Consider the following 144,179-nt stretch of genomic DNA (forward strand, 5'->3'; position numbering starts at 1 on the left):
CCAATCATGACCATGTTTGGCATCACTGGTCGAGGAAACTCAAAGGCAAAGTCAAAGCGCAGGAACCAAAGATCTGCACGACTCATGATCTCCAGCATGGACGTTTCTCTCTGCAGAAATCGTGAGGCAATCTCGTCTGCATGGCTGAACAGACGTCTACAGGTCAGGGGCTGCAGCAAAGCTCTCACCATGTTCACAGTCCTCCTGAAAAAGCCCATCCGGTTGGAATACTGAGTATATCGATGTGGGATATAGGAAACTGGACTTGGACACCGGCTGGCCAGAAAGTGAGCACCACACGGATGGTTAACCTGAATATAAATGGATGAGATGTTGAGGAATTCACCAACGATGGCTCCCTTAGGGTCAAAAGGGTCTGTGAGAATGGCGTCGAAGTCCCAGTCCTTCAGCGTCTTCATCAACTTCTTATTGAACAGCAAGCTCTCCGCATTTCTTACTGTTCTAGTCTTAAGTGTCTCCACAGTAAGGAAAGAACCCAGAAGTCCTCCCAGATCAGTAGATGTGTCTGTGCTAATAAAATCATCAAGAGTGGATGATAAAAGTTCCTGTATCTGAGCTTTAGTGTGGGGTACAGGAAATGTAAGCGTGGTCGTATGTTCTGAAGGACCCATGCTGAGACTTTCCTCTGGAATGACGACCACCACCTGATTCCCTCTCCTTCCCAGCTCCTCCACTAAAGGCTTCATCCCAGTCCAGTGGCTTCCATCTGTTGGAATCACTAACAGCTTCCCAGCCTGAACTGAACCCAGCCAGAAAAGACACAACAGTGATTGTAATCCAGCCATCTTCACCAAAAAACCCAATACCTTGTGTTCAGATTGGGGAAATCACAGAAAAGCAGTCCTAGGCTCTACTCCATACGATGTAGTTCACTAAGTGGGTGGATGTAGTGGGTGTAGCTTTGCCTAAAGCACAGTGCTGAGTAAGCATGCGGGTCAATGTACAGCCACTTTAAATTGAACTGTATATTAACCCACACGTTTACTGAGCACCACGTTTTGAGCGAAGGTAAACCTACTTCGGTGATGTATAGTGAACTTTATCCTTCTGTCGACAGTCACTAGACTAGAACAGACAGGATTAGTCCACCATGTAAAACAGACATGTTTCTCAGCTGTTAGAACATCAGACTGAATGTAAAGAGTAAAGCCTCATTTGCACCACAAGGTCCAACTGACAGGTGCTTTGGCAACCTAACCTAACAAATTTCAGACAACTTACAAAAATCCCCCAAAGAAACCGTAGGGTACCTTTCTGCCCATGCATAGAACATCAGATAATGAGTCAGGAATTATTATCCACAGTGACTAAAGTCTCCGTGTCAGACGCAAAAGACTTCAGGTCAAATTTTAACGTTAGTTTGTGCTTTAGTGCTTTATGCAAAGTTAATGTTTTAACAATGCATTTGATGAACGGAGAAGTTCATTCAGTGGCGTCTGTTCCAGCTGTGCTGTGTTAAAGAGCCGTGTGACAGCCGTGTTACAGTGACAGCTTTACAGTGAGATCTTTATAGTGAGATCTTTACAGTGAGAGCTTTACAGTGAGAGCTTTATAGTGAGAGCTTTATAGTGAGATCTTTACAATGAGAGCTTTATAGTGAGATCTTTATAGTGAGATCTTTACAGTGAGAGCTTTATAGTGAGATCTTTACAGTGAGCTCTTTATAGTGAGATCTTTATAGTGAGATCTTTACAGTGAGAGCTTTACAGTGAGAGCTTTATAGTGAGAGCTTTATAGTGAGAGCTTTATAGTGAGATCTTTACAATGAGAGCTTTACAGTGAGAGCTTTACAGTGAGAGCTTTATAGTGAGATCTTTACAGTGAGAGCTTTACAGTGAGAGCTTTATAGTGAGAGCTTTATAGTGAGATCTTTACAATGAGAGCTTTACAGTGAGAGCTTTATAGTGAGATCTTTACAGTGAGAGCTTTATAGTGAGATCTTTACAGTGAGAGCTTTACAGTGAGAGCTTTACAGTGAGAGCTTTATAGTGAGATCTTTACAGTGAGAGCTTTATAGTGAGATCTTTACAGTGAGAGCTTTATAGTGAGAGCTTTATAGTGAGATCTTTACAATGAGAGCTTTACAGTGAGAGCTTTACAGTGAGAGCTTTATAGTGAGATCTTTACAGTGAGAGCTTTACAGTGAGAGCTTTATAGTGAGAGCTTTATAGTGAGAGCTTTATAGTGAGATCTTTACAATGAGAGCTTTACAGTGAGAGCTTTATAGTGAGATCTTTACAGTGAGAGCTTTACAGTGAGAGCTTTACAGTGAGAGCTTTATAATGAGATCTTTACAGTGAGAGCTTTATAGTGAGATCTTTACAGTGAGATCTTTATAGTGAGATCTTTACAGTGAGATCTTTACAGTGAGAGCTTTATAGTGAGATCTTTACAGTGAGAGCTTTACAGTGAGATCTTTATAGTGAGATCTTTACAGTGAGAGCTTTACAGTGAGAGCTTTATAGTGAGATCTTTACAGTGAGATCTTTATAGTGAGATCTTTACAGTGAGATCTTTATAGTGAGATCTTTACAGTGAGAGCTTTACAGTGAGATCTTTACAGTGAGAGCTTTACAGTGAGAGCTTTATAGTGAGATCTTTACAGTGAGAGCTTTACAGTGAGAGCTTTACAGTGAGCTCTTTATAGTGAGGTCTTTCTTACTTACTGCTGTACGGCTCTACAGCGAGTCTCCTAACTGCAGAGCTGGTACTGATCCTCTGCTGTCTGCACTGAGCTGAGCCACATCACTGTATCTCCTCTCTGATCAATACTCGCTGTGCAGTCTATCACAGCTGTTACTGTAACGGCACTTTCACTGCACTTTACTTTACACTGCAGTACTGATGCCGCTCAGAGTTCATGACGTCTATAATCTCTGCTGTTAGACCTCCTCACAACACTCAGTGCAGTGCTCAGTGCTGTCTGTAAATACACAGAATCTCTCATACGCCATGGAAACAGGTAAATAGATACTTTTATACTTTATTTTATTTCTCTTCTGCTTTAACTGCTGTCTAGATTTATTTCTATTTTTCTGCATAGTTTGTGTGAAATTATATGTCCTGCTACTGAAACACTGCAATTTCCCTCCCGGATCAATAAAGTTTGTACGTTCTTTTGTTCTTTCTTTCTTTCTATCCATATCAGTGCTGGCTGAAGCCCAGCTGCTCACACAGTGTTGTGTTGACTCAGCGATTCTAGCACTTTTGTTCAAATACTGAACATAAGACTACAAGTTCCATACAATTCAGTTCCAATGTATTTGCATAGCACTGTTTATAATGAGCGTCATCAGAAAGCAGCTTTACAGAAATACGGGTCCAGGCCCCAGTTAACATCATCAAGGGCAACAGAGTCAATGGTAAACAACCTTAGAGCAAGAGGAAGAAACCTTCAGGGACCAAAGAATGAAAATGGGAACCCATCCACCTCTGAACGACAGCGGATAAAAACAATAACACAATGAGCAATGAAACAGTAAATAAGCAACAATGAAGACCAAATAAAGAAATAAAATGATCCTGTAACTGGACAGAAGTTTTTAGATTGACCAATGAAAACCAGTACCTACTGTTAGAAACTGACCACGACTGAGAATTAAGTCCATGGAAAACAATGGCTATTACTGGAAGTCAGTGCAAGTCAAGGTAAGATCTAGAGGAGCAAGAAAACTCTCAGGTAGAACTGTTTTGCACATTGGCCACAAAGCTAATATGACAGCAAAGGACCTGAAGGAAGGTTTAGATGGCACAGGAGCAGTGGTGCACCGTTCTATTGTTTGCAGAAAAATGATCCTCATGGTGTCATGAGTAAAAAAAAAAAAACCACCTTATTTGTGATGTTACCACAAACATGAAGGTCTCATATACACAAAGTAACATCTACATGAGCCAGAGGTATTTTAAACTATTGCTCTGGACTGATGCAGTAAAAGTAGTAACAATTGGCCACAATCATTAAAGGTATACTGGGAGAAGAATTGAGCAGTTTTGGACCAAGAACAAGGTTGATTAAAACCATCGTATAATGACTGGTCCAACCCAAACAGTGGAAAACACAATCAAGTAAAACTTCAAAACCTCTTAAGTGTTCATGAACTTGTTGGGAGAATCAATCACAGCAGTGTCATTTCTAAAGCTTACCTGTGGCAAAGGTTTTGGTTTAGGGACAGAAAATCCTCCAATCATGACCATGTTTGGCATCACTGGGCGAGGAAACTCGAAGGCAAAGTCAAAGCGCAGGAACCAAAGATCTGCACGACTCATGATCTCCAGCATGGACGTTTCTCTCTGCAGAAATCGTGAGGCAATCTCGTCTGCATGGCTGAACAGACGTCTACAGGCCAGGGGCTGCAGCAAAGCTCTCACCATGTTCACAGTCCTCCTGAAAAAGCCCATCCGGTTGGAATACTGAGAATATCGATGTGGGATATAGGAAACTGGACTTGGACACTGGCTGGCCAGAAAGTGAGCACCACATGGATGGTTAACCTGAATATAAATGGACGAGATGTTGAGGAATTCACCAACGATGGCTCCCTTTGGCTCAAAAGGGTCTGTGAGAATGGCGTCAAAGTCCCAGTCCTTCAGCGTCTTCATCAACTTCTTATTGAACAGCAAGCTCTCTGCATTTCTTACTGTCAAACTCTTAAGCATCTCCACAGTGAGGAAAGAACCCAGAAGTCCTCCCAGATCAACAGATGTGTCGCTGCTAACAACAGAATCCATACAGGATGATAAAAATGCTTGTATCTCAGCTTTAGTGTAGGGTACAGGAAACGTAAGCGTGGTCGTATGTTCTGAAGGACCCATGCTGAGACTTTCCTCTGGAATGACAACCACCACCTGATTCCCTCTCCTTCCCAGCTCCTCCACTAAAGGCTTCAACCCAGTCCAGTGGCTTCCATCTGCTGGAATCACTAACAGCTTCCCAGCGTGAACTGAACCCAGGCAGAAAAGACAGAAGAGCAACTGTAACCCAGCCATCTTCACCAAGAACCCAATACCTTGTGTTCAGATTGGGGAGATCACGGAAAAGTAGTCCTAGGTTCTACTCCATGAGGTGAAGTTCACTATATATCACTGAAGTAGGAGGATCTGTACTTAAAAAGCAGTGCTGAGTAAGCATATGGGTTAATGTACAGCCACTTTAAACTGAACTGTATATCAACGCACACGTTTACTCAACACTGAGTTTAAAGATAAGGTAAACCTACGTCAGTGATGTATAGTGAACTTCATCCTACCGTTGACAGTCACCAGACTAGAACAGACAGGATTTGTATACTTTAAGCAAATAACAACCACGACCACCATGTAAACAAACATAAATCTACTAAAACACCTGGCTGAATGTAGACACCATAAGGTCCAACTGACAGCTGCTTTGGCAACCTAACAAATTTCAGACACATTACATAAAACTTTAAGTTAAAACTGAGTTATCAATCATTAACTGCAACAACCTATATCTCCGTGTCAGAAAAGACTTCAGGTTACATTTTAACATCAGCTTGTGCTTTAGTGCTTCATTTTTCTAGGCCACATATGTTTTAATCATGTTAACGCATTTTCCTAGTGACACATTTTGACCTGTCTGTATTGTCCATCTGTCGAGCCCTCCTGCTACCTAGTTCAGACCAGCTGCCCACGGCCCAGCTACCACCACCTACCTTGGACTAGCTGCCCATCCTACACTGATGTTCTCATAGACTCCTAGCTATTACTACTACTAATACTACTGCTATTAATATTAGTAGTATAATAACTCTGTAGGTAGTCTGACCAGAGGAGGACGGGTCCCCCCTGGTGAGCCTTGGTTCCTCCCCAGGTTTCTTCCTCAGCTCTGAGGGAGGTTCTCCTTGCCACTGTCACCCCTGGCCTGCTTACCTGGGGGTTTTACATTCATGTCAAAACTCTTTACTGGAATTCTGTGATGCTGCTTTGTGACATCAGTCGTAAAAAGCGCTACAAATAAATTTGATTTGATTTGATATCAGTGCAGGCCGAAGCCAAGCTGTTCACACGGCACTGTGATGACTCAGTGACTGTAGCACTCTTATTTAAATATTGAAGACTGCAGGTTCCATTCAATTCAATTCAATTCAAATGCATTGTACAGCACTATTTATAATGAGTGTTGTCACAAAGCAGCTTTACAGAAATATGGGTCCAGGAACCGATTACAACTCCAATTCCAAAAAGGTTGGGATACTGTAAAATGTAAATAATAACAGAATGCAATGATTTGCAAAAAACACAGAACGCATATCAGAGGTTGAAAGTGAGACTTTTTACACGTCATGAAAATCATGAACTTTTAAAACTTGATGGCAGCAACGCATCTCAGAAAAGTTGGGACAGGGCCGTGTATTATACTCCCCTCATCTTTTAATCACAGTTGGTAAACATCTGGGAAGTGAGGAGAGCAGTTGCTGGAGTTTGGGACAACATTCCTCTCCCATTCTTCTTTCATGATGCACAAAATGTTTTCTATTGGTGAAACGTCTGGACTGCAGACCAGTTCAGCACTCGGACTCTTCTTTACTGAAGCCATGCTGTTATGTTGGATGCTCTGGCCCAGAGAAGACGGCAGCATTTCTGGATCGTGTTGACATATGGTTTCTTCTTTTCATGATACAGCTTTAACTTGCATTTGTGGATTGCATGGCGAACTGTGTTCACAGACAGTGATTTCTGGAAGTGTTTGAGTCCATGCAGTGATTTCAGTACAGAATCAGGCCTGTTTTTAACATAGTGATCTTCTGGCCTCAGGCGGCACAAGCATCCAATACTGACCGTCGGCCTTGTCCCTTGTGTTCAGGGATTTCTCCAGATTCTCCAAATCTTTTGATGACGTTATCTACAGTAAATGATTTCCAAAGTCTTCACAATTTTACATTGAGGAACATTTTTCTGAAATTGTTCCACAATTTTTAGACACAGTTTTTCGCAGATTGGTGAACCTCTGCCCATCTTTGCTTCTGAAAAACTCAGCTTCTCTAAAATGCTCGTTTAGACCCAGTCATGTGAGTTAGTTGCTCATCCAGCATTTTTTTTTATTATTAGTACCATTTACTTTTCCAGCCTTTTGTTGCCGCTGTCCCAACTTTGAGATTTTGCTTCCATCAAGTTCTAAAGAGTTAGTGTTTTTCAAGAAATAGTAAAATGCCTCATGTTCAACATCTGATACGTGTTCTGTGTTCTATTGTGATGGGATTTGCAAATCATTGCATTCTGTTTTTATTTTTATTTATTTACATTTTACACAGCATCCCAACTGGGATTGGGGTTGTACAATAATGAGTACTGAATGAAGAAATTATCCTGTAATTGGACAGAAGTATTTAGATAAACCAATGAAAATCAATCCCTACTGTCAGACACTGTGTCCATGACGCATGTGCGGAGCTAAGCGACTTTTATTGAGGGCAAATCCAGTCGTGAAAATTCCTCACTACTAAATATTCCACAGTCAACTGTCAGTGGGATTATAACAAAGTGGAAGCGATTGGGAACGACAGCAACTCAGCCACGAAGTGGTCGGCCACGTAAAATGACAGAGCGGTCAGCGGATGCTGAGGGGCATAGTGCGCAGAGGTCACCGACTTTCTGACGAGTCAATCACTACAGACCTCCAAACTTCATGTGGCCTTCAGATCAGATCAAGAACAGCGTAGAGAGCTTCATGGAATGGGTTTCCATGGCCGAGCAGCTGCATCCAAGCCTTACATCACCAAGCACAATGCAAAGTGTGGAATGCAGTGGAGTAAAGCGCCGCCACTGGACTCTAGAGCAGTGGAGACGTGTTCTCTGGAGTGACCAATCACGCTTCTCCATCTGGAAATCCGATGGACGAGTCTGGGTTTGGCGGTTGCCAGGAGACGGTACTTGTCTGACTGCATTGTGCCGAGTGTAAAGTTTGGTGGAGGGGGGATCATGGTGTGGGGGTGTTTTTCAGGAGTTGGGCTCGGCCCCTTAGTTCCAGTGAAAGGAGCTCTTAAAGCTTCAGCACCAAGAGATTTTGGACAATTTCATGCTCCCAACTTTGTGGGAACAGTTTGGGGACGGCCCCTTCCTGTTCCAACATGACTGCTCACCAGTGCACAAAGCAGGTCCATAAAAACACGGATGAGCCAGTTTGGTGTGGAAGAACTTGACTGGCCTGCACAGAGTCCTGGCCTCAACCCCATAGAACACCTTTGGGATGAATTAGAGTGGAGACTGTGAGCCAGGCCTTCTCGTCCAACATCAGTGTCTGACCTCACAAATGCGCTTCTGGAAGAACGGTCAAAAATTCCCATAAACACTCCTAACCCTTGTGGAAAGCCTTCCCAGAAGAGCTGAAGCTGTTATAGCTGCAAAGGGTGGGCCGATATCATATTAAACCCTATGGATTAAGAATGGGATGTCACTCAAGTTCATATGCGTGTGAAGCCAGACGAGCGAATACTTTTGGAAATATAGTGTATGACACATATGATTTATACACTCATTGATGTACACATGATGCATAAGATAAACACATTGACACACACACACACACACTTATTGTAGACAAAATTCTTTCATGGAGGGGTGCAGAAGCAATAAAAGCTCACACAATGCCGAAAAAGCTGAACGCAAATTAAGAAAAACTGGCCTCCACATTCACGATCATATGTACAGAGAAAGCCTTAAAATTATAACTTAAACAAAAATAGCCAGACAGTCCTGAATCCTGCATTTCTCTCAGTCTCTACATTTACAGCATTTAGCAGGCGCTCTTATCCAGAGCGACTTACAAGGAGCGCGTTGTCTGTCTAGAGAAAGTGCAATGAATTTGCTGCTTTTCTCAAAGACAAGACAAGATACCAAGCATCACACAGGCCACAGTGACCCCACCTGCCAGTAAATGAAGCTACTCATCACATAATACAGCACAGAAAAAATCTAGTTAAACTGTCTGACTTTAGTATCAGAGTCAAAATTCTCAGGGAAAATGTTTAGCTTGAAGCTTTCTTCCTGCTGCCTTAATGTCTTACCTGCAAAGTTCCTCAAAGATGCTTTTAACTACTTGAAAACAAATCCTCTGTAAATGTAAAACAGTAAATGACTCAACAACCTCAGGTATTTTTCCAGAATGACTGAAGACCAGTTTTTAAACCACTTTTACAATAATAATTTTAAAAAATCTAGATCCTACTGCAATTGCAATTCCCTTAAGCAATTACAGACCCATTTCTAATCTCCCTTTTTAGGGTAAAATCATGTCAAGTCAACTCAAAGTTTATTTATGTAGTGCTTTTTACAACCGGTGCTGTCACAAAGAGCATCGCCAATGGTGCCAGTGGCAAGGAAAGCAAGAGGAAAGAGCAAGAGGAAGAAACCTTGAGAGGAACCAAGACTCAGAAGGGGAACCCATCCTCCTCTGGACCACACCGGATAGTAGACAGCGTTAATATAAAATGTTAGGACACAAAACGGGGAAAACAGGTGGAGCAATGGTTAATTAGATAGTTTTAGTTCAGCCGCAGCAGCATGATCGTCATTTATGTGGCCTAACCACTTCTTAAGCTCTGATAACGGTCAACCTGGCTTTCTCCCATAACACAGTACTGAAATGGCTTTAGCAAAGATCCGAAATGACATCTGTCTAAACTTCAACTCAGGTAAAATTTCAATTCTGGTGCTTTTGGACCTTAGTGGTGCCTTTGAAATGGTTGAGCATCATATCCTTGTAGATAGACTGGAAAACTGGGTAAGACTCTCGGGAACGGTCCTAAATTTCTCTTTAACATTCAAATGCTACCACTCGGCCGAATTCTGCAGGACCAAAAAATTGCCCATCATAGCTATACACGACAACCAGATTTACATCGCCTGTTCACCTGACCACGACAGTCCTATAGACAGTGTGTATAAACACATCAAACTCATTGAAACTGGATGTCCCTTAATTACCTACAGCTCAACAAAGACAAAACGGAAGTAATAATATTTGGAAAAAGGAAGGCGGTTACTTGTCCAAGTTCTAAGGCTTTAAATGTCCAAATCGACTCAGAACCCTGCTTCAACAGCCACATCAAATCCATAACAGATTTCAAAACACTGCTTCCTGTTTCTAAACCATTACATGGACAAGGTCCTACTTACATTATTGATATGCTGGTGAAATATGGGCCTAAAAGAAGCCTCAGATCAGTGGAGTCTGACCACCTGACAGTGCCTAGAACCAGAACTAAACATGGTGAGGCCACATTGAGCATCACACTGCCGTCAGCTAGAATAAACCTCCTGAAGCTGTGAGATGTGCTCAGAGCATCTTTAAAAAAATAGACTGAAAACATCTATTCAACTGTGCCTCACACACAAGCTAAGCTTCTGTCAGCCCACTACTGACTTAGTCCTAATCCTGACAGAGGATACTAAAATCTGCCGACTTGTCTGAACACTTAGCATTTGGAGACCTTCTCCTCTGTCACGGCACTCTTTATTTGAATTTAACTTATAATTTGATTTGTAGTTGCCCCATTTCACTTGAAATGAGTCTGTATTTTCTCATTTGTAAAGCACTTTGAATTACGGCAGTGTGTGAAAGGTGCTATATGAATAAACTTCCCTGTTGACTGTATATATGACACACACACTCACTGACTGTAGATATGATGCACTGTTAGAAATAAAGGTACCATGCAGGTACATAATTTGTTCATCAAGGTACAAACAGCATAAACGTTCCCTCAAAGGTACAACAGTGGTTTTAAGGTCCAATTGTGTACCTTAAATAGGTTTTTCCCAGTGGAAAAGTAGATATTTGTATCTTTATATAAACACATTTTTTAAAACAGTCATTTAATTAAAAGCCTTGAAGCGAGGCAGGGTGTGTGGAGTCAGTACAGCTTAGAAAATATAATTTCAGTGGATTATGGTTCAGTTATATTCCCTGACTAAAGGTACTGTGATATACCCCTTAGGGTACCACCCTAGTGACAGTGTGGTACCTTTTTTCTGAGAGTATATGATGTATACACTCACTGGCCATATATGCTAAATGAGATATACGCTCAGTGGCTTGATATATGATATATATGAAATACCCTCATTGACTGTATACAGCGTATACATGGTATATACACTCATTGGTTGGAACGTGCAGACACTACTGCTCTCACCGGGTGTCTGTAATGAAGGATGGAAACTGTTCACTCTGCGGCACATGCTCAAATTCGCAGTTCACACAATGAAAATAACGTTAAATTAAAAGTAGTAATGCACACATTTTGATGAAGTTTAGTGTCAGTCAGAAGCTTAGGATTCTCTTCTGTAGCATCATTATAATAATAAAAAAATCCAGTTTTTTTGGATACTTTGTCACTTAGCCAGCAGTCAGAAGAAGCAAAAACAACCTCCACAGCAAACATATGTTTTTCCTTGTTAGGCCTTAATGAACTCATTTGGCCTCAGGAGGCAGGTCAAGTATTGTCAGTAGGAATGGTCAGTTTGACGATTCCAAAGCAAAACAAACTGTCTCTTCAACACTTGCGCCAACATTCAAAAACCATGGATTCCTTTAAGCAGCTACTCCAGATGTGAAAGTAAAGCAAAGTAAAACCTAAAAAGCTTCAACAGACTATTAAAGATATCAAAGAACTACCATTGTGCAATATCCACTGTCCAAAATGCCAAGAAATGGCAGTTAAGGGGAACTGTGGGAGTCAAGCCAAAACCTGGAGGACAAAGAAAACTGGCAGATGCAACTGCCTGCATGTTGGCCACAAAAATAAACTAATATGACAGCACACAAACTGAAGGAAGGGTTGGATGGCAAAAAGTATAAATTAAACCCACTGGCCACAATCACCAAAGGTACGTTGGGAGAAGAAATGAGCAGTTTTGGACCCAAGACAAGATTCGTCAACAACCATCCCACATAACGACTGGTCCAATCTAAACCATGTAGAACACAAGCGTTCATGAACTTGTTGGGAAGTTCCTGTAGTTACCTGTAGCAAAGGTTTTGGTTTAGTGACAGAAAATCCTCCAATCATGACCATGTTTGGCATCACTATATTTGGCATATATGTGATACATACGCACACTAACCCCATATGATACACATGATGTATGAACTCATTGACCACTTCTGAAATATATGATACATATACTGATTGACTTTATATCTGATAAATGGACTGAAATAGACTAGACTAATTCTGAAATTTCCATTGTTGCTCAGATGAGCCTAAAGATGTGAAAGAACAAAATTTCAGAGCAATTTTAAGAGGAATAATTATGAAATTTCCATGTTTTTATTTATTTATTTATGTTTTTTGAGAAGTGGCTGCGCAACTTCATGTTTGAAACATCCAGGAACAGTGGCAGGCATCGGACAGCATACTAGGACACATAATGTCAAATGTCTCTTAAAAGTATGGAAAATTCACTATAATATTTTAAGTAATAACAGAATATTACTTGCAGTGGCCCAGTATCACAGAGTTTGAATATCTAAGCCTCTAAGTTGATTAGAGATGCTAATAATTTATTTACGGGCACAAGATATTCTGTGATTGTGCACTTTTGATTATGGTTTAATGTAAGAGTGAATGTTTGTGGTTCAGGCATGTTTAGGTCAGCAGTCCCAAACCCTGCTTTCCTGTCGGTTTGAAAGGACATATTTAGATAGATTAGTTGGGATGGAATATGGTTGGATGTTTGCAGTAAGGTAGATCTCCAGGAGCACAGCAGGTGATCACTGGACAGATGTAGGGTTAAGGCTACATTTTGCACCAAGGACCAAATCAGTTACAGATCATCCCAACAAATGATCCAATCTAGACAGACACAGTAAACATGATCTTGGAAAGCTTCACATTTATGAAAAGCATTGATGAACTTGTTGGGAGAATCACTCATGGCAGTGTCATTTCTAAAGCTTACCTGTGACCACGACTGAGAATTAAGTCCATGGAAAACAATGGCTATTACTGGAAGTCAGTGCAAGTCAAGGTAAGATCTAGAGGAGCAAGAAAACTCTCAGGTAGAACTGTTTTGCACATTGGCCACAAAGCTAATATGACAGCAAAGGACCTGAAGGAAGGTTTAGATGGCACAGGAGCAGTGGTGCACCGTTCTATTGTTTGCAGAAAAATGATCCTCATGGTGTCATGAGTAAAAAAAAACCCACCTTATTTGTGATGTTACCACAAACATGAAGGTCTCATATACACAAAGTAACATCTACATGAGCCAGAGGTATTTTAAACTATTGCTCTGGACCGATGCAGTAAAAGTAGTAACAATTGGCCACAATCATTAAAGGTATACTGGGAGAAGAATTGAGCAGTTTTGGACCAAGAACAAGGTTGATTAAAACCATCGTATAATGACTGGTCCAACCCAAACAGTGGAAAACACAATCAAGTAAAACCTCAAAACTTCTCAAGTGTTCATGAACTTGTTGGGAGAATCAATCACAGCAGTGTCATTTCTAAAGCTTACCTGTGGCAAAGGTTTTGGTTTAGGGACAGAAAATCCTCCAATCATGACCATGTTTGGCATCACTGGTCGAGGAAACTCAAAGGCAAAGTCAAAGCGCACGAACCAGAGAACTGCACGACTCATGATCTCCAGCATGGACGTTTCTCTCTGTAGAAATCGTGAGGCAATCTCGTCTGCATGGCTGAACAGACGTCTACAGGTCAGGGGCTGCAGCAAAGCCTTCACCACATTCACAGTCCTCCTGAAAAAGCCCATCCGGTTGGAATACTGAGTATATCGATGTGGGATATAGGAAACTGGACTTGGACACTGGCTGGCCAGAAAGTGAGCACCACATGGATGGTTAACCTGAATATAAATGGATGAGATGTTGAGGAATTCACCAACGATGGCTCCCAGAGACTCCAAAGGGTCTGTGAGAATGGCGTCGAAGTCCCAGTCCTTCAGCGTCTTCATCAACTCCTTGTTGAACAGCAAGCTCTCCGCATTTCTTACTGTGAAAGTCTTAAATGTCTCCACAGTGATGAAAGAAATCAGAAGCCCTCCCAGATCAACAGATGGGTCTGTGTTAAGATTTTCATCCATGTAGGCCAATACAAGTTCTTGCGTCTGAGTTTTAGTGTGGGGTACAGGAAACGTAAGCGTGGTCGTATGTTCTGAAGGACCCATACTGAGACTTTCCTCTGGAATGACGACCACCACCTGATTCCCTCTCCTTCCCAGCTCCTCCACTAAAGGCTTCATCCCAATCCAGTGGCTTCCATCTGCTGGAATCACTAACAGCTTCCCAGCCTGTACTGAACCCAGCCAGAAAAGACACAACAGCGACTGTAACCCAGACATCTTCACCAAGAACCCAATACCTTGTGCTCTGCTTTGTAGTTCTGAGTTCTGTCCCATGCAGGATAAACCTGTATATCAATAAAGTGTACAAAATGTACCATTTAGTAAGCGTATCTGTTAATATTCAACCAAATATAAAAAGCTGCCTACTGTCGACAGTCTCCAGAGCAGAACCGCCAAGATCTGTTTACTTTACTTTTAGTGGAAAACGAATTCAACCAAATTTTAAATACACACACACACAAATCTTTCTAAGCTTTTAAAACATCAACACTTATTAAAATAATAAGACATGAATTCAGAGAGCATAACCTCATTTTACACGATAAAGTCCAACCAACAGGTGCTTTGGCGAACTAACCTAACAGTTTAGGTTGTCCAGAAGAAATCCTAGTCATCAATCATTAACCACAATGACGCTTGTCTCTGTGTCACAAGCAGAAGACTTCGGGTTAAACTTCAACATTAGCTCGTGCCTTAGTGCTTTATGTAAATTTAACGCATTAATAATGTGTTGAATTTCAACGCCACTATTGTTTAATGCTGTTAACACACTTTCCTAGTTTAGTCTGTCCACTCGTCTGTATCAGAACAGGCTGAAGCCCAGCCGCTCACACGGTGGACAATAAGAGACTACAGTCACAGAGGAGCTAAACTACTGACTGTCTATGTGATATATGATATAAACACTGACTAATATATATATATATGTATCCATCCATCCATCCATCATCTTCCGCTTCTCCGGGGTTCGGGTCGCGGGGGCAGCATCCTAAGCAATGAAGCCCAGACCTCCCTTTCCCCAGCCACTTCCAATAGCTCTCCAAGGGGGATTCCCAGGCACTCCCAGGCCAGCTGGGCGATATAGTCACGCCAGCGTGTCCTGGGTCTTCCCCGGGGTCTCCTCCCAGGTGGACTTGCCTGTGACACCTCCCGAGGGAGGCATCCAGGAGGCATCCTAACCAGATGCCCGAACCACCTCAGCTGGCTCCTCTCGACGTGAAGAAGCAGCGGCTCTACTCCGAGTCCCTTCCGGATGACTGAACTTCTCACCCTATCTCTAAGGGAGAGTCCAGACACCCTGCGGAGGAAACTCATTTCGGCCGCTTGTATTCGCGATCTCGTTCTTTCGGTCATTACCCAAAGCTCATGACCATAGGTGAGGGTGGGAACGTAGATCGACCAGTAAATCGAGAGCCTTGCCTTATGGCTCAGCTCTTTCTTTACCACAACAGCCCGCATCACTGCTGACCCAGCACCAATCCGCCTGTCAATCTCCTGCTCCCTTGTACCATCACTCGTGAACAAGACCCCGAGATACTTGAACTCCTCCACTTGAGGCAAGAGCCTATCCCCGACCCAGAGAGGGCTCTCCACCCTTTTCCGCCTGAGAACCATGGCCTCGGATTTACAGGTACTGATCCTCATCCCAGCCGCTTCACACTCGGCTGCAAACCGATCCAGCGAAAGCTGAAGTTCACGGCCTGATGTCCCCAATAGGACCACATCATCTGCAAACAGCAGCGATGTGACCCTGAGGTCAGCAAACCGGACACCCTCCATCCCTTGACTGCGCCTAGAAATTCTATCCATAAAAATTATAGCTGTGTGTTGAGGTGAGCCCGACTATATCTAGCCGGTATCTCTCAACCTCGCGCACCAACTCAGGCTCCTTCCCTGCCAGTGAGGTAACGTTCCAAGTTCCAAAAGCCAGTTTCAGCAACTGAGGATCAGAAAAGCCAAGGCCCACACCTTCGGACACTGCCCGATCCACAACGCACCGAACCCCTACTACTGCCCCTCCCATTGGTGGTGGGTCGATGGGAGGAGGGACTCATGTAACTCCTTCGGGCTGGGCCCGGCCGGGCACCATGAGTAAATGCCTGGCCACCAGATGCTCGCTGGCGAGCCCCTCCCCCAGGCCTGGCTCCAGGGTGGGGCCCCGGGAACCCTGTTCCAGGCAGGGTACGCAAGTCCTGTTTTTGTGTCTTCATAGGGGTTATTATGGATCACACTTTGTCTGACCTGTCACCTAGGACCAGTTTGCCATGGGAGACCCTACCAGGAGCTTTTGCTCCAGACAACACAGCTCCTAGGATCATTCAAGCACGCAAACCCCTCCACCACGATAATGTGGTGATCCATGGAGAGGTACATATATATATATATATATATATATATATATATACATAAAATTACATAAAATGGTAACTTTACAGGAGAAGGAAAAAACCTGCTTCCTTTTTAATGAAAGTCAATGGAACCAGAGTTTTGGGCCTTTTCTTTTTGTCAATTTATCATGAAATTTAAAGCAATGTAAAGGACAACAGGCACTTTCAAAGTACGCCAAAACCTGAAAAATGACTTTGTATCATATAATGATACAAACGCTTACTGGCTCCTGGCTCTATATGTGGTATATATGAAACATATATATATATATAAACGTATATATAAACAGCCGCTGCCTGTATACATGATACATATATACATATATACACTCCTTAGTTCAAACATGCAGACACTGCTGCTGTCACTGGACATCAGCCATTTAGACTGAAAGCTGTATTCACTCCGGAAAACTTGATGTTCATGTTCAGGTTCTCAGTTCACACAGTGAAAATAATGTTACTGAATTACTGAAAGTAATAAATACATTCTGATGACGTTTTGTGTCAGAACCCTGCTATCCTCTTCTGTAGCATAACTGCTGTTTGGGAAAATACACCATTTTTCCAAATCATGCTCTGTTGCTTGATGGAAACAGTGTAATTGTATGTTGTATGAAAAACTTTGGCCTTCCCTGCGCAAGTTCCACTTTTTTTATTTTCATTTTTAAAGTCAGAATAAGTTAACGCTGCAGCAAACTAGTAGTTTCAGGCCTTAATCAACCCTTTAGGCCTGGAGAGGCAGGTTAAATTGGATTCCCTAGGAATTGTTCTGGGTGAGACTGAGTTAGTCATATATTTTCATTATGTGACAACCTCATAACATTGTGAGGCGTGTTGTGTGCATTTTTTGGCTTTTTATCTAAAAAACAAACAAACAAAATAAAACACAAAAAGGTTCTCTCTCCAAAGTCAAACTCTACCTTAGTTCTATAAGGTTCTGTCTGTGAGCCAATCAACACTATGAATACACACAAGAGAACCAATCAGGCTCTGCTTCTCTGTCATGTCGCTGCAAATTTGTGATCTTCATGGAGGTCTCATGAGAAGAAAAGCCTTGACCTCATCTCAAAAGTCAATGTCTGACACACACAAAATAACATCTAGAAAAGCCAGAGGCATTTTTAAAACAACTGCTGCGGACTGAGAAGGTAAGAATGGAGGTCTTTGGCCACAATTACCAAAGATATGCTTGGAGGAAACAACAGCAGATCTGGACCAAAGACGATGTTAGTTAATAACGTTTTCACATGGCTGGTCCAAACTACGTGCTGCAAGAATCAATCTCGGCAGTGTCATTTCTAAAGCTTACCTGTGGCAAAGGTTTCGGTTTAGTGACAGAAAATCCTCCAATCTTGACCATGTTTGGCATCACTGGTCGCGGAAACTCCCAGTCAAAGTCAATGCGCATTAAAGAGAGATCTGCACGGCTCATGATCTCCAGCATGGACGTTTCTCTCTGCAGAAATTGTGAGGCAATCTCGTCTGCATGGCTGAACAGACGTCTACAGGCCAGGGGCTGCAGCAAAGCTCTCAACATGTTCACAGTCCTCCTGAAAAAGCCCATCCGGTCAGAATAGTGAGTATGTCGTTGTGGAACATAAGAAGCTGGACTTGGACACTGGCTGGTCAGAAAGTGAGCACCACATGTATGGTTAATGTAAATTTAAATGGACGGGATGTTGAGGAATTCACCGACGATGGCTCCCAAAGGGTCTGTGTGAATGGCGTCAAAGTCCCAGTCCTTCAGCGTCTTCATCAACTCCTCGTTGAACAGCAAGCTCTTCACATTTCTTACTGTCAAAGTCTTAAGTATCTCCATCCAGGTGGAGTAGTGCAATTCAAGTAAAGTGACCTCTTTATAACCCTGCCTTGGTCACATTACTTGAATTGCACTACTCCACCTGCACTGTTGTATATAGTACTGTTGTACATGCCTTTTGTATTTTTATTTTTATTCATTCTATCTATATATTTGCATAGAGTATTTATTTATGTGGACTTAATTTTGCATGCCTATTACTACTTGTTTTTATGTTGTACCTTCATGCCGAAGCAAATTCCTCGTCTGTGAATCCTGTTCATTGACAATGGCAATAAAACTTCTGATTCTTCTGATTCATACTGAAGATAGAACCCAGAAGTCCTCCCAGATCAGCAGACGTGTCTATACTAACAACATAATCCATACCTGATGACATGAGTTCCTGTATCTGAGCTTTAGTGTAGGGTACTGGAAACCTAAGCGTGGTCGTATGTTCTGAAGAACCCATACTGAGACTTTCCTCTGGAATGATGACAACCACCTGATTCCCTCTCCTTCCCAGCTCCTCAACTAAAGGCTTCATTCCAGTCCAGTGGCTTCCATCTGCTGGGATCACTAACAGCTTCCCAGCCTGAACTGAACCCAGCAAGAAAAGACACAACAGCGACTGTAACCCAGACATCTTCACCGAAAACCTGCTACTGGCCTTACAGAGATCACGCCGAACCACAGCAGACCTCAGCTCTGTCCCACATAGATTAAAGTTCACTGTGTGTCTTGAGGAGTAGGTGTGACTGTGCATTGAGTAATTGTGTGGGATAGGCTTGTTTTGTAAATAGTGCCTGCTGCTCAAACGGTCAGCTTTTACTATAACCAGAATCACATCACATCGCATGACCAACAGCAGCAGAATAGAAGACACAAGATTCTTCACGTCACAGTCACTTGACCTCTCGCAAAATCCACAAATTCAGGCACACTTCGTGGGCAGTACACACGAATCAAAACACTAGCATTTAAGACAATCAGAGAGTCAAACCTGATTTGCACAATAAGGTCCAACTTATAGGTGCTTTGGCAACAATTAACACATATTACATAACGCTCAAGAAGAAAGCCGAGGGCAGTGGCTTGTCCATATATAGAATAGCAGCTAATGAGGGCTCAGACATTAACCACAATAACAGTAAACGTGTCTGTGTCAGGACAAAAAGTCTTCAGGTTACATTCTAGCTTTAAATAAGTTCTGTGCTGTCCATGTTAATGAGGTGGCCACGCCTAATGCCTTAATGATAGACAGACAGACAGACAGCTAGACAGACAGACAGATACTGTATTGATCCTGAACGAAATGTAGCAGCCAGTATCAGACACACAACACTGTACAGTAACCGTAATAAGGGTGTAAACAATATAACAGGAGGAATAAATATAAAGATCCTGTCTACGGGCAGATAAACAAATAAAACAATACAACAAGCTGTAATAAGATCTATAACCTGAGACGAAAGACGCAGTGCAAATGACTGTACGAGGAGGCAAATCCTGCCAAAAAGTAAGTGAAAATGAAAACAATAAAATGTAAATGCAAATCTCTTTTTGCCCTTTCACTGAAAATGCCTTCATTCACAATTTCACTTTTCACATGAGCGCGAGCCGTTTGTGACAAAAATAAAAATGAATTGAAAACGCCTGTTTGTCATTTCATTTTAGTCGTTATTCTGGTTTTTCACGGCCAAATCTAAAGTGAAAACGCTAACACACAAAAGAAAATGCAAACTTCACTTTGGCTTTGGCTTTTCTTCATGAGGAGTCAAAACTAAAATCAAAGCTTTTGGATAGAAATATGTTCAAATATCTTCAAAATAAGTAAAAGCCCCAACTTACAACTTATACAATACAAAGTCCTTCATAGAGTACATTATACAGGACAAAGGATGTTCCAAATGGGCCTAGCACAATCAAACATATGCACCCACTGTACAGCCAATGTAACCGATAACTATCTGCATGCTATATGGGATTGTAGGCCTGTTCAGATGTTCTGGCACAGGATATGTACAGACTTGTCCACGTGGCTTAAATGTTGCATCCCAACCTCACCCAGACTGTGCATCTTAGGAGACGTCAGTGAATTGGTTATGGATGCAAATACATCACACATAGTTCTCACTGCCCTATGCATCGCCAAGAAAACCATCCTCATTAACTGGAAGCAAAAAAAAGATCTACATATTACTCTTTACAAAAATTTATTATTTGATCACATTAGTCTGGAAAGAATGTCTGCTTCCTCTAAAAACCAGTTGGAGGAATTTAACTCTCTTTGGCTCCCACTGATCAACTCCACTAGTTAGTCGGGGTGGTTGGCTGTGGTTTCATCTCCCGGGTGGCCTAGTTGGTGGCTGGGAATTGACTCTGGGATGACTGCTTGTGTCGGTAACTTCCTGAGTAAGCTGGGGGGCCTCGGCGGCTGACCTGGGGTGTCTGTGTGCTTGCCCTGGTTGGTGGTGGATGGGTGGGGGCTCGGGGGGCGCCGCCGTTTTGCCTCGGGTGCAGGTCCGGGGATGCGTGGAGGGCGGGTGCAGGCCCTGGGTGGGGTAGCTAGCCTCCCCTCCGGGGCTAGTGGCGGGACCCGGGGCCTGATGCCTTAGAGCCGCCCGACCCCATGCTGGGTCCCTGCCCGTGCGGGGATGGCTTGCGCCGCTGCGGGCGCACCACCGGGTGGGGCGGGTTGACCTTGCATCGGGGCGTCGGGTCTGTGCCTTGGGGTTCTGGGGTGCCTGTGTGGCGGGCTGGGGCGGTGTCCAGTGGGGGGGATGTGGGGTGGACTGGGGGCAATGGGTTCCTGACTCAGGCCAGCTTGTCTTCTGTCTCGTTGATGTCTGTTGTTGTTTGACTGGAATGGTTCGGTACAGGTGTATATAGATGTGGGGGTCTATGTGTAGGTGTATATATGAGAGCAGGTGGATGTGTGGGTGTATATAGAGGATGAATGTGTCTAGGTGTACATATATGTCTAAGTGAATGTGTGGGTACACATGAGGGTAGATGTATATGTGGGACGGGTGTGTGTATGTGTGGGGGTGTGTGTGTGTGTGGGGGGGGGGGGGGGGGGGGGCTGTGTGTGGGTCCGGGGGTGTGTGCGGTGGGGGGGGGGTGTGTGGATGTGCGGACGCCCGCGTTCGCATGGGCATGTGGTGCTGTGTGGTTGGTGTTGCTGGGCGGGCTGCTCTCTGCGGTGGGGGAGGTGGGGGCTTGGGCGGGGTGGCGGCATAGGGTGTCTCCGTGACCTCCCCGGGCCGACCTCATCCTGCCTCGAGCGGGGGGACAGTGAAACGCGGAGCCTCATGAGCCAGCTAGTCAGCTGGCTCTCCTCTTCCAGAGGATCATTGCCTCTGGACCTACATACCCCCCCTCCATCCACCCCCAGACACACACACACACACACACACACACACACACACACATACATACATTATTCCCCCACCCAAGCAAACACACACAAACACACACAGTACTCATACATTTAGGATCCTGGGGGCAGGCATGTTGCCGGGGGTCAATGAGGTCGACCCGCTGTCATAGCCTCACTCGTCTCCTGACGACTGTCTGTCCCTCAGTTTTTACTGCACTTTAGACATTCAGGGCTTTTGAGGGGACGGTGTAGATGGACACTGCAGACCAGTGGCCCGGTGCTTAGCCCATGTTTGCCTACACACCTGTCCCCCCAATTTTAACTACACCATAGTATCACACCCTACCCCACATTCATATACACCAACTCCTGCACTCAACACTTCACTGGAGGTGGAAGGGTGGGAAGGTCATCCCTCACCCGTTTCCTGCTCCCTACCGGGGCGGGGTGTTGAACGCCGGAACAGGGGCTGGGCCGGGGGCATTCCTGGCGTTCTGGGGTTGCTGCCCGGGCCCCCGCCGCCCCCGCCGCGGAGGGTGGCCGGTATGGCGGTGCCAGCCATGTGGCATTGTATGGTTGGGTGGGTGTGGGCGTCTGTGCGCCCGCGCGCATTCTTCCCTGGCGTGCGCCCTCGGACTCGTGTGCAGTCGTGCATGTTCCTCCCGTGTGTGCGCCCCCCGCACGTGTGCACGTTCGTCCCATGTATGCATCCATATACAAACTGTTACTGGCTGGCCTTTCCATTCGCCCCCACCTCATCTAGGGGGACGGGGGGGTGTATATATGGGTGGGTGTTTGTACATATTGGGGTGATGTGTATGTATATATGTGGGTGTATGTATGTATGTAGGAATGTATATAGGTGTGGAGGTATGTGTGCGTAGGTGTATATATAGGGGTGGAGGAATATAAGGGAGTGAAGGTATGTAGATGTATATATGAGGTTGAGTGTATGTGAGGACAGCTGGTTCTGGGTCGGGGGATCGCTGTCCCCGGTCCTCTCCCGGCTGCTCCCCTGTGGTTGCTACTTCCCCCCCAGATGGGGGGCGCCTTGGGGCTTCAGGGCCTGGCCTGGTACTCCGGCGTGACGGTTGGCCCGCTCCCCTGGGTGGTTGGGCTCCGGGGCGGTTCAAGGCCCCTCGGCGGGGATGGGGCCCTGCTGGGTGGTGGTTGGCTCTCGGGCGTATGAGGCGCTGGGTCTTTGCTGCTGCCTCATGATGGGGAGGGGCATCCTGGGGGCGGCTCTGGTTCCTCTGGTTCCCCTGGACCTGCGCTCCATGGCTGGGGGGGGTGCTGTCCGGAGTCCCCCTCTCCCTTCCGCTGGGGTGGGCATGCAGGGGTCACTGGGAGATACGGCCCAGGGTCTCCACTGCTCCTGGGGGGGCCGCGGCGGGCGGGATTCCCTGGTCTTTCTCTGCCTTCCTCTGGCCTCTGGGGGGATGTTGTCGCAGCTTTCTGCCCTCGATATTGAGTGCATCTTGTGACAAATTTATACTGTACTGCACTCACAAACACACACACTCACATACACATACATCACAGTCATTTGTGTAGTATCTCCAAGTGCTGTACGTCTCAGGTACACTTTCTTCTCTTTTCTCAGGAGCAGCAGTTGGTGAACCATCGCCGTGGCATTTGCGCTGTGTTTTTCTTTTTTTCTGCCCTTATGTTATTTCCCTTTTTTACCCCCCCCCCCCCCCCCCCCGGCATGATGCTAACACATTTTCATTAAAATATCAAATGTATAAACAAAATGAAATCAAATAATTAAAAAATAAATAAAGAAAAAGAAACACTGACAAGATGAGCCTATAATCTATAGTGCTCATTTTGGAAAAGTAAATCTGTTTGGCACAGTAACGCAGTCTGACCATAATTCTGATTGCAAATCTGCCAGACAAGACAGGCAAAAAAAAAAAAAAAAAAAAAATCAAAGCACCAAAGTTTACTTTCTTATTTCTTTTTCATGATGACGGCTTATATCCCCTCTTCTCCATAAGCCTCCGCCGTCTCTCCCTCGCTTTCCCCGTGCGCTGGTTTATTCCCCCTCTGCATCCCCTGTGCGTCCGTCTCCAAAGCTCTTCGGGAATGTTCGTTGTCCTGGTCGTCAGGCCGACTGGCTTCATCGTGATCAGCTGGTCCCGGGTGTAAACAAAGCAGCCATGCTGCATCACCGCGGCGGACCAGGGGAGTGAAAGCAGCACTTATCTCGGCGAAAAAACAGACCAAGACTCTCTCTACTCGCATGTTTTTAGAGGGCACAGCTTCCCTAAGTTGCCTTGTCAAATAAATAAACTATTAAAAAGATAAATAAAAGTTAAGAAGAAAATCGAAAGAACACGAATGAATATGCTTCGTTTATGTATATATGTTTATATACATATATATACACACATGTTATACATATATGTATATGTTTAAGTCAGTGGTCATCAACACTCGTCCTGGAGATCAACCTTCCTGCAGGTTTGACCTGCAACTCAAATCAAAAACTCCTCATTCAGCTTACCAAACATTTTGTAAGACAGTAATTGGGTCGAGTAGGGTTGGTAGTCTCCAGGAGCAGAGTGAGTGATATAGGGTTATGTTTTGGACTGAGGATCAGATTAGTTGCTGTCCGTCCCACACCATGCCTGTGATCCAATCCAACAGAGCATAAAGAACATGATCAAGAATAACCTCAGAGTAATGAGAAGCTTCCATGAAGTTGCTGTAAAAACCAGCTTTGATAGCGTCATAAGTCTTCAGAATGTTAATGAGTGTTAAGATTAAGGGGGGCACCTATGAGATTTTTAGTTTTATGGGGTGACAGTAATAAATATACATATTAAACAACCTATGAATCTACAGATCATTTTTTATGGTTTTATGGTTACGGTCAGTTACGAAAATGAAATATCAGGCAGAAGAGAGTGATTTTTAAGGCTTACCGTTGGCAAAGCTTTGGGTTTAGCAGCAGAAATTCCTCCAATCATGACCATGTTGGGCATCACCGCTCGAGGAAACTCCAAGGCGAAGTCGAAGCGCATCAACCAGAGAGCCGCGTGGCTCATGATCTCCACCATGGACGTTTCTCTCTGCAGAAATCGTGAGGCAATCTTGTCAACTCTGGTATAGAGGTATCTACAGGCCATCGGCTGCAGAATAGTCCTCATCAAGTTCACCGTCCTCGGCCAGAGACTCATCCGGTCTGTGTAAAACGTATAACGTTGTGGAACGTAGGAAGCTGGACTTGGACACTGGGTGGCCTGGAAGTCCACACCACAGGCGAGGTTAACTTGCATGAAAATGGACGGGATGGAAAAGTGCTCAGCAATAATGGCTCCTGGAGGCTCAAAGGGGTCAGTGAGAACAGCGTCAAAGTCCCAGTCTTTCAGCTTCTGTATGAGTGTTTTGTTGAAGAGCAGGGTCTCGAGGTTCCTAACTGAAACTACGCGAATCATATCTAGAAACTGGATGAAATTCCAGGACCTGTCCAGATCAGTAACGATGTTCTGGCTGATGATTTCAACCACAAAGCCTGTAAAGCTCTTGTACATCTCTTCTTCAGTGTACGGTACTGGATAGGTGATGGTGGTGGTATGCCCTGAAGACCCAAGGCTCATACTCACTTCTGGAATGACCACCACCACCTGGTGCCCCCGTTTTCCCAGCTCCTCCACCACAGGCTTCATTCCGATCCAGTGACTGCCGTCTGCTGGAACCACTAAGAGCTTCCCTGCCTGGGCTGAACTCAAGCAGAGCAAACCCAGCAACACCTGCACGCCAGCCATCCTGAACTAATGCCCTGTCGAGTTTTCAGTGGTGAAAGAAATTATGAGTAAAGGGTTTTATTTTAAAGGGGAGCTCGTGCATGTGATGGGATAGAGCTAGCTAATGTTTACAGCTGTTCACTTGTACTTTTACCCTTAGAATTCACAGAACTCCCCCACAGAACTCACACAGAGAATGACAAGTAGGTCATGTTGACTTGCATAAAGTGAGCAAATGTGGTCTGGTAAGTGGGAGCTAAAGCTTAAATACACAATTCAAATTTAAGAACTGTGTAAACAAAGCATGCCTACCTCATCTCTTACGCTTAATGGGTTAGTATTAAAACACAAAAACAACGAACATTGGAAAGGGAAAGTTTCTGAGCATACGTTATATTGGGTGGACAAAGCCGGCTAAAAGCTCTTTGAAGGTTAAAGCAGGCACAGAGCACTGCCTATATAGTAAATGCAGGTAGCTGCTGTCACTTTGCTATGAGATCGCTATGATCAGTGGCTGATTAAGGTGATCAGGGACCCCTAGATCACACCTTTTCTCCAAAATGCGTTCAGTCCTAACACACAATCAAGTCAAACTCTTGTTGAATGTCTAATGGCCTTATTTGGAGGGGGATATCTAAAGAATATCTATTGACCCCGGCAGAGATTAAGTGGAGGATTTTTCAATAATGCTGGCCAGAGAAGCCCAAAACCAGATTCTGTTGCGCTGAAAACTCCACAACTGGATTCACCACAAATATCAAACTATCCTGAACTCAGTGATAACCTGAAAAAGAGATGAAGCCTTCATCTCATCCAGTTTTAAACTAAGTATATAAGCCCAAATGCTTGTGGCTTTGTAAAAATGCAGAGATGTTGCTCTTTGGAAGTGGGAAAGTCAACTTGAATAAGTCAGACACACTTTCTAAGCCACTTCTCCCTCAGGGTCACTGGAGCCTATCCCAGCCTATCATCAGGCGGAAGGCAGGATACACCCTGGACAGGTCGCCAGTCCATCGCAGGGCAGACAGACAGACAGACATTCACACCGAGGGGCAGTTTAACATGGTCCAAACAGCCTGACTGCATGTCTTTGGACTGTGGGAGGAAACCCACTCAGACAGGGGGAGAACATGCAAACTCCACACAGAGAGAACCGTGGTCACCCGGCCGGGAAATCGAACCCAGGCCCTTCTTGCTGTGAGACGACAGCCCCAACCACCGCGCTACCCCTGCAATAAATCAGATGATTTAAAATTCTACATAAAGAAAAACAAAAACACTATTAACACCATCACATTCATTTTAACTGTATTTTTATCATTTCAAAGCTTGGAGGGTCTGGGTTCGATTCCCGGCCGGGCGACCAGGGTCTTTTCTGTGTGGGTTTCCTAAGGCTGCTCTGGTTTCTTCCCACAGTCCAAAGACATGCAGTCGGGTCAATTGGACGTGCTAAATTGCCCCTAGTGTGAATGTGTGTGTCTGTCTGTCTGTCTGCTCTGCGATGGACTGGCGACCTATCCGGGGTGTGTCCTGCCTTCCGCTGGGATAGGCTCCAGCATCCCCTGTGAACCAGAAGGAGAAGCAGCTTAGAAGACGTGCATGTATTCCGTATTTCTATAAAAGTTTTCTTTTGGGCCAGAGGAGGTGACAAATTCTTCCTCTCAGTTACCAAAGATCACAGCTGATAACCTGAGGCCTCATGAATAAAACACGTCAAATTTCAGTCTAAATTTGTTGTTAAGATTGATTTAATAAAAAAAACACTATGTTCATTAATCCTGCACTCTAATGCCTTAAAAGGACATCAAATCTTTAAATGCAAGTTATTCTGATTTTCTGTGACATTTCATTTGTTTTCTTGTCAGAAATCTGCATGAATAGCCCATTTTTGCTGTTTATGTCCGTCGTTGATCATTTTCCAGTTTTCGGAATACCAAGCCATTAGCATGTATGCTAGCGGATTTTGAAGCGTCAGGCTATTGTTTTCAGTGGCCAGCTGGCCAACACCCTCGCTGGCTACTCCATGTTTGCAAACACGAGTTGTCTCCACTTTTCCAGGGACCAGATCAGCGCTTGAAGCGTTTATTAAGGCTCGTATGGAGGAAGCGAGGCTGTTCACCGGGGAGAGAAGCGTGGAAGTTAGAAAGTCAGGGTGTTGGTTCACCAGTTAGATCACTGGTGCCCAACCTTATCCAAAAAAGGCGGCTGCAGGATTTCATTGCAAACCTCTAGGAGCTCACCTGATTCCCCTTAATCGGGGAAAACCATGAAAACCTGCAGCAGCGACTCTCTGTGGAAACAAATGCTCTGAAAATGTTGCATCTTAATTTATTTACCTTAAGTTAGTCCCAAAAAATAAACGTCCTAATTTGATTTTGTTTGCTCGTCGACAGGACCATCCTTTTGGAACGAGGGCTACAGCAGAAAGTGGCTCCTCAACAAGCTCGAAAAAAAAATGGGACAATTTAAAGAAGAAATCAAGGCAAGTTCTGAGACAGAGCCGCAGTACATTATTTCAAAGACTATCCATTTCAATTTTTCCAATTCATTTTTGTGTATTTCAAACCTAATTCCAATATTACAGTATTCTTAAGTATAATTCAGCACAGTGAGGTTAGATTACAGGTTTACGTTTATTTTAGGAGCTGAGGTGTCCACCATCTGGAAGTGGGACAGACAACCTCTTCAGAAGCCTCTTCAGCCACTTGGCCCTGGTTCAGCCTCATCTGACGAGACGATCAGGAGAGGTCCATGAGACTGAACCAGGGCCAAGTGGCTGCTGTGGCTTCCCCATTGCCTGAGGAAAGACAAAGGAAGAGGCAGGGAGCCCTAGTCGAGCTCTTGCGAGAGGGAAAGAGAAGACAGGAGAGAACGAGCAGAGCAGGAGCTGGTCTGACCGCTTCTACGGCCTTCTTGAGAAACCTATGAAAATTAACTAATGCGTTATTTAATGGAATAATTCTGGATTTTTTACAGACATGTTTTAATGTTAATCTTGAAATGCGGTAAACTAACATATCATAACAGGCATCATAACAGGCTTTCTCTTTGGACTATGGATATATATATATCGCTGTTGTCAGAAGAAAACCTTGTATCTCCAAAATGACTTGTTGGGGATTCTATTGTTCGGTATTTAAAGGTGTCAAAGGCTAAAGCTAAGGCTAAAGCTAATGCAACGGTGGCATGTTTTCCAGGTGCTCGTGTCCTGGACGTCGCCCGGCGGCTTCCTGCGGTGCTCTGGCACCGTGGGGATCCTGGCACCGTTGTAGTCCATGTGGGGACGAACGACACGTCCGCCCGGCGCAGTGAGGTCCTGAAGGAGCACTACCGGAGACTTCTGGACACCGCTCGCCAGCGGACCGACGCCAGGATCATCGTCTCCGGACCCCTGCCCACCTACCGCCGCGGGAGCCTGAAGTTCAGCCGCCTCTACGCACTCCACTGCTGGCTGCGGGAGTGGTGCCCTACCATCGGCGTGGACTTCGTGGACAACTGGGAGAGCTTTCGGGAGCGACCGTCCCTCTTCCACCGCGACGGGCTTCATCCCAGTCCCCTGGGATCCACCGTCCTCTCTGGAAACATTGAGGCGGTGCTACGCCGGGACTGACTGCCTGTATTCAGTCATACCGGGCAGGTTAGTGGGCTTAATAATAGTCCATTTAGTGAGAAATACTGCTCTAATTATTTACCCTACCACTTTTCTGATTACACTACTGGAAATAATATTTCTGTGTCACTTTCTCAGAACAGTGTAATTAAACCTTCTAAGATTGAGACTGTGTCTGTCCCCCGTGTAACGCGAAATCGGAATAATCAGAAAATCTGTTTTAACAATCTAATTAGAATTAAAACAAACGTATCCGTCTCTCAGAGTACTAGCAACGTCCGTATTAAAATAGGGCTTCTAAATATAAGATCGCTAGCACCTAAATCAGTTATTGTAAATGAAATTATTACTGATAATCAGCTTACTGCACTATGTCTCTGTGAAACCTGGGTTAAACCTGACGAATACATTGCTCTAAATGAATCCACTCCCCCAGGCTTTAGCTATTATAGTTACCCACGCAGGTCCGGTCGTGGTGGTGGGGTAGCCACAATATATGATTTAGTTCTAGGTGTAACTCAGAACTCAGGGTTTGATACTAAGTCGTTCGAAGTTCTTAGTCTTAAAGTAGCAGGTCCGTCTCCTGCTTCCAAAACTCAGCATTCGTTTCTACTGATAACAGTGTATCGTCCTCCTGGACCATATTCAGAGTTTATTAGTGAATTTGCTGATTTTTTAGCAGCAGTAACTCTTTCCTCTGATAGGATCGTTATTGCAGGCGACTTCAATATTCATTTTGAAAAGGATCAGGACCCACTAAAAATTGCTTTTAAATCAATTATAGATGCTCTAGGCCTCAATCAAATTATTATAGGCCCCACTCACCGATGTAGCCATACATTAGACTTAGTTCTGACAATGGGTATTGAAGCAGAGAATATAGTCAGTTTTCCACAAAATGACTCAATATCCGACCATTATTTAATCATGTTTGAAGTTGTTCTTAGTCAAGAAATCCTTCAGCCTCCCCGCTACAGTAACAAGCATAAAATAACAACCTCAACAGCCAATTCGTTTATAAATAACCTCCCAGACTTAAACAGCTCCTCTCCGTCTAATGAAATAGATCTCGAACGCATAACTGAACATTTTCAATCTGTGCTCCGCTTTAACCTAGATAGTGTTGCGCCGATGAAAATAAAACCGATCAGGGATAAAAAGCTAGCCCCGTGGTATAATGACCACACGCGCACATTAAAACAAACAGCTCGTAACTTTGAACGTAAATGGCGACTCACTAAACTAGAATCCTTCCGACTTGAGTGGCAGCATAGTATGACGAACTATAAAAAAGCGCTAATTAAAACTAAATCACAGTACATCTCAGCTCTCATTGAAAAAAACAGAGACAACCCGAGATTTCTGTTCAGTACTGTGGCTAAACTTACTAAAAATCAAAAACAAACTAGCTCCGTTATCCCTGACACCATTAATAGTAACGATTTCATGAAGTTCTTAGATGATAAAATTAATAATATTAGACTAGAAATTCAGTGTCACTCACATAACATACCTATAGACATAGATGAATGCTGCACCAGCTCTGAGCCACACCTAGAGAATTTTATCCCAGTTATAGAAAAGGATTTGCTTAATATAATTAGCTCATTAAAATCGACGTCATGCTTATTAGATCCTACACAGCTATTTAAACAGGCACTGCCTAAGGTTGGGAACTCATTACTAGATATAGTCAATTCATCTCTCAGCTTGGGCTATGTACCTAATTCTCTCAAATTGGCAGTCATTAAGCCCATCATAAAAAAGCCAAATCTGGATCCCTGTGAGCTGGCTAATTATAGACCGATTTCCAATCTCCCCTTCATAGCCAAAATTCTTGAAAAAATAGTGTTTAAGCAGCTGTGCTCTTATTTACAAAACAATAGCATTCATGAAGTTTTCCAATCAGGATTCAGACAAAATCACAGCACAGAAACCGCCTTGCTAAGAGTAACAAATGACCTACTTTCTGCACTCGATAGGGGCAGCACTGCCATTCTTGTGCTCCTTGATCTCAGTGCTGCCTTTGACACTATAGATCACGCTATTCTGCTCAATAGATTAGAAAATCTTATAGGAATTAAAGGATCCACCCTCACCTGGTTCAAATCCTATCTTAGTGATCGCTACCAGTGTGTTCATTTAAAGAATAAATGCTCTTATCAGTCTAGAGTTAAATATGGTGTCCCACAAGGGTCAATTCTGGGCCCAATACTCTTTACACTCTACATGCTACCGCTGGGTAAAATAATCCGTAGGCACGGTATTAACTTTCACTGTTATGCAGATGACACCCAACTTTACATATCAGCTAAACCCAATGAGGACCTCTGTCTAAACCAAATAACTGACTGTATTAGAGAAATAAGAAAGTGGATGACACTTAATTTTCTCCTACTAAATTCAGATAAAACTGAGGTCCTCCTACTAGGTCCCAAACTTGATAAAATCGATAATATTGTAGTAGAAATAGATGGTCACCTAATCATACCAGGTAAAACGGTGCGAAACTTAGGAGTCATTTTTGACTCAGTTCTTTCATTCGATGTGCATATATGCAGCATAGTTAAAACCGCATTCTTCCATCTACGTAATATAGCTAAACTCCGCAACATACTCTCTCATGCAGATGCTGAGAAGCTGGTGCATGCATTCATAACCTCTAGACTGGACTACTGCAATGCTTTGTTGGCTGGAAGTTCATGTAAATCTTTGAATAAGCTCCAGCTGGTTCAAAATGCAGCTGCTAGGGTGCTCACCAGAGCTAGAAAATTTGATCATATTACACCAATCCTCTCATCCCTACATTGGTTACCTGTTAAATTCCGTATAGACTATAAAATACTCCTTTTGACGTATAAATCTCTTAAAGGGCTGGCCCCGCAATATCTGGCGGAACTCCTTATCCCTTATAACCCGCCACGTACACTCCGCTCGCAAGAGGCCGGCTTATTATCAGTCCCGCGTATTAGAAAAAACAACGCATTAGGTAAAGCTTTCTCTTATAAAGCTCCGCAACTTTGGAATAATCTCCCTATTAATATACGGGACTCAGACACACTCTCAGTCTTTAAATCCAGACTCAAAACATTTCTTTTTGAACAAGCTTTTAGATAAATTTATCATAGCGGTTCTCTCTAGCTGTAGCCTGCAGCTATTCTACTATTGTCCAGTGCACACAAACTTAGTCTGTACTGTTGGTCTCCCTTTAACGATTTCTCTTACAGCTCACACACCAAACACAAACCCTGTTCTAATCATTATCTTTCTCTTTTTCCCCTCATGTCCTGAGCTGCTGTCTGGAGGTGTCCATCCAGGGTCCCTGTGCTTTTTCACAGGCGTGCCCCGCTCTTCAGCATAGTATAAAACCATTCTAACCTCTTTTTCTTCCCTCCCACTCTGTTCTCTCTCTCTGTCTCTCTCGCATGCGTCGAGATGTTCGGTTGGCCTGTCTGGAGGTGCCGATTCGTGTTTGCAGCACTCTGGAATCGGCCCTGTCCCGCTCAACAGGGATTAACACAACCCTTCTAACCTATCTCTCTTCCCTCCCACTCCGTTCTCTCTCTCTATCTCTCTCACATGTGTCGAGATGCCCCGTTGGCCTGTCTGGAGGTGCCCCATTCGTGGTTCCAGCGTTCCAGCCATCTTCTTGCACTCTCTTTGTACTGTTGTTCTTGTTTCTGTTCTGTTTCTTCTGTGCGGGTCGACCCACGGGGGTTGGGTTCCTCGGACTGAGCCTTGGTCCCTTCTAAGGTTTCTTCCTCTTAAAGGGAGTTTTTCCTTACCACTGTAGTCACCACAAAATTGGCTTCACTGTGGTGATGCTCATAAGAGGCGTGGATCTGTTTTTCTGTAAAGCTGCTTTGTGACAACCTTGTTGTAAAAAGCGCTATATAAATAAACTTGAATTGAATTGAATTGAACTTCACGGGAGAAGGAAAAAGCCTACTTTACTTTTAATGGAAGTCAATGGAACCAGACTTTTGTCCGAGTCAGTAAAGTGTTGCCTATGTTTTTTTTTTTTCTCTTTCATCAATTCCTTTGATCGTCCAGCAGGACAATGATCCAAAACATATGTCCAGATCAACACAAAAAAAAAAAAATGATTTACTGAACGCAACATCAAAGCCTGTGCCATGGCCATCTCAGTCTGCTGATCTTAGAGGAGAGCGCTCAAGAGAGGACCGAGGATTCTGGACAATCTGAAGAGATTCTGTGAAGATGAATGCTCTCAAATTCTCAAGTCTGTGTGTCCTTCTGGTTCTCTCCTTTTAGTTAAGCTGTCATAGTCAGATCTGCCGGAGTCGTTAGCCACACACTGGGAATGTTCACGTTCCCTTTTAGGATACGACCGCCCACCTGTCCGGCCGGACACTGAAGGATGACTGACTGCTGAGCCCTCCCGCTTCAGACCAGCTGCCCATGCCCCAGCTACCACCACCTGCCTTGGACTAGCTGCCCACCGTACACTGATGTTCTCATAGACTCCCAGCTATCACTACTACTAATACTACTGCTATTAATATTAGTAGTATAATAACTCTGTAGGTAGTTTGACCAGAGTAGGACGGGTCCCCCCTGGTGAGCCCTGGTTCCTCCCCAGGTTTCTTCCTCAGCTCTGAGGGAGGTTCTCCTTGCCCCTGTCACCCCTGGCCTGACCACCTGGGGGTTTTACATTCATGTTAAAACTCTGTCTTTTCTGGAATTCTGTGAAGCTGCTTTGTGAGAACATCAGTTGTAAAAAGTGCTTCAAATAAATTTACTAATATGATTGGCCGAACGTTACGTTAGTCAGTCTCTGGTAGTCCAGTAGAGGTAGTGCTGCATTAGAACCACAGCAGCAAGCGCCTCCCCGCTGCCCCCCCACCCCCACCCCCCGCTATTACTGTACTGTAAACGAGAATGAACTATAAATAATTTGGACTAGTAATGTACATTTTCTCAGGAATAGGAGGCTGAATAATATTTAGAGGGGCCTAGCAAAGCAACACATGAAAAAAGACTTTCGAAGTACTATTGAACTAAATTAAAAAGTCATATTTGAAGAATATCAAATTTGGGATAGGCTCCAGCACCCATAAACCCCCCACCCCCCGCGACCCTGAGGGAGAAGCGGCTTAGAAGATGGTTGGATGGATATTTGAAGAACGTTTTTTTGGGAACATTGGGCACAAAGGATTGCAATAAAAACTAGCACTAAAACTAGCTCAGCAAACTAAAAACAGCTAGTTTGAGTTGAATTTAGACAAAAACAGAAACCAAAACAAACAAAAGACAGTAAAATGATGGTGAATGTTGGCTGAAGTTGACTCTTTTCGCCAGCTTCTTATACAAATTTTCCGTTCCACCTTAAATGGTGCAGCAGTTACGTTCTGGCACCTCACTGCTGCACCATTTAATGGCAAATTCAAATATGAAGTTGACAAATAAGTCAATGTCAGCCTCAGCCTCAGCCTCAGCCTCTTTCCACTCACAGGACGAGTAAGCGCCTGTATAGAATCCCGTCTGCAGTCAGACTCTCCACGTTTCTCTCTCTTTGGGTTTAGAGTCTTTCTGAAGCTCAAGCCTGAGCCAAGCTCTGAGTTACTGGTGTTCAAGTCAAAGTCGCAAGTCTTTCTCGATTTTGTCAAGTTGCGTCTCAAGTCATCAAATTTGTGACGCGAGTCCACACATCTGGTACTTTATAAGATGTGCTAAAATGCAAAGTGTTGTTTTATTGGCCAAAAAAAAAAATTTTTACTTAAATTAAAGTTTGTATTTTTCTCTTTTTCAGTGTGAGATTAAGCTACTTCACCTGAGTGGCTGCGGTTTGAGTGACAGAACGCCAGAATCAATTTTACCAATTACCAATTCTGTGTGATGTTGAGCCAAGTCATAAGTTCGGACTAGCACATCCTGAAGATTTGAGGATTTCGTTTAGATTTTCCATTTATTTTTCAATAATTAATGTCGCTGCGGGAGCTTATTTGTTTCTGTTGTGCCAAGTCTCATTTGCTTAATATGTTCAAGAGGGCTGTATTCCCTGATCAACAAAGCTTAAAAGCATCCCTGGTGGTGAACCTGGAGGCAATGAGGGCATTTTTAATGAGTGTTAAGATTAAGGGATGTACCTGTGCTTGTTTAGTTTTCTGGGGATACATCAACATATTAAAGAATATATGGATCAACACATTGGTTTTTAAGGTGTTATGGTTGCATTACCAGGCAGAAGAGAGTGATTTTTAAGGCTTACCGTTGGCCAAGCTTTGGGTTTAGCAGCAGAAATTCAATCAATCATGACCATGTTTGGCATCACCGGTCGAGGAAACTCCAAGGCGAAGTCGAAGCGCATCAACCGGAGAGCCGCGTGGCTCATGATCTCCACCATGGACGTTTCTCTCTGCAGAAATCGTGAGGCAATATTGTCAACTCTGGTATAGAGGTGTCTACAGGCCATCGGCTGCAGTCCTCATCAAGTTCACCGTCCTCTGCCAGAGATTCAGCTGGTCTGTGTAAAACGATAATGTTGCGGAATGTAGGAAGCTGGACTTGGACACTGGGTGGCCGGGAAGTCCACACCACAGGCGAGGTTAACTTGCATATAAATGGACGGGATGGAAAAGTGCTCCGCAATAATGGCTCCTGGAGGCTCGAAGGGGTCAGTGAGAACAGCGTCAAAGTCCCAGTCTTTCGTTTACGAATGGTGCCAGAGAATCTGCCAAAGCCTAAAAACTGACCTATGAACCTTTCCAAACTAACGATTCCTGAACTCATGAAGTGCTTGTCACTGTAATGGCCTCAATTTGTTTTTGCTAAAAAAAATTTTCCTGACCAATCAGTGACCCCAAACCTTGTGTGGGCCCCTAGGCTGCAGCCAGCGAATTAATCCTCCCCTGACTATGATATTCCAGCTTGTTTTTAGGGCATTGTTTGGTGGTTGCTAGGATGTTGCTATGGTATCCCAGGTTGTTGCTATTGTGTTGCTAGGGTGTTGCTATTGTATCCGGGGTTGTTGCTATTGTGTTGTTAGGGTATCCCAGGTTATGGCTATTGTGTTGCTAGGGTGTTGCTATGGCATCCCAGGTTGTTGCTATTGTGTTGCTATGGTATCTCAGATGGTTGCTAAGGCATTGTTAAGACACTGCTGTGGTATCCTGGGTGGTTGCTAAGGCGTTGCTAGGCTGTGGTGATGGTGAAATAGGAATGCTTGGTTACAGAGTGTATACTGACTGTAGTGGAGTAAGTAGTAGAGGTCTGCATGTGAAATGACCCCCATTCATTCAGATGGGAAAAAATGTGCTTAAATGAATGCTGTACAAACGCTAAGCCACACTGGATAAAAAGCATAAGCAACCTATCTGGGTATCAGTGCCGTGATCCTGTAAAGTTTCCAGTATGAAAAATGAACACTATTAAGGATTAACAGGAATAATAATTTCATACATGTTCGGGACAGAGGTTCAGTTTTGACTCCTATTACGTGGCATTTCTCTCGTTCTTGGGTATCACTAAAATTCTTAGTCTGATCTGCATGTTGCTGTAACTATATAAGCAACATATCCCAATAATGATAAGCATAGTTAATTAAAAAAGAAAAAATAAGGATATTTAATAGTCAACAAAATGATCATTGTTCATGTAAAGAAGTGTTGAAGATGACTCTGATGCAGGTTAGTGCTTCTTTCTGTTTGTCGTTAGTGAATATGACTAAACAGCAATCTATTTTGGGTTTATTTACAGTTTTACTCTGTATGTGAAAGGAAACTCCACCCTGGTCACCCCAGGGATTTCAAATGGAGTGCTGTCCTACACAGTCTTACAGCATTCAAGCCTCCTCAGATTTTTCTCCCAAATCCATTCAATTCCAGCATATAGGCAAGTCAGATTTTGTATCTTATAGCTTTATTATGTGATAATGCAATATGCGGCAGCTCTTTTACTGCCCTCTTGTGGCTCCACAGCTGACTCAGATCAGTAGGTAATAATAAAATAATCCTCCTCTACAGTAAAATAAAGCTCTGCTGATCCTTCAACACAGTTTAACAGTAAATGGTCTTAAACGCTGGAGTTAATGTAGAACTGCTGATTCACCCTTTAACCCTGAAGATCAGCGCAGACGGCTGGTCACCATAGCAACACAGACAACAATCTCGCCCGGCTAGTAGCTACGAAAAGGCAAAGAGAGAGATTTAAGACGATCAATTGGTCAATAAAACAAACATCGATCATTTGGAGACATATGGACTTATTTGTGTTTATAATCAGTCCAGCTGGTTTCCTGATACGTTTAATCTGCAACAAGAAACGGAAACACTAAAACCGTCACGACGCTGAAATCCAGTTCTTATTCAACAGCTTCTCATTCAAGAAGAGCAAAGCAAGTCTTCATGTTTTTTTGGCTAAACTAGTTAATTAGGACATACTGAGAGATTGACAGCCAAGATGGTAAAATGGATATAAAATGTTCATGCTCTGATCTTTAAAAGACGGCGGTGGGACGGACGTCCAGCTTATGTGTCTCAGAGCACGACGTCTTTCTCTCCTCCTTCTTTAATGAGGACGTGTGAAGGACGTTTTCCTGAGTCTGATTCATTTTAAAGCAGTTAAAAACACAATCACTGCTCACTGCTGCTCATCTCACTCTGACTGGACCTCACGTGATGCTCGCTGTCATGGTAACGTCTGCACTAAGCGGTTCTCCACGCATGCGCGTCATTTTAGATTGGATTACTTGTAGTGAGCATGTAAACTAAGATTCTCCATCAGATTGTTTAATAGAGCGTCCATATAAACACCTCAGCCTGAATCTGTAATCGGATTGTATTCAATCGGATTGGCAAACATCTTCGCATGTAAACACAGCCGATGACCAAACATTTCACTCAAATTAAGAAAGAGACCTCCGACAGGATGGCGCTCGAAGACCTCAGCCCTCATTTATTAATAGTTATGGTCATAATATGATGTCTCTCATCCGAAAAAGCTGCATTTGGATTAATGAGAATGTTTATTGTTGGAATTTGTAGCACTTTTCCCCCCCAAAGTGCTTTTTGTTCACCTGCAGGTATAAAAGCATTTCAGAAAGTACTGATTTACCATGAAAGCATTTTCTCTAGTAGCTGACAGGCTTGTTGACAAAAGCTCGCTGTGTGGAGGACAGTTTGATTGACAGTTTCTGCTGACAGCTGATAACAAGTGCATGGTCATGCTTACTTGGCTTTAGGTGTACTCACGTGAAATGATAGACTCTGCTCAGTCAGTGCCCACATCAGACATGTCTTACCAAGCTTAGGTTAATCCTTTTTCACAGAATTAAATCAGTGACTCGTTTAGATTTTGTGACCCTTTTCTACAAACCTTTTAATTTCACTACTCCACTGACTACTGCTATAATCTGGGTTGGGGTATAACAGAATACAAATATTAGAAACACATTCAGATCAGAGAAATGAAGCATCTGTATTCAGGTCAACTTGCATTTTCTTACGGTAGTATTGAAAATAAAGTCACTTTAAAAAAAGGCAAATAAAAAAAATCCTATAAAACAAAAAACATACAATCTTCAATTACTAACCGTGGCATGTAGCAAACATGCTCATTTAGACGAATTCTATAAGGTCTTCAATTAACACTGAAGTTCCTAATAAAGCCTGAGTAGACTGATAAATCAAATACGATCAGTTATTAATCTCAGCATTACTGAGCGTTACTAACATTTTAAGATATAAAATATAGTTATTCAAGGTTTAATGACAAAGAAAAAACAATGAAATCTTAATGAAAAAAATATTTTTTGAAAAAAATCTTTATTGGCATAAATATAAATTCCTAACACTGAAAGCTAACAGAAGGATCTTCCCATTCATAGATTCTTTTGAGTTCACCTGAGTGATTAGAACAGAAAGAAACTCTGACAGTCAGCATCACAGGTGAGACGGAGAGCCAGTCATTGGCGAACCATTTACATTTACCTGACGCTCGTATCCAGAGCAACTTACAATCTGATCATTTTACACAGGGAGGCGAAGGTGGTGTTGGGAGTCTTGCCCAAGGACTCTTATTGGTATAGTGTTGGGTGTTTACCCAGGTGGGGCACTGAACCCCAGTCTACAGTGTAGAAGGCAGAGGTGTTACCCACTACACTAACCAACCAGTGGACTAACTTGCTGATACGCTTCACCTGTGCGTCACCTCTACCAGCCTATTTATATCCATATCTCTTCTCAGTTGGGATGAGAACCCAGAGAGAGAGAAGACTAGCAGAGGCACCGAGGAAGAAAATCTGGACTGAAAAATCCCGGCCGAGAATTCCAGTTATCTGAGCTGATAAGCCGAGTTGCTTCTGTTCCCTTTGTTAGTTTGTCAAAATAAAGGAAAAGTCCAAGACGACTTTCCAGTATCACAGTCAGCCATGACTTCCTGACTGTCTGGGAAATATATATGAGATAAACCAGTTTGTCAAAGGCCACCAGAACTTTCAGTGGGACCATGTTCTGCAGTCAGATGAGCCTAAAACTAAAGTTTCTGGAAGTGAAGTACGGTGGTGGATCTGTGATACTGTGGGGCTATTTTTCTTCCAAAGGTCCTGGACAGTTTATTCAGATACATGGCATCACAGACTCCATCAAGTACCAGCAGAAATAAACACACCCTGAATGCCTCAGCCAGGAAGCTTCAACCGGGCCATAGTTTCCAACTTCCAGCAGGACAACAATCCAAAACACAACTCAAAATCAACACAAAAATGGTTCAGAATTCAAGTTTTCCTATGGCCACCCCAGCCCCCTGACCCCAACCCCATAGAAGACCTATCGTAGAGCTGACGAGGAGAGTCCACAGTGTTGAACTCTGCATCTGAAGGAGCTGGAGAGGTTCTGTATGGAGGAATGGGAAGATCACTTGCAATGTGTTCAAGTCTCCTTAAGTGTTACAGGAGAATATTAGAGCTGTTATCAAGGGGTGCCAATAGTTGCTCACATTTACCAGTGGAGCCAGTATTTGTGAAGTGCACTGTAAATGCATTCTGAATCCTCTGCTTTTTCACGTATTGTAATGTAATACATTAATGAATACATTTAAGACAATGTATTTGGTATTAAGCCATCACTATTTTAAGTATTTCACAATATAACGTGCTGTTAGACATTTATCAATGTGCCTCCCTGTGGACAGACAGTGTCATTACAGGCTTTTAGACACCCGGAGTTCTCACTTCTGTCTACTATCTGCCTTAAAATGCAAGGATAACATTTAATGAGATGAACGAAATAGTGACTCTGCTGTATTAATACATAATACAGGATATATCAATGAAGAAGTCTGAGACCACTCTTCATCTACTGAAATTCCAAGTGACATTTTTCAGGGGATGTTTCTGAGGAGATTAGATATAACAATCCACTTGCATGAAGAAGGAGAAAGACAAAGTAAAACTAGAAAAACAAGAGTTTCGAAAGCTAGAGTTTAAAAACTGATTAAAAGCTACAGAGAAATTATGACTCCTAACAACCACCTGGAAGAGCTGCTAGACCCTCCTTAAATAAACAGCGTTTAAAACTTTGATCTCTGAGAGAGAGGAGAAGATCAAGCTGCTTCAGATCTGAAAACATCCACAGGTGCTTCTGTCCATCCTTCCACTGTGAGAAGACCACTCAGCGCTGTGGATCTGAAAGGACGTGTAGCTGATCAAGAAGAACCTCACTGAGAAAAGGAGACGGACACGTCAAACAAAGAAGCTGGACGATGGACTGACCGCCCCAGAGTCCAGACCTCAGCACCACTGAATGGGTTTGATTACTTCAGAAAATCATCAACCAGCTTCTCAGACTGAGCTTTGGAGGCGTGTCTGCAGGTTCTTTGAGGAGCTGAAAGTGAGGATCCTGAGAAGAACGGATGCTGAGATGAAAGAAATCCCTCAGCAAGATTGAAAATATTGTTCTTTAACAAAACCAGACGTGCCACAATCATTTGCACCCCTAGAAATTCAGAGGATGACTCTAAAATAAATCCTACCCGCCTGAAAATGCCCCCAACTACAGTAAAGGGCAATAATTAAAGAGCTCCAGTCAACTGGAACTGTGGCAAATGTGCCTGGATTAGGACCCAAGTTTATTTTGCCCCCTCACACAGTGAGAAGGACCACTGTTGGAGAGTTACGGGGAAAAGCAGCATCTTTTGGACACCAAGCCTCTAAAACTGCCATCAGACACCACCTCAGTGTCGAGGCATGCCAGGAAAAAGCCTTTCCTGTCATCTAACCACAAATGTAAACAATGGAGGGGCTGAACACCCCTGGGATTTTGAGTGGAGACGTGTTGGTCCGATAAACTAAATTGAGTTGTTTGGTAACAGACCTTCAAGATGGGTTTGGTGTAAGAGGATGGCTACACTGAAAAGAACCATGTCCACTGTTAAGTACGGTGGAGGGTCCGTGATGTGGAGCTGTTTTTCCTCCAAAGGCCCTCAGAACCTTGTTACGATACAGGGCACAATGGACTACAATAAATACCAGGACACCTTAAATCAAAATACAAAAGCCATGGTACACAGACCACCATGACTGACTATATACACTTTATATACACTATACTAATATTACACACAAAGAGCAGTGCAACCAGAGGCCTCACTAGAAGCTCATGGATAGAGGGCTAAGCCTGTACTACGGGCGTCACAGGGCATGGTCCCCAAAACAGATCATTTTTTTTCTTATTGGCCCCAAAAGATTTAGCATGCACTGTTAGGGCAGCAACAGACAGAAAACATCAAGAACATCAGTCGCATTAAACATTAAAATTATTATTTGATCAAATTCACAGACAGTAGATCTGCCTCTCTTCACAGTTTGCGTTAAGCACAAAGTAGCTATAACAAACACTTCAGCCATCCACTTACAACAGGCACAGATCAAGCAAAGGTACTTAAGTCAAGCGACGTCACCTCCTCTCTCTCAGATACACTGTAACGCCCTAAATATATATTACCCAACCACACAGACTATAGATCAGTTCACTCCCAGAAGGAGCATGACGTTGCCCTGTAGGCGTGTTTAATAAGCTCGGCCATGTGAAGCTGAATTAAGCTATTCGCAGCTTCTTGTTCCAATGTTCCCCATTCCACCTTAGATGGTGCAGCAGTTCTGACGCCTGAGGCACCAGAACGCCACTGCTGCAGAATTTAAGGTGGAACGGGAAATGTATCATCTACTACTAGTGATTTTTTATGCTGGTTATGAAGAAAAGAACCATAACGCATTGATAGACATTAAACTAAGATAACAGAACGGTTACCGGGATTTTTAATGGAGAATACTTGGAAAGAATTTGCAGCTTCTATTCTCATAACACTCTGGAGTGAGTCTCTGAAAAACCTCCACTTGGAGGCCCAACACTTCGCCCTACATCCAGACGTGAACGCAGAAAACGGAGGGTTAAGGGCCGAGGTACAGAGGCGAGGGGTGAAATGGGACCGGGCTTTAATCAGGTCATAGTTTATACATTTAATATATATATTGTGCATATAGTTTATTCACTCACAGCATTTAGCAGACGCTCTTATCCAGAGCGACTTACAAGTTTATGAATGCTGAAAAATTTTAATGTAAAAGAATACAATCATTTCCAGACACAGAACACCATAAAACATTAACACCACTTATATTTTTAAGAGCTTTTAAACTCGAGCCATGAGTTTAAAAGGTTTAAAAATGTACGTCCATGACGTCTGTGAGCGTGAACAGCCAATGAGCTGCTCCGCTCGCCCATCAATCATCACACTTTAGCAGGAAAGCCCACCTCCTGCTGCCCAACACACAGGTGAGTTTTCTTTGTGTTTTAGTGAAATACGTCCTTCTGCTTTCTAACATTAAAGGAAAGTTCTGTGTAGGTGATTAGAAGCTATTTTAACTTCTCCTTTTAGCTGGTGAGCTCCATTCACTCCCATTCATCGAGGACTCGCTCGCTGGTGCCCTCTGCTGTTCAGCAGTCCTATTTTTCATATAAAGGGGGGGTTAGGAAGAGACCAGGCTCCTCATAAACCTAACTTTGTGTAAATAGAGCACAATATAGAAATATGTCCACATATGCAGTCGAGACTGACGCGGCTTTTTTCTGAATTTCTACAAACACCATTTCATTTTATAGTAAATGAGTTTGGGCTGGTTTATGTTTATGAACAGACGCCTACAGATCAACATAGTAAAGGAGCTCATCTGTGATCCTGAGTTTAAAGCCAGTTTTTATTCAACTTAAACTTGGAACTAAGTTGTAAATAAATCTGAAACTGAAACTTTGCTTGTGTGTAAAAAGTGATTTCAGAGCCACTCGGTTCTCCCTGATGGAAACTGTTTACCTTCAGTGTTTTGTGCTTCTGATCATTTTAATAGACGTCAGCGTCACTAATTAATGACCTTCTATTAAAAGACTGGTTTACCAAGAGAGACGCTGGAGGACTTTCACCTGAAATGAGTTCATGAAGCCAGTCTGGTTATAAAAATGATAACAGGACATCAGAGCCAGAATTACTCTTTTAGTACTTTTACTTTATACTTAAGTACATTTGAAGGTAAATACTTTAGTACTTTTACTCAAGTGGAGGTCTAAAGGGAGGAACTTCTGCTTTCACTGGAGGAATATTTTACCTTGGGGGTCTCGACTTTAACTCCAGTACATGGTTTGTGGACTTCATCCACCTCTGACTAGCATAATCTGAAGATTTGAGGATTTTGCTGGGTTTATTTTCCAGTCATTAATGTCACTGTGGGAGCTGATCGTTTCGGTTGTATTCCCTGTTCAGCAAAAGCGTCAGAGTTTAGAAGCCTGGAGGCAACAAGGGCATTTACAATTTGCATAACTGCTAATTCTTAAGGAGTGTTCAGATTAAAGAATGCACCTCTGCTGTTTTTAAATTAATCAAGCAGGTTGGAGCAGTTTGTTCTTTATGATTTGCATGATGCCTTCTACTTTATAGATCTTCACTTTTCAACCGATGAAATGCTACACTGAGGTCCAGGTTTTCACTGCACATCCCACTTTAATAACATTACGAAGTCATCACGTTTGGTTTATTTGGCTTGTTTTCAGAGACCAAACACTGCTCCAACCTAAAGAGTGCAGCAAAAGCCAGAGAGTGCTGTAAATCAGAACTCAGCTACAAAAAGGAAAGTGATTTTTAAGGCTTACCGTTGGCAAAGCTTTGGGTTTAGCAGCAGAAATTCCTCCAATCATGACCATGTTTGGCATCACCGCTCGAGGAAACTCAAAGACAAAGTCGAAGCGCATCAACCAGAGAGCCGCGTGGCTCATGATCTCCACCATGGATGTTTCTCTCCGCAGAAATCGTGAGGCAATTTCGTCTGCTTGGGTGTACAGGTGTCTACAGGCCATCGGCTGCAGAAAAGTCCTCATCAAGTTCACCGTCCTCTGCCAGAGACTCATCTGGTCTGTGTAAAACGTATAACGTTGCGGAACGTAGGAAGCTGGACTTGGACACTGGGTGGCCGGGAAGTCCACACCACAGGCGAGGTTAACTTGCATGAAAATGGACGGGATGGAAAAGTGCTCAGCAATAATGGCTCCTGTAGGGTCAAAGGGGTCAGTGAGAACAGCGTCAAAGTCCCAGTCTTTCAGCTTCTGCATGAGTGTTTTGTTGAAGAGCAGGCTCTCGCAGTTCCTAACTGAAACTTCACCGACTATATCCAGAAGCAGGATGAAATTCTGGAGCTTGTCCAGCTCAGTAACGATGTTCTGGCTGATGATTTTAGCCATGCCAGCTTTAAAGCTCTCGTACATCTCTTCTTCAGTGTACGGTACTGGATAGGTGATGGTGGTGGTATGCTCTGAAGACCCAAGGGTCATACTCACTTCTGGAATGACCACCACCACCTGGTGCCCCCTTTTTCCCAGCTCCTGAACCACAGGCTTCATCCCAATCCAGTGACTGCCATCCATTGGAACCACTAACAGCTTCCCTGCCTGGGCTGAACTCAAGCAGAGCAAACCCAGCAACACCTGCACGCCAGCCATCCTGAACTAATGCCCTGTCGAGTTCTCAGTGCTGAAAGGAAGAAATATCAGACTTCCTTCCATTGTGAGAAAAGGGTGTTATTTCACCGGGGAGCTGGTGCATGTGATGGGGTGGAGCTACCGAGAGTAATAATGTTTACAGCCGTGCACTTGAACTTTGCCTGGGCTGAACTGAACTTCAGGGTTTTTTTATTATAAAAATAGAAACGCATTTCTCTTCCATGTAAAAAAGACGCCACACCGGCTGCATGGCTAAGTTTTCTATAATTCACAGAAGTCATTTATACAGAATAGGCTCCTCTATACGGAGTTGCACCAGCACGGCGTTATGTAATTCATCCTGGATTACATAAGGAGAGATAATATGGTCTGACAAACTGGGGGGGCAAAGCTTACAGACAGCAATTCAAACATAAAACTGTACACAAAGTATCCAAACGGTTACTCCTGACATATTAATGTCTCCTGAATTATTTCTTTATGTTTAAACACAAAAATACATTTAAATGTCGGTGAATAATTTTCAAGTTATCTTGACAAATGCAGCTAACAACTTTCGTTTGGCTTCATTGGGTTTGTACAGTAAATCCAGGCAGTTTTGCTGTGAAGTTACAAGAATTGTTTTTAGGGTTTTGCTTGGTGGTTGCTAAGGTGCTGCTTGGCTTTTACTGTGGCATCCCAGGTGGTTGCTAAGATGCTGTTAGGTTGTTGCTGTGCTATCCCACTCAGATGGTTGCTGCAGTGTTTGCTTTGATATCCCAGGTGGTTGCTAAGGTGTTGGTAGGCCGTTGCTATGGTGTCCCAGGTGGTTGCTAAGGTGCTGCTAGGCCATGTCTATGGTATCCCAGGTGGCTGCGATCGTATTGCTAGGCAATTGCTATGGTATCCTAGGCCATGTCTATGGTATCCCAGGTGGCTGCGATCGTATTGCTAGGCAATTGCTATGGTATCCTAGGCCATGTCTGTGGTATCCCAGGTGGTTGCTAAGATGTCGGTAGGCCATTGCTATGGTATTCCAGATGGTTGCAAAAGCGTTGATAAGCTGTGGAGGTGATTGTGACAAAAAGGAGTGTCGGAAAACAAAACCCTTATCAAACCTACATAATTATTACTCATAATATAACATGCATTACAGTGGCCTTTACTTCTTTCCATTGTGACACTAAAATTCTTAGCCTAAATTATTGTAAAATAAGCATCGCCTACAAGGGTCTCATTTAGAAAACAAGCTTTTCTTACAATCAGTTTATAAAACAATGTACATTGATACTTCAGTGTGAACATTCATACCAGTCGTTTAAAGACTGAAGCCGTACATCAGAATCGGAATCCTTTATCCATCTTTTAGAAATCAGGTCAATGGAGTCTCGATTTATAAGCAACATCACAAATGCAGTTTTTTAACGCATAGAATAGGATTTACCATTTTTCAGCATTTTTTCTGTGTGTATCTCATGACCTCATGACATCTCCAGTGCATCAGTCAGACGGGGAACAAGCTGTTTATCAGGGTAAACACTAGTCCCAAGGCGTCGACTACTGTCTACTCAATGAGTCAGAAATGTGCGATATCCATACAGCTGCATGTGTAAACTGTAAATTTAGTTTAGTATAATTTGTATTTTGTATGATGCACATCTTTGTCTACTTACTGCCCTTTATCTGCTGTACCAATGCAAATTTCCCCCAGTGGGGTAATAAAAGTCCATCTTATCTTATGAGCCTTTCAGAGCCAGATACAGGCCGAGCTACTGAACCAGTGTTGTGCTAAACACTCTTTCCCAGATTGCAAGCATATATCTGTCCACTGGCTTGATCAGGTCAGCTCCCTGCTGACTGTTTGCCTCTGCCGGTCCACCCTCTGACCCCCCAGACTACTGTCCTGTACACTAAAAATAAGACTTAACTAGTTTAATCTCCTAAAACTGATTTTAAATGTACTTTTAAATGAGACAGGGCAAATATTACAAACACCTGAGTGGGAAAAAAAAATAATGACTAGGCCTGATATAAACGGATTTTATGGAAAGTGCTGCCGACGCTGAGCCGGATTTCGATTACTTATTAAACTAATTTACAAGGTTTAACTAAAGAAAGGAAGGAAGGACTGCGGCTGAACTGCACTGTGAGAGGAAAATGAGCGATGATGAGTGGGATTTGGTCTAATATTCTTTTCCCACACCGTGGGCTGCCTGGAATATGCTGGGCAAACTGCCAATGGGCAGCCAGCTTTGTCTTTAATGGACCAACAGTTGCCCACCATCCTCTTGCTGTCAGTCAAACAGCCCTTTCCTATCAGAGATGCACCTTAAAGTGGACCTAGTTTCATGGTGTGTGGTGTCTCCTCACTAATAAAGCACTTATTGTTTGTCTTTAGCAGAAAAACTGTGCACTGCTGTTTCAGGCACTGTCCTGCTGCCCCTAGCGCCCACTATTGGATTAATTAACCGCATTTATTAGTCCCCTCTGCAACGTATCATTAACATTCTGGTGGTTCTGGGTGGTAAATAAAACGTCTATATCTGTGTTGTAGTCATGGCGACGCCTGGTTCCCATCACCACCACTATAACGAGTCTCTACAATGAACATTGCTTTGAGGATTTAATTGAGCATTAATGAGGTCAGGTGCTGACGTTGGATGGTCAGTTCTGGATCTCCAGCTCATCCCAAAGGTACTGGATGGAGCTCCACTGCTCCACAGCCCAATGCTGGGAAGCTTCACACCCCTCTAGCCCACACTTGGTATCGGGCATGGAGACCCTCGGCTCTGGTGCAGCTGTTTCAGTGCTTTTCTGTGGCTGTTCCACAAGCTGTCTGAGCACAACTGACCAATGCGTGGATCTTGAAGCAGCTGAAGTTGCTCATTGATACATTGATACATAATTGATAGAGTACTGATTTAGCATGAAAGCGTTTGATTTAGTAGCTGACAGGCTTGTTGGAAAAAGTTCGCTGTGTGGAGGACAGTTTGATTGACAGTTTCTGCTGACAGCTGATAACAAGTGTATGGTCATGCTTACTTGGCCTTGAGTGCGCTCACGTGCCCTGATAATACCCAGACTCTGACCACAAGGTGCCCAACAAGTCAGACAACTTAAGTTCATTATTTTCCCCAGAATTAAATAAGCGACTCATTTTATACGTATAAGTGATTTTACAAACCCCTTTGATTCCAATGCTCCACTCACTAGTGACGAAGCATCACAGCGCCCCCCAGTGGTTAGATTATGTCATTGAATGATTTTATGAATGTTGTGCAAAAGTGAGAAGGCGCCTTGATTTATTGAAATTCTGAGTTATTCATGCTTCATGAGACGTTTCAGAAGATGTTAGACATAAGATCATCCACTTGCATACACTTTTCAGTGAACTGTCGCTGTTCTTCACTCTTCACCGTTAGAAATGAAGGTTCTGTTCAGGAACGTTTCTCGTTCATCGAGGTACAAACAGTGTAGATGTTCCCTCAGAGGTTCTACAGCAGGTTTAAGGTCTGATTGTGGAGCTTAAATCAGTTCCTCCAGGTGAAAAGTTGGTATTTGTTCCTTTTCATAACCGAATGTTTTAAAACAGAGCAGTAGAGTAAAAGCCTGGAGGCGAGGCGAGGCGGGGTGTGTGGAGTCAGTCCAGCTTAGAACAGATCATTTCAGTGGATTATGGTTTTGTTATGATCCCTGACTGAAGGTACTGAGACGGACCCTTGAGGGAACCACTTTTAAACACCTCAGTGTTGCTGCTGGACTGAGAAAATCCACCAACCAAAAAATATCCATGATGAAGGACGAGAGGATGACCAGCACAAACTGTGCAGCAGCAGATGAGCTGTCGTCTCTGACTTTACATCTACAAGGTGGACCGACAAGGTAGGAGTGTCTAATAGAGTGGACAGTGAGTGGACACAGTGTTTAACAACTCCAGCAGCACTGCTGTGTCTGATCCACTCAGACCAGCACAACACACACTAACACACCACCACCACGTCAGTGTTACTGCAGTGCTGAGAATGACCCACCACCCAAACAGTACCTGCTCTGTGGGGGTCGGTGGGGGTGCTGCAGACTGCTGCACAGGGCAGACACACAGACATATACATTCACACCTGGGGGCAATTTAGCATACCCAGCTCACCTGACCGCATGTCTCTGGTCACCTGATTGGGGAATTGAACCCAGGACCTTCTTGCCATGAGGCAACAGCACCATCCTCCTCCTCCTCCTCCTCCTCCTCCTCCCTCCTCCAACGACAACAACTAATAATAATGATGACGACAAAAACAACAACAGCAACAACAACTAATAATAATAATAATAATAATAACAACAAAAACAACGACAATAACTAAATAACAACAAAAATGACCACAACAACGACAAATAATAATGACAACAACTAATAATAACAATGACAAGAACAACTACTAACAACAACAATAATAACAACTAATAATAATAATAACAAATAATAACAACAACGACAACGATAATAATAATAAATAATAACTGTTTATAGGGCACTTTCATTACTGGTGGCAGCTCAAAGTGCTTTACAGTGAAAAAGCTTCAGAGTAATATGAGAAATTAGATTAGCTAGAACTGCTGTTGCCCCAAAACGGGTTCTTCTGTTGCATACAAGCTTGATGTTGTAAGAACAGCGGAACCCTTTTCTGTTCTTTACAGAGCCACACATAACGTACTCTCCATCTGAAGGACCATTTCGCTATGCAAAGAACCATTTACACAAGCAAATGGTTCTAAATAGAACCCTGTAAAACATTTTTTTAAGTATAGACCGCTTTTGTATTTTTTATACGAGGGTTCTTCAAGGGTTCTTCAATAAACATCAAGGTTCTGTATAGAACCACGTATACTGAAAGAACCCTTTGCATGATTAAATGTTCTTTGCACCGCGAAGGGAGTCCTCACATTGGTGTAGAATGTGCTGTAGATGGTTCTGTGTAGCACCAAAAAGGGTTCTTCTATTATTATGACGCCAGGCTTGGTACAATAAAAGACCCTTTCTTTTGGTGCTACATAGAACCCTTTTCAAAATGGTTCTATACAGAACCATATGTAACACGTTCTCAATCAATCTGAGGAAGCTGTTTATGATGCAAAGAGTGCCCATGGTTCTACACAGAACCGTTTTCTTTACTAAAGAACCCTCATTTATAAGAGCATATAACAGGCATGAGCGCTATAATATGATTAATAACATCTTTATTAAGCCGCTTCAACGGCTTGTTACCACGTTTAGTGCGTGTTTCTAGATTTTTGCAGCAAAACGAAGCAAACAAAGGGAAAGACGTTCAGGTGTGGTCTTGGGTTTAGTCGCTGGGGGGCGCTATTGGCACATTTGTAAACGTGGTTCACAGCGTTTCCCGTGCGTTGGAAGACTGCATGGTCTTTAGTGCTGGAGTGAAGTTTGTGAATCACCCTTAAAGCCTCGAACAGCAAACAAACAAACAAACAAACAAACAAACAGACCAATCCTATAAACGCCCTATTTGCACTAACGAGCTTAATCATTTGCGCGTTTTCCAGCCCACTGCGCTCTTCGTTGCGCCTCAAATGACTATAAATCACCTATAATGACTTCATATAAACCAGCACAACCAAAGTGAAGCCTGAATGGTCTTCTGGTGCAGCCCAGTGGGCCCAAGCCAACCCCACCAGCCAATCAAGGACACCAGGTGGATGTGGTGGGCTTGGTGTTGGGGCTGGACCCTTGGGAACCACTCTGGTTTGGCCAGACCTCTGCAGGACGGTCCATCTCCGCGTCCCGTCAGAGCCAGGCTGCTAACGGGTTAAAAGAGCTCCAGAGCTCCAGGCAGGCGCTAAAGTCTGAACATCACCACTCCAGCAGGCTGGTGGGAGCAGAGCAGAAGGAGCTCCAGACCCTGTAACTATGCAGGAGCTTCCGAGTGATGCTCCATCCGTCTCCTGAGCCCAGGACCGAGGGGGGAGGCAGCGGCAGCATGTAAAAGCCTCTGAAGCGGCGTTTTCCACTTTAAAGCTCATGTCCCGTCTCGCCGAAACCGGCTCTTCACTCGCCACGTCCAGCGCCGCGCCAGTGGGACTCCGCTCGGGCAGCCAGAAAAGCCCCCTGCTTCCCTCTTCCTAACTTCCCAGCGATGTTTCCCGGCGAGGAAGGTGAGCTGGACTTCATTTCGGACTCGTATATTCAGTTAGATTCCTACTCGCCAGCTTGCGATTTGGAATTTTCCCGTTCCACCTTAAATGATGACTGTAACTGCCGCACCGTTTAAGGTGGAACGGCGAATTCCAGGGGGGGAAAAAGGGCAACTTCAGCCTCGCTCTCATCATTTATGCTAAGATGAACGATAAACGCGTTGATTGACAGCTCTCAGGTGATGTTTTGCGCGTGCACGAGTTCTTTTTTTCATGATTTGAAGGTGTATTTAAGGTGCCCCTGCATTTAAGAGAGTGTTCAACTCAAGCAGCAAAAAGTGGTTCTGCAAAGTGCTTAAATAAACCTCTACTAACAGACCTTTGAGAACCCTTTGTTGAAACTCGTTCTTTACCTCGTCTTCCATCATAGAACCATTTAACCATGCAAAGAACCCTACCGGTGGTTCTTCAAGTGTTCACAAGTCTCGAGTTCTTTCGGGTTCCTCCAGCGGACAGCGAGATGCGCGGCTTTAAGAACCTTTTAAAAAAAGTTCCAATTAAGAGGTGTTCTTTCCTAGAACCGTGTGCCCAAGTCAAGAACCTTGGATATCAGGAACCTTGATGGCTTTTTCAAGGCTGAATGGCACATGATGCCACGATCCGCCTGGATGACTAATTGTGAAATATAATGATTCTGATTAGGTTTATAATTATATGCGCCGTGTTTATGTTTACATGTGTTTTCCCCTCCAATGCAGGTCGTTATGGCGATGGTGTGCACTGATGCTCCTGCAAAACATCTGGATTTCAGCTTCACCCGCCTTATTTAAGAGTTCAGAGGGAAAATTCCAGCGTCCAAGATGAGAAAACTTCAGACTTTCCTGATTCTGCTCTGTTTGCACAAGGTGAGTGGGCTTTGTTCCCTGTCATGCGCTGGAAAAGCCCTGGTTTTACCTCCGTCCTGAGGACGTGGACGCGGTTGTGCGCCGTTTCCAGTGAAAGAGACTGACATGCTGCGGATTTGTCGTCTTTAAAGCCTCGTCTGGGTGGGTCTTTTTCCCTTTTCCTGCCTTTTAGGCAGGAACATTTCAAGCTGCGCAGTCCAGAAGTGATAACAAGCGTGTAATTATACGGACAGTCGTGGAGGACCCTCTGTTTCAGTCCAGTTGAAAGACCTTGATTTCATTGGGCTGAGTAGCGAGGACAATGCCATGGTTTAAATGAACATGCAGAATGCAATTAGACTTCTTAATTGCGTCTAAATGAAGCATATCACGGTCGTTTAGCAGTGACAGAGGCAGCAAAACCCCTTTCTCTCATGTACCTCTCCGGAAAAGAGCAGCACACTTGTAAAAATAGGGCATTTTAGATGAGTGTAATGTTGGAAATGAGATGAAATCTGTTGTAAAGCGAGCCACGGAGCAGTCAGCTCAAACGAATGTACGTTTTACGATGTGTTTAATATTGCATTGCCAGGCTAAATATGAGGGAATCATTTTTGATTTTCAAGTTAAATTTAATTCAAGTACCAAGTCACACTGTGCATTAGAGAACATATCACTGCTGTCTCCAAAACGGTAACTTTACAGGAGAAGGGAAAAACATACTGTACTTCTAATGTAAGTCTATGGAACCGGACGTCTTACCAAGTCATTTTGGGCCGTTTCTTTTGGTCCGTTCATTATGAAATTTACACACAATGTAAAAAACAACAGACTTTTTCAAATCTTGTCAAAAACTGAAAAACGACAAAAATGGAGATACAAGGTTTTTTTCCCCCCCAACAGCAGCGACGCACAATAGGGGCACTTCTTTTATCTCCTCTCCTCTCCTCTCCTCTTATGACGTGTGTGTGGTTTTAGCCATAATTCATGTTATTAATAATACACAAGCTCTATTGTCCCTAAAAATTAAACGATATTTATGCTACTGTGCCTTTAAATGAGAATTCACTACCTGCCTCAGTGTTTATGGTGTAAACAGAGGTTCAGTGGGTTTGGTGTGAAACGGTTCAGACGTCTTTACAGTGGTGGTGATGGGAACCAGGCGTCGCCATGACTACAACACAGATATAGACACTTTATTTACCATCCAGAACCACCAGAGAACCTACACGAGTCTTCTGAGCTTATATGGAATGTTGATGATGGAAAACAGTGGAAAATCTGGAATGATCAGTTTTCTTTGGGGACTATTTTGCCGCACAGCGCCCTGCATGTCTCCCTCCACCATGAATGGAGTTGAAGTTCTCTAAACTCTCATAAAACAGCGTCTCAGTCATCAGGCAGTGAATTCAGAACCAGTTCATGTAGGAACTCTCTGTAGGAGCTTTTAGAGGGACGCCTGGTTCCCATCACCACCACTGTGAGGAGCTTTTAGAGGGACGTCTGGTTCCCATCACCACCACTGTGAAAATGGTGGTTTTTCAAAGAAAATGGTAGAACCATGAACACGCAAAGAACCATTTGCTTGATTGAAGGGTTCTTTGCATGGTGAAAGGATTGTACGTATGGTTCTGTATGGAACCTTTTTGAAAAAGGTTCTTATATTGCTACGATGATCAGCTTATAATAATAATAATAATAATAATAATAATAATAATAAAAACCCTTTTTTGGTGCTATATAGAGCCATTTCAAAAAGGTTCTAAACGGAACCATGTACAGCTCAATAGTTCTATTGGAACCATTTTCTTTAGTGAAAAAGAACCATCAATGTTAAGTGTGTAGAACGGAGCACTTCACACCAAACCCCTCTGAATAAACATTCATATCTATATTATGTTTATATTTTGGTGGAAAAATTGGTGGAATTGCCCTTTAAGACTAGCATATGTAAATGTGCTCTTTTCTGATTGGCTCCACCTCCTTCAAGAAGCAGTCTGGGCGGAAACACACCTTATAACTTCAAGCTAAACTGCTGCAAGCCAAATAGGGCAAATATAAGCAAATGCACTGGCTTTTGTGATGTCACACAAACAGTAGCCACTTAACGGCGTAGTCCACAGATCTCGCCACAGTCCAACGAAAACCATTTGTCTCAATTTTTGTCTAATTTTTTTTCTGCATCATTTCAACACACTGGCCGTCCGTCTTGCTGTGTGAAGATTTCATGAGGATCGGACCAATAGAAAAGCTCTAAAATCGCTTAGAAATAAATCGCTTTACATTGACTGACATGGAAAGATACCAGTGTTTTTCCCCTCTCCTGTAAAGTTACTATTTTGGGAGTACTTGTTTTTCTCTGGACAGCGAGGAAATGTTCTGGAAGTGACCGGCACATTGTGGAACTTTAACAATGTTTACATACTACATCAGAGTAAGCAAAAAAAATAAAAAAAAAAAATCAATAAATCAATAAAAATCAAAGCGTTCTCCACCGTACGGGCTCTTTAACGGCAGATTGTGCTGAAATTCAGGGTTTGGTGTGAGACGGATGTGCGTGTGTGTGTGTGTGTGTGTGTGTGTGTGAGATCCACTCCGTAAAGTGCAGAGCGCGTCTTTGGGTGCTGGAGTCATTAGTGTCGGCAGCTCGGGGAACAGAATTCCCGCTTACGGGACCAACTTTACCACTGCCTTAATCCAGAGAGACCGTCCTCACCTCTTGCTTATCCTCTAAAGGGAGACCCCGGTGGGCTGCTGTGTTCTCTGGGGCGCGCACACACACACACACACACACACACACACACACATCTGCTGTGACACACAAAGACATGCCAATACTCCAAAACACGCATGATACCCACACGCTTAAAAATGGTTCTTCAAGGGTTCCTTAGTAAAGAAAATGGTTCTATATAGAACCATGAACACTCAAAGAACCCTTACCATGTCTAAACAGTCATTCTTCAAATTAATGGAGAATGTGCAGTAGATGGTTCTATATGGAACCCTTTTGAAAAGCGTTCTATATAGAACCAAAAAGAGTTCTTCTATTGTAACAAGCCTGACATTGTAACAATAAAAGAACCCTTTTTGGAGCAAATTCTCCAATCTGAAGAACCATTTCACCACGCAGACATCCCTTTAATCACGGAGAGGGTTCTTTGAGCGTTCATGGTTCTGTATTAGGGCGCGATTTAGACCGCGATTATTTCTGTAGATTAAAGTTCAGACCTGTTTTACCAAGAAAACAAAAAAATATCCGCTTTTCATCACTGGCTTGAGGCTCCACCCCTGGATGTAGCGCTCCAGACAGTTGTGTGTTGTGGTTGTGATGTCACAACAGATGGAAGTTTGGCCGCCTCCGATTGGTCTAACTCCACAGGCAGTTCACAACAAGCTCTGTGACGTGAGGTTAAATTTCCATCGTTTAAACTTGATAATGTTCTCGATAACGAACGCGTTAATTCTTAAAACCTTGCAGCTGCTGCGTTTTGAAAATTGCACCCTCTTAAACTGCGATTTCAGTATAAAAAGGATTCTGTATAGAACCGTTTGCTTCACTGAAGAACTCTTGGAGAACCGTCATTTTTAAGTGTGCACATGCGATGTGTTTGCGCGCACAGACATTTGGTTTAAATGCTTCGGTTTTCAGGGGAAATTTCTGCACAGATTAGATCAAATTCACTTGCAAAAAGGAGAAGTTAAACAATAATCCACTTTCCCGTCACTCCAGCTTCCGTTCTTCTCAGGAGCCTCACTTTCAGCTCCTCAAAGAACCTGCAGACACGCCTCCAAAGCTCAGTTTGAGAAGCTGGTTGATTTTCTGAACTAATCAAACCCATTCAGTGGTGCTGAGGTCTGGACTCTGGGGTGGTCAGCCCATCGTCCAGCTTCTTTGTTTGGTGTGTCCGTCTCCTTTTCTCAGTGAGGTTCTTCTTGATCAGCTACACGTCCTTTCAGACCCACAGCGCTGAGTGGTCTTCTCACAGTGGAAGGACGGACAGAAACACCTGTGGATGTTTTCAGATCTGAAGCAGCTTGATCTTCTCCTCTCTCTCAGAGATCAAAGCTTTCAGCGCTGTTTATCTGATGGGGGCAGTTTTGGGGTCGAGCAGCTCTTCCAGGTGGTTGTTAGTCTTATCAAATGATCTTAAATCTAGACTGGATCTCGGATATTAGTGTAAGATTATTTCTTAACTTAAGTAATTTTATCAAGTGGAATTCTAATTATATTGGAAGTTTCAAAACAAGCAAATTTATTTCTTAAAATTATCCACCAATTTGGTAAAATCATTTGACTAAACTAGTAAAAATGTCTAGGAATATAAGTGCAATAATCTTATAATATTCCACAACAATCCCAACAGAAATATTACATATAGCGACTACATCCAAGTGTTTTTCATCATTTTCTGAACTGAAGTTTTATAAATTCCTGTATTTTTCACACATTTTCCTTTGACTTTATGCAAGCGGATTATCCGATATCTCATCTCCTCAGAAACACCTCCTGAAGAATCAGTAACTTGTGCTCCGTGGCTGTTTTGAGTGGAAACCTGAGACTGAAAGTAGAACATTTATTTGAATGTTCTTCATATCGCCACCTTCGTGAGCCCAAACGTCCAAACAACTGGCCACAAGGTTTCTGTTTCCTGAGGTTTCGTCACGTTGAGATTCAGATAAACATCAGATACAGATTTCCCTATCGCTCCTGAAAATTCCCTCCAGAAGATACGGATCTGTTAGTATCAGTAAGGCTTGGATTGAGAGTTTCTCCTCCACCACTTTCCTTTCCTTCATCTTATCCTCGTCCTACATCACTCCAGCGCTGCTCTCGGCTTCTCTGACCGCATCGTTGGCCCTCTGACACCGTCAGACTGTGACCCCTCCGGCCGTCTTTGGGGCCAGTTTGACCCCATTCAGTCCTTAACGTCTCCAAATAAATCATGGACCACATTTTTGCTTCGTATTTAATGACTTTTCCTAATTGAATGGGGACAGCAGCGTTTTCCAGACCCTGTAGGCATCGTCTGTGTTCTTTGGGGTCAGCTCGACATGAGAAATATCAGTGTTTGGTGGGTGGCGCTGTCGCCTCACAGGGTCTGGGTTCGATTCCCCGGCCGGGCGACCAAGGTCCTTTCTATGTGGAGTCTGCATGTGTGGGTTCCTCCGGGTTCTCCGGTTTCCTCCCACAGTCCTAAGACATGCAGTCAGGCCGACTGGACGTGCTAAACTGCCCCTAGGCGTGAATGTGTGTGTGAGTGTGTATGCCCGTCTGTCTGCCATGTCCAGGGTGTTTTCTGCCTTCCGCCTGGTGACCACTGGGACAGGTTCCAGCCCCCCCAACCCAGGAGGATAAGCAGCTTAGCCCATGCGTGTGTGTTGTGGATTATACTGAAGTCGCTATAATATGAATTTTACAAATCTTTAAAAACGTCCCTCTGCTTTACGCTGTAAAAATGACAAGCAACTGAACTAATTTAGTTTAACTCAAAAAAGTTCACTTTGATGAAATAATTCATTTACATTGAATACAATTAGTTCATTTACTTGTTACCACAAGTCTTTTTTAATAGTAATTTAAAATGGGGAAAAATTATATATATATATATATATATATATATATATATATATATATATATATATATATACACACACCTGCAGTAGTGCGAGAACCACTGATAGCTCTCACCACTACATGGGGCAGGGAAAAACACAGTTCCCACCGTTGACGCTTCGAGGTTAAAATTGCTCAAAGTGGTCCCAAAGATAAAAGATGTCCATTAAAAATGTTAGTAAATTTGAGGGAAAGCATGAAGGTTAATTTATAGAGATTAAATGACAGAAGCGTGTGTTTCAGCATATAGATGCCTCGATTACCGCGCGTGATGCAGTATAATCGCTGTTTTTGGAGCCAAACCTTGCATCTCTGCACCCATTGCCCTTTACACTGTATGCACATTTCATGATGGATGGACCAAAAGAAACGGCTTAAAATGACTTGGAAAGGATTCTGGTTCCATTGACTTCCATTAAACGTAAAGCAGGTTTTTTCCTTCTCCTGTAAAGTCGCCGTTTTGGAGATACGAGGTTTTGTTCTGGCGACAGCGATATGAACCGTTTCTGGCTTGTAGCTGCGTTGAAACACGAGGAGAGATGGTGAAGTGGCTGTTTTGACTGTAAATGAACTGCAGAGCACTGTAACAGCGCATTACGCCGTCTGGGGTGCGCTTCTTTGTGTGTATGTGCTCCTGTGTGTGATGAGTGAAGCAGGCGGAGGGAGAGTAGTCTAGCATCTGTGCGTCTCCTCAGGGACCAATAAGAGGGTCAGAGCGTCACGGCAAAGTATTCACATCCAGACATCTGCCACATTCAGCCGGCGCATTAACACCGCGGGACAATGAGGATCAGCACTGCAGCTCCGCTCACAGCAGAACATCCACAAACAGCCGAGCGGCACGGACAGAATAACGGAGCATGGGCTTGTTTATACTGCTGCATATCGCAGGTAGAAGGGCGCATTATGGCTGTGAACGAGTTGCCACGTCCTCTACAGAGACACACTTCTGCACGGTTTAATATGCAATTACTGTTTATTTAATGAGGAAAATAAATCAATATATGCGGCTTGTGCAAAAGTTATGGCAGCTTTTATATTTTATGATGAATGTACTTTTCCCAGAACGTTAAACTCAGCAAATAAATAGAAACTAAAAATCACGGACTGAAGTTTGTCCCCTGTAGAGGATGTGTTGACGTACTGCCAGTGGTGGACAGTAACTGAGTATCTGAGTAAATGTAATTAGTTTCTGTACTTTAGTATTTTTGGTGTATCTGTACTGAAGTTTCTCCGTTCTGGGCGACTTTCTCCTTTTACTCCACTACATTTCAGAGACTAATATCCGACTTTTTCCTCCTACATTTTGAGAAATCTGTCGTTCCTTTTGGTTTCTGTGTGTATAAAAACGTAACATGTCAAAACGAAAGAAGCGCAAAGCCAGAGCACCAATCAGGGCCCAGCGGTCACTTTGTTTAGAGCTGGTTTTGACCTGTTGGTCATTCCGACCCAGCGCAGCACGCGGTTCAACGTCAGCGCAGCAGCGTAAAACTTTGGGAGAGTCTGTTCAACATAAATGATGAACTAACCTAACTTTGTGTAAATAGAGCTCAATATAGAAATATGTCCACATATGCAGTCGAGACTGACGCGGCTTTTTTCTGAATTTCTACAAACACCATTTCATTTTATAGTAAATGAGTTTGGGCTGGTTTATGTTTATGAACAGACGCCTACAGATCAACATAGTAAAGGAGCTCATCTGTGATCCTGAGTTTAAAGCCAGTTTTTATTCAACTTAAACTTGGAACTAAGTTGTAAATAAATCTGAAACTGAAACTTTGCTTGTGTGTAAAAAGTGATTTCAGAGCCACTCGGTTCTCCCTGATGGAAACTGTTTACCTTCAGTGTTTTGTGCTTCTGATCATTTTAATAGACGTCAGCGTCACTAATTAATGACGTTCTATTAAAAGACTGGTTTACCAAGAGAGACGCTGGAGGACTTTCACCTGAAATGAGTTCATGAAGCCAGTCTGGTTATAAAAATGATAACAGGACATCAGAGCCAGAATTCCTCTTTTAGTACTTTTACTTTATACTTAAGTACATTTGAAGGGAAATACTTTAGTACTTTTACTCAAGTGGAGGTCTAAAGGGAGGAACTTCTACTTTTACCTTGGGTATCTGCTTTAACTCAAGTACAGGTTTATCCACCTGTCTCAGTTCAGACACTGTAAGTTGATGCAGTCAAACGAATCCGATGGTAAGAAGTTAAGCAGAATAGAACAACTCAGACCTTCACTGAGATCAGTAAACAATCAGACAAGCCAGCCAAACATTCACGCCCAACGATTAGATTGGATTTGGATGAGCGGAAAACCAAAGCTCACGCCTCCAAACACGTCCATAACTCTATCAGAGAGACTTCAGATCCCCAGAGAGAGTAGCCCACACGTCCACGTGGCCGAAAACAAGCAAAAAGCCAAAAAAAAGAAAAGAAACGAGACTATTTGCAAAAAAAAGAAGGGCTGAGAAGATAGATCTCACCCAGTTTCTCTCACCCATCAAAACGAATCCAAGAGCAGCGATGAGAAACGGAGCGAGGGAGGACGTGGAGAACTATATTCCTTTCAGGCTGAGATTGAAGTTCCCATCAAAGTGTTCCTCCAGCCTTTGTTCTCCTTCAAGATGGCTGCCACCCCTCCTCTCTTCCTTACGTGCCCCTGAATCCAACTTAAAAGTCCCTGTTCCTGTCTTCCTCGTCGGGGAGACGTGGGACATCCGTTTTACAGTAAAGTAGTCAGACAGTTTACATAGAACATCTAATGGAGCACCTAAGCTGCATGAAAGCTGTATCACAGTATAGTGTGTGTAGGTAAGAGTCTAGGACCTCAACAGGTTCTACTATGTGGCCGGGTCACAACAGGGAGATTCAAAAGGATTCATCCGATTTCAAAGCGCCGTATGTTTACAGCCGTGAGGCACCGAGGAACCAATCACAATCCAACTGTAAGAGGAGGTCTTAGAGCTTCTGAATGGCTCCTTCAGTCTGAGAGGAGCTGAGACCCCTGAGCAGAACGTTCTGCGTTCTCCACGTCAATCAGAGTGAATCCGTCAGAACTGAGCAGCGGGATTTTCATCAGCAGTGAAGCTCCAGCAGCTCAGAGCGTTCGGCGCTGGTTCCACAGCACTGGATGATCTCCGAAATCCCACTGAAAGAGCCGTGAGAGCAGCAACGCCCGACACGCTCAGTTCAGTCTGGGATGAGTTTGACTGTGGTGTTGATGTCGTCCGTCCAGCTGGAGGAGGTTCAGACTGAGACCTTGTAGAACTACATAATAAACTTTATGCTCATTTAAACCGTTTACAGCTCACTGCACTGATCTGTAACGATTTACAGTGAAATCAGTCACTTTGGAATCGTATCAATCTTTTTGAATCAGCCTTTATTTCCTAAGACTGAACAATTTGGTGAAAATATATAATCGCGATTTTTCTGAACAGCATTGGGACAGCGGTATAAATTGAGATTAGCTTCCATGAATAAAAACCCAGACCAGTTTTTTAGCCACGAAGATCCAAAAATCCACTTTTTCTGGCTTGAGACTCGAGTTCTGAGCGTAGTTTGCCTGACTGGCATGTTTATGATATCGGGCCTCATTCACAAAACCTTCCTAAGTGTGTTCTTGAGAAAGCTCCTAAGAAAAAGTCTCCATCAGATTCATGCCGTGATCTTAAAGCGCAGAACTGTTCTCACCTTCGTGCCCTTGAGTGTGTGTAGATTCTGATCTTACCCAAGAACAAACCCCAGACCAGAGAACATTGGAGAATGTCAGAAACTTGAATGTGCAGCTCTGCAAAAGGCCTTTCTCTGGTACAGAACCTTTTAAATCATGTGGAGGTTCTCTGCTTGCACTTCTCACTTACTTAAGTTGTTCTTTATCTGTTGATTAAAAGTTTGTAATTTCCATCCATCCATCCATCCATCCATCCATCCATCCATCCATTATCTTCCGCTTCTCCGGGGTTCGGGTCGCGGGGGCAGCATCCTAAGCAATGAGGCCCAGACCTCCCTTTCCCCAGCCACTTCCACCAGCTCTCCAAGGGGGATTCCGAGGCGCTCCCAGGCCAGCTGGGCGATATAGTCACACCAGCGTGTCCTGGGTCTTCCCCGGGGTCTCCTCCCTGGTGGACTTGCCTGTGACACCTCACGAGGGAGGCGTCCAGGAGGCCATAGGACTATGGGTATATTCAAATTATGTCAAAAACTGAAAAACAACAAAAATGGAGATACGAGGTTTTGTTCCGACAGCAGTGATATATATGATGGGCAGTCGTGAACTGGAGATCAGGAAACCAGCCCTGTGACCGGAAGGTTGCCGGTTCAATCCCCATGACTGAGGTGTCCTTGAGTAAGACGCCTAACCCCCAACTGCTCCCCGGGCGCTGCGGATTGGGCTGCCCACCGCTCTGGGCAAGTGTGCTCACTGCCCCCTAGTGTGTGTGTTCACTAGTGTGTTAAATGCGGAGGTTAAATTTCCCCGTTGTGGGACTAATAAGAGTCTCTTAATCTTAATATATATGAATATTACTGAGAAGAAGCTGCAAGAAATAGAAGCCTACAGTCCTTTGGCTAAGAGTTTGGTTGTCCTCAGCAAGCTGAACGCAGGGTCACAGAGGTGGAAGTGTCATTATTGCTGGACAGAACATTCTCAGACTGAGCTTTGGAGGCGTGTCTACAGGTTCTCTGAGGACCTGAAAGTGAGTCTCCTGAGAAGAACGGAAGCTGGAGTGAAGGTGAAGAGGGACTCACTGACCCTCACACAGCTGAGAGCAGATTAGCTGCTGAAGCTCCTGTTTAAATCATCTATATTGGTAGAAAGTTTATTTTTGTGTATGATTAGAAAAAAAGCCGCGGTCAGTAAAAAGCAACGCATATTTTTCTTTATATGTTGCATTTTATACGTTTAAGTTTATATCCTGTGAGCTGGTTAGAAGAACACAGATTCCAGATTCACATGGAATTATAAAACTCCATCAGCACCACCTTATTTAATAAAACGTGGTAATAAAGCACTGATCAGATAAAGCAGGTATTGGATGATAAATGCAGTGAATACTGGACCTCCTCGAGGCCCACAGCTTCTGTTCAGTTACGTTTCTCGTTCATCAAGGTACAAACAGTGTAGATGTTCCCTCAGAGGTTCTACAGTGGGTTTAAGGTCTGATTGTGGAGCTTAAATCAGTTCCTCCAGGTGAAAAGTTGGTATTTGTTCCTTTTCCTAACCGAATGATTTAAAACAGAACAGTATAGTAAAAGCCTGGAGGCGAGGCGAGGCGGGGTGTGTGGAGTCAGTCCAGCTTAGAACAGATCATTTCAGTGGATTATGGTTCAGTTACGTTCCCTGACTGAAGGCACTGAGATGGAGCCTTGAGGAACCACCCCAGTGACGAGAGAGGAACCGACCCAGTACCTTTATTTCTGAGAGTGCAGATAATAGCACTGATATTATTGTATTTATTCTAATATTGGTGTTTTTCTGACTCTGATAAGCAGCTTATTGAACATGCCTTCTGCTTTTCCTGATGCTGAGAAATGTAATCAATGGATATTTTGACTGTAAATGAAATAAACAAAGAGTGATCTTTGACTAAAGCGCGTGTGAAATGGTTTTCACAGGTTTCCACTAATTAGTAGCTGACAGGTTAAACATAGGCAGAACGATGAACGGAAGTGTAGAAGATTCCATAATCTTCCAGTCTTCCAGTGGGAATGACCTCTCTTTAGGAGCGAGCCAGACTTACAGGGAAATGTGTTTTATTCTTTTCAGCCGCGCTCAGGCTGATTCTTCACGCCGTGCACTGGGACATGTAGCATTTAACGGTTTATAGAGAGCAAAGCCAGAGCCCACTTCCTCCGGAGAGTCCGCCCGCTCTCTCCTGCGTCCAGCCGCGGTTTGATTTCATTATTTTGCTGCACGTTCCGCTGGAAAACGGCCATAATAAATTGTACAGTGTCAGGATTAAGAGGAATGCTTTAATCTCATGGCTCTGATAATGCGGCAGCACGGACTGATTGATTAGTTCTTTTTTTTCCCCTTCTGGAAGCTTATGTCAGAGGAAAAAAAAAAAAAACTAATCCGTCTTTGGATTGTGCCAGACTTGTAAGGTTTCCCGCTCCGCCACTTTATCATGGTGCCGAATTCCAGCACTGCTGGGCGGCGATAAGAAGCTCGCCGTCCCGCCGGACAATACAAAACCACTGTTTATATTCTTCAGAACCTGCTGCGGCCCGAGTCTCACCAAACCCAACCCCCCCAACACACGCCCAAACTGGATTTGCCTCTTCTTTTTCTCTTTTCCGAGAGGAGAACTTTCATTGGGCTCCAGATAAAGAGAGGAAAAGGAAGAAAAAATAATGGACAGAGCCAGCAGAGCAGAAAGAAGTCGGGGAAAAGTAGTAAAAGCCGGAGCGGAATCGTTAATCGTAGGGGCCCGGTAACCCCGACGCTCCTCCGGGAAAGATTACACGCGGATTTAAGTGAGTTTGTCTGTAAACATGAGCGGCCCATCCTCCTGCAGTGGCATTAGGGCTTATACACCAGTGATGCGTATCTGGGCCCATATTGGGGTCATTCTTGGTTGCCAGAGGCTTCGTAATCCCTCATAAACGATATTGTCATTTTGCACTTTCTCTCCCAGACAGTGAGGCTGCGGCAGCGAACTGTCTACTGGTGCTGGACGATATATCGGCTATATCGGAGTATCGTGCTGGGGCCAGATAAGGATGCTTCAGGTTGTTTGGAAAGAGCAGCTCAAAATGGACAAAAATGAACAAGCAGAAAAGCTCCTTTGTGGAAATGTTACTGCCAGGTTTACAGTTCTGTTGGTGTACTTGACGATGTGAACTGTGGGCCACAACTGATCTCTGATTTTTTTTGTATGTGCAAAAATATCATTGAGCCAAAATAAGTTCCTCCACAGTGAAGCTTCTGCACTGCTTTAGTGCACGACTGCATTGCGGCATATTGGAAATAAATGAAATACACAAAATAAAATGTGCGGTAACTTTAGCACGAGCCACGTTTGCATGCCCCCCTCTCCCCCATGCGTTAAATAAGCAGCAATTATGTACTAAAATGTGCAGGAGTGTGTTCCCCGTAGAGAACGTGTTCACTTATTTTATTAGAAAGTCATTAAAAGGTGTCATGTTTGCATACGACTGTTTTTGATCTATAGATGGTGGTTGGATAGTGTAGTGGGTAACACCGCTGCCTTCTACGCTGTAGTCTGGGGTTCAATCCCCACCTGGGTAACCACCCTACACTATACCAATAAGGGTCCTTGGGCAAGACTCCCAATGCCGCCTTGGCCCCCCTGTGTAAAATGATCAAATTGTAAGTTGCTCTGGATTAGAGCGTCAGCCGAATGCCGTACATGGAAAATGTAGATTTAAGACAGTTTCACCTGTCAAGAAATCATTGTTTGCAGTGGAGATTAAGAGACACTTATTAGTCCCAAAACGAGGAAATTCCACCTCCACATTTAACCCATCCGTGCAGTGAAACACCACATACACACTAGTGAACACACACACACTAGGGGGCAGTGAGCACACTTGCCCGGAGCGGTGGGCAGCCCTATCCACAGCGCCCGGGGAGCAGTTGGGGGTTAGGTGTCTTGCTCAAGGACACCTCAGTCATGGACTGTCGGCTCTGGGGATCGAACCAGCGACCTTCTGGTTCCCCGACCTCCAGGCCAGGACTGCCCCAGGTTGGGACTAATATGGATATAATTGGATATAATTCCAGTATCATCATACGTCCCTAATGTATGTTCCAAAATTAGTAGTAATTCAATTTTACATGACTTTATATTTAACCCTTAGAATTAAACAGGGGTTTTTGTTACTGTGCCTTTAAGACTGAGATGTAAATGAGCTCTGTTCTGATTGGCAGTGCCTCGTTCAAAAAGCAGTCCAGTCTGAAACACTCCGTATAACTTCTGCATGAGTGGGCGGGGCTAAACTGACGTAGGTCGAACAGATGTATGTATGTACGTGTGTTGGTTTTAGTGATGTCACAAAAATGAGTTTAAAGCGAGCTTAGTTTTCATATACGGACTGAGTGGAGACAACTAACCATGTTCACACGCGACGGCAAACTTAATTTAAAAATATTGTATAAATTTTAGTGGCATGAACTCTAAAAGAAGTCGGATTAAATCAGGCTGATGCGCCGATTTCTCAGCACCGACCGGTGTGCAGGACTCAGACCTCAGTATCATCTGATATGGTGATGCTGTGATATATTGCTTCCTCCTGATCTTGTTAACAGGTTTCGGATCTTACATGTGTGGACTGTTTGTGAAGTATGCAGAAATAAAAGCCGCTGATGGATGTGAAGCATAATCACGTCTCATTGTTGCCGCCGCTCGGCTGCTTTTCAGGCAGCACAATAGCGTAAAGGCGTCTGTATTATCTGAGCAGGCGCTCATTCTCTACAGGTGAATGGCTCTAAATGAGAGGCTGTGAAGTGACTCTGTGCGTCTGCTATTTATATTAACGTTAATGAAAAGAAGGCTTGAGGAATAGAAACCTGCTGTATTCTGGCTGGTGGGTTCCTCAGCGAGCTGACCCTGGGGTCACGGAGGGGGACCCTCGTTAGTGCTGGACGCATTTCCCGAATTGACAATAGAGAACTTGTTCTATTGTTTCTGTAAAACGACTCGGATGCTGCTGATGTTCCCCTCAGATTTGGTCTGTCGTCACTGAGCTTCTGAAGTGATATGAATACTAAACACCAGGACTTCGTCGTTTTAATATTGCCTCGTAACATAAACAAGTACTGAATATGTTTTTCTTACATTGACTTCCGTTACAAGTAAGAAGGATTTTTCTTTTCCCTTTGAGTCAACGTCTCTTCAAAATTCTATCTTCACAGGAGAAGGAAAAAGACTGCTTTACTTTTAATGGAAGTCAATGGAACCGGACGTCTTCCCGAGTCATTCTGGGCCGTTGCTTTTGGTCCATTCATCAAGAAATTTACACACAATGTAAAGAAAGAACAACAGGCACTTTCACATTATATCAAAAATGGAGACATGGGTTTTTCCTTCGACAACAGTGATACACACACACACACACATACACACACACACACACATATATATATATTTATATATGTAACACACACTTAAGAAAATTCTATGAAGAATCATGCACACTCAAGCCTTTGCATGATTAAAAGGTTCTTTGCATCATGAAAGGGTTCTTCATATCGATGGAGAACATACTGTAGATGGTTCTTTATATAACCTTTTTGGTGTTATATAACTCCACACCGCTCTGGACCGCTCTGATTACGTCTTAGCCAGTTACTCATGCAGAGCATTTAAAAAATCGAATGTGTGAATAAAACTAGTTAAAAACACAAAGTCCAACCCAGCAAGAAGTAAAAGTAAATTACAGTTACAGTAAATCAGCCTTTGGTCAACACAGTGACTTGTGTGGCTGAGCTTGAAGGTACAGCATGGTTTAAACATCAGTAGTTATGGAGATGTTCGGGGTCCACAATGCCCCCACCTCCCATCTGCTCTCCTCATTGGCTGCCGCCCTGTAGTGTATATTCTATGGGAAAAGCAGTATCTGAATGGGGGGGGATCAGGATCTAATAAGAGCTCCAGTATCACTGCTCTGGATTAAAAACATAATACTGTCCATTACCTCATTAAAATGGCTTATTTTTAAGTTTTTAAGTGTCGTGTCTGAACTTTCGTCCTGCAGTGCAGGTCTGTGGCAGTATTGACCTCAGCACCTGCCGTGTTAAAGACCGTGTCCGTTCATCTCCACACGTGCAGAATCAATACAGTTGTGATTGACAGGCTGCTGATTGTGTCTCTGGTGACTCGCTAAGATGAAACTGAGGCTGCACTTTTACAAATAGAGTGCCAGACGACTGTCCAGTATATTTAAAAAATTATTTCATCCCCAATGCGATCTTCTCTCTACATAACGCCGAGCTGGGAATGTATAACCAGCTCTGTTTCTGTTCATTAACTGTGCTTTTAACTGAGTCTCGTGGCACAAAGGATCTGCTGAGGGGGTGAAAATACAGCCATGCCACATTGATCTGAAGGTGGAGATTCAGCTGCATTGATTTTGGAGGGCTAAAATCAATTATTGAACACTGTAATGATATTAAATTGGGTATGCAATTATTTGTGTGTTGCGTTTGTGTTTGAGTTGTATTTGAGTCACATCAGATGAAATCTGAGACATTGCGAAGTATTAAACCTTTTCTTGAAGGATTATAATCAAATTGAATTGAATCAGGGTCAAATGAATCATAAAGGTATTAAATTGAATCAGGACAAAATTACATTTTTTTATGGTGCACAGAATCATTTCCAAAAAAAAAAAAAAAAAAGACTGCCAAAATTGAATCGAAATGAAATGAAAATTGAGATTTCATGAGGCAGTGAATCATCTCCTAAAGAATCACAACTGAATCAAATGAATCGGGATTTCTAATCTGATATTGAAGCAAGTCCTAAAGAATCATAACTGTAGGAAGTTGAATCACAATGGAATTTGTTATTTCATGACGCATTGAATCATTTTCTAAAGAATCGCAAATAAATTAAACTGAATCGAAATGAAATTTGAGATTGCATGAATCATTTCCTAAAGAATCGTAATTGCATCAAGTTGAATCATAAGGAAATTTAATGTTTCATAATCTATTGAATCCTCAAAAATCTAAATCAAACCAAATCAGGATAAAACGGATATTCTGTGACGTTTTGAATCTTTTCTTTTCTTGATCTTTGATATTTCATGATTCACTGAGTCATTTCTTAAAGACTCGTCTGCTGTGTCTGCAGACCGGTTTTCTATCTGTCCCAATAATTACAAAATAATAAAATAAACTTGATTGAAAATATTTGAGCTGACTGCAGTTATTCCGTCAATTCCACCAAAAATGTGCATAATTCAGTGTTTAAGATGAATCATGACAAACAGGAAATAATCTGATTTCTTCATGCACTGAATCAATTCCTAAAGAATCATAACTGTATCAAGTTGAATCACAATGAAATTTGATATTTCCTGATTCATTGAATCATTGTCTAAAGAATCACAAATAAATTAAACTGAATCGAAATGAAATTTAAGATTTCATGAGGCAGTGAATCATTTCCTAAAGAATCATGACTGAATCAAATGAATCGGGAAATAATCTGATTTCTTCTTGCATGGAATCAATTCCTAAAGAATCATTAACAAATCACATTGAACCGTTGAAAACTTGAGAGGTTCGGTGTGAACTGGTTCAGTCGTCTTTACAGTGGTGGTGATGGGAACCAGGCGTCGCCATGACGACAACACAGATATAGACACTTTATTTACCATCCAGAACCACCAGAGAACCTACACGAGTCTTTTCTCTGCCTATAACTGATAAATAAAGAATGAATATTTGTGAAAGTGAGCGGGTCGGGTGCTCGGTGCCTTTTCTGTGGGTACTTCACTCCGTCCGTGTCTGCAGGCCGTGTTTTAAGCCCTTCTCAGCAGTAAGCGTTTGTTGGCCTTATCTAGCAGAAGTGCGGCGCTTTTAGTGCTGTTTTTGGCTCAGGCTGGCGTTCCTGTAGTGGTCATTCAGAGCCTGAGACAGCTCCCTGTGTGGGTGTATGTGGCCAGATAAGCCAGGAGCATCCTTCCTCCTTAATTACATCTGCAGCACTCGTAACCGCGGCACCGGCGCAGATAAGAGAGGAATAAACTGTACGCGTTCTCCTTAATCATCTGCTCTGTTTTCCTCATAATCATCCTCTCTTTATGCATTTACGCACTCGTGGGGCTCCTCCGTTCACCAGCTCCCTCCTCTGTCTCTCACACACACATTCCTGGGTTTATACCTGGTCTGAATGTGAGGCCCAGATTCCAAAGGCAGACGACGTTATTATAGTGATGCTGAAAATGCGCCGCAGCGGGAAACACCTCCTCTACTTCACTGGTTTCACGTCGCTCGACCTCTTTGCCGATGAGGATTTGCATTTTAACGATGAAATGCTGGATTTGTGTCAGAATTAAATACAATCCACCTTCAGATGTGAACGTAATGCAGCAGCGCCTTGCGGTGCTCCAAACAACGTTACATCAAAACGATCAACACAAATTCAGCATCTCAGCTTTTAGAGGCAGAACCCCGTGCACTGTGTTTCAGTGAGGGGCTGACGGGGGTCTGCTTTTCATTTTGGCACGAATTCTGCACGTTAACCTCTTATTGACCGGGGTATGTTTTGGTTTGTCCATCTGAATTTTTGTGACCAAATCTTAATCAAATTATTCAGTAACTGCATGAAATAAATGTCCTTTATTTATTTATTTATTTATTTATTTATTTGTAAAAGCCCCTCAAATGAGCAGAACGTGTGTTTCATGATCTCCACATATCACTATATGCTCACAATTCACTGCTAAAGTCCAAAAATCTCCAACGCTCTTGTGTTGTTCTCTAAAAGTGATGTTTCCAGAGCAGATCACTGAAGAGACGCCGTCTGTTTATAGTTTAGAGCCCAGATTTGGGGAAAAACGGGTCGACTTTCAGTAGAAAAACAAAGTTCAGCTTCTTTTATTATAAGGGTTTAAAATGACGTCACCGTCTATTAGACTGGAGAGAAGAGCTACAGCCTCACACGACGCCCAGCTTCTGAATGGAGCTTATGGAGTATGAACGTTATGGAGAACATGATGAAGAGCGGTTTGGACCCACCGGTGGTCCCGAGGAGCTGAAGAGGCTCGATTTTTGACTTCACCGTTTGTGTTGTTGTTTACGTTGCGTGTAAATTTCGTGATGAATGGACCAACAGAAAAGGCCAAAATGACTTGGGGAAAATTCTGGTTCCATTGACTTCCATTAAAAGTGGAGCATGTTTTTCCTTCTCCTGTAACTGCGTTACCACGTTGGAGATTTGAGGTTTAGTTCCGGCAGTAAAGTGCACTGCATTTCATGTCTGTCTGCTTTTCAATCTGACACGAATGCCTTTCCATACGGCGAGGGCTGGACGGTATAGACATGAAATGAGAGGCTGGATAAAAGCTGTAGGATGTGGACGCCTCCGTGAGAAGCGATGGATTAATATTAAAACGGTGTGCGTCTGTCTGGATGTGCTGCACATACAGTATTTTGTGCTGATGTGAAGCTGCTCTTGTGAAGCATCAGAAGCTGTTTGGCTGCTAGTAGCGCCCCCTTGTGGAGAATGTGTAGCCTGTGAAATGTGAGTGAGTTCCATCTAAAGCAGTCAGGATTCATCAGGCCATGAATATTCATACTTTATTTTAAATATTTCCCATGTTTTTTTTTCTTGTTTTAGTCTGTAGGTGGAGCCTTATTTTAGCCACACCCCTGTATTTCAGAGCAGGTAGTGAGGCTGCATCCCTGCCCCTCATGGCCACATGGTGAGCAGTTAGATCCCATAGTTTTGAAGTAAATGTGTCCCAAAGTCTGAAAGTCAGTGAGGAACATTAAAAATGATACTAAACGCAGATTTTCTGGGGTTTAAAGTAAAATATGCTGGTTTTCTGTGTGAACAGCTGTTCAGAGCCGTGTTTGCTGGTCATGAACTGGCCGCGTTTATAATTTCTGCTCAAAATGAGTTCAAATGGTCACTGAAACAGTCACGACTGGCACATGTGGGACAGTTTGGGTAGCGTTACGATTGTTTTTCTAGCGATGAAATTAAGTGTTCAGTTATTAGATTTAATAAAATAATCATAATTAATGTTTAGAGTGACTCAGAGCAACAGGGTTTTGGTCTAAAGCCCCAGATCTCGGACTTTGAACCAGTTCAGCAGAATGATCTGTAACCGTAACCCCAATATTAACCTCACGAAGCACTTCGAAACCATCAGTCCAGCCCACAGCAGTGTTTGAGATTTAGAAGCGATTGTTTTGGTTTTACAAATAGAAAAATAAAATATACTTTACATTTTTGCTGTTTCTGCCATTTTTTGACACCAAAACAAACGTGCAGACTCAAACCTGTCCATACAGGACGCAAGTCAAATGTGTTTGTAATGATTAATTATGTAGTCCTTCATGTAAATATGCCATTAATGAACGCTGTTACGTTTAAATAAGTGTGGTGCTTAAATCCACACAGTGTGTTCTGTGATTATCCTTCACATTTAGGACGTTTCTGTCCTGAAACATGAAAACACTCACGCTCCCGCTGCCGCTCCGCTGAGTGGAGCTCCGTCAGTGTCGGGAGCTGCCGTCCTGTCTAGAGGAAGATTAAACAGCTTCTCCTCTGTGCTTGATGTTCTTCAAAAGGCGCCGCATGTCCAGCAGCCGCTCAGAATCGGGCCTGTTCAGAGAACAGGAGCATTTCTACTGTCAGATCTGAGAGCAGACGCGGGGACGGCGACGTCCTCGCCGGTTTACAGCCTGCGCTCCTGCATCCGTGAAGCTTTAGTGAAGAGGAACCTGTGAAGACACAGTTACAGTCAAACACACAGCTGCTGTGCACCAACACACACTCACGCTGCCTGGCAAAAGTTTGGGGACACCGAGCTGTCTGAGATGTGCTTTAAAAAAGACCATAAACGGCATTCTTCTGTTTCTTTTCTGTCCGGGTTGTTTTCAGCATTGTCTTTGTTCTGATTGGCGGGCCCCTGCGTGAAATGAGGTTAAACTGCCACTGGCTGGATGGGGGGGCCATATGTAAATGTGCTGATGGGCGTGGCATCACAACAATGGTGAGTTTAGAACGGGCTGCGTTTTCAATGGCCATGTTCAGCGGAAGCCAGTTTACATCTTTTTTCAGTAAAACTAAAGAAACAACTGAGAATGATATCAGCACTGAAACGCACACACACACACACACAGACGCACACACACACACACAGACATACACACACACACACACAGACGCACACACACACACACACAGACGCACACACACACAGACGCACACACACACACACAGACGCACACACACACACACAGACATACACACACACACAGACGCACACACACACAGACGCACACACACACACAGACGCACACACACACACACACACAGACGCACACACACACACACAGACGCACACACACACACACAGACATACACACACACACACACACACACACACAGACATACACACACACACGCACACACACACACACGCACACACACACACAGACGCACACACACACACACAGACGCACACACACACACAGACATACACACACACACACACACACAGACGCACACACACACACACAGACGCACACACACACACAGACATACACACACACACGCACACACACACGCACACACACACAGACGCACACACACACACAGACGCACACACACACACACACAGACGCACACACACACACAGACATACACAGACACACACACACACAGACGCACACACACACAGACGCACACACGCACACACACACACATATACATATACACACACATATACACACACACACACACGCACACACACACACACACACACAGACGCACACACACACACACACACACATACACACACACACACATATACACACACACACACACACACACAGACGCACACACACATGCATATACACGCACACACACACACGCACACACACACACACATACACAGACGCACACACACATGCATATACACGCACACACACACATACACACACACACACACACACATATACACACACACACACACACATATACACACATATACACACACACACACACCGGTCAGGCGTAACCAGGGGTGCAACTACATACTTTCTGAGGTGGATGCAAACACCCCCCAAAACCCCGCCCCTTAACTTAAAGTGACTGAAAAAAATTAAAATTAAAATCAAATATTTAAGCAGGCGAGCTAAAATAAGGAACTTTATAAACAGAATACAAATTAAATGGTAAGAGCAAAAAACAAGCAATGAGGATTTAATTAAGAAGAAATAAAATAATTCAGAATAAACTGATAAGTGGACAGGCTAAAATGTAACGCAATAAAATAGAGATTAATAATTAGAATAATAAAATATAAGCACAAAAAAAGAGGGTTAAAACACCAAGTTCATATAAAAAAGTAAATTATGGAAAAAACAGTAAAACAGAAGACAGAATAAATAAAAGGAAGAAATAAATGAAATAAAAAGGTAAAAGGCGAAAAGTATGGAATAAAATAAATAAAAAGGTAAAACAGAAAATTAAATAAATAAAAGGACAAAATAAATAAAAATGTAAAGGAAAACTCAACTATAACAGTTACAGGCTGAATGTGTGTGAATGAGGCTGGAAACTAAGAGTTTAAGCTGATTTAGTGCCACCAGCGAGCTGAGCTTCAGACCAGGCCGCCACGGTTAGCATATTAGCTAGAGTGTTGACTAGCTAGGTTAGCTAGCTAAACAGGCTACTATAAAGAGCTGTGGCTCGACTAATGTCACTCGGTTTGAAGTTAAACCGAGAAAATAAGCAGTTCAGGGTTAATCAGGTCGTAGCTGGAGAACCCAGTTTAGCTTTAGCGTTAGCTTGCTGCCTCACTGCTGTCATTCATCTGGCTGGCTGGGTAATATTAGCATGGCTAGCCTTAGCTAGCACAGTAACATACATCTTAAACTGAAGAGGCGACCTCTTCTGATGGTGTGACTCTATTCCTGGTGAAGTTCGGGATCTCTGGGGAAACTATGGAAGGTTTGACCTCCATTAGATTCCTTTATTTCTGAATAAGTGCGTTTGGGAACGCGGCAGTGAGGCGGCTTTGCTAGAACCCAGTGGTCCAGCGCTACTTTCGGACCCTACAGTCTCGTTTTGGTAGACAAAGGTGACGTAGGTGAATAAAGCGTATAAACTGACCAACCTGCTGTCTTTCAACCACTTTGAGAAGCTTTTCTTCATCCCTACATCTTTTTCTCTCTCCCTCTTCCGTTCCCTATGGGCCGCGTTCTCAAGCGCCTGTGTTTGGGAGCAGATGACAGGAGGGTGGGGACGGAGTGGATGGGCGCCTGATTAGTGCTGTGCTGTTTTTTGATGTGTGTTATCAGACTTGAACAAGCAGCTCTTACAGAAAATGCAGACTAGAAATAATGTTCCGGCATCGTTTTGACGCCCCTGTAGTGCAGCGCCCCCTCTAGTGCAGCGCCCATATGCGCCGCATACGCTGCACACCCCCTTTTTGCGCCACTGGGCGTAACAGTCTGACCACCCCCTCGTTTCTACACTCACTGTCCACTTGATCAGCTCCGCTGACCGTATAGTTCCTCTCTGTAGTTCTACAGCTACAGACTGTAGTCCATCTGTCTCTGAATCTCTGAACGTCCCCGATCAAGTTACAGTTACACATTTCAGTTTTATTATGTAAAATTAACACATTCTCTGCAGTGAACAGACGAACATAAGACACTATGACTGTTTGCTGAGCTGAGGATACTGATAAAAATAAATGCAACGTAAAAGTAAAAAAAGAAAACCTCGTATCTCCAAAATGGAAATTTTACAGAAGAAGGAAAAACAAACTTTACTTTTAGTACTTCTTTTGGTTCATTCATGATGAAATTGACAAACAATGAAAAGAGCAACAGGCATTTTCAAATAATGTGAAAAACTGAAAAATGACAACCACGGAGATACGAGGTTTTCTTCTGACAACAGTGATACATAGACAGACAGACAGACAGACAGACAGACAGACAGATAGACAGACAGACAGATAGATAGACAGACAGACAGATAGACAGACAGACAGACAGACAGACAGATAGATAGACAGACAGATAGACAGACAGATAGATAGACAGACAGATAGACAGACAGACAGATAGATAGACCAACAGACAGATAGACAGACAGACAGATAGACAGACAGACAGGCAGATAGACAGACAGACAGATAGACAGACAGATAGATAGACAGACAGATAGACAGACAGACAGATAGATAGACAGATAGACAGACAGACAGACAGACAGACAGACAGATAGATAGACAGACAGACAGACAGACAGACAGACAGACACGGCTTTAGACGACCTGCGGTAGCCAGATCGTCGTTCGGGTTACTAATCATTAAGCTGCTTCTCTGAGGAAATGAATTTGCATTGCTCGGTTTTTCTTGCTTCGGTTGCGGCCTACAGTGGAAATAAACGTCTTATGGCACGTCAGTGGGTCCCGACGGGCAGGGATGGTGGTTTATTTCAGAGCACAGCGCTGAACGTCGGGCAGCGCTCGGGACACTTTCTCTCCGAATGGAGAGGCTCGGTCGCTGCTTTCCTGCTGAGTCTTCGAGGCTGTTTCCCGGTTGTTATTTGAAACCAATGTCAAACACCTCAGCCAGAACGCTCATCAGAGCATTGTAATGGGATTATGGAGGTGTTGACGCGAAGATAGCTTCCACCTGCTGAGTGAGGATGGCAGAGACGTGCTGCTCAGAACATCACGCACACGCACTTCCTCTAACTCTCAACACAAGGAGGCTTTTATTAACACGTTATCGTTTACAGTACAATACAATCCCATGCTCTTCAGTCGCTGAGCCCTTTAACACGCCATCATCTGCTCTTATTAGCAGCTCCTGACATCCTTATTATCAGATAGACTGATATGCTTATTAACAGGTCCTGACGTGATGAGCTCCTTACTGCTACTGTTGCTTCTGTTTTCTGTAGACTCTTGATTTGGACAGATGTTACCACATGTTCAGAGCCTGATCCATCTTAATAAGGCATATCATTAATATAATGTCATATATATATATATAATTATATGAGCTCATAAGCTTTATGCTTGAAATGTTTTGGGTAATAGAAAATGACACAGATGTAAAAACGTAATCACACTTCATTATTAAAAGCTTCGTGAATAGCTAATTAATTATAACATAATAGCTAAATATTAATAAGATTATTACTATTATATATACATATATATATATTAAAATGTATATATATTAACCATTGTGATTTATTAGAATAATCTTTTAAAATAGGACCATAGACAAATGCTAAGAAGTCATTGAAAATAATTGTGGATTATTTGCAAATAGACGCATGCCTAACATAAACTATCCGTCTTATAATTTATGAATTATGAGAGTCAAGTAATGAAATCTTTATTAACAAGCTATAATTAATGTTTATCATTCAAAATCTTTATGAATTATTTGTATGTCAATAAGTACATGGTTAAAAAATTTAATTATGGCACTTATCAGTATAGAATTAACAATTATATGATAATTAACAGTCATTAACAAACTATTAGCTAATGATTATGTGGCTGATAAATATTGATAAATATTACATGCCAAACACAGAGATTATAAACACAGAGATTATAAACACAGAGATTATAAACACAGAGATTTTGTCTGCAAAAAGTAAACAAGTACTGTTATTTAAAAAGGCTGTGTTCTTTATATTAAGGCGATATTAATTATATTACTTTCTGCAGTTGAATGAAAGATAAAACAGATGCTTTTATTTGGGAATAGCAAAGAGAGGCACAGACTGGCTGCCTGTCTGGACTCGGAAGCTGAAATCTGAAGAACTAGTACCTGACCTCGGTGCACTGATGGACTCTGATCTCAGTTTTATCAGTCGTGTCAAAGCAGTTACTAAATCAGCTTTTTATCACCTTAAAAACAACAACAGGATCAGAGACGTTCTGACTAAAGCAGGCCTGGAGAAACGCATCCACACCTTTATTCCTAGCAGGATTGATCACTGTAATGGTCTCCTAACTGGACTCCCAAAAAAGACCATCGAACAGATTCAGCATCGTCTTGCTGAAATACACAAGGCCTTCCCTAAAAGAGACGTTGTCTGGATGGAGCACATTTTGCCAAAACCTGTATTTAGCATTTATGGTGCCTTCACAGATGTGCAAGACGGCCATGCCATGTGCACTAATGCTCCCTCATACCATCACGGATGCTGGCTTTTGAACTGTGTGCTAATAACAAGCTGGGAGGTCTTTACTCTGGAGGATGCAGTGTCCATGTTTTCCAAAAAGAATTTAAAAATTTGATTAATTGAACGACAGGACACTTTACCACTTGCCCTCAGTCCCTTTTGGATCAGCTTGGCCCAGAGAAGGTGGCAGCATTTCTGGATCTTTGCATTATGCAGCTTTAACTTGCATTTGTGGATTTCACGGCAAACTTTGTTCACAGACAGTTTCTGAGCCCATGCAGTGATTTCAGTACAGAATCGGGAGCATCCAATACTCAGGGATGTTCAGGGATTTCTCCAGATTCTCTGAATCCTTTGATGATATTATGTCTTGTAGATGGTGGGATTTCCAAAGTCTTTACATTTTTACGTTGAGGGACATTTTTCTGAAATTGTTCCACAGTGTTTAGACAGTTTTTTTGCAGATTGGTGAATCTCTGCCCATCTTTGCTTCTGAGAGACTCCGCCTCTCTAAACTGCTCCTTTTATACTCAGTCAGGTGAGTTAGTTGTAAATTGCTCCTCCAGCTGGTTTTTATTAGAACCACTTACTTTTGCAGCCTTTTGTTGCCGCTGCCCCAACTTGAGATGCGTTCCTGACGTCAAGTTTTAAATGAGTTCATGTTTCTCATGAAATGGTAAAATGTCTCAGTTTCAACATCTGACATCTGTTCTGTGTTCTACTGTGAATAAAATATGGGTCTATGAGATTTACAGATCATTGCTATTATAAATTATATATATATATATATATATATATATATATATGTGTGTGTGTGTGTGTGTGTGTGTGTGTGTGTGTGTGGGTGTGGGTGTGTATATAATGACCTCTTGATTATACAGTGGACAATATCTTGATGTTTGTATATTTCAGGCACATTAATATTTGGTAACTTTACAGGAGAAGGTAAAATAACATGAAAGTCAGTGTAACATGATTTGTTTTTTTCCATAGATTTTTGGAGCATTTCTATTGGTCTGTTCATCATGAAATTTTATTACAGTGTACAGTAGCTGCTGAGCTCAAATGATGAACATAAGAATTATAAATAATAATAAAAATGTTTTTCTTTTAAAGCTGGCTGTCCAGTACAGCACTGTATATTATAATAAATATATCCAGGATAATTATATCATTTAGTGCTGAAAGGAAACTGATGTAACCTCACTCTCACTGTAATTACCGCTCGTTCTGAATGATCCGTTAATTCCTGCGTATCTGTTTAGCCCCTGGCCGCTGGCCACACGTTTGACCGGCTGATTTAACGGTCTGGTGGGTGTGTGGCGTGGCGGTGTGTGGGTCAGGTGTTAACGACGGCGGAGATTAAAACTCAAACACGCAGAATCGGCTCCTCGCCGTGATGTTCCTCGCTGATCCTCTCCGGCCGGCGCCGTGTGTTAGCGGCCGGCCGCTGATGAAGAATGATGGGTTCGAGGCGTGAGCCGTCAGGGTGTAATCTGTTCTGCAGCAGCACAGACCACCCTCATCCTCCCTGGAGGAGAGAGAGGGATACAGAAAGAGAGAGAGAGAGAGAGAGAGAGAGAGAGAGAGAGAGAGAGAGAGAGAGAGAGAGAGGAAAAGAGAAGGAGAAAGAGAGAGGAATACAGGAGAGAGAGAGAGAAAAGAACAGAGAAGGACAGACAGAAAGAGGAGAGAGGGACAAGAAGCAGCGACACTGAGGTGTTTAAAAACTCCAGCAGCTGATCCACTCAGACCAGCGCAACACACACTAACACACCAGTGTTACTGCAGTGCTGAGAATGACCCACCACCCAAACAGTACCTGCTCTGTGAGGGTCCATGGGGGTCCTGACCACTGAAGAACAGGGTAACAGAGTATCAGAGAAACAGATGGACTCCAGTCTGTAACTGTAGAACTACAGAGTGCAGCTATACGGTCAGTGGAGCTGATAAAGTGGACAGTGAGCGTAGAAACGAGGAGGTGCTGTGTCCTTCACTCTGTTCTCCTCCTATATGGCATGCTCTTAGTGTGTATGTGTGTGTGTGAGGGTGGACAACATAGACAGGCTGCTGACTGGCTACAGCTGCTAAAGGAGATGGACACGTGATATTTTAAACATCTGGTGTTTTTACATAAATTGTTATTGTATTGATGTAAACACACTAATGCAGTGGCTCCAGCAGAGCACTGAGTAACAAACACACCAACACCACACAAGGGTTAAAATATTCCCCGTGGTCACCATTCAGAATGGAAACAGTACCTCAGAAATGAGCTGAGTGTGTTTTTCAAGTCAGCTGGCTGAAATCTTTCAATAGAACATCTTCACTTCCAGCCACAGCATGTTAAGCACCCCTCCGCAAGTGAGCATCACCGTCTTGTGAAAGCTCAGTCGTGTGTAGCTGCTGCACACGTCCAGACGTCTGCACACGAGAGCTTCAGCTTAATGCGTCCCCTGTTTTCACGTGGTGGAGCAGCTGTGCGTTAGATCAAGCAAGAATGGGGAAAATTCCACTTTCACAATTACAGACGATTATTAAATGTGCTTAAAAGAAAAGGTGTTGTGACGCTGTGGCAACCGGGCACCTGTCAACGTTTTTCATGTTAAACTGCCACCTTTGTACTTCACACTCGTCTTTTCAGTCGAATTCACGTCAAAAAGGATTTGCATTTATATATTTCCTGTTGTCCCAGTGTTCTAGAATTGGCTTTGTATAAGTTCAGTCTGAGAAGCTGGTTGATTTTCTGGACTACTCAAACCCATTCAGTGGTGAGGTCTGGACTCTGGGGCGGTCAGTCCATCGTCCAGCTTCTTTGTTTGGTGTGTCCGTCTCCTTTTCTCATTGAGGTTCTTCTTGATCAGCTACACGTCCTTTCAGACCCACGGCGCTGAGTGGTCTTCTCACAGTGGAAGGATGGACAGAAACACCTGTGGATGTTTTCAGATCTGAAGCAGCTTGATCTTCTCCTCTCTCTCAGAGATCAAAGCTTTCAGTGCTGTTTATCTGATGGGGGCCGTTTTGGGGTCGACCAGCTCTTCCAGGTGGTTGTTAGGAGGCCTATTTTCTTCGATTTGGCCTTCCTAATGAAAGTGGATTAACTTCTATCTAATCTCCTCTTATAAATATTCCCTGAAAATGAATAATTTGCACTTGTTGGCTGTTTTGACTGAAAGTTAAATACACGGAAGGTGGTTTCTGACATTTGGACAGTACTGTAAATGTTATAAATAAAAAAAAAAATGAAATAAATAAACCTACAGTAATATAAACTAGATTTATTACAAGAATGCACATGATCTATTTATAGCATGAAACTCAATAGGCCATGTGAGTAAACGTGTAAGTTTTAAAACCTGGTAAGCAGATTCTGTATATAAACTACAAAGCAGGCTGCTGACACCGTGTTGTACAAATGATGAGATTTTATGCCTGAGAGAGGGAGAGAGAGGGAGAGGGAGAGAAGAGAGAGAGAGAGAGAGAGGGAGAGAGAGAGAGAGAGGGAGAGGGAGAGAGAGAGGGAGAGAGGGAGAGAGAGAGAGAGAGATAGAGAGAGAGAGAGAGAGAGAGAGAGAGAGAGGGAGGGAGAGAGAGAGAGAGAGAGAGGGAGAGAGAGAGAGAGAGAGAGAGAGAGATGGAGGGGCAGGTGGGGGTTGGGTGCGTATACAGATGTGACAGCCAAACAGAATCGTGCCCAGCGGCTGCAGAGCGGTCCAGACGTGCCGGCAAACGCATTTCTCCATCCACCTTCAGCCGCCATCCGCCATCGGGATGGCCCTGACTTCTTAATAACTTTCCAGAGGGCTTGTGCTGGTCACCATGGCAATTACCTTTTACTGTCAGGTCATAAAAGATATGTCCACCCAAGGGAGCGTCAGACAGCCGGCTGGGCGCTGCTCATTACAGACGAGTGTCCAGACCCTTTCCTCCTACACTTTGTGGATTTCATATCATCACACGTTATCATTAAATGCACCTCCTCCGGATATTACAGACCATCACCTAACTTACTGAGTTATACTGAATTACACTGAGTTACTATGATTCATACTTAATTACACTGAATTACACAGAGTTACGCTAAATTACTCTTCATTATAAATTATACTGAGCTATAATACATCATACTGACTTATACTGAATTATAATGATTGACACTGAATCATACAGAGCTATAATAAATTACACTGAATTACACTAAATCCTACTGAGCTATACTGAATTATACTGAATTACAATGCTACAGTAAATTACACTGAGCTATAGTGAATAGTACAGAATTACCCCAAATTATATTGTTATTCTGAGCTATACTGAATTACACTGAATTATACTGAATTATACTGTTATACTAAATTACACTGAATCATATTGAGCTATAATAAATTACACTGAATTACACTAAATCCTACTGACCTATACTGAATCATACTGAGCTATACTGAATTATACTGAGCTATACTGAATTATACTGAATTACAATGTCTTAGAAAATTATACCTAGCTACAGTGAATAATACAGAATTACCCCAAATTATATTCAATTATACTGAGCTATACTGAATTACACTGAATTATACTGTTATACTAAATTACACTGAATCATACTGAGCTATACTGAATTACACTGAATTATATTGAGCTATACTGGATTATACTGAATTATACTGAGCTATACTGAATTACACTGAATTATACTGTTATACTAAATTACACTGAATCATACTGAGCTATACTGAATTACACTGAATTATATTGAGCTATACTGGATTATACTGAATTATACTGTTATACTAAATTACACTGAATCATGCTGAGCTATACTGAATTACACTGAATTATACTGAGCTATACTGAATTACACTGAATTATACTGTTATACTAAATTACACTGAATTATACTGAGCTATACTGAATTACCCTGAATTATACTGTTATACTAAATTACACTGAATCATACTGAGCTATACTGAATTATACTGAATTATACTGTTATACTAAATTACACTGAATCATACTGAGCTATACTGACTTACCCTGAATTATACTGAGCTATACTGAATTATACTGAATTACAATGTTATAGTAAATCATACTGAGCTATAGTAAATTACCCTGAATTATACTGTTATACTAAATTACACTGAATCATACTGAGCTATACTGAATTATACTGAATTACAATGTTATAGTAAATCATACTAAGCTATACTAAATTACACTGAATCATACTGAGCTATACTGAATTACACTGAATTATACTGAGCTATACTGAATTACACTGAATTATACTGAGCTATACTGAATTATACTGAATTACAATGTTATAGTAAATTATACTGAGCTATACTAAATTACACTGAATTATACTGAGCTATACTGAATTACACTGAATTATACTGTTATACTAAATTACACTGAATCATACTGAGCTATACTGAATTACACTGAATCATACTGAGCTATACTGACTTACCCTGAATTATACTGAGCTATACTGAATTATACTGAATTACAATGTTATAGTAAATTATACTGAGCTATACTAAATTACACTGAATTATACTGAGCTATACTGAATTACACTGAATTATACTGTTATACTAAATTACACTGAATCATACTGAGCTATACTGAATTACACTGAATCATACTGAGCTATACTGAATTACACTGAATTATACTGAGCAATACTGAATTATACTGAATTACAATGTTATAGTAAATTATACTGAATTATACTGTTATACTAAATTACACTGAATCATACTGAGCTATACTGAATTACACTGAATCATACTGAGCTATACTGAATTACACTGAATCATACTGAGCTATACTGAATTACAATGAATTATACTGTTATACTAAATGACACTGAATCATACTGAGCTATACTGAATTACACTGAATTATACTGAGCTATACTGAATTATACTGAATTACAATATTATAGTAAATTATACTGAGCTATACTAAATTACACTGAATCATACTGAGCTATACTGAATTACACTGAATCATACTGAGCTATACTGAATTACACTGAATTATACTGAGCTATACTGAATTATACTGAATTACAATGTTATAGTAAATTATACTGAGCTATACTAAATTACCCTGAATTATACTGAGCTATACTGAATTACCCTGAATTATACTGTTATACTAAATTACACTGAATCATACTGAGCTATACTGAATTACCCTGAATTATACTGTTATACTAAATTACTCTGAATCATACTGAGCTATACTGAATTACACTGAATTATACTGTTATACTAAATTACACTGAATCATACTGAGCTATACTGACTTACCCTGAATTATACTGAGCTATACTGAATTATACTGAATTACAATGTTATAGTAAATTATACTGAGCTATACTAAATTACCCTGAATTATACTGAGCTATACTGAATTACCCTGAATTATACTGTTATACTAAATTACACTGAATCATACTGAGCTATACTGAATTATACTGAATTATACTGAGCTATACTGAATTATACTGAATTACAATATTATAGTAAATTATACTGAGCTATACTAAATTACACTGAATCATACTGAGCTATACTGAATTACACTGAATCATACTGAGCTATACTGAATTACACTGAATTATACTGAGCTATACTGAATTATACTGAATTACAATGTTATAGTAAATTATACTGAGCTATACTAAATTACCCTGAATTATACTGAGCTATACTGAATTACCCTGAATTATACTGTTATACTAAATTACCCTGAATTATACTGAGCTATACTGAATTACCCTGAATTATACTGTTATACTAAATTACACTGAATCATACTGAGCTATACTGAATTACCCTGAATTATACTGTTATACTAAATTACACTGAATCATACTGAGCTATACTGAATTACACTGAATTATACTGTTATACTAAATTACACTGAATCATACTGAGCTATACTGACTTACCCTGAATTATACTGAGCTATACTGAATTATACTGAATTACAATGTTATAGTAAATTATACTGAGCTATACTAAATTACCCTGAATTATACTGAGCTATACTGAATTACCCTGAATTATACTGTTATACTAAATTACACTGAATCATACTGAGCTATACTGAATTATACTGAATTACAATGTTATAGTAAATTATACTGAGCTATAGTAAATTACCCTGAATTATACTGAGTTACCCTGAATTATACTGAGTTACACTGAATTATACTGAATTACCCTGAATTAGACAGAGCTAAACTAAATTACACCGAATCATACTAAACTATACTGAATTATAGTGAATTATATTGACTTACACTGAATTATACTGAGCTATACTGAATTATAGTGAATCATACTGAGTTGCACTGAATTATACAGAGCTATACTGAATTATAATGAATTATACTGAGTTACACTGAATTATACTGAGCTATACTAAGTTACACCGAATCATACTAAACTATACTGAATTACAATGAATTATACTGAGTTGCACTGAATTATACAGAGCTATACTGAATTATAATGAATTATACTGAGTTGCACTGAATTATACTGAGCTATACTGAATTATAGTGAATTATACTGAGCTATACTGAATTATAGTGAATCATACTGAGTTGCACTGAATTATACTGAGCTATACTAAATTACCCTGAATTATACGGAGCTAGCCCTGTGATGGACTTGCGACCTGTCCAGGGTGCCTTCCGCCTGATGACCACTGGGATAGGCTCCAGCACCCCCCGCAACCAAGAAGGAGAAGCGGCTTAGAAGATGTGTGTGTGTGTGTGTGTGTGTGTGTGTGTGTGTGTGTGTGTGTGTGTATACTGAGTTATACTGAATTACCCTGAATTATACTGAGCTATACGGAATTATATTGAGCTATACTCAATTATATTGAGCTATACAGAATAATACTGAATCATACTGAGCTATACTGAATTACACTGAATTATACTGAGCTATACTGAATTATACTGAATTACAATGTTATAGTAAATTATACTGAGCTATACTAAATTACCCTGTATTATACTGAGCTATACTGAATTACCCTGAATTATACTGTTATACTAAATTACCCTGAATTATACTGAGCTATACTGAATTACCCTGAATTATACTGTTATACTAAATTACACTGAATCATACTGAGCTATACTGAATTACCCTGAATTATACTGTTATACTAAATTACACTGAATCATACTGAGCTATACTGAATTACACTGAATTATACTGTTATACTAAATTACACTGAATCATACTGAGCTATACTGACTTACCCTGAATTATACTGAGCTATACTGAATTATACTGAATTACAATGTTATAGTAAATTATACTGAGCTATACTAAATTACCCTGAATTATACTGAGCTATACTGAATTACCCTGAATTATACTGTTATACTAAATTACACTGAATCATACTGAGCTATACTGAATTATACTGAATTACAATGTTATAGTAAATTATACTGAGCTATAGTAAATTACCCTGAATTATACTGAGTTACCCTGAATTATACTGAGTTACACTGAATTATACTGAATTACCCTGAATTAGACAGAGCTAAACTAAATTACACCGAATCATACTAAACTATACTGAATTATAGTGAATTATATTGACTTACACTGAATTATACTGAGCTATACTGAATTATAGTGAATCATACTGAGTTGCACTGAATTATACAGAGCTATACTGAATTATAATGAATTATACTGAGTTACACTGAATTATACTGAGCTATACTAAGTTACACCGAATCATACTAAACTATACTGAATTACAATGAATTATACTGAGTTGCACTGAATTATACAGAGCTATACTGAATTATAATGAATTATACTGAGTTGCACTGAATTATACTGAGCTATACTGAATTATAGTGAATTATACTGAGCTATACTGAATTATAGTGAATCATACTGAGTTGCACTGAATTATACTGAGCTATACTAAATTACCCTGAATTATACGGAGCTAGCCCTGTGATGGACTTGCGACCTGTCCAGGGTGCCTTCCGCCTGATGACCACTGGGATAGGCTCCAGCACCCCCCGCAACCAAGAAGGAGAAGCGGCTTAGAAGATGTGTGTGTGTGTGTGTGTGTGTGTGTGTGTGTGTGTGTGTGTGTGTGTGTGTGTATACTGAGTTATACTGAATTACCCTGAATTATACTGAGCTATACGGAATTATATTGAGCTATACTCAATTATATTGAGCTATACAGAATAATACTGAATTATATTGAGCTATACTGAATTATACTGAGCTATACTCAATTATACTGAATTATATTGAGCTATACTGAATTATACTGAATTATATTGAGCTATACTGAATTATATTGAGCTATACTGAATTACACTGAATTATATTGAGCTATACTGAATTATATTGAGCTATACTGAATTATACTGAATTATATTGGGCTATACTGAATTATATTGAGCTATACTGAATTATACTGAATTATATTGAGCTATACTCAATTATACTGAATTATATTGAGCTATACTGAATTATATTAAGCTATACAGAATAATACTGAATTACAGTTATACTGAATTACACTAATTATACTGAGCTATAGAGAATTATACTGAATTACAGTTATACTGAATTACACTGAGCTATACAGAATAATACTGAATTACACAGTTATACTAAATTTCACAGTTATCCTGAATTACACTAATTATACTGAGCTATACTATATTATACTAAATTACACATAATTATACCACATTGCACACTGAATCAGACTGAATTACACTGAATTAAACTGAATTATATTGAATTACATTGAATTAAATTATACTGAATTACACAGAGTTCTGTTGAATAACAATGAATTACATAAAATTATACTGGATTACAATAAATTACATGACACATTATATTAATTTTAAATACATCAAATATATTAGTTAAAGTGTTCTACTTGTTCCTGAGTTCTTTTTCAGTCATTAACCTTTAGTTTGTGATTCCTGAAGTTTGTGGTATATCTGTGAAGTGTTGCAGAATTATACTGGGCCATGAGTTGAGAGATTTTTCACCACGATAGAGGAGTTTCATTGGGCCAAAAGCCAAGAAATTTTTCACCTTGGTAGCGGAGTTTGACTGGGCCACATGCCAGGTAATTTTTCACCTTGGTAGCGGAGTTTGACTGGGCCACAAGCCAGGTCATTTTTCACCTTGGTAGTGGAGTTTGACTGGGCCACATGCCAGGTAATTTTTCACCTTGGTAGCGGAGTTTGACTGGGCCACATGCCAGGTAATTTTTCACCTTGGTAGCGGAGTTTGACTGGGCCACAAGCCAGGTCATTTTTCACCTTGGTAGTGGAGTTTGACTGGGCCACATGCCAGGTAATTTTTCACCTTGGTAGTGGAGTTTGACTGGGCCACATGCCAGGTAATTTTTCACCTTGGTAGTGGAGTTTGACTGGGCCACATGCCAGGTAATTTTTCACCTTGGTAGTGGAGTTTGACTGGGCCACAAGCCAGGTCATTTTTCACCTTGGTAGTGGAGTTTGACTGGGCCACATGCCAGGTAATTTTTCACCTTGGTAGTGGAGTTTGACTGGGCCACATGCCAGGTAATTTTTCACCTTGGTAGTGGAGTTTGACTGGGCCACAAGCCAGGTCATTTTTCACCTTGGTAGTGGAGTTTGACTGGGCCACATGCCAGGTAATTTTTCACCTTGGTAGTGGAGTTTGACTGGGCCACAAGCCAGGTAATTTTTCACCTTGGTAGTGGAGTTTGACTGGGCCACAAGCCAGGTAATTTTTCACCTTGGTAGTGGAGTTTGACTGGGCCACAAGCCAGGTCATTTTTCACCTTGGTAGTGGAGTTTGACTGGGCCACAAGCCAGGTCATTTTTCACCTTGGTAGTGGAGTTTGACTGGGCCACAAGCCAGGTCATTTTTCACCTTGGTAGTGGAGTTTGACTGGGCCACATGCCAGGTAATTTTTCACCTTGGTAGTGGAGTTTGACTGGGCCACAAGCCAGGTAATTTTTCACCATGGTAGCAGCGATCAGCTGCAAGCTGAGAAATGTTTCACCACAGTAGCGAAGTTTGGCAGGGATTTAGGTTTGCCAGTTTAGCTTGCGTTTAGTTTAGAGGCTGAGACCACTCCATAATGGTTTAGTATAGCACAAAATGGACAAATATTTAGAAATATTCAAGTTTTAAGATGGTTGCAACTGTTTATAGCTATGCTAAAATACATTAGTCCAGATTTACACATAAAAGTGTGTCGTACAGTGTCAGAACCTACATATATTTGAGATTCCTTAATGAGGTTTGAGGCAAGTATAATGATTAAGACATGCAGTTAGCACCATGGTGAGGGTATAAGCCTGTATTAGCCTTGTAGCTCCAGTGCTACAACTATAGAAGCAAACTTCAGACACCAAACATGTCTTGGCTGATTGGCTACATTTGGAACAAGAGGAGAAAATGTCCCTTTTCTATTCCTTTAAAACGTCTCTGAGCACATTATTGTTCTGCCACCGTTAGTTGGGCTTGGTCACATCATGCCTGAACACATGAAATGCTGTGTGCTGCTTTTAGAAAGGCAAGGTTGTGTTAAAATACTGTCTATTTTGAGAAAAGTCATATTTGCCCCCAGCACAGCACTGCAGATTAAGTTAAGCCGTCTTAATTAATCTTTCCGAGCGTTCTCCTCTAACAGACCTTGCCAAGTTTTACCTATTTCTCCACCAAAAAGTTGCTGCTTCACTGTTTACCCTGTTCACACATAATACAGACAGCACAATCAAAGGACGTCCATGTGTGGTCAGGAAAAGATGTCCTGACTTTGTAGGAAAACCAAAGAAACACAGCTCTAACTTACAGGACCAACAAAGCACACCCGACTTAACGCTTTTTACAAAAGCTTTGTGTTTCATTTTTTAAACTTAAAGAGCAAAAACATTTCTTTTTGGCTCCAAACGAAAGAAGCGCAAAGCCAGAGCACCAATCAGGGCCCAGCGGTCACTTTGTTTAGAGCTGGTTTTGACCTGTTGGTCATACCGACCCAGTGCAGCACGCGGTTCAACGTCAGCGCAGCAGCGTAAAACTTTGGGAGAGTCTGTTCAACATAAATGATGAACTAACCTAACTTTGTGTAAATAGAGCTCAATATAGAAATATGTCCACATATGCAGTCGAGACTGACGCGGCTTTTTTCTGAATTTCTACAAACACCATTTCATTTTATAGTAAATTAGTTTGGTAAATAGTAAATTACTTCCACCTGAAATGAGTTCATGAAGCCAGTCTGGTTATAAAAATGATAACAGGACATCAGAGCCAGAATTACTCTTTTAGTACTTTTACTTTATACTTAAGTACATTTGAAGGGAAATACTTTAGTACTTTTACTCAAGTGGAGGTCTAAAGGGAGGAACTTCTACTTTCACCTTGAGTATCTCTACTTTAACTCAACTACATGGTTTGTGTGCTTCGTCCACCTCTGTATATGTGTGTGTGTGTGTGTGTGTTTGTGTGTGTGTGTGTGTGTGTGTGTGTGTGTGTGCGTGTGTGTAAATATAGATATATCGTTGCTGTCGGAACCTTTTATCACCTTTGAAATGAACTGAAAGTTCCTTTTTGCTGTTTGTGTGTAAATGTCATGAGAATTGGACCAAAACAAATGGCCCAAAACTACTTGGACAAGTTTGGTTCCATTGACTTATATTGAAGGTAAAGCAGGTTTTTCCCTTCTCTTGTATAGTTACCATTTTGGAGATACAAGGTTTTGTCTCAACAACAGCGATTTATATTTATATACATTGCAGATAAATAATTATTGTAAGAATATTAGAAGATTATAGAATGCATTTCATACATTCTGTTGTCAGTAACTGAATCTACTGAAATATGAAATGCTGTGTTTTATTCCATAGAGCATTTTATTTGTTTAAAAAAATAATGATGCAAATAGTTTTGCTCATTTCAAGGAATATTGGACTGGATATTATCACTAGCTAAGATAAAATATTTGCAGTTTATTATTGTTACATATATGTGATTACTACCAATACATTATTGGACCTATTATAATTATAATTACATGTGATGTTATTATTACATTTAGCTGCTTCCATGTATATAATAAGATATATATATATCCAATATATATATATATATATATATATATTGAACTTATTACATATGGGTATTTACATGTATATAGTGCATATGAGATATATTATATACAGGTAGTTATGTATATATAATACATACTGGCCATATTGCATGAGTCTTTACATGTATATACAGTGGTGTGTGTATATATATATATATATATATATATATATATATATATATATATATATGAAACATATATACAAACCCACATGATGAGCACTTATAAAAATGTGTGCATCAGCAGAATCTCCATTTCTCCTCTGAAGGCACTAAAACATCTTATTTTCCTCCTGCCAGTCCTTGTTGTCACAGCAATCCTCTGAGTTGTTCATCACCCTGTCACTTCTGCCCCTGGCCCCGCCCCCACCTCACCTCACCTGCACTCGTTTCTCTCCGCATGTTCTCTGAACATGATCGCTGTGATCAGGATGATGTTCCCGTCACGTCACTGCCAGAGGAAGTGAGAACACGGAGATCAAACTCAGGCAGAGATTCCCGGCTGTGTGTTTGAAGCTGCAGTGTGGAAGAGTATTCCACCTTAGGGGTCGTCTGTAAAGGACACATATTCTACGTTTCTTAGCGTTTTATTACGTTTCCTATAATGTTTCTCAAGGTTTTAATCCACCAATAATGTGCAGGTGGTTTTATGTCATCAGACGTGGGTACAGTGGCCTGAATCCAGACTGAAGTAAAAGTATTGAGATGTGAGTAAAATAATGATAAAGATAAATTTATTGCCAAGAAACAGCTGATGGGAAAGTACAAAAGTATTAAATAAAAAGTACTGAGTAACTTACAGAACTGCAGAGGGACGTCTTAGCAACTCCAGCATGTTTCAGCACAGGACCTCAAGGCTGTTCGGCTCTGTTCTTATTGTTTTGGGATTATTTTGGTCCAAAATAAAACGCTAAAGCTCCAAAGTCAGAAATGCGACCATTCGCAAAGCAGGACAGATGTGGTCACCTACAAAATGTAATGAAATGAAATATTAAAAAGAATTAGTAACTGTAAGTAGAAGCATCGTGATTTGAAAATACCCAGAAGAGCAAAAATCCTTCAGTATTTTATTGAAGTTCATGTGCTTGAGGTAATATAACTAGAACTAGTAATATAACCAGTAATATAATATAACTAGTTAATAACTTAACTAGTTACTACTCACATCTGGCCAGAATTGCTTTTCATATCCCTTTAGAATTAAACAGGCTGTTTTTGTTACTGTTCTACAAATTTTAATAAAAAAATGGTCTAAGCATTTCTGCTGGTCCACTGAAATGCTAAGGGCAGCTTCTGTGTTCAAATGATGTAGAAAAGTATTCGTTTTGGACAGCGTCCAAATTATATTTAAAATTATATGTAAATGAGCTCTGTTCTGATTGGCTGCCCTGTATTGTGTCTCATTCAAAAAGCAGTCCAGGCTAAAACTACACTGTGAATGGGTGGGGTCCTATTCAAATGCGTTTGGCTGTGATGTCACAGAAATGATGGGTCCAAAACAGGCTGTTTTAGCAGTTTAGTTTCTAATATGGCTGTGATGTCACAACCATGATGGGTCCAAAATGGGCTGTTTTAGCAGCTTAGTGTCCATATATGAGCTGTGTGGCAGTGAACTGTATGATTTGGAAATATTTCTGTGTTTCAGAAAAGTAAGGAAAGTTCATTCTTATATTATACGGGCCCTTTTTAAGATTTTAGGGTGCCTGCAAATAGTTCAAAATAAGGTACTCTGCATAGTTCAGTAGAAAAAGAGCTGGAAAGTGGATCTAATGGAATATTGATTTACAAACCTTCGATAGCCATTAAAAAAGCAAGCATTTCTATTCTCTCTCTCTCTCTCTGTGTCTGTCTGTCTGTCTGTCTCTCTCTGTCTCTCTCTCTCTCTGTTACAGGGAGGTACTGTCTTAATTAAGCAGAGTGAGGGATGATAAATGAGCCGAGTCCTCAGTCTGTGGGAGACACATTGATTTCACATTAAACGCCGGGCTCTTGAACTGCTGGGCTATTACAGGCCGTTTGCATCATTTGTGCAGGTGTGCCTGATGTGAACGAGGCTGTATGTGGTAGAACTGCAACTGGAAGTCTGGACAGACAGCTTGTCAAAAGTTTGGAGACATGTCACCTTTTTCAAAACTTGCTTCTGTTATGTTTCAATTAAGTAATAAAACTTGAATTTAATTTATCATAAAGCAGCTCTGCGTTATCAGGGCCCAGCTCTGCGTTATCAGGGTGCGGCTCTGCGTTATCAGGGCCCAACTCTGCATTATCAGGACCCAGCTCTGCGTTATCAGGGCCCGGCTCTGCGTTATCAGAGCCCGGCTCTGCGTTATCAGGGCCCGGCTCTGCGTTATCAGGGCCCGGCTCTGCGTTATCAGGGCCCGGCTCTGCGTTATCAGGGCCCAGCTCTGCGTTATCAGGGTGCGGCTCTGCGTTATCAGGGCCCAACTCTGCATTATCAGGACCCAGCTCTGCGTTATCAGGGCCCGGCTCTGCGTTATCAGAGCCCGGCTCTGCGTTATCAGAGCCCGGCTCTGCGTTATCAGAGCCCGGCTCTGCGTTATCAGGGCCCGGCTCTGCGTTATCAGAGCCCGGCTCTGCGTTATCAGGGTGCGGCTCTGCGTTATCAGGGCCCGGCTCTGCGTTATCAGAGCCCGGCTCTGCGTTATCAGGGTCCGGCTCTGCGTTATCAGGGCCCGGCTCTGCGTTATCAGGGCCCGGCTCTGCGTTATCAGGGTCCGGCTCTGCGTTGTCTGGGCCCGGCTCTGCGTTATCAGGGCCCGGCTCTGTGTAATCAGGGCCCAGCTCTGCGTTGTCAGGGCCCAGCTCTGCGTTATCAGGGCCCGGCTCTGTGTAATCAGGGCCCAGCTCTGTGTAGTCAGGGCCCAGCTCTGCGTTATCAAGGCCCAGCTCTGCGTTATCAGGGCCCGGCTCTGTGTAGTCAGGGCCCAGCTCTGTGTAATCAGGGCTCAGCTCTGTGTTGTCAGGGCCCAGCTCTCTGTTGTCAGGGCCCAGCTCTCTGTTGTCAGGGCCCAGCTCTGTGTTGTCAGGGCCCAGCTCTCTGTTGTCAGGGCCCAGCTCTGTGTTGTCAGGGCCCAGCTCTGTGTTGTCAGGGCCCAGCTCTGTGTAATCAGGGCCCGGCTCTCTGTTGTCAGGGCCCAGCTCTCTGTTGTCAGGGCCCAGCTCTGTGTAATCAGGGCCCGGCTCTCTGTTGTCAGGGCCCAGCTCTCTGTTGTCAGGGCCCAGCTCTGTGTTGTCAGGGCCCAGCTCTCTGTTGTCAGGGCCCAGCTCTCTGTTGTCAGGGCCCAGCTCTGTGTAATCAGGGCCCGGCTCTCTGTTGTCAGGGCCCAGCTCTCTGTTGTCAGGGCCCAGCTCTGTGTAATCAGGGCCCGGCTCTCTGTTGTCAGGGCCCAGCTCTCTGTTGTCAGGGCCCAGCTCTGTGTTGTCAGGGCCCAGCTCTCTGTTGTCAGGGCCCAGCTCTCTGTTGTCAGGGCCCAGCTCTGTGTTGTCAGGGCCCAGCTCTGTGTAATCAGGGCCCGGCTCTCTGTTGTCAGGGCCCAGCTCTCTGTTGTCAGGGCCCAGCTCTGTGTAATCAGGGCCCAGCTCTCTGTTGTCAGGGCCCAGCTCTGTGTAATCAGGGCCCGGCTCTCTGTTGTCAGGGCCCGGCTCTCTGTTGTCAGGGCCCATAGCCTACATTTTCAATGTTTTATTTTTTCTATGAAATCCACCAATAATGTGCAGGTGGTTTTATGTCATAGACGTGGGTACAGTGGCCTGAATCCAGACTGAAGTAAAAGTATTGAGATGTGAGTAAAATAACGATACAAAGATAAATTTATTGCCAAGAAACAGCTGAAGTGAAAGTACAAAAGTATTAAATAAAAAGTACTGAGTAACTTACAGAACTGCAGAGGGACGTCTTAGCAACTCCAGCATGTTTCAGCACAGGACCTCAAGGCTGTTCGGCTCTGTTCTTCTCGTTTTGGGATTATTTTGGTCCAAAATAAAACGCTAAAGCTCCAAAGTCAGAAATGCGACCAATCGCAAAGCAGGACAGATGTGAGCATTAGAGAGACTACAGGTAGTAATATTAGCTTGGCAGTTCTTATCCAATATACACTTTTAAAAAGATGGTTTTTCAGAGGCTCTTTACTAAACGTTCTTCAGAGTGATGGAGAACATGCTGTAGATGGTTTCTATACAGGTTTACCGATCATACAGCTGACTTTACATGTTATCTAGGTTGTATAGCTGCTGTGGGCGTGTTCAGTGCTTGAGTTGTAAAGCTGTACTGCTGCAGGTTAAACTCTCCACCCAGTTACCAACAACACTGGACACTTTTTCGGTGGCCAAGATTTTGGTGCATCCCAAGTGCTTTTTTTAAAATTTACATATCATAATTATCTTTGAACATTGTATAGTTTTGTTTACATGTACTGCGCTTAATTGTATTTTTGCTGTGTTTATTGTTTATGATGTTTTCTATTGTGTCGGTTTGTTTTAGACAGTCTTAAAGCGCTTCATTATTTTTGTTTATTTTCTTATTGTTTCTTATTATATTATTTTTAAATAATTTACCGTGAAGCACTTTGTAGCCTTGGCTTAGAAAAAGAGCCATATATAGAAGTTCACTTACTTACTTTACTCACATTAATACTTTATAAAAAACTTTACAAATAAAGTTTACTTACTTTTTTATTTTCAAACTGTACAGTTTTTTTTACTCTCGTTTTATTTGCATATTGTATTGGTGTCTTTATGTATTGCATATTGTTTTACATATCATAGTTTAGTTTTCTTTACAGATCATGTAGCTCATATAATATTCACATTTATGATATTGTTTCCATCTAAATAAATCAGTTTAATCTGGACAGTTATTGCAGAAATGACAAAGAACTGATGCTCATGCTCCATAGCTGTATTTGTACATTGTATATTTTCTTTATATATTGTATATATATTACAGATCATCCAGTTGTCTTTACATATCATATAATGTTGTTTACAAATCACATACTTTTCTTTAAATATCATAACATTTTCATATTCATACTCTACACATCATGTGTTCTATACATTCCACAGAATTTTCTTTAGAGATTGTATAGTTTTCTTTACACATCATAAAATTTTCTTTACAGATTGTATAGTTTTCTTTACACATCATAAAGTTTTCTTTACAGATCGTATAGTTTTCTTTACACATCATAAAGTTTTCTTTACAGATCGTATAGTTTTCTTTACACATCATAAAATTTTCTTTACAGATTGTAGTTTTCTTTACACATCATAAAGTTTTCTTTACAGATCGTATAGTTTTCTTTACACATCATAAAGTTTTCTTTACAGATCGTATAGTTTTCTTTACACATCATAAAGTTTTCTCTACAGATCCTATAGCTTTCTTTAAATATCATAAAATTTAGTTTACAGATCATTTACCTTTATTTACATACCACATATTTTTTGTTACAGGTCATATAGTTGCCTTTAAATATAATATAGTTTCCTTTAGATTGTCTAGTTGTCTTTACACATTGTACAGCTTCCTTTATTCATGGTGTCTTTACAGATCACAGATTGTACTGGCGACTTTACATGCTGTACAGTTGTATTTACAGATCATATAGATCATATGGATCATATAGATCATATAGATCATGTCATATTTACACCTGTGTTTTCATTTCAATAATCTGGTCAGTGATTGAGAATGGGCAGAGAAGCGGCGACGGTGCTGAGCTGGTTTAGGGGTGGACGTTAGCGCTGAGCGCTGCTCTGCAGTTCACATGCGCTACAATTAAGCTCACAGCTAAATGTGTAATTAGGGAGGAAGTACAGTGCGGCTGGTGCGCGCGTGATTCCAAACAGCCCTACTTAAAGCCTCACATCTGCTGCAGCAAATGATCCTCTCTCCTGCCTCAGGACGGCAGCGCCGCTAATTACCAATAAGACTAGTTTGGCTTATTTCTACAAAATTATTAAGACTTTATCTTAAGTGGACCAGAACTGAGTCCTGAAGCGAGGGGGGCGCTCGTGCCTGCGATCACTGCACTGTGACGTCAGGAATTATATCTGAGCTTATTTTTCACAGCGAATTCAGCCCAAGTGTTTCTGAATCACAGCATTATTAAGACAGATGACTGTGTTCAGGCTGCTGCCTCACAGCGCTGGGATATTTGAATAATTCTCTTTGAAACAAAACTTAGAGCAGCGGATATTAAACAGTTTCTTTTCTGATTAGTTTCCTTTATATAGTGTCTGTTTGTCTTCATATCCTGTACATTTTGTCTGAGAATATATAGTTTTCTTCACATATTGTATAATTTTGTATAGTTATGTTTACATATCAGTTTTCTTCATACAGGGCAACGTTTTCCTTTACAGATCATATAGTTTTACTTACATATTATATTTTTATTTGTACATTGCAGTTATGTAGTGATCATATGGTTTTCTTTATGTATTTAGGTTTTACAAGTCAGGTTTCTTCACACGTTTATAGCTTTCTTTACAGACTGTATCATTTTCTTTACATTGTATAGTTTTGTTTACACATTGAATAGATACCTTTACATGTCATAGTATGATTTTATTCATTTCAGATCACATAGTTTTATTTACACTGCATTTTTGTCTACTGTATTGTATATATATATATATATATATATATATATATATACAGTGGGTTGCAAAAGTATTCAGCCCCCTTGAACTTTTCAACCTTTTGCCACATTTCAGGCTTCAAACATAAAGATATGAAATTGTAATTTTTTGTGAAGAATCAACAACAAGTGGGACACAATTGTGAAGTGGAACGAAATTTATTGGATATTTTAAACTTTTTTTAGAAATAAAAAACTGAAAAGTGGGGCGTGCAATATTATTCGGCCCCTTTACTTTCAGTGCAGCAAACTCACTCCAGAAGTTCAGTGAGGATCTCTGAATGATCCAATGTTGACCTAAATGACTGATGATGATAAATAGAATCCACCTGTGTGTAATCAAGTCTCCGTATAAATGCACCTGCTCTGTGATAGTCTCAGAGTTCTGTTTAAAGCGCAGAGAGCATCATGAAGACCAAGGAACACACCAGGCAGGTCCGAGATACTGTTGTGGAGAGGTTTAAAGCCGGATTTGGATAGAAAAAGATTTCCCAAGCTTTAAACATCTCAAGGAGCACTGTGCAAGCGATCGTATTGAAATGGAAGGAGCATCAGACCACTGCAAATCTACCAAGACCCGGCCGTCCCTCTAAACTTTCAGCTCAAACAAGGAGAAGACTGATCATAGATGCAGCCAAGAGGCCCATGATCACTCTGGATGAACTGCAGAGATCTACAGCTGAGGTGGGAGACTTTGTCCATAGGACAACGATCAGTGGTACACTGCACAAATCTGGGCTTTATGGAAGAGTGGCAAGAAAAAGCCATTTCTCAAAGATATCCATAAAAAGTCTCATTTAATGTTTGCCACAAGCCACCTGGGAGACACACCAAACATGTGGAAGAAGGTGCTCTGGTCAGATGAAACCAAAATCGAACTTATGTTTGGCGTAAAAGCAATACAGCTCATCACCCTGAACACACCATCCCCACTGTCAAACATGGTGGTGGCAGCATCATGGTTTGGGCCTGCTTTTCTTCAGCAGGGACAGGGAAGATGGTTAATATTGATGGGAAGATGGATGGAGCCAAATACAGGACCATTCTGGAAGAAAACCTGTTGGAGTCTGCAAAAGACCTGAGACTGGGACGGAGATTTATCTTCCAACAAGACAATGATCCAAAACATAAAGCAACATCTACAATGGAATGGTTCACAAATAAACGTATCCAGGTGTTAGAATGGCCAAGTCAAAGTCCAGACCTGAATCCAATCGAGAATCTGTGGAAAGAGCTGAAAACTGCTGTTCACAAACGCTCTCCATCCAACTTCACTGAGCTCGAGCTGTTTTGCAAGGAAGAATGGGCAAAAATTTCAGTCTCTCGATGTGCAAGACTGACAGAGACGTACCCCAAGCCACTTGCAGCTGTAATCACAGCAAAAGGTGGCGCTACAAAGTATTAAAGCAAGGGGGCTGAATAATATTGCACGCCCCACTTTTCAGTTTTTTATTTCTAAAAAAAGTTTAAAATATCCAACAAATTTCGTCCCACTTCACAATTGTGTCCCACTTGTTGTTGACTCTTCACAAAAAATGTCAATTTCATATCTTTATGTTTGAAGCCTGAAATGTGGCAAAAGGTTGAAAAGTTCAAGGGGGCTGAATACTTTTGCAACCCACTGTATATATATATATAGTAGCTGTTTTTACATAGTTTTTATATCTCAGTTTACATATTCAGTTTTCTTTTCAGAGTACATCATTTTCTTCACAACATATAGCATCTTTACATACCTTATGTCTACATACCGTAATGTGATCTATACACTGCATAGATTTCACTTCAGATCATATAGTTTTACTTACATATGATAGCTTTTTGCACATTGTTTAGTTGTTTTTAAATGTTTTTTTACAGATTGTAAAGTTGTATTTACACAGCTTTCTTTACATGTGTACATACATATGTAAATCTGTACATATGATATGTATAATTGTCTTCAGGTACTGCAGTTGACTTTACATGTTGTACACTTTCCTTTACAGATTGTATAGTTGTCTTTACATATGATGTAGTTTTCTTTACACATTGTTTAGTGTTCTTTACATATTATATAGTTGTGTTTATACATAGCACAGCTTCCTTTACAGGTTGTATAGTTGCCTTTATCATGTAGTTTTCTTTACACATTGTAAAACGTTCTTTACATACTGCAGAGTTGTGTTTACAAATCATATAGTCGTCTTTATGCATCGTTGTTCTTCACACATCAGAAACATACGTTTCTTTACAGATCATATAGATGTCTTAACATATTATATGGTTTTCTTTAAATGTTGCATAATTTTCTTGCAGTAAGCTAAAAAATGCTGTGTTTACAGTTGATTTCTAAACGTAACTGATTCTATTGCTCTAACAGTCTTTGTGGACGTCTCCCTCTCTGCTCTGTGTTGTTTGTGAAGGTCACATGCAGGCGGCTGCGGATGTCGGAGCTGGGCGTGATGGAGTGGGGGGACGGTCGTAATGAGGGTTTGAGCGTGAATCCCAAAGGAGCAAACCCGCGAGTCCCCAACCCCCTGCGCCTCTTCTCCAGGGGCTCCCCTGGCCCAAAGAGCAGCCCGAGAGAGACGGCGTATTTGGAAAACACGGAGGACCCCTGGGACTGGTTATATAACCGGACAGATGTCGGGGAGGCGCAGAGCAGGACTAAGCGCAGGCCCATCGTGAAGACGGGAAAGTTCAAGAAAATGTTCGGCTGGGGCGACTTCAACTCCAACATCAAGACCGTGAAGCTGAACCTGCTCATCACGGGGAAGATCGTGGACCACGGCAACGGAACCTTCAGCGTCTACTTCCGCCACAACTCCACCGGCCTGGGGAACGTCTCCGTCAGCCTGGTCCCTCCGTCCAAAGTGGTGGAGTTCGAAATCGCTCAGCAGAGCACGCTGGAGACCAAGGACTCCAAAGCCTTCAACTGCCGCATCGAGTACGAGAAAACGGACCGCAACAAGAAGACTGCACTGTGCGGCTTCGAAACCTCACAAATATGCTACCAGGAGCAAACGCAGAGCCACGTCTCCTGGCTCTGCTCCAAGCCCTTCAAGGTCATTTGCATCTACATCGCTTTCTACAGCATCGACTACAAACTGGTGCAGAAAATCTGCCCCGATTATAACTACCACAGCGACACGCCCTACTCCTCCACGGGGTAGACGGTGCGCTCGGACGGCCCTCGTTAGCTCGTAAACCTTGTGAAGCAGCACAAAGATGCTCAAAAAAGAGGTTCCAAAAATCTCCAGCTACTATCTTCTCCGTTACCATGACAACACAACACAGTCTTACAAATAAAGGTGCCAAAAAGGCTTCCTCGGAGCGACGCCGCGTTCGGTTTCCTAACCTGAATGAGGTCCAAAGATTGTTCTTTAGACCTCATTTGAAACGTAATTTGAGCGAAAGGTTCTTTAGGGCACCAAAAGTGTCAGAGGTGCTCAGTCCTGGTCCTGGAGACCTGATTCTAACGTTCAGATGCCCCTGCAGGCCTTCATTACCTGGATCAGGTGTGTTAGATTAAGGCCGAGGCTAAACTCTGCAGGGTGGGAGATGGAATCATTCCAAAGTTCTCACTGTACAAAATCCCACCCCCCCCAACATTGTGTGAATGCCCACCAGAGCTGAGCACACGACACAGAAGAACAAAATAAACGTCCACACTTATATTAAAGGCGATGAACGCGGTCCATTGTAAACAGGACAGTATAGACAAAGTTACAGCACATTATATAGTGATAGTACATAAAGTAGTTACAGTATAGATCATTCTAAATTGGATCTACACCTTGTCGCCATATAGACGCTCCCGAGTCCAAAATGAATGGGTTTAGAAGGAGCTTTTGAGCAAAATCATAGTTTATAAATGCTTAATGTAAAAGAATACATTAATTTCCTGAAACACTGACCGCCATAAAACATTTTAACACCATTGTTATATGTTTAAGAGCTTTAAACCCGAGTTATAGGAGTTTAATCAGCGCCTCATGTACGTTCATAACATCTTTGAACACAAACAGCCAATGAGCTTACCTCCATTCAGCGAGGACCCGCTCGTGGGCGCCCTCTGCTGTTTTGCAGTCCTGTTTTTGATATAACAGCGGAAATAAGAAGTGGCCAGGCTCCTCAGAAACTGGCTTTTATATAAAGGGCCTCTTATTGGGTGGCTCTTCTTCTTGCTCAGCTTCATTAATAACTCAATTGATACTCCTGTAATGTTTATCTTTTTTATTATTATTATGACGGTACGAATAACACGAATAACACGTTGGGCAGTCGTGGGCTGGAGGTTAGGGATCCAGCCTCGTGATTGCCGGTTCGATCCCCAGAGCCGACAGTACATGACTGAGGTGTCCTTGAGCAAGACACCTAACCCCCAACTGCTCCCCGGGAACCGTGGATTGGGCTGCCCACTGCTCTGGGCAAGTGTGCTCACTGCCCCCTAGTGTGTATGTGGTGTTTCACTGCCCAGATGGGTTAAATGCGGAGGTGAAATTTCCCCGTTGTGGGAGTAATATGGGTCACTTAATAATAAAAAAGATGGTTCTTCAAGGGATCTTTAGTAAAGAAAATGGTTCTGTAGTGGAGAAAACGGTTCTATATAGAACCATGAACACCCTAAGTGCCCTTTGCATGATTAAAGGGTTCTCTGCATGGTGAAATGGTTCTTCAGATTGATGGAGAATGTGTTGTAGATGGTTCTACACATGCCATAGTCTGTGCACTGCATAAAGTATCATTTATCATACTGCATGGTTGTGTTCAGACACTGTTCTACAAACTTCTATAAAGAACCTTTTTAAAAAGGGTTCTATACAGAAACAAAAAGGGTTCTTCAATAATGTTATAATGTCCGGCTTATTACAGTAGAAGAAGCCTTTTTGGTGCTTTTTGGAACCCTTTTCAAAAAGGTTCTATGTAGAACCACACACAGCACATTCTCCATCAGTCTGAAGAACCATTTCATGAGGCAAAGAATGCTTTACTCATGCAAAGGGTTCTTTGAGTGTCCATGGTTCTACATAGGACCATTTTCTTTACTAAAGAAAGCTGTGTTTCAGTCTGTGTTTCAGTCTGAGCTCCTTTCTGATGTTCTGCCCGATGAAGACTGCAGAGGTCAAAAGGTCACAATAACTCAGTAGCTTCGTTTGCCAGCATTTATCTTTATTCATCAACCCGACGAATGCTTTTTGGCCAAAGCACTGGTTCTAAACCTGGTTCTAAACCTGGTTCTGTACGGCACATTTTGGAGTTTTCTGCCCTGAAGCACCCGCTTCAGCTCAGAAGGGCTTCAGCCATTGGCTGACTGGTTGGATCAGGTGTGTTCGAGCAAGAAAAGCATCAAAATGTCATTGATGTTAAATGAAAACCTCATAATCCAGTTCCTCTTTAATTCCACTGGAATAAATAGATGAAATATGGAAACACCAGCTGCGCTTTACACTGTGTTGAGATGAAATGATAAACGGATGGGTAAAGCTGTTGAGGATGTTCTTAATGTACATTAAAACGAAGGATTTTTTGAAAGATTGTTTATTAAAATTGACACTGTTTCCATACAGTAGAGCACACTGACAATTTCCCACCATTTAAAACAATTTAATCACAAATATATCAGTGATTCCAAAAGAAACAACAGGTCTGAAACAACTGCTGACCACACATTTCTTCATTGTCTTACAGCGTCGAGTGACGTCTTTGGTCCATTTTAGGAGATGTACATGTTGTCAGTTGCAGGTGACCATCTTAGAGAAGATGGAACTAAAGAAATAGTGAAGGTTTTTGCGACGTTACGGGCTGACGAGCGCCGTCCGATCGGCTTATATTCACAGCAGACTGACCTCGGGCCAGCTCAGCCGAGCACGGCCCAAATCTGGCCCGAATCATCCAGACCCTGCAGCACTGACCGCCTCATCTACACCATGTGTTCAAAGTGAATTGGTTTCCATTAAAACCAGTCCAGATGTTTTGCACCAGGCTAGACCATCGGCATGAGCTTTGGACGAACTTCTGCTTTTCGTGTGAGTGAAGCGGCGCCCCCGGTGGCCACGTGATTATTTTCAAAAGAGCAAATTGAGCTAATTTATTTTTGTTTTTCTGTGTTTTTGGGGTTTTTTTTGTATTGAAAGTAACTCAATGCTGACGGTGAGCTTGAGCTTAATGGGAAAGAATAACCTGAGCGCAAGAAAACAGTCCCGAAAATAAAGAGCGAACCAGCCGTGAAGGACAGAACAGACGCTGACACAAAGTAGAACCATCTCTGTGAGCTTCTGCGTGTCTAATGTTGTGAAAAAAGAGAGAAAATATCGGGATTGTTTGAAGAAGATTTGTGTTGTGATCTGGTTAAATTATTCTACTCGTGTCTTTGAGGCGTTCTCTACCGTTTAAAAAAAAAAAAAAAAAAATCTGTGCTTGGAAATTCAAGGTTGCCCCCTGAGAGCTCAATTCATCGGACAGGTGGGTTTAGTGAATCTGGCAGCCAATTAACAACACTTTGTCATGGTCTTGCCACAGTGCTTCGCATTTCCAGGCTCTAATTAACATTAATTACAGTGGGAAATTTCAGTTACACACCACAAATGAAGGGACTGAAGCCAAAAAGTGAAATTTAGCCCGTCAGTCACTCTGACAGTCTCTGTTCAGGACGGCGACTGTGGGGGAAAAGAAAGAACAGCGGTGGATGTATTTTGACGTAACTTGCCACGTTTGTCATCCGGTTTTATTCTATGTACGTTAACAGCTTCACAAAAGGTAAGAACCGTCCGTGGCTCGGATTACGGGTGATTTCACGGCAGCTCAGCGTGATGTGGATCCCTTTCCACGGAGATGAGACACACGGCCAAAAAGCTGTATAAATCAAACAGATGATTCGGCTGTCCAGTGGCGTTTTGTGAGCTCTGCATATTTTATGAGGGTTTAAGTGCGATTTTATTTATTTTTACATATGTATATGGGGCAGTCGTGGGCTGGAGGTCAGGGACCCAGCCTCGTGACCAGAAGGTCACCGGGTTTGATCCCCAGAGCCGACAGTCCATGACTGAGGTGTCCTTGAGCAAGACACCTAACCCCCAACTGCTCCCCGGGCGCTGCGGATTGGGCTGCCCACCGCTCCGGGCAAGTGTGCTCACTGGCCCTAGTGTGTGTGTTCACTAGTGTGTATGTGGTGTTTCACTGCACGGATGGGTTAAACGCGGAGGTGGAATTTCCCCGGTTGTGGGACTAATAAGGGTCACTTAATCAATGAAATCCTTTTATCAGCCCATTCAGCACACCTCCAGTACTTTCTTTAGCCAAAGTCTACGGCTCAACATAAACGACATTATTTACCGATTAATGGGCCAAACTGGCGTTTTACATTCGTAATATCAGTCGCATTATTAAAGTGCCACGTGTAAAGTGAGGGGCTTCTGGCTACCGTCGTCAGCTGTGTATAATTATGTAATGTGATTTTCAGTTCAGGTGTAGCAGCAGCAAATACTGAAGCTATGCTGCTTAACAAGGTGGTTCTTCAAGGGTTCTTTAGGGGGAAAAATGGTTTTGTACAGAAAATTAATTATATAACTATTCTGTAATTATATATATCATTTATATTAATTTATATTATTATATAATTAGACATCATATATTTATTCATTCTTTCATTCATTCATGTATTAATTCCTTTATCAGCCCATACTAATGGGGGGGGCGGGGGGGGGGGGGGGGGCAAACTGGCATTTAACATTCTTAAGTTTGATTTAAGTAACATGATTCAAATAAAGTGCTATGTGTAAACAGCTGATCATATAATATATAATATATATATATAGATAGATATATAGTTATTCAGATTGGCTGGGAATGTGCTTTATAGAACCTTTTTGAAAAGGGTTCTACATAGCACCAAAAGCAGGTTACTCGGCTGTTATGAGATCAAGCGTGTAAGAATAGTAGAACCCTAAACCACAAAAGAGACGGTTCTTCAAGGGTTCTTCAATAAAGAAAATGGTTCTGTGAAAAACCCTCTGCATGATGAGAGCCTTCGGACGGATGGAGAACGTGCTGCAGGTGAGTCTTTTAGAAAAGGGTTCTATATAGCACCCAAAAGGTTTCTTCTGTTGTTACAAGCTTGACATAGTAACGATACAACAACCCTTTTCAAAAAGGTTCTATGTAGAACCATCTACCGCACAGTCTCTATCAGAACCATTTCACCATGCAAAGAAGCATTTAATCATGCATGAGTGAGATCTTCAGTGTTCATGGGTCTACATAGAACCATGTTCTTCACTAAAGAACCCTTGAAGAACCATCTTTTTGAGAGGGTAGTGTTACCTGCCTCACGTCATTAAGATCATAACCCTGTAACCCTGGTGTGATAAACTGATTACTGATGGGGTTCCGGTCTGATCTGGGCTGACTGTTCAGGTACGGCAGTGAAACAACGACGGCAGTAAAAATGAAAACCATCCTGATCAGAAATCCAGACGCAGCAGCTCAGAGAGCTCCTTCAGCTCTGAGTAACTTCTACAGGGCTGTGCAAAAGTTCCGGTACGTTATTCGTTCATCGAGGTCCAAACAGTGTAGATGTTCCCTCAGAGGTTCTACAGTGGTTCTAAGGTCTGATTGTGGAGCTTAAATCAGTTCCTCCAGGTGAAAAGTTGGTATTTGTTCCTTTTCATAACCGAATGTTTTAAAACAGAGCAGTAGAGTAAAAGCCTGGAGGCGAGGCGAGGCGGGGTGTGTGGAGTCAGTCCAGCTTAGAACATCATTTCAGTGGATTATGGTTCAGTTATGTTCCCTGACTGAAGGTCCTGAGATGGAGCCCGTGAGGGAACCACTCCAGTGACAGGAGGGGAACTGACCCAGAGACAGTCTAGAACCTTTATTTCTGAGAGTGGAGTGATGTTTGGCTTGGAAAATCACTAAAAACGATTAAAATAAACGCAAACAACCGTCAATAAAGCAGTTACTAGCAAGAATTGCCTGTTTTGAAAAAGAGTAGTCAATGCAAAAGTTTGTGCGCCCCTGGTCAAATTCCGTGTTGTTGATAGTCTGAGTGTAAATAAGTTACACGTCCTCTAAACGCATTTTAATGCAGTTACTGTTTAATTACTGAATTTAATATACTGGGAAAAAAAAACATCAAGCATGAAATGTGGCCTCTGCAAAGTTTATGGCACATTTAATATATTAATTCTTATTTTTTTAAGAAATATGTTAAACTCAGTAGATAAGCAGAAGCTATACACTACATTAAATATTAAATATTAAAATATTAAATGTTGAAAATACTAAATGTGCCATGCCTTTTGCCCAAGGTACAAGTCATGTTAGATTTTTTCCAGTACATTAAATTGAGCAATTAACCAGTAACTGTGCATTAGAATGTGCACTAGTGTGTCTCCGTAGAGGACGTGTAACTTACTAACACACAGTTTGACCAGGGGTGTCCAAACTTTTGCATATGACTGTAGTTCCAGTCTCCCAGCTGCTGCAGGGATTTGTCCACTTCCACCTGATCTAAATCTGATCGACTGGAGGATTGAGTAGATAAATCGGGATGGATGATAACTATAAACACTGGGCTCCCTTGTAGGTTTAGAAAGAGTTTAACATTTTACTTATTTATTACTTTATTTACTTATTTATTATAAATCCATTTCCAAATCCAAATGGACATATATTTTTCAAAAAACTGCAATTTCTCAGTTTCAACGTTTGAAATGATGTCTTTGTACTAATTTCAATGAAATATGGGGTTTAAATTGTTTGCACATCATTGCATTTTGGTTTTATTTACATTTTGCCCAGCACCCCAGCTTCTTTGGAAATGGGCTTGGAGTATTATTCATTTACATTTACGGCATTTGGCTGGCGCTCTTATCCAGAGCGACTAACTATTTGATCGTTTTACACAAGTAGGTGAAGGTGGTGTTAGGAGTCTTGCCCAAGGACTCTTATTGGTATAGTGTAGGGTGCTGCCCAAGCAGGGATTGAACCCCAGTCTAGTAGAAGGCAGAGGTGTTACCCACTACACTATCCAACCACTATAATTCATGTTTAATAGGTCAAATAAATGATACATTTTCAAATCTGCCCAGACAGTTTGTTTATAAATAGCCTAAAATGTTTGCACAGCACTGCAGAACTGCATTAGATGTCCATCCAGCATCTGTCAGTGTAGGAACTGATGTTTGTACTCTTTTCTTCTCTTTTTGGCTCCTTTTGGTCTAAAATAGTAAGATAAAGCTCCAAAATGAGAGGAGTGATCAACAGTAAAGCGGAAGAGGAGCTGAACCAGGACATCAGAATGAAATTAAATCCAAAAAAGAGAATTAGGAACTAAACGTTAATGACTAATGTTGTCATTTGAAAACTCAAGAGAGGCACAGATCCATCTAAACTGTAGTTAAATACATGGAAGTAATTATCATCCACCATCTACGGCATCGCTTTCACACCGTAACGCTTTCCGAAGCAGTAAAGTTGGTGTTTATGTGGTGGGATCTGATGGTGTGGAGCTGATATCATGACTACGGTTTGCTCAGTAGTGCAGACGTAACCTCACTGTCTCATACAGGCCATATGGCTCTGCCAGCGACGCTCAACCAAACTGCTATAATCTGATTAAGAGTCCTAGAACTCTCAGGTTCTAGAGTGTTAATTCACCCCGGGGGGCGACTCCAGCCAGACTAAACGAGATGGAGACCGAGATTCACCGCTTCCCAATACCTGTTGAACGCAAACACGTTCCAGCACTGACGTTATTTACAGCACTGTGCAAAAGTCTGAGACCACCCTTCATTTATACAACTACAAGGTATTCATTTCGAGCATCAGGGAAAAAAGGGGAACATACCTTTATCCCACCTTCCGTTCTTCTCAGGAGACCCACTTTCAGCTCCTCAGAGAACCTGCAGACACGCCTCCAAAGCTCAGTCTGAGAAGCTGGTTGATGATCAAACCCATTCAGTGGTGCTGAGGTCTGGACTCTGGGGTGGTCAGTCCATCGTCCAGCTTCTTTGTTTGACGTGTCCGTCTCCTTTTCTCAGTGAGGTTCTTCTTGATCAGCTACACGTCCTTTCAGATCCACAGCGCTGAGTGGTCTTCTCACAGTGGAAGGATGGACAGAAACACCTGTGGATGTTTTCAGATCTGAAGCAGCTTGATGTTCTCCTCTCTCTCAGAGATCAAAGCTTTCAGTGCAGTTTATCTGATGGCGGTCGACCAGCTCGTCCAGGTGGTTGTTAGGAGCCCCATTAAGCGGATTATCTAATATCTAATCTCCTCAGAAACATCTCATGGAAAATGAATGACTGTTTTGACTGGACATTCGATAAATGAAGGGGGTCTCCGGCCTTTGCAAGGTGCTGTATGCTTAGATGTTACCCAGTGTGCAGTTTTGTGAGTTCATCTGAAACGTTTGCATTTTAAAATGCCATCTGTACGTCCCCCTGTTCACTGTATGGGTATTAAAACGCCTATTTTAACTGTTGACTGTAATATTAACTGTAGATTAGATTATGATCATCACGCTGCTTTGTTATTTTTAAGCTGTATGTTCTATCTTTGTCCTTTTGGCTCCTCTGTAAAATAACATTTGAGGGAAAAGGGTCATTCTGAGTGTTTGAGATCTCCTGTAGCAGGTAGGCGCCACCGTTGATTTCAAACCTGTACATTTTGTCAGAGATATGTTTACTTTTATATGCATTAACCATCATTCAGCTACCGATGCTAACGTTACTGAAAGAGAGACTGTCATTAATTTCTACTCTGGAATGATGGATGAGGCTTCAGGATCGGCTCTGAAAATAAAATCTTCTCTGTGTGCAGACTGGGTTTAAATGCTTTTGCTTGACTTCCAGGTCCTTGAGTTAATCTGTAAAGCTTTCAGTGCTTTAAAAGGGGACTTTTCAACATTCAGAGTGGGAACCAGGGGTCGCCATGACTACAACACAAATAAAGAGGTTTTATTGACCATCCAGAACCACCAAAGAACCTACACGAGTCTTCTGAGCTTATATGGAATGTTGACGATGGGAAATAGTGGAAAATCTGGAATAATCCGTTTTCTTTGGGGACTATTTTGCCTCAGCATGTGTCCCTCCACCATGAATGGGTTTTAAAATATGCTTCAGACCCAAAATCTTCTCAAAACTATCGTAAACAGCGTCTCAGACATCGGGCAGTGAATTCATAACCATTTCATGCAATAACCTTCTGTGTGGGAACTTTTAGAGGGGGACGTCTCGGGCTGTATTACAGATTTAGTCCTAAATCAAGATCTAGTAGGTCAAGATAAGATTTTTCACGAAGTTGTATTACAAATCTGATGTTAATCTAGGAATCTTATCTTACAGAATCGTACTGTATCTTATGTCAAGTTGGGAAATCTTAAGTTTAAAATGTAAACGCATAATGTTAAAAATGTAAGTTAGTCAGCCAGACAGCTACGCTTACCAATGTAAAAATGATCAAACAGAACTAAAGTGTGATGAACTGTAAGTAGTGAATACTGTGAGAGCGCCCCCTGCTGTTTATCCCCAGTTTCAGTCTCCATTTCCCAAAAGCTTTAGCCGAGCGCACTAATGTTCCTCCTCCTAATAAACAGGCATATGTTCAGCTCCGCCTCCTCATTATTCACGACCATCACTAATATTTCATCATCAACATTAACACAGGAAGGTGATCAGAGGGGCGGTGGAGTTCAGTCGGCAGCGTCTGAGATGTTTAAAACGCAGAGTTAGAAGAGAAAAACATCTCCCAGTGAAAGCCGCGTTTTACAGTAGGAATAAATGGAGCTCATTATGCTGGTAGTGAACTACGCCGCCTGACTCAGCCGCCTCAGAACCAGAGAAACGGGCCTTAAACAGAAGTCAGGACCCTGCTGGGGTTCATCCTAAAGTTAGGACAGGATTTAGGAGGTTTAGTCTAGTTAGGAAGTTTGTGTGAGGCTGTTTTCTGTTCTGGAGTTCATGATGAGATCATGCAGGTAGGAGCTGTTATTCCGGAATAGCTACTGTCCCAAACTCAGTCCAAGTCGTCATGGAGACTATGGAGAGATCAGATTTCAGAATTTGATAAGGTTAGCAAACAAACCTCTCTGAATGACTTTGTTTACATCAACCATTTAATTATGCAGAAATTTTGAAAAAACGAAAGTCTGGAAATTCGCTTTAACTCCAGCTCCAGTGCGAAAACTAAAGAAGTAAACTTCAGACACCAAACACGTCTTGGCTGATCGACTGCATTTAGGGTAACCGCTCTAACATTCTGACTGGCCAGAGGTCAGAGAATTTCTTGCACTAGACATATAAATGTTGCTGGGGGATCGTGAGCGGCCGGCAGGTGAAGCAGCTCCGTCTTCAGTAGCTCAGATTACACCGCTGCATGCTGTTCGCTTTAATTAGGCCCGGCGTTGTGGAGGACGTAAACGCGGCGGCACTTTTCATCTGCAGCTCAGGACAACAGGCAAGCCGCAGCCCGCAGAGCGTCTAACCGCATGGGCGCTCAGGTCTAACCGTGCAAACCACTCGCCCAGCGCAGAGGACAACGTCCTCTGAGGTCCACTTCTGACATTTGTGGGGTTTTATCTACCAAAAACAGACTGCCTTTAAGGCTGATATATGTAAATGAGGTCTGTTCTGATTGGCTGGGGGTGGTCTTTGCCCCGGGAAAAGGTAGGCAACCGTCTAGGGCCTCTGTGAGCCAAGGCCCCCTGAGAAAATACAATCTAGATATACAGTACAACGCAGCACAACCACCTCATTTATGGGCATACGGGATTATTACTGTAGTCAGACTGGTGGGAACAAGGTACCCTCTCAAAAAAGATGGTTCTTCAAGGGTTCTTTAGTAAAGGAAGTGGTTCTATACAGAAAGATGAACACTCAAAGAACCCTTTGCATGATTAGTGTTCTTCGTATCAAGATAGGGTTCTTCAGAATGTGCTGTAGATGGTTCAATTAGAACATTTTTGAAAAGGGTTCTTCTGTTGTTACAACCATGACATCGTAAAAAAGAAAGCGGTTCTATATAGAAACATGAACACTCAAAGAACCTTTTGCATGACATGAAAGGGTTCTTCAGACTGATGGAGAATGTGTTGTAGATGGTTCTTTGCAGAGGCTGTTTCAAAAGGGTTCTTCTCTTGTTACAAGCTTGACATTGTAAAAAAGAAAGTGTTTCTATGTAGAACCATAAACACTCCAAGAACCTCTTGCATGATGCAAAGCATGAGTCTTTTATGCTGTCAAGCTTGTAACTATAGAAGAACCCTTTTACGTGCTATAAAGAACCTTTTTGAAAAAGCCTCTGGACAGAACCACCTACAACCCATTCTCAATAAATCTTAAGAACCCTTAATCGCGCAAAGGGTTCTTTGAGTATTCATGGTTTTTTGTAGAACCATTTTCTTTACTAGAGAACTCTCAAAGAACCATTTTTTCTGGAGAAGAGCTTCTCATGGATTCTTCTGGGTGTCTATAAGAAAACTGAAAGTTCTTCAAGTGCAGCGCAGAATACAAACGTTACTCATCTCCCAAAGCTAACTGCATATTCAGGCTCAGCACAGCGTAGGTAATGTTAGTGTAGAAAGCTCCAGTATTAATTACTCAAAAGTAATTACCAATGATTCTCAAAAAATACTCAAAAGTAATTACTAATAATTCTCAAAAAATACTCAAAATTACCAATAATTCTCAAAAAATACTCAAAAGTAATTACTAATAATTCTCAAAAAATACTCAAAATTACCAATAATTCTCAAAAAATACTCAAAAGTAATTACTAAAGATTTCTCTCAAACTGTAATTTGATTGAATTACTTATTACCTCCTGCAAAAAGTCTCTCACTACACATTACTTCTGTTACTCTGTACCAGATGATCTGTGATACTGTTGGCCATTAAAAAGCCTGAAGACCCAAACAGAAGACAGCAGGTTCTGGAGACATACTACACTGTGGCCAGGAGACCGAACTACTAGTAATACTAGTAATCTGAAAGATAATGAGTTTCATACCATTAATACCCATTACCTATCAGACAACACAAATATCACTACAGCCAGCACCATCAGCTCTCCAAAGTCCTGCGGTTGGGGTTCCTGAGACTGTTCTAGGCCTGTGCAGGAGATAAGCTGTGTTCCTCGAGGGCCTGCCACCACAGTCTTCCAAGATCAGTATCCTAGTGTGGAACCTGTGAGGTCCAGGACACAAGACCTTTCAAATTAGAAAATAAACCTCTGAAAAATCACTAAAACTGGCCTATAAAACCAAATTTGCCTCAGTTTCTAAAATGAGTTTGCTGTAGTTTATAACCATCGTTAAAGTTTAAAGCTTTAAACAGCTGCAGACACAGCCTATTTCCAACTCAGTGTTTTTCCCATTTAAATGAACACATTTACACCCTTTTTAGTGAGGTGCAATAATGGGCATCCAATCAGAACGAAGCTCATTTACATACACCAGTCTTAACAAAACCAACTGGTTTAATTCTGTGGGATAAAAGGGGCTAAAGGACATGTTTAAGTTAATGACCACTGTTTTGGATGCATAAGACCACACAATGGAAAAACATATGAGAAAATATGGTGCAACATAAACGCAGAACACCTGAACGACTTCTCCAGGCTCCACCCACAAAACGGCTCTTTCATAGCTAATGGTGTGATTAGACAAGCTTTAAAGATCACTGGTAAAAAATTTCGAATGAATAACCGGCTCTAAATGTAGGTATTGTGATATAAACCGAGTCCGTTCTACAGTTTCTCATTAGACTGAATGAATAACCGACTCTAAATGTAGGTATTGTGATATAAACCGAGTCCGTTCTACAGTTTCTCATTAGACTGAATGAATAACCGACTCTAAATGTAGGTATTGTGATATAAACCGAGTCCGTTCTACAGTTTCTCATTAGACTGAATGAATAACCGGCTCTAAATGTAGGTATTGTGATATAAACCGAGTCCGTTCTACAGTTTCTCATTAGACTGAATGAATAACCGACTCTAAATGTAGGTATTGTGATATAAACCGAGTCCGTTCTACAGTTTCTCATTAGACTGAATGAATAACCGACTCTAAATGTAGGTATTGTGATATAAACCGAGTCCGTTCTACAGTTTCTCATTAGACTGAATGAATAACCGGCTCTAAATGTAGGTATTGTGATATAAACCGAGTCCGTTCTACAGTTTCTCATTAGGCTGAATGAATAACCGACTCTAAATGTAGGTATTGTGATATAAACCGAGTCCGTTCTACAGTTTCTCATTAGGCTGAATGAATAACCGACTCTAAATGTAGGTATTGTGATATAAACCGAGTCTGTTCTACAGTTTCTCATTAGACTGAATGAATAACCGACTCTAAATGTAGGTATTGTGATATAAACCGAGTCTGTTCTACAGTTTCTCATTAGGCTGAATGAATAACCGACTCTAAATGTAGGTATTGTGATATAAACCGAGTCTGTTCTACAGTTTCTCATTAGGCTGAATGAATAACCGACTCTAAATGTAGGTATTGTGATATAAACCGAGTCCGTTCTACAGTTTCTCATTAGACTGAATGAATAACCGGCTCTAAATGTAGGTATTGTGATATAAACCGAGTCTGTTCTACAGTTTCTCATTAGACTGAATGAATAACCGACTCTAAATGTAGGTATTGTGATATAAACCGAGTCCGTTCTACAGTTTCTCATTAGACTGAATGAATAACCGACTCTAAATGTAGGTATTGTGATATAAACCGAGTCCGTTCTACAGTTTCTCATTAGGCTGAATGAATAACCGACTCTAAATGTAGGTATTGTGATATAAACCGAGTCCGTTCTACAGTTTCTCATTAGGCTGAATGAATAACCGACTCTAAATGTAGGTATTGTGATATAAACCGAGTCTATTCTACAGTTTCTCATTAGACTGAATGAATAACCGGCTCTAAATGTAGGTATTGTGATATAAACCGAGTCCGTTCTACAGTTTCTCATTAGGCTGAATGAATAACCGGCTCTAAATGTAGGTATTGTGATATAAACCGAGTCCGTTCTACAGTTTCTCATTAGGCTGAATGAATAACCGGCTCTAAATGTAGGTATTGTGATATAAACCGAGTCCGTTCTACAGTTTCTCATTAGGCTGAATGAATAACCGACTCTAAATGTAGGTATTGTGATATAAACCGAGTCCGTTCTACAGTTTCTCATTAGGCTGAATGAATAACCGACTCTAAATGTAGGTATTGTGATATAAACCGAGTCCGTTCTACAGTTTCTCATTAGGCTGAATGAATAACCGACTCTAAATGTAGGTATTGTGATATAAACCGAGTCCGTTCTACAGTTTCTCATTAGACTGAATGAATAACCGACTCTAAATGTAGGTATTGTGATATAAACCGAGTCCGTTCTACAGTTTCTCATTAGGCTGAATGAATAACCGACTCTAAATGTAGGTATTGTGATATAAACCGAGTCCGTTCTACAGTTTCTCATTAGGCTGAGTGACTGACTCTAAATGTAGGTATTGTGATATAAACCGAGTCCGTTCTACAGTTTCTCATTAGGCTGAGTGAATAACCGACTCTAAATGTAGGTATTGTGATATAAACCGAGTCCGTTCTACAGTTTCTCATTAGGCTGAATGAATAACCGACTCTAAATGTAGGTATTGTGATATAAACCGAGTCTGTTCTACAGTTTCTCGTTAGACTGAGTGACTGACTCTAAATGTAGGTATTGTGATATAAACCGAGTCCGTTCTACAGTTTCTCATTAGGCTGAATGAATAACCGACTCTAAATGTAGGTATTGTGATATAAACCGAGTCCGTTCTACAGTTTCTCATTAGACTGAATGAATAACCGACTCTAAATGTAGGTATTGTGATATAAACCGAGTCTGTTCTACAGTTTCTCATTAGACTGAATGAATAACCGACTCTAAATGTAGGTATTGTGATATAAACCGAGTCTGTTCTACAGTTTCTCATTAGACTGAATGAATAACCGACTCTAAATGTAGGTATTGTGATATAAACCGAGTCCGTTCTACAGTTTCTCATTAGGCTGAATGAATAACCGACTCTAAATGTAGGTATTGTGATATAAACCGAGTCCGTTCTACAGTTTCTCATTAGACTGAATGAATAACCGACTCTAAATGTAGGTATTGTGATATAAACCGAGTCCGTTCTACAGTTTCTCATTAGGCTGAATGAATAACCGACTCTAAATGTAGGTATTGTGATATAAACCGAGTCTGTTCTACAGTTTCTCATTAGGCTGAATGAATAACCGGCTCTAAATGTAGGTATTGTGATATAAACCGAGTCTGTTCTACAGTTTCTCATTAGACTGAATGAATAACTGACTCTAAATGTAGGTATTGTGATATAAACCGAGTCTGTTCTACAGTTTCTCATTAGGCTGAATGAATAACCGACTCTAAATGTAGGTATTGTGATATAAACCGAGTCCGTTCTACAGTTTCTCATTAGGCTGAATGAATAACCGACTCTAAATGTAGGTATTGTGATATAAACCGAGTCTGTTCTACAGTTTCTCGTTAGACTGAGTGACTGACTCTAAATGTAGGTATTGTGATATAAACATGGACATTTGCAACTGTTTTGTAAAAGTAAGAATAACTGAGTGCTTGCACACAAATTTCAACTCAGAAAAAAAAAAATAAACAAAAAAACTTCTGTATGTTGAAAAAGGTTTTTAATGAGACAACGCAGGCATTCTTCCAGACACTGGAGTTTTTCAAGAAGTCCAGAATCTTCACAAAACACGTCCCCAAACAGAACAAGTTGGTGTAACATTACACAAACGTTGCACAAAATCCCTCCAGCTCAGAATGTCAGTTTTACCACAGGTCATGAAAAAAATATATATTCATCAACTCACATTGTAATAATGCCACTGTTGGATGCTCAGCATCCTGCATTCCTGATTCTAGAAGACAGTACATCTGAAGGTGGATTGTCTGAACAAGGGGATTCAAAACAAATAAAAACCTGGAGGACCAAAATACTGATCCACCACACCCCTGTGACTCAAACGGCCTGGTAACGAGGGACCGAGGGAACAGAGGGAGCAGTGAAATCTGCTCTGTCCCTCTGATCTGCTGCCCACACCCCTGTCTGAACACTAGCTCAGCTCTTTATTAGGTATCTGCAAGGTTTCCCCAAAATACGCATCAAACAACACCATCAACAAAACATCTTGCTTCCTTTTCATGCATCTAAAACTTAACTATTGACCCTATTGTGTTTGGATTATGACAGAATTTGAAAAAAAAAATTTTTTAAAGGTTTTTTGGGTAAACTAGTGGTCGACCAATAAGCTGAAAGCATTTCAGGACCTGATTGAAGGACTAGTGCTGGGCAATACACGACATTATATATAATGAGATTTTAGCAATATATTTGATAGAGGAGTGAGAATTATATTCAATTTGTTTTGAAAGAAGCGTTTTACACCCAAAAAATCTAAAAGCAGCCAAGCTTCAGCTTGACTATAAATACGTCTTTCAGGCTTGAACTACATTAACGAATGTATATTATCGACTTTGAAACGGAAATATTATTTTAAGGGTGCTTTTCAGAGTAAGTATTTGAGTACTCAAAAAAATACCAACAAGTATCCAAAGCCTGTACAATGCCAATCCAATGCAAAATCCATTAAAAACTAAACAAATAATACATTTTCTTTCGGGGGGTGTGTTTGATGTCTAGTTAGCATTTACAATACTGTATAGGATTTCCTTTGGTGTCATTTTAAAGAAGCAAAACGAAACAAAACCAGTAATATCAGGTTTGTAAGATACTCCTTTAGTATAGAGACGCAGCACTAAAGAAAGAAAAGCTCATTAACTTTATTACTGCTAACTTAAAACTATCAATTGCCAAAGTGATATCTGGAAAATGTTTATACTGAATTGTATTAGTATCACTGAGCAATATTTGGAAGTACATGGCATCAACACGACTCTAACAGAACTACCCCACTGGCGGGTGCACTACAATACTTTGCCAGCTGTTTGCAGTGTGTCTACTAACATTAATGCAATGCTAATTCACGTTTTATTTTTCCTGTATTTAGTGTTAACATTAGGCCAGCAGTGATCTCAGAGAACCTGGATTTTGCTTTTTAACATGGCCAAGAACCACCTACTTCGACAGGAAAGGCCATTTGGCTCACATGTAAAGAAACCCACCACAGACCGCTGATTGGGCATGAAGTGTAGAGGACTGGTCTGCAACAAAAACGCACCCATATGAAACAAACGCATCAGCAAACTTGAGGATATCTTGCTTAGAAGTTACTAAGCACTTCAAACACAACTACAGAATATCTTTGATGTTACACCTAAAACTCAATGGTTTTTCAAACCAGCAACTTTATCGCTTCGAAGGTGTTTACAACCGCTTTCCAAGACTGAAAAAACCCCGTGGTAATAAGGCTGTGCGGGTAGCCAGTTAGAACGGAGCTGACAAAACCCTAATAGTTGTGGCCAGAATAACATGCTATCGATATCAGACTCTCCACCCATATGTGGGCGGAGCATCTGAAGTTGGAACTTGGCTGGCTGTAATATTAATAAGAAAACTAGCTAATTTAGCACAATACCAAGTACCATGCTTTGCTGAAACTTTACTGCACAATGGCAAGTATTGAAATGTAATACTTATTGAAAAACTGATATTCAACACCAAATATCAATACTTCAAGCTGTCCATCAACAGGCCTGCCTGCTCCAAAATCTAGACTGCTGCCTGGCTATCTGAATTATATTCCATAAGCACATTATTAGCATCAGCACTTCTTAATTAGTCTGTAATTGGTTGCAGTGAGAACCCTAAATTACCTCAATCATTCTTGCTTTAAGCCAAAGCCCACTTATAATCGTTCAGGAATCAAAGCCAACACGTCGTGACTGGAATCAGCACTGAAAAATACTAAAGGTAATGGACAGTCAATCAGTTACTGTGTAAATATCTGAGCGTCTGAATAATTAACATTAAGAATTAGAGAAGTCATCAGTTTACATGCACTTAATAATCCCATCTCTATCTGATTTTTCAAGTGGTCATGTAAACAACACCCTCGGATCAGATGAAGCCCTTGAAATCCTTGAAGAAATCTGATGAGAGCTTCGTTTTAGCTCAGTAATCAGATTTCTCGGCACTTGTAAACTCTTACTCTGATTTCTTTCGGTTTTCTCGGCCCGCCACATGAAAAAGCTAGCGGTGTCTAACAAAGCAGTCGCGAGACCCAACAAAACCCCTCTGGAGCGGCGCTGAACCGGACTACATGATCTACGAGATGAAGGATTTAAACACTTGACGGTGATTTACGTTCATATTTCCTGCTAAAGAAGCTCGATGTTTACGTCACGTCTTATTCTGCGAGTTTATTGGCCGGTTGCGAAGCAGAAACCCGATCCGAAGAATGACCTCATGCAGACCTGGAGTTTCCCCCTGATCTGATTACTCGAGCGCATGTAAACGTGTTGATCAGACTACTGATAAAATCTGATTTCCTGCGGTTATCGGGTCATTAAGGGCACATAAACACACTTTATGGTGTTTAATAAAAAATAAACGTGGTATATTAGTTCCTGTTAGCTAGCCAAGACAATATAACGTTAACATGACTAGTTTAGAAATCTGAGGGCAGCACTGACATCCTGCTCTGGGCCTCTGAACCACATCACTAATGCTGCCGGCATCGGTCGACCACTAGTACAGACCAACTAGGACTAAATGTAATGCTTTCTTTCAGGAGATCCTAATTCCTAGAACTGATTGATAAGCTTGAGGTACAAACTCCAAAGTACTAGGTAGTTATTTCAAATAACATGAAATGGACAACAGGTTCTAGATACTAGGTGGGTGTGTGATACAAAACTCCACAGTTCATTTTATTTGGAACAGAACACTTGAGTTATACTGAGGGGTTATTTGCCCCGTGCATCAACGTGCATTTCCAGTGATGGGATCACACCTGGATTTTTCCAGGGTTAGACACACCCAGGACGCATCGTGATCGGATCACTCCAACCACAGGCGGAGGTGTTCAGAGACGGATCTCGATCGCATTCAACACATGTAAACGATGTTTTTCACTATATCTGCATACAGCGGCGTCGTAGGCAGTGTTTGGCACTGTAGGCTGTGTTGTAGTCAAGACGACTAGAGGTGAGTGTGCGTCTAGACCGAGACCAGATTAAGATTAAGACTGGACTTGAGTACTACAACCCTAATAGCATTAGAGGATAAACGAGGATACAGGAAGCTGGAATTATCCCAAAACCAAGTGCCCTCTCGCACTTTGGGCCGATGAAAGTGTTCAAGTCAAGCTTGTGGATTCCTATGGGACCGAGGGGAAAGTAAAAGGAAGTAAAAAGGAAACGATGCATGTTTAGATGCAAGATCTCATCTGGTCACCATGGAGTAAAACAGAATCCAGGCAAAGTATATCCAGATCCCCAGTATTACAGGTCCTAGCCCTCAAGAAGATATCCAACATAACTGGAAGTCTCAGACATGAAGAAAGGAGGCAAGCTCAAAACATGAACGGCAAAAAAATTCTGCATGTATGAAGTAGTCAGTGCAAACATACTTGCACTAAATTTCACTGTTTCACACTTAAGCAGGAAACTAAACCAAAGTCCTCCAAATACCTTTCAGTTAAATGGGGTTTAAAGGCAGTACAGACATTTTAAGACACGAGTCTTAAAACGGTGTACCTGTTTAATATTTGGCAACAAAATGAAAAAGCAATGATACTGTTGTTTTACCAGGTGTTTACTATTAACTTTCCTGCTTATATATGAAATATTACAGTAAAATTTATTCAGCGTTTGCATTTACCACCTTATACTAAAATGAATTTAACAAGTATTGTACTGTATCTGTTATTGGCTTAACAGAAAAAACCCATTGGGCAGTTTAGTGTAATTTAGGCCTCATCCACATCCACTGTGTCCAAAACAGCAGCGGTTTTGAAAATCTACATTTACACGAGAATGTGAAAACCCCACAATGCAGTCAGACAAGTACCGTCTCCTGGCAACCGCCAAACCCAGACTCGTCCATCAGATTTCCAGATGGAGAAGCGTGATTGGTCACTCCAGAGAACACGTCTCCACTGCTCTAGAGTCCAGCGGCGGCGCTTTACACCACTGCATTCCACGCTTTGCACTGCGCTTGGTGATGTAAGGCTTGGATGCAGCTGCTCGGCCATGGAAACCCATTCCATGAAGCTCTCTACGCTGTTCTTGAGCTGATCTGAAGGCCACATGAAGTTTGGAGGTCTGTAGTGATTGACTCTGCAGAAAGTGCTGCGCACTCTGCGCACTATGCCCCTCAGCATCCGCTGACCGCTCTGTCATTTTACGTGGCCGACCACTTCGTGGCTGAGCTGCTGTCGTTCCCAATCGCTTCCACTTTGTTATAATCCCACTGACAGTGGACTGTGGAATATTTAGTAGTGAGGAAATTTCACGACTGGACTTGCTGCACAGGTGGCGTCCGATCACGGCACCACGCTGGAATTCACTGAGCTCCTGAGAGCGACCCATTCTTTCACTAATGTCTGTAGAAGCAGTCTGCAGGCCGAGGGGCTCGGCTTTATACACCTGTGGCCGTGGAAGTGACTGGAACTCCTGAATTCAATGATTTAGATGGGGGAGTGAAGACGTTTGGGAATATAGTGTATCATCAAGTTAATGGTTAAAGCTGCATTTTGCACATCTATAGAAAAAAAACTGAAAAGTTTTCAGAAATCTCCACCCTGGACAGCATTTTCAAAAACTTAAATTAGTGACCGAAAAGGTACCGAAAAAGAAAAAAATAAACATTTTTTAAAAATCTGGAGAAATGTGGACAGACTGTTAGCCTTGGTACTCTCATTTTACACAGAATAAAAACCTAGTACACTTTGGAGCTTGTACCCAGTAAATAACTAAAACGTAACACACTGTGAATAAAAGCATTACCAGACTAACTTGGTGAAAGTGGAGACTTACACTTGTTTCTCTTGTACTGTAATGTTTTCTCACATCTGAATAAATTAGGGGCAGAACAACACCAACAATAATTCCTGTTGTCACATAAGCATTACAAACATCTCAAATGCATACCGTTGCCTTCTCCACAATACCTACGAGTACTACTATTTTTTTTCTTTCAAATATGTTTGTCAAATGTCTTTACATAGAAATAGTGCCATCAATATGGGGCATTATCTTGTCTCTTCAAAAAGTGTAGAGCAGCGACCTCAGCCATCACTTTCAATGTTTAGTTGCAAAACGGGCCAAACATGACCATATATAACAATATATTCCCATTAATCAAACCCTTCATACATTCTTACAGAATCCCGTATCAAAACAGACAGACTTTGGGAACTAGTGCAAGGGACGGGAGGAGGCCTGGTCTCTTCGGGACAAGGCAGGCACAGAGTAGAGCTGAGAAAAGAGGAGAAAAGAGGCTTTGTGGAGCCACGGCGAACAGTTTAAGGCCATCAAAGACAACGGAAATGTTTAAAGCTCCAAGACTGAACTCATCACTGGAGAAAGGCTGCCGGAAGTGGAACCCGGTGCTCAGCCTCAGAAAGCCGACGAGTCAGGACTGTTTTAGCCTCTTTCTGGGCAGGCCGAAGGGGGGGCACTGGGCCGAGGCCAGCGCGCGGAAAGCCTCGGCCACTAAGTGAGGATGGGACTGGATCATTGACTTCCAGCCTGGAGTCTCCATTATGTCTGTGGCGTGGCTGTGAGAAAAGGGCAAAGACATTAGCGTATTAACACAAGACACATTCAAAATCGATAGCGGCGAATGTGGACTAATCTAATGTGGCGAGGGAAGGAGCAAAGGGATCAAAAGGTGCCACACGAAGCGTGCGGGTGATTAAAAGACACTGCTTTAGAAAGATGCAAGATAAAATGTAACAGGGCCGCTCAATTAATCATTTTTAAATTCAACAAATAAACACATCACAAAGAGCTGCAATAACAATTTGCTGTTCAATACTGCAGGAAATGCAGCACTAAAACATTTGGTTTACTGATACTTGGCACAATAACCAATGGTCATTGTGTATTATTGAAATTTTTGCCTTTTGCCGAAGGCAAAGATTAGAAAATGCATACAGAATGTGTAAAATATGAATTACTGCTAGATGATAATGTAAAGCGTTACAGAGTATGACTGCATATATGCGTACACAATTTGATGTACAAATTAATTTTAACAAGGCATTATTGCAATTCCAAAATATTTGGGACAGTATGTGAAATGATCAAAACAAAGCAGTGATCGTAAATTTTGTGACAGTAAATTTCAATCTATTCAGTTGAAAACAGTACAAATGGTACCCTCCTCACACCACGACACACTGGATTTTGAACTTTATGCTGGCAACAATCTGGATAGCCTTTTCTTCTTTTGTCTGGATAATACGTTGGACTCGTCAGACCACAACACATTTCCACTGAGCACCAGTCCATTCCAGATGAGCTTAAACCCAGAGAAGTCGGCGGTGTTTCAGGACATTGTTGATTATACGACTTCCACTGCGCACAGTTTTAACCTGCATTTGTGGAAGCTGTGGTGAAAGCTATTTATTGTTTATTGTACTGGTACAGTTTATATGTTTTCTAGCAGTATTCCTGAGCCTGTGTGGTCATTTTCATGCATGCCAGTCGTTGTGGTTTTTTTGGCTTTGCATGGATTTTTCTGGATTATCTGAATCTTTTGATGAGCGCGAGTGTCAATTGAGAAATACCTAAAATCACTGCTAACACTCACTGGGACTCGGCCTTTCATGGAGGCTCCTTTTGTAACCAAACAATACTGAACTTTTGACAATTTTACACAAAACAATGAAGTTGATAAGCCTTAAATATCTTGTCTTTGTACTGGTTCAGTTTAAATATAGGTCAAAGTGGATTTGCAAATCAGTGCTTTCTGGTTTTATCTGAATTTTACTGTCCCAAATTGTTTGGACTTGGGTCAATTTATTTTATTTAAATTTATATTTATTTTATTTACTGTGTGCTGCTACTATCTGTTGGAGTGCATTTACTGATATACATTTGCATTTTACATTACTTTTAGATCTATTTTTGCATTTAGGTTTTATCTTTGTTATTATAGTACTTGAGTGTTTTGTCTTTGCATATTAGACAGATTGTCATTTATTCTTGTACATCAGTTTGATTTTGTGATTGGTTTTCATGTCTTAGCCAGATTTAGTTATTTGCCTTTTAGGTTGATTTTGTGACTCATCTTTGACCTACAGGATGATAATTCACATATTCAAAAACTTCTAAAATCATCTTTACATTTACAATATTTCCATTTACAGCTATGCTTACTTGCACTCATTTGACTTCAAATGAGACGCAGTATCAGTTACTTCTGCCCAAACATCTCTGCGGATCGGTCACACACACAAGACTACTCATTCCCCCCCCCCCAAGTCTTATGAAACTGTAAATGAATAATATGATGAATTTCGACACTGTTGAATAATCACATCCATCCCTAACAATCATGCAAAAAAGGCATTTTCCCCAGGTAGAGAAAAGCACAGTATTAGGTGAAGAGAAACCCTCAATTGAGACATTTTTGTGTCTTAATATTCCAGAACTGTTCCCTTCTCCAAAGCTCGGAGCGAGTCGGAGTCTATTAATAATGTGGATCGGGAGATACGGAGGAACCAGCCGAGCGCAGGCTGCTGCCCAAAAACCTAAAACAATGAATCGTAATGCATCTCGCCCGGGCCGATAAGAGTTAGTTATTAATCTTGTGTCACACAAACATCAGCTAATTACATACTTGCTATTCCAGTTTTTGCCATCCTTGCAGCCCAGCTGTCGGAGAACGCTGCACCTACAGAAGACACAAAGAAATACAGGCCACTAGCATTCAGCATTGGGTAAACAGCCACGGCAGCGGGGATTTATCACGCGGAGTAGTTTGCTTTAAGTGATGCTTGCCTGTTGATAAAATCGATGGCCTGCGCTTTGAGCTGCTCGGCGCCGTGCAGGTCTGCGAGGATGAGGGTGTCGGCCACGTTGTCTACAGACAGACTGCTGCACAGGGCCTCCTCACACATAACCTTTAAACGCTCCAGAGCGTACTGCAACAACAACAATACACACAACTATATATTTATATACTCTTAAAACACAGCTCTGACAAACAGCTTTCTAATAACACAAAAGCCTCAGGGTCTGAGGTGAAGGGGGGGCATTTTCTCACCTCGTAAACGGCCCAAATCACCAAAAACAACCCACAAGAAGAATTTTTTAAAATCAAGCTTTATTTCAACATTACTATTGAGCGACATAACCAAGAAAACAGAACGTATCGGGGCAAAAAACTAAAATGGTGATAAATATTTGCTAAAATAAATTATTTAAAATTATATATATATATATATATATATATATATATATATATATATATATATATATATATATATATATATATATAAATTGTAAAATGTGTGCTTACGGTTTCGGGACAAATCTTTATTGATTTTGTAAATGATAAGCTATAAATAAATACACATCCTCTACAGGAACACAGTTCTGCACATTTAATACACAATTACTATTTACTAAATATGACAAATTGCAGGCAAAAATAACAGGCCTGAAAAAATCTGGAAAACATGTAGGCCCAAACCTTCGCATACAACTCCTCAGCCATGGCTCCACAAACGGTGACAGAACTTAATACAAACTCCTAATATACCAAATTACAAGCGAAAACGAACAATATTTCTTATACGTGTCATTTTAACGAACTTGTATCACGATGAACGCTGAAGAACAAACAGGCACCATCACTTACTTTATCGGCTGCTGCCAATAAACTGTCAGCCATTTTTTCCAGATTCGGTGCTTTTCCTGTGTAAATGAAACCCATCATTTCTTTGAAGACATCTGGGTCGATGTCGCTGATATCCACCCGGTTCTGTGTGTGCAGAAAGTAAGAAGAAATAAGTTAAAGATAAAACAGTGCTTTCAAATATCAGGATCAATATTAGGGGTCTAGGTAATACCAAGAGAAAGCACACCTTTTTGCTTTCCTCCATCTCATGTTCGAACATGGCGTTAAAGACCGGCGATCTCGCTGTCAAAGAAGCAATAAATCCGTCAGTCACATCATATGAGCATCTCTCTACCTACACACCAATCGGAGCCACAGAGGCGGAGCTGGGGCTGAAAACCGAGGCACAAACAACCAACAAGTTATTTCTGCTTTTTACTGTTTTTCCTATCTGGCCGTTTTTCATTCTGACCTTTGATTATGCTTACGGAGTCACAGAGTCACCTAAAACCTGTCCACTTAGATAAATCATGATTTGCCAGACTGTTCGGTGGAGCGAATTCCCAGGTTGATGAATTAAGGAAATGTTACACTATAGAATCGCAGCCTCAGGATGTAAAATTACAGCAGTCAAGGTCAGCGCGGTGGACACCTCAGTACACCTGTGCAAACACGCAAGGACGCATTTGCTATTTGTTTTAATAATGGTGTGTGTGTGTGTGTGTGTGTGTGTGTGTGTGTGTGTGTGTGTGTGTGTGTGTGTGTGTGTGTGCGCAGCTTTGCTACCCATACTAACCAGACTACACATTTACAAGCAGCCTAATCCGACTAACAGCTCAATCGGAATAGAATACGTCCATGTAAACACCTCAATTGGAACGGTCTAGTCTGATTGAGGCCATTCGGAATACAGTTTCTATCTGTAAATAATCCGTTAAATAGAAGAATAATATCTGTGTAAACGTCTGTATCCGATTACATTCCCTATCGGAAAGTTTCAGTGCGTTCTGCATGAGCGTCGCGTCACAGTGAGAGTTTACACCGTTCAACACGGCGGAGAAGAAACTGGTCTGCAGAGGAGACGAAGTTCATGCTCTGGTCTTTAAAAGACGGCGGTGGGACGGACGTCCAGCTTATGCGTCTCAGAGCACGACGTCTTCCTCTCGGCCTTCTTTAATAAGGACGTGTGAAGGACGTTTTCCTGAGTCTGACGTCATTTTAAAGCAGTTAAAAACACAATCACTGCTCACTGCTGCTCATCTCACTCTGACTGGACCTCATGTGATGTTCGCTGTCATGGTAACGTCTACACTAAGTGGTTCTCCACGCATGCACATCATTTTGGATCTGATTACTTGTAGTGAGCATGTAAACGAAGATTCTCCATCAGATTGTTTAATAGAGTCCATATAAACACGTCTGGCAAACATCTTCGCATGTAAACCTGTGACTGATACAAAGCGACGGGGCTTTCTCAAATAAAAGAAACATGTTTAACAACTGCATATTTTCAATATGTTTACTGTGCAAAATAGTAAAAACAGAAAGTATATCTCACTGTTGCTGGAATAAAACCTTGTATTTCCAAAATGGTGACTTTACAGGAGAAGGAAAAACATGCTTTACTTTTAATGAAAGTCAATGGAACCACAAATGGTCACTTCTTACTGGACAGAACAGGCAAGCTCTTGGTTTTAATTAATCACAGTTTGTCAATGATAGAAAGTGAAGGATCTCTGAGTGTGGTCAGAGGTTAGAGAAGCAGAGAAAGTGGAAGGAGCCCATAAGCCGATTTCACACCAGATGCAACACGGCGCGAACGGTAAGCCGGAACCAGTCCGCGACACTTGTTATTGCACCCCAGACACAGGGTACAACACACACGACGGCAGGTGAAAGCAGTTTCTGTCGGCATTGCATTATTCAAGTAACACAAAATGTCTACTGACCATTTAAATAAATAAATAAATATCACTGATATTAATTAGCTGCAAATATATTTAATTCTTACAATTAACTATAAACTTTTGCTTTATATAGCTTTTGATATCATTGACCACAAGATTTTAATCCAGCGTTTTGAATGCTGGGTCAGCCTCTCGGGCACAGTTTTAGAATGGGTTTAAATTATATTTAAATAACAGGCAGTTCATGATTTCACATGGAAATCATTCATCAAAAAGATCTGGCATTTCTTGTGGAGTCCCTCAAGGTCCAGTTTTAGGGCCTTTGCTTTTCTCTTTGTACATGTTACCTCTAGGTGATGTAATTAGAAAGCATAATATCAATTTTCATAGCTGTGCTGATGACAGTGTGTGTGTGATTGATTATATATATTAGATATATAGATTTATCCTAAACCTAAAAGAACCAAAAAGAAGTATAGTTTGGGCAAAATTAGAACTTTTGCAGCAGGGCAGACGGTTTTGTTGGCGGCGTAGATTATAACTATATTTCTCTGGTTTTGTTATATCAAAAAGCACAAATAAATCCCCCCCCCCCCCCCCCAACCCCCACCCCTCCGTAGGTGACACAGAGGTGAGCGCTGATGCTGCGGCTGCAGTCCTGTAGCAGTCAGCAGGGTCTGTGGGTGGATTAAAATGTGCTGGGTGGCTTTACCTGCTAGGATGGATTTGTGGGCCTTGAACTCCTGCCCTCCTGCATACAGTGAGCAGTCTGTGAAACGAGAACACTCCCACAGGTTCCCCAGATCATCCGACAGCTGGCACTCAGGAACCTTCAGCATGTTCATGTTGGACTGGCCCGAGATGTTCACCGAGTCCTGCACCACGCTCACCTGAGATAGGCAGACAGGAAGGGAGTTGGAGGATAATCACCAGCATTTCCTACAGTAGAGGAAAGGGTTCTTCCACTGTGTCAAGCTACATAGAACCCCTATAGAACCCATAACTGCATTTACCTTTGGTTCCATTCACTGGAGCTCAACTTAACGCACAGCAGAATAAGAGGAAGGAGAAGCATTTCTCTTGCTCCTTAAAAGAAGGTGAACTCCAGTTTCCCTCCTTACTCACCTGTTTCACGGTAAACGTGTCCTCTCTGGCCCTCGGACGTTTTTTGTGGTCAAACTTTTCTATTTTCTGTTAATCAAGCAGCTCTTTACCACAATAATTACTGAATTGAAGGAAATCATAAACAACCCCTTTTCCCTCCCATCCCTCCGGTCCATCCACCCCTTTTCTGTATGCAAAAAAAAAAAGATGTTAGCCAACAAAATGAACATGCAGTCGTTATCACATCAAAACATCTGCCTCCATGTCTCAAGAGCAGATGTTTTAACCTTATTTATTACAGCTGTGGCCAGTTCTACATAACTATGTACACACAACATAACTATGTGCTGTTGTAAAAGCCCGTGTCATAAACTTGGCTTGTGAGGGGAAATCCGCCTCTGTGCGATGATTTTAGGCGATGTTAAACCAATTATTACGTGCCAGGTCTTAGCTTATCTTTAACTCTTTTAATGGAGAAAAATCTCACAGACAAAAATCTTTCTTTGGTCACTTGTTCAGCCGTCTTGCCAGTTTTTCTTTCTTCTCAAAACACTCCGTTTGGAGTCTCTGAAAAAACCCCCGTTTAGAGGGTCATGTAGGCCCGACACTTCGTCCCACCCCTGTACCTCAGAAATCGGGTTGACATGAACTCGCAAAACAGAGGGATAAGGGCTGGGTGATAGGGACGAGGGGTCACATGGGACTGGACCTTTGTCTGTCTGTCTCTCTCTCTCTCTCTCTCTCTCTCTCTCGTCAAGAGGCTTTTGTCATTCCGTCTCTGTACAAGTACACAGTGGAGTGAAATTACGTTCCTCCAGGAACATCACGGAGCAACAAGGAACCAACGTAAAGTGTGAACGTGCAGACGTGAGTGTGCAAACAAAAAATAAAACTAGAAACAATAAATACGATAAATTAAACAGACTTCAGACACAGGACAGACGGGACAGGGCAGCACCGACACTCATTCTGGACATGAGGTCGTGGAATAAGGTGCAGAGATGTTTAACCTGCTGTGATCTGAGAGGCACGAGGTCGGATGACAGACGAACACAGCAGTTACTGAGGCAGAAGAACCAGAGTACAGTGTAAACACAGCGTAGCAGCAATGACCAGATAGTGCAGGTAGAGCATCAAAAGAGTCTCCCCATCCGTCTCTCTCTCTCCCCGTCTGGCTCTCTCTCTCCATCTCTCTCCATCTGGCTCTTCCCCCGTTCTCTCTCTCTCTCCGTCCGTCTCCCCATCCGTCTCTCTCTCTCTCTCTCTCTCTCTCCCCATCTCTCTCCGTCTGTCTCTCCCCCCGTTCTCTCTCTCTCTCTCTGTCCGTCTCCCCATCCGTCTCTCTCTCTCTCTCTCTCCCCACCTCTCTCTGTCCGTCTCTCTCTGTCTCTCCCCGTCTCCCTCCCCCTCTCCGTCTCTCTCTCTCTCTGTCTCTCTCTGTCTCTCTCTCTCCCCGTCTGGCTCTCTCTCTCTCTCTCCCCGTCTGGCTCTCTCTCTGTCTCGCTCTCTCTCTCCCCGTCTGGCGCTCTCTCTCTCTCGCTCTCTCTCTCTCCCCGTCTGGCTCTCTCTCTGTCTCGCTCTCTCTCTCCCCGTCTGGCGTGCTGTCTCTCTCTCTCTCTCTCCCCGTCTGGCTCGCTCTCGCTCTCGCTCTCCCCGTCTGGCTCTCTCTCGTGATGAGTGGACATGCCGTTGGGGCTTAGGTTAGAGCTTTAACGTCCACTATTGCTGCTGGCTTTGTGCACAATGGCAGACTTGACTTTTCCATCACTTGAGTCTTATAAATGAACCTTGTCAACTGGTTACTAATCCACCCTACTGACGTTGTCTAGCTGGATGTTTTCTTTTTATCCATCGTCAAATGTCCTATTTCACCACAAAGCCTGTGAATGTGAATGAATACTGTATTACACTTCTATCCCCGAAAACTAAAGCACTGCCTAAACGTGGAACTCCCACTGTTTGCGTCTCATCACACGCACCACGTCACTTCCCCTTTACCCCTAGATACAATGACAGGGGCACATAACGGTGATCACCTCCTGTTAAGCAATGCCGCTGGGTCCATTGTCGGTAACACCCGATGACATCGCCCCATCGTCCAGGCCCAACCGTGGGCCAAATGTCGAACCATACAACTGTGAAAACCACACAGCTCACCATGAGCCTTTCTAAACCATGTCGAGAACCAACGCTTCACACACATCCATCTATTCAGCATACAGCAGCTGAGCCCGGCCCACTCGCAGGACTGCAGGGCGGCCGGCGATTACGGTTTCATTCACTTCACTGTTATTTCACTATCAGAGCTTGTTCGGGCCATTCTCTCAAACCAGTTCAACCCATGACCCCACAGTAAATAGAAAACAAACGAAGTATTAAGACTTTAAATATTCACATATTACTCTATAGCGTATTTAAACCCAAGGCATTAAGAGAGATAGTAATAAGCTGAATATATACACTCATCATTTCGAGGGTACTATTTTTATTGGGCGATGTCCCGAACCCTAACCCTTTTAATAAGATGATTTCTTATAAAATTATGCTCACACTTCGTAATTTTAACGTTTTATATATTATAAAAAAGAGGTTTAATTTCCAAGCAAACTATTTTTTTTTTTTTTACCCTGTCCCATGCATTCATGTCACTAACAAAAAGTGTGTGTGTAGGCGGAGCCTTGTTGTAGCCACGCCCCTGTATTTTAGAGCAGGTAGTGAGGCTGCATCCCTGTGCCTCATGGCCACATGGTGAGCAGTTAGATCCCACTGATTTGAAGAAAATGTGGCCCAAAGTCTGAAAATCTGTGTCAAGTCTTAATGTTTCCCACTAACCGAACGGATTTCCTGGAGTTCTGTACTTTTATATGCATTAATAAAATATGAAACACCACAAAAAGGCACCGTAACAACCTACGACACACAGCATAACGCAAAGCAGCTTTATATTTCAACACCATTTAAAGGAGCGGGGAAAAATCCTGATTCTACTTCCCAGTGTTCCCAGCTCGCCATGAGCCTTTCCATTAGCAACATCCAACACCCCACCCTCACCACTGCTCCGTAATGTTCATTCTTCTAAACGACCAACTGAACGTTTTCATTACTGAGAACAAAGGAGCGCCTTTAAACGAATGGAGAGAAGCTCTGATTAGCTGGTCCTCGGGCAGAGAAGCCACCTGCAGTAGCTGAACAGCCGCTGCGACTCCCTCTTCCTCAGATGAAGTGCTGCCCAATTAATGATGGGAAACAGTCTATCTGCAATTTGCATCTAATTTGCTTTATTAAATTGCCAATTTCCCAGCAAATGTTGAACCTTGTTGCAGATCTCATCGGGCTCACAGACTCTCTCTCCAGACAATACCCTCTTAATTATCCGCAAACTCACCGCCGCTCTTTTTTCTGCTTTTTTATTGTTCGCTTTTTCTAGGAAGAGGCTCTGAACGGGAGGCTGACGCGCTGTTCTGAAGAACCTGTCGTTCAGAGAGGACTGTAGCCACGCCCACCGCAACCCATCATTTACTCACAACCTCAGAAAGGCAGAGCTGACTCGACTCGGCCACCGGGCTACTGAGACACAGATTTATAAACGATACGGATAACATCGCCACAAATATGCGGCCAAGTGAGGAACTAACGGTTATCTCAAAAGAACACCAGTTAGGAATGAAGGACTTTCACAGTGGCCAATGCTGTTTCTGAAAAGCACAGAGTTTTGATGAGGTGTGTAAACAAGGTGAAAGCTTCTAAGCGTACCGTCCACTCCTCCGTCCACTCCTCCGTCCACGCGTCCTGCAACAACGGCCCGTTTTCTACGTACTGATTCTGTGATGTCAAGACCCAGCGCTTCCCACATATCCATCTACTCAGCTGTAAAAGCTGTTTATCTGGTCATTAAATATTTATTTACCCACTAATATCACAAAAAATACAAATAAGATCAATAAAAGACGCAGTGACTTATTTAGTTGATGTGTTTGTTGAACCAGCACCGCCTGTTTTAACTGTAATCCTCCTCCAATACTTTGTTCATCTAATCAAAACTGCAAAATCAAATCAAATGTGCTGCTAAAGGAATTCAGCAAATCTATTACACGGCTGGAGGAACCTGGAACTAACCCGGTTCCTCAAACCAGCTCACACCAAATACTTCTCTGGAAATCGAAAAATATATACTGTTAACTTTCGCCGCATTACGTCCATTTTCATATAATCTAATGATATTTGGTGTTTTTAACGTGTGAAGCAGACTTTTCAGGTGTTCTGATACACGACAGTCACCCTTTTTCAGTGAAGCTATCGTGACCAGACGTTGGCAGCAGCTTATTCTACATAATCCGTGAGTGACGGCTCAGTGCTCCCTGCTAATTCCACAAATTATTTACGAAACTCGCAGCGCAGCCTTCTCGTCTATATCGGACTGAAGCCACAGTCAGCTTTTTTAGCGGAGGGAGAGAGGATGAGGGATAACGTCAGACACGAAAGACACACCAGTAAACGTTACCTCACAGAATAGAGTGAGCTTGTCATCAGGTAGGAGCCCGTTTGCCTCATCAAGCAGAAAATCTCTTCTAATAAACTTTTTGAAGCCCCAGTCTTTGCCTTGGACGAAGCGGTAGGCTCTTTGGCTTTCTGCAGGGAGATTAGAATTAGAAATTAGAATTAATTCAGAACCATTCGTCACCGTGTCTGCACACTGTGGAATTAGACCCCTGCATTTAACCCATCCATGCAGTGAAACACCCACAGACATGCACTCTAGTGAATACACACACACTAGGGGGCAGTGAGCACACCTGCCCGGAGCGGTGGGCAGCCCTATCCACGGCGCCCGGGGAGCAGTTGGGGGTTAGGCGTCTTGCTCAAGGACACCTCAGTCATGGACTGTCGGCTCTGGGGATCGAACCGTCGACCTTCCGGTCACAGGGCTGGTTCCCTGACCTCCAGCCCACGACTGCCCCCTGGTTCACTCATTTATATAGTGTGGTAAAATTTACAGCATATCCAAGAATCCTAAACAGCGAAACCGTTAAGCCCAAAACCGGATGGATACAGCGCAACCCTAGCGGTTACAGCGGTGACAGGGATGCTACCATCATGTGGGGCAGTCGTGGGCTGTAGGTCAGGGAAACGGCCTTGTGACCAGAAGGTCGCCGGTTCAATCCCCAGGGCCGACAGTCCATGACTGAGGTGTCCTTGAGCAAGACACCTAACCCCCAACTGCTCCCCGGGCGCCGTGGATAGGGCTGCCCACTGCTCCAAGTGCTCACTGCCCCACCCACTCTCTTAATCTTGAGTAAGTGTACATTTTCATTGATTTTAATGATTTAATACTTTGAACCAACAGTTTGAACCAAATTATAAACCACATAAATACCCAAAGACTGGCAGGCAAAGAAAACTCAAACCAATCAGAAATCGCCAAGTCAGATTATACATGCAGGCTCACTGTTGGTGCTGCTCTGATTTAGTCTTTGGGAAGATACTGGCGTGCATGCCCACAATGCACTGCGTCAGACTGATGGCTAGGTCAACTCAGTTATGTTTATTGCAACTTCATACAGCTCAGCTCAACATCTCAACCACTGAATTTTGCAGAATTTAAAAATCGGTGGAAACGCTGAGCTAAAATGGCACACGGCACTGTGGTGTTTATGGTGGGAGAGATTCTTACCCATAGCTTTAGTCTCTTCACGCTTAGCGTTGAGTAAGGAAAATTTGAACTTCGCTCTGACTTCGCTTTTTGGACAGCTAACCAGGAGCAAATACAATGACAGGTAGTCTTTGCTTTCGTCGTCGAGTCCCTTCGGATTGACTCTCAGGCACCTGGAGAGAAGAAACGGGTTGCCTAGTGTGATAAAGCTGATATGGACCAGGTCTACTGCAAACATCACCAAACACTACACTACACAAAAATTAACTACTTAATCCAGCACATTTAACTTGGAATAAACAACAAATCTCACCACTTCATCTTATCGTTGGGACCTGACGAGAAAGTGGAGCTCTTTAATACCTCGCCCATCTCCTCTCGACAGAAGCTGAAGTTGTTAATGGTCCACATGTAGGAAAATTTCACTACTTTTACCTACGATATGAAGAGAAAAGCTTTTTATACATGAATTTACTGACAATCAGCAACAATCATTACCAGCTCCCAAAGAAAGTCTTTGTGCCTGTTCAGTTATAAATTAAGGGCTGTTTATAGGACTATTCCCTAAAAACGGACAGAAAAATGACGCGCTTATTTATATGAACCTTAAAATACAAATCGGCTTTCCCAACACATCAACTTTAGGAATTCTGTCACATATTCCTAAAAAGATGCACTGCAGCTTTGAGAACGAGAAGAGGAATCAGTGAACCGAACCAAAGCAATTGAGCAGCACATAATCAATATTAAAACCTCAAACAGAATTAGTCTAACAGCCAGACCGTTCACAGTTCCCCAGGATTGTTATGCTGCGTGCGATCACCAGATCAGACCCCCAACCTATTGCGAGATAATATCATGAGCTTCTCGTGCCACCAGCACACCATCTGAGCATGTTTACAGAAAAAAGCTCTGTAAACACGAACAACAGGGCGGTCCTTACACCGACTGGCCGAGAACACCGTTATCAATACAGCACATTTTCAAATCGCAGGCGCTGTCTTTATCAAAATTATAGGCTTTGTTATCGAAAACATGTTTTAAGTGGGGAAATTTAACCTAAAACACTGAGCTTGTGAACCTCCATGTGTTGTGACATCACAACAATAAGTTACTGACCGCCGAGCACCCGACATTCAGGCTTCAGGCCTGGTGCAATCAAAACTGATGACTGGACCAATAGAAACGCTCTAAAAATACTGGGAATAATCTCTCATTACACTGACTAACACTGACAGGTAAGAGTGTTTTGGCCTCTCCTGTAAAGTTACTATTTTGGAGATACTTGTTTTTCTTTGGACAATCTTGTCGTCCTGAATTTTATAAATACCTGAATTTATAGAAAAAACTTAAATTGTAGCTGCAATATAAAAAGTTGCAATTAGATATTTTACCCAAATTATTCATCCTTACAGAAGGTGGTGGTAACACTTTACTGCCTGCTCTTCCTCTTTAAACTGGACAAAAGCCACATTTACATGCAGCCTAATAACCCGACTAACAGCTTAAATACCTCAGTCAGAGTAGTCTAGTCCGATTGAGGCCATTCGGAATAGTCTATCCGATTACATTCCCTATCGGAAAGTTTCAGTCCGTTCTGCATGAGCGTCGCGTCACAGTGAGAGTTTATACCGTTCAACACGGCGGAGCAGAAACTGGTCTGCAGAGGAGACGAAGTTCATGCTCTGATCTTTAAAAGACGGCGGTGGGACGGACGTCCAGCTTATGTGTCTCAGAGCACGACGTCTTCCTCTCGGCCTTCTTTAATAAGGACACGTGAAGGACGTTTTCCTGAGTCTGACGTCATTTTAAAGCAGTTAAAAACACAATCACTGCTCACTGCTGCTCATCTCACTCTGACTGGACTCACGTGATGCTCGCTGTCATGGTAACGTCTGCACTAAGTGGTTCTCCATGCATGCACATCATTTGGGATCTGATTGGCGTCAGAATAAACACCTCAGTCTTAATAATCAGAACGCATTCAATCCATTTGGCCAAAATCTTCGCATGTAAACACAGCCAATGATATACTATCAGGTCAGAAATTTTGTTGGAAGTTGAGTTGTGTGCTTTAATGACTGGGTAATTGAAATTGTGTCAAAATAATGCCGTAACTACCTCTTTTATTACTGATTTTAAAAGGGTGCACAAGGTCACCTGAAGGCCAATGTGTCGGTCAATTTACAGAATCCTCAGTTTTAAGCAGAAAGTCACTGGAGTCACCGTCACTGGTGTTACACCACATTCATACAACACCGGTGACTGTAAAACATGTTTGGAGTTGAGCCCCTTTCTGCATGTACGATAACAGGAGATGTTAATGGACATGTTATTAATTTTCATATGAAAAAATGATAAAAATATAGAAAAGGACCCACATATTTACGTATATTAGCAGACACATATGCTGAATGCACACGTTCATAGACGCAGAACCCTCACCTGTGGAGAAACCAGCTGATTACCACAGTCTTACCTGTGTGTAGCACCAGCTCTCGGCCACCGGCCCGCTGGTCATCTCCCCCGGAGGAGGGGGGGTGAGGACTCGCGACATGTCCGGCGAAGCCCCCTCCCTCCCTGGACAAGAAGAGCTGACAGCCACGCAGCTTCACCACTTAACCTTTACAGGCACAAAGAGAGCAAAAGGCGCCGCTTAGGAAAAGTAAATGGCAGCAATTTCCTCCCCTACACATCCTGACCCCAAAATATCAAATCCTTGACTTCACCATCACTGAGCTATTTTGGGTTCAAATGAGAGCCACAGCTAACCCGACTCGGGGCAGAGAATCTATCAAGACAGTTTCCAGGCGTCGGAGTGGATGGAGTGGGTGCCGGGGGGGTGTTAAGATTCAGGACATTGCGACACAGGAAAGCAGAGATGTTACACTTCAAGTGTGAGAAACACACACGAAAAACATCTTACATGCAAGCCAGGACCCGACCGATACATCGGCTGGGTGGCTGATATTTTGGTGACCCACAGTTTTATCAGTACCGTCTACTTTTTTTGTTGCAGCATCATCGATATACAAATTTGGGCAAAAGCTTAATGATTAAATGAAAGGCTCTGCAAAAAATTTGACCTGACCCAAGTTTTCATTCCTCACAGATGTAGTCGATCAGCTGAAGCCCTATTTGAGTTGCATTAGTATTACCCAGGGACCTTGCTGCAATTTGAATGATTACCAAGGAGGTCTGTGACTTTAATCCAGCATGAATCTGCCCTATCTGTACTTTTTAAAAGCACGCCAAGTAATAATTATGGAGTGAATTACCTTCCATAACTCAAACTTTGAGCTCTCGCTCGAATCAACTTCTCAGTAATGCTATAATAAAATCAGCTAATAGAAATGGACAGGGCTCAAGTCGGCTTCCTCTCTGCCAGCTTCTTGTTCAAATCTCCCTGTTTCACCTCAAGTGATGCAGCAGTTACAACTGCATCGTTTAAGGTGGAACGAGAAAGTTTGAAAAACAAGCTGGCAAGAAAGAAGCTGAATTCAGCCTGGTAGAAAACCTGTCCGCTAAAATGGAGCTTGATTGGAGTCGGTCCTCAAGTTCATGACAGGACTATTGAAATCAACAACACTTTTGGTGACGGCAAGAAGAAAACTGAAATATGTCAGAAGCTCCTCTCACAAGGCAGCGTGTGTTCTGTCTTGTTGAACGGCATTCAGTAATTTACATGAACCACTTCCCTAGTCTACTGCTCATCTACATGAAATTTAGCCCCACATCGTGTTATCGGTTGGAAGCTCGGCGCTTGGAGAACAATGCTGAGGTAAACAACCACATGCTGATGCTTCGATCTAATTTGGGGAAATTACACAAATACACTTATTACATTATCAGACCTCCTCTCACAACACTAATCCAACTCGAATAGGGTTTAGAACTACAAGTGTTTCCGAACTTCCGAGCTTCTTTAGTTTAGAGCTGGAGCTACAAGGCCAACGCTGAATCCCAACATGCCTCAAGTCAACAGTCATCCAGATCATTTCTGTAAATCTAATGGTCAGAGTGCTGGAAGTGAATACCATTTGTTCTGCGTTAGATATTTGGCTCAGAAACATTAACAGATACAAGTTAGCAGATACAACCGAGCCCAACACCAGGGGGCGCTATAACTATAACTAGATTTTTAGACTACTAATGTTTAAAATGTGATTAACCTGTGATTTGTTTACATTTTGAGTTCAGTTCTTCATTAAGGTGCCTCGAGCTAAGGTGCCTTAAGCTGTACAGTAGAGGTGGGTACACAGGTTTAAAAGTGGACATCAGCTTGATGGGCGGATGGACGTATTGGTGGATGGGCGGATGGACGTATTGGTGGATGGGCGGATGGACGTATTGGTGGATGGGCGGATGGACGTATTGGTGGATGGGCGGATGGACGTATTGGTTGATGGGCGGATGGACGTATTGGTTGATGGGCGGATGGATGGATTGACTGATGGGTGGATGGATTGACTGACTGATGGGTGGATGGATGGATTGACTGATGGGTGGATGGATTGATTGACTGATGGGTGGATGGATGGATTGACTGATGGGTGGATGGATGGATTGACTGATGGGTGGATGGATTGACTGACTGATGGGTGGATGGATACTTTGTTGATCCCGAAGGAAATTTTGCGATCTGAAGTTTCCTGTAACCGTGGATACCGTGATGAGCCAAAAACTCAACCACAAACAGCGCTGCCCCAAAACAAACCAAACATGAGAACATAAAACCTTAAATAACTTAAACCCAACAAAAAGGGCATTTTAGACCAGACTGCAGCACTGGGTGACGCTCGAAGGCACCAGCACATCAAACAGGACAGCGTTTATGCGGAAACACGCAGCATCGGACTGAACTGAATATGATAAAGATGACTTAACAGGCCTGGAACAGCGAGCTGCCTCCGTCAGACACGGCACACGGGGAGGCAGGCGCAGAAGGGAACTGAGGATGAGTGAACAGGTAAAAAACAAACACGAGAATCTGCAGGACAGAGCGACTAAAAACGTTCATACAAGAGAACTGAAAACGCTACTGGGGCGCGTCGCAGCGCCTACAGAACAATAAACCTCGTCTTTGTTCTACTTTGAAGGAAGTAAAAAAAAAAAAAAAAACAACTACAGAAATAAAAACGTCAACGACACGGTGGTTTGAGCAGGTTGGAAGAAGCTTTGGGGGCATATTTACAGAAAAGATAAGACGCCTTGGTCATCGCGCAGCGTTCAACGGCACTTTACTCCCAACAGTTAAACATACGGCTAAAATATAAAACAGTATACACACATATACGCCTGGCTAAAAAACATATAAATATAAAACTATATAATCTGACACAGAGTTATATAACATCACACACCTGAGGAATTACTGCACAGACAGAATAAAGACCACACACTCCACAACAAACAGTGCAGTGACCAACAAATAACACATCTGGGTGACCACTTACTTCTAGTGTTTGTTAGCAAAGTTAGTCTTGAGGAAATTCGTGTAAATTTGATTTCTCCCCCGGAATTATTCCTTTTGTTTACATTTATTTATTTATTTATTTCTGATTTTGCTGTTACTGAGAAATAACATAAAATCACTAAACTAAGCTTTAATTTTAACTCTATTCGTGTTGGACTTTATTACTTGTCTGTAAAGCTCTCTGAGCTGCTAGTGGTCTTAAAAGTGTGCAATAAATAAATGTATTATTATTATTATTATTATTAAATTTACATTGACATGTACGGCATTTGGCTGATGCTCTTATCCAGAGCGACTTACAATTTTGATCATTTTTTTTACACAAGTAGGTGAAGGTGGTGTTAGGAGTCTTGCCCAAGGACTCTTATTGGTATAGTGTAGGGTGCTGACCCAGGTGGGGTAATAATATTAATATTATTATATATAATAATAGTAGTGCTACAGTTAATAGAGCGCATGTAAAATATATCCAAACCCCAGTCTGCATGATGACGACTCTGCTCTAACAGCGACTACTGTTAAGAGAAGTGATAAAAGATGAAAAGGGTGTAAAAGTGTTGGAGGCTCCGTCGTCCAGTTTTAAGACATTTATACCGCTGTCATTTACGACTGTTTGTGTCTGCTGTTTATTTGTGTTTTAAGGATCGCGCCCACTGAGAACCGACAGTCACATCAGTCAGTAAAGCGCTGGCCGACCAAAAAGTACTGAAGTATAAAATTAAACCTTAAAACGTAAAATTATATCAGCTGATATCATCCATCAGAAATTTCAACCCGCTTATTTTCATTCCATTCGGCTCCTGGATCAAACCACGCGTCAAAGCGCAGGAGCGCATCAGAACAATGGCAGTCAAAGTGTCCGCTTACCAAAATAAGTATATCTGGGTTTGTGAGACGTGTCCACACAGGCCTGCTGCAGGCCCAGACCTGCCTACGGACAAACGCTGCACCGGCCGCTCTCCGATGAGCCAGTGTCTGACGCCACAGACGGCGAAAGTCACTCAGGTAACGTATTAGACACTTAAACCAGAAGGAAAAGCACCGACAGCGGGGAATCCGAGGTCAGCTACACAGGGACACGCGCTAGACCACCAACAGCAGCGCCTGAGCACCTGATATAAGACAACGTAAGATATATGATGAAGCACGTCGTGACCACCTCCTCGCTTCTGCCCTCACTGTCCACTTCATCAGCTCCACTTACTGTATAGCTGCACTCTGTAGTTCTACAGTTACAGACTGTAGTCCATCTGTTTCTCTGATACTCTGTTACCCTGTTCTTCAGTGGTCAGGACCCCCATGGACCCTCACAGAGCAGGTACTATTTGGGTGGTGGGTCATTCTCAGCACTGCAGTAACACTGACGTGGTGGTGGTGGTAGTGTGTGTTGCGCTGGTGCGAGTGGATCAGACACAGCAGTGCTGCTGGAGTTTTTAAACACTGTGTCCACTCACTGTCCACTCTATTAGACACTCCTACCTTGTGGGTCCACCTTGTAGATGTAAAGTCAGAGGCGACAGCTCATCTGCTGCTGCACAGTTTGTGTTGGTCATCCTCTAGTCCTTCATCAGTGGTCACAGGACGCTGCCCACAGGACGCTGCCCACAGGACGCTGCCCACAGGACGCTGCCCACAGGACGCTGCCCACAGGACACTGTTGGCTGGATACTGAGGACTTTAAAAACTCCAGCAGCACTGCTGTGTCTGATCCACTCATACAAGCACAACACACACTACCACCACCACCACGTCAGTGTTCCTGCAGTGCTGAGAATGACCCACCACCCAAACAGTACCTGCTCTGTGAGGGTCCATGGGGGTCCTGATGTGTCCTATAGAGCAAATCAATGTTATGCCTGATGGGTTTAAATGACACTACACTGACATAAAGGCCTGGACGTCTGCTCCAGTTGCTTTGAAGCATCATTCTCGAGAAGAGGCCTGGATGAAAACACTCTGCATCAGTCATAAGCTTTCATAAACACTCAGACGTTGCCTTATAAACGTGTTATTCAGTGCTTAAGCATGTGCTATGAAGCCCCTGTGTAGGCAGCCTTCAAATAAAGTGTTACCAGTCTGTCAGCTAAGGAGTAAACGAACCAGATCCACTCACCCCAAGCTTATTTAACGTCTTCTCTCTCATGGTACGGCTGACGGGGGTTCCACAGCGTTGCTGGATTTACAGAGGTGTGCATGGGGGTGGGGGGGGGGGTGAATTACAGCATGGTCCCTGGACCCCTGGCTTCAATCAGACCTGAGGACATAAACACATAGGGATCATTACAAAGCGTCACGGGTCATTCCAGATTAATAACACACAAAAAAGCCAGATAATCAGTAGAAATGAAAAGGACAAAGTTGAGGGCATCTTTAAAAGGCCTTTAGACCACAGACACAAACCTCATCCAGCACTCTTACAGAGGCGGACGGATAACCAAGGGCTCCTTAGTAAAGACAGTGGTTCTATGTGGAACCATGAGCACTCAAATGAATACCTGCATGGTGAAATGTGTCTGCAGACCGACTGAGAACGTGGTGTGACTTTATATGGTTCTACACACAGAACCTTTCTGAAAACGGTTCATTGAAACGACAGCAAAGCGACCCTCTTTGGTTCTACACCACTTCAGCATGCAAATGGTTCTTCGGGTGTTCTCTCTCTGCGAAAGAACCCTCTTTCTGAAGACTGTATCCATCGTTCCCTGAACTTCAAACCCAACAACAAACCTGTTAAATCGATTTGCCCCCGAAGCCGGTCTGTAAAACTCCAGCTTTGGAGTTAAAGTCGAAATGAGAAAAGGAGAAAACTGTTTAACCGTTTAGGAAAAGTTCCCGGTGGCTTGTCCGAATTTTTCCGTTCCACCTTAAATGCTGCAGCAGCTATATGCTGGAACCTGAGGCGCCCGAAAGCAACCGCTGCACCATTTAAGGTGGAACGGAAACATTGGAGGAAAGAGCTGGCGAAAAGGAGGCAAACCTCAGCCCGGCAGCAGCCGAGACGCCCTGCGGTGAATAAATCCCGGGTTATCCGGAGCCGAAGTGCTTTACTTACTGAGGTTTTAATAAAAGCGCGTCCCGGAGCGCCGCCGCCTTTTGTTTACAAGCTAAGCTAACAAGCTAACCCAACTCCTCACAGGCCAGTATAAGGAGGCTAAGCTAACGGGACGCTGGGTAAATCCGTGGATGTGGCCGATAACACCCGCCTGCTGCCCGGCTCTCCATCCTCTCAGCACCGCAGGGCATTCAAATCAGATTCAGGACATTAAAGTGAAGCGAAACTGCTGTTAATCCTCCGAGGCTAACTTAGCCGGCTAGCGCTGAAATCCCCAGCACCCAGCTGGAACACCGCACTGCGCGTGCGCACTGCAAATCCGATATTCAAATTAGAGCGCCAGTGTGCGCATGCGCAGAAGGGCAAGTAGAATTAGCTGGAGCTGCAATTCGCTTCAGCGTCACAAAATGAGTTTAATAAGTATGGAACCCAATAACTCAGCAAGACGTGGGGATGAGATGACTAAGTCGTGGCCATGATTTAGTAAGGCATGGGAACGAGATCGCAGCTTACTAAGTCGTGGCCACATATTATTAATGCGTGGGAACGAGATCCTAATGTATGGCCACGACTTAGTAAGGCATGGGAACAAGATTGCAGCTTACTAAGTCGTGGCCACGTATTATTAATGCATGGGAACGAGATCCTAATGTATGGCCATGACTTAATACGTCATGGGAACGAGATCGCAGCTTACTAAGTCGTGGCCACGTATTATTAATGCGTGGGAACGAGATCCTAATGCGTGGCCACGACTTAGTAAGGCATGGAGATGAGATGACTAAGTTGTGGCCATGACTTAGTAAGTCATGGGAACGAGATCACAGCTTACTAAGTCGTGGCCACGTATTATTAATGCGTGGGAACGAGATCCTAAAGCGTGGCCACGATTTAGTAAGGCGTGGAGATGAGATGGCTAAGTTGTGGCCATGATATAGTAAGTCATGGGAACGAGATCGCAGCTTACTAAGTCATGGCCACGTATTATTAATGCGTGGGAACGAGATCCTAATACGTGGCCATGACTTAGTAAGGCGTGGAGATGAGATGACTAAGTTGTGGCCATGTCTTAGTAAGTCATGGGAACGAGATCGCAGCTTACTAAGTCGTGGCCACGTATTATTAATGCGTGGGAACGAGATCCTAATGCGTGGCCACGACTTAGTAAGGCATGGAGATGAGATGACTAAGTTGTGGCCATGACTTAGTAAGTCATGGGAACGAGATCACAGCTTACTAAGTCGTGGCCACGTATTATTAATGCGTGGGAACGAGATCCTAAAGCGTGGCCACGATTTAGTAAGGCGTGGAGATGAGATGGCTAAGTTGTGGCCATGATATAGTAAGTCATGGGAACGAGATCGCAGCTTACTAAGTCATGGCCACGTATTATTAATGCGTGGGAACGAGATCCTAATACGTGGCCATGACTTAGTAAGGCGTGGAGATGAGATGACTAAGTTGTGGCCATGTCTTAGTAAGTCATGGGAACGAGATCGCAGCTTACTAAGTCGTGGCCACGTATTATTAATGCGTGGGAACGAGATCCTAATGCGTGGCCACGACTTAGTAAGGCGTGGAGATGAGATGGCTAAGTTGTGGCCATGATTTAGTAAGTCATGGGAACGAGATCGCAGCTTACTAAGTCGTGGCCACATATTATTAACGCGTGGGAACGAGATCCTAATGTGTGGCCACGACTTAGTAAGGCGTGGAGATGAGATGGCTAAGTTGTGGCCATG

The 144,179-nt window shown here is 42.3% G+C and overlaps 6 protein-coding genes and 1 pseudogene across 9 annotated transcripts in view; 1 reads left to right on the forward strand and 6 right to left on the reverse strand.

Moving 5' to 3' along the window:
• Positions 1-25,496, reverse strand: part of LOC108413752 (UDP-glucuronosyltransferase-like) — an 80,437-nt gene extending 54,941 nt beyond the window's left edge. Inside the window, exon 1 of one of the 2 annotated variants that reach the window (XM_037539294.1) lies at positions 24,628-25,496. In XM_037539294.1, coding sequence (XP_037395191.1) covers positions 24,628-25,470 — 843 coding nt within the window. In that variant the 5' untranslated portion in view covers positions 25,471-25,496. Of the gene's footprint in view, positions 822-24,627 lie in introns of those variants that run through there. The other variant, XM_037539295.1, reaches the window with a different exon arrangement.
• LOC108414248 (UDP-glucuronosyltransferase 1A1-like) lies at positions 4,105-5,010 on the reverse strand. Its single transcript, XM_017687076.2, has one exon. The coding sequence runs from the start codon at positions 5,005-5,007 to the stop codon at positions 4,105-4,107; it is 903 nt and encodes a 300-aa protein (XP_017542565.2). The 5' UTR covers positions 5,008-5,010.
• LOC108414249 (UDP-glucuronosyltransferase 1A3-like) lies at positions 13,429-14,700 on the reverse strand. Its single transcript, XM_017687077.2, has 2 exons — positions 14,659-14,700; positions 13,429-14,414 (listed from the first exon to the last, which is right to left on the reverse strand). Exon 2 carries the CDS (start codon positions 14,401-14,403, stop codon positions 13,444-13,446), a length of 960 nt encoding a protein of 319 aa, XP_017542566.1. The 5' UTR covers positions 14,404-14,414; positions 14,659-14,700; the 3' UTR covers positions 13,429-13,443.
• Positions 17,779-18,961, reverse strand: LOC108414250 (annotated as a pseudogene).
• A 9,806-nt stretch (positions 25,497-35,302) lies between the features above and the next one.
• LOC108414251 (UDP-glucuronosyltransferase 1-2-like) lies at positions 35,303-45,127 on the reverse strand. Of its 2 annotated transcripts, none has more exons than XM_037539296.1 (2): positions 44,218-45,127; positions 35,303-35,438 (listed from the first exon to the last, which is right to left on the reverse strand). In XM_037539296.1, exons 1-2 carry the CDS (start codon positions 45,058-45,060, stop codon positions 35,325-35,327), a joined length of 957 nt encoding a protein of 318 aa, XP_037395193.1. In that variant the 5' UTR covers positions 45,061-45,127; the 3' UTR covers positions 35,303-35,324. The 2 variants fall into 2 exon arrangements, with proteins under 2 accessions (XP_037395193.1, XP_037395194.1); XM_037539297.1 differs by lacking the exon at positions 35,303-35,438 and adding an exon at positions 43,755-43,823.
• Positions 45,128-50,719: 5,592 nt separating this feature from the next.
• nxph2a (neurexophilin 2a) lies at positions 50,720-101,800 on the forward strand. The gene is made up of 3 exons (XM_037539179.1): positions 50,720-51,207; positions 51,945-52,091; positions 99,823-101,800. The coding sequence occupies exons 2-3, from the start codon at positions 52,047-52,049 to the stop codon at positions 100,570-100,572; spliced, it is 795 nt and encodes a 264-aa protein (XP_037395076.1). The 5' UTR covers positions 50,720-51,207; positions 51,945-52,046; the 3' UTR covers positions 100,573-101,800.
• A 19,207-nt stretch (positions 101,801-121,007) lies between these two features.
• spopla (speckle type BTB/POZ protein like a) lies at positions 121,008-142,728 on the reverse strand. Of its 2 annotated transcripts, none has more exons than XM_017685402.2 (12): positions 142,438-142,728; positions 141,499-141,639; positions 136,389-136,532; positions 134,223-134,344; positions 133,931-134,082; positions 132,761-132,888; positions 127,868-128,045; positions 125,496-125,551; positions 125,270-125,392; positions 124,408-124,550; positions 124,247-124,300; positions 121,008-122,177 (listed from the first exon to the last, which is right to left on the reverse strand). In XM_017685402.2, exons 3-12 carry the CDS (start codon positions 136,464-136,466, stop codon positions 122,033-122,035), a joined length of 1,179 nt encoding a protein of 392 aa, XP_017540891.1. In that variant the 5' UTR covers positions 136,467-136,532; positions 141,499-141,639; positions 142,438-142,728; the 3' UTR covers positions 121,008-122,032. The 2 variants fall into 2 exon arrangements, with proteins under 2 accessions (XP_017540891.1, XP_017540892.1); XM_017685403.2 differs by having other exon boundaries at positions 141,786-142,728.
• Positions 142,729-144,179: the final 1,451 nt, after the last annotated feature.

The sequence above is a fragment of the Pygocentrus nattereri genome, chromosome 6, assembly GCF_015220715.1.
Source record: "Pygocentrus nattereri isolate fPygNat1 chromosome 6, fPygNat1.pri, whole genome shotgun sequence".
Classification (NCBI taxonomy): domain Eukaryota; kingdom Metazoa; phylum Chordata; class Actinopteri; order Characiformes; family Serrasalmidae; genus Pygocentrus; species Pygocentrus nattereri.

Coding starts and splice junctions, on each gene's coding strand:
- LOC108414248 (XM_017687076.2), bottom strand. CDS start 5,007: ATGGCTGGGTTACAGTTGCTCTTCTGTCTTTTCTGCCTGGGTTCAGTT.
- LOC108414249 (XM_017687077.2), bottom strand. CDS start 14,403: ATGGGACAGAACTCAGAACTACAAAGCAGAGCACAAGGTATTGGGTTC.
- LOC108414251 (XM_037539296.1), bottom strand. CDS start 45,060: ATGGCTGGCGTGCAGGTGTTGCTGGGTTTGCTCTGCTTGAGTTCAGCC. Junction 35,439..44,217: donor AACCCAAAGCTTTGCCAACG/GTAAGCCTTAAA, acceptor CGATTTCTGCAG/AGAGAAACGTCCATGGTGGA.
- nxph2a (XM_037539179.1), top strand. CDS start 52,047: ATGAGAAAACTTCAGACTTTCCTGATTCTGCTCTGTTTGCACAAG. Junction 52,092..99,822: donor TTCTGCTCTGTTTGCACAAG/GTGAGTGGGCTT, acceptor TTGTTTGTGAAG/GTCACATGCAGGCGGCTGCG.
- spopla (XM_017685402.2), bottom strand. CDS start 136,466: ATGTCGCGAGTCCTCACCCCCCCTCCTCCGGGGGAGATGACCAGCGGG. Junction 134,345..136,388: donor AGAGCTGGTGCTACACACAG/GTAAGACTGTGG, acceptor TTCATATCGTAG/GTAAAAGTAGTGAAATTTTC. Junction 128,046..132,760: donor AGCTCACTCTATTCTGTGAG/GTAACGTTTACT, acceptor TGCCTATCTCAG/GTGAGCGTGGTGCAGGACTC.